Source organism: Staurois parvus, unplaced genomic scaffold (assembly GCF_062004578.1).
Source record: "Staurois parvus isolate SC_StPar_1 unplaced genomic scaffold, SC_StPar_1.0 ptg000187l, whole genome shotgun sequence".
Lineage (NCBI taxonomy): Eukaryota > Metazoa > Chordata > Amphibia > Anura > Ranidae > Staurois > Staurois parvus.
This window is the reverse complement of record NW_028317983.1, coordinates 7,093,560-7,237,738: the sequence shown is the minus strand read 5'-3', so window position 1 is coordinate 7,237,738 and position 144,179 is coordinate 7,093,560. Positions and strand designations below refer to the sequence as shown.

The window sequence follows — 144,179 nt, the reverse complement described above, 5'->3', positions numbered from 1 at the left end:
CGTTGCGCAATCGGAAGCCAGTGGAGGGATTGGCAGAGGGGGGTGGCGGAAACGGAGCGGTTGGAAAGGTGAATGAGTCTGGCTGCCGTATTCAAGATCGACTGAAGCGGGGATAGCCTGTGGTGAGGTAGGCCAGTGAGGAGGGAGTTGCAGTAATCGAGTCGTGATATGATGAGGGAGTGGATGAGCTGTTTAGTGGTTTCCGGGGTTAGGAACGTGCGGATTTTGGCGATGTTGCGGAGGTGAAGTCTGCATGAGTTACTTAAAGTTCTGTGTATTTTGCATAGGGTTAGCAGGCTGCCCAGAGGTCAGTAAGGGGTTAAGGTACTTCTGGGTATTTATGATCTGACCCCTTGTGGTGGCTCATAAATACAAGGGGAGGTGATCTCTGAGGGTCCTTTGGAGCACATGGGAAATAGCAAGCAGGACTGCGGGTCACCTTCTCCCAAAAGAGCTCTCCCTTTTTGGCACCCAATCGGGGTCCCAGAGAAGACTAAACAGACTGTGTGAGCAAAAGGTCTTAACCACTTGGAGAGCTATGAGTTTGCAGCCTGGGGTAGGAAGGAAAGGGTTATGCTGCAACATATCTGTGAGAGACTGTTTTTTTATGTAATCTTTATTTCAAGATAAGAGTTTCATACAAAAAAATAAATGAACCATAACAATTGCAATGACAATAGAAAATACATCTGTGCAGTCTCTGGCGTCAGCAAAAGTGACACGCCACTCACCATGTGCAAGCTTAGTACAATACAGGTGTTGCAAAATCCATGAAATGTGACAGGGAGCTACAGCACCATAGGGTACAGAAAAATGTACGAAAGTAACAAGAAAAGGGCCCATCCGTTGGAGAACAATAATGACCTCCAGCAAGAGGGTTCCGTAACACTGGAGAGGCCTAAGGCATCAAGACTGCAAGCCTCAAGGTCAAATAAAGTGCTGAAAAAAGGGGAAGGGGAACAACAAATAAGGAGAGAAAGGACTGACATACCACCAGGACAGGCAGAAGCCAACATTGTAAAATACTTGAGCCGCAATCGCCCCCACCAGCTGACACAGCTGAAGAAAAAGGAGTAAGGAGGAGAGCCAACTCCAAGGCTGGGAGAAAAAGAAAGGAAAAAGAAAGGCACCTAAACCAGGCAATGGCTACACTGGCTACACTATTTAATGAGGTATTCTAAGCGAGGGTTCTGCTAACTCCAAAAAGGCAATATCCAAGCAGCTGGATGCAACCTGGTCTGGGTCAGAGACGTGGTCTTGCCAGGTTGTCCGAACGCCTGTGAAACGTTCTTGTGTGCCCCTGGAAGTTACCATCCAGTCCTCGGCCTCCATTATCTCGTTCACTTTTCTAATCCAGTCCTCCCTACTGGCAACATGAGCATGTTTCCAGTATATGGGTAGAAGTCTCTTAGCTGCATTTAAAAGGTGTGGTAAGGAGCATCACTTATAGTGGCTTAGTGGAAGAGTAGGGACATGGAGCAAGAGGTGGACCGGAAACAACTGACCATGTATATGCAGAACTTTATTTATCTGGGCTTTGATTGTTAGAGACTGTTTGAATTGACGGCATTTGCAAGAAGTGTTTCAGTAAAAGTTCTGTTAACTTTTTAGTCCCTGGTCTTAAGTTCTTCCCAAAAAGGGGTGCATGCATGGTGTAACTAGAACAGGGCTTGTACAAAAGGAGATGAAGAGGAGATGCTATAGGGCCAGCATGAAAGGATTAATTGTGCAGAGGAATTGGCGGGAGTTACAGCCACATTGCCATTGCTATGGGTAGCCAGAGAAGTCATGTGGAATGCTATAGCAGCCAACCAGGTTAGTACCTGGCATGGGAGACAGCTACCCTCTTAGTGAGGGCATTGGTGAGCTTGATCCCCCTCTCTAGTGTAGCTCTACCCTCGTGAGGGCCACTGTGTTTCCAGATCCCCCTTAACTCTGCACAGCCAGGAAACATGGATTTTCCACACTCGCATCCACAGTCAGTGAACAGTCCTTGAACTTGGTTTTTGTTATTTTATTAGGAGAAATAACTTTGATGGGATTAAATGGATTATGGGATGCCCACTTTTGCACAAGGACAGCTTCCTTCCCATTTACAGGAACAGATCCTGCACTGTTCTTTTTCTGGAAAGCTGTCAGTCTCTGTGGATCTGTAGCAACAGTCCCTTATAGGCTAGGGACTCGCAGCCCCCCCACCTTGAAAATAAGCTTACCTTGCTGAAAACTACATGCAGAGATGTCTACTCTCCTCTGTAGAACTGCTCCCAGTTCCATAGCCTGCAGATGCTACCGGCCCTCCTGGCTGCTCTGACGATCTCCAAGGGCAAAGATAAAAGATTAAGCACAGCGCTGTCATTTGAAAGCTTGCTACATGTGACAGTCTCTCCCCTTGTAAATGCCTGGGAGTGCTGATGTACTCACTCTGTCCTTGTTCCCATGGCTTGCAGACCTTGATCCTGTTCAAGCCATACTGCTGAATGGATCCTCCTGAGCCAGCCCGAGCCCAGCCTGGAGGACAGCCCCCCAACCCTAGGGGACCTCTCCCAAGCCACTGACAGTCTCCTCAGCACTCCATCTTCCACTCGACTCCCTTGCTAGCCTGACTCTCCCATATTTATGACCTGGTCCACCACTCTACCAGGGCCTCCAAACCTGGGATTGGTTAGACTCCCATAAACATGCAGGATTAGGTCTCCACCTCTTCCACCCACTGACTTCAGGAAGGTTCCAATGGTCCTCCAGAACCAAGTGAAGGTTTAAGCCTTCCAGTTTGACCTGCAGTAACATGACCTTAATCACAGACTCACACAATTACCATGAGTCATACACAATAAATTTGCCTACAATATTCTAGTAGCACACTAAAGGGTGCTACACTAGCAATCAGTACCCCATACAAAGGACCAATAATGCGGCACGGTGAACCTATGGACCTAGCCTGCAGATACAGGAAGAGAGAGGAAAGAAGTGGATTCAAATAAGTGTCAAAGCTTGGTAGCAAAAGAGGTCTGCACTGTGTGTATGGCAAGAAACTGGAAGCATTGTAACTGGGAGTTAGGTGACAATCATGGCTGTGCTGGTGAGCGGGACACAGGCTCCATGGTGTCCCCTCAGAGATGCTGCATTCATGAAGAAAAGGTGTACAGTGACATGAGGAAAGTGTTTAAGTCTACAAAGTGGAACCATGCAATATGAACAGCTTGCTTCTGAGATGGGTGCCACCTTAATGCTGACCGCCACATGACCACAGCCCCATCCTTGTGCCCCCGGACATGTTTGTCAGGGTCCCACCATTGGGCAAGAAACCCCTCCCACACGCATCTTCTAGCAAGTCGATGCTTTGGAAACCCCTCACTGGCTGAAAGTGTGATGAGTGTGTTCACCCTCTCGTAGCTTAATGTGGCAGGAGAAATTGGTTCAGCCAGATGACAACTTTCTTATTTAAATACCATATTATATGTTGCCTTGACACAAATTTGATTGTCTACATATCCACCATGTCCTGAAGGAGCAACAGACAGTGGCTAGCTGCCTGGTAATATTTCCTATGAAAGTATGCATACATTGAGAGAACAGGAACATTTGGGTCCAGCTTATCTGAGCACCAGTGCCCAGTCCAACTAACCAGCTAGATTGGGCAAATGTTCTCTTAAGAATGCCATAGATGCCAGAGGTTAGTCTTCTGATCTAACCATGTTCTGACTATGACCCAATGTCTATGAGCTCTCAGACACTGCCTTTCAGTACATTAGGTCTGGAAATCCAAAGCTCTATGCTGAAAACAACCATTTGAGCAACATAAACATAAGTGCAAACCTTGAAAGTACCTAAAGTGCTTCCTGAGCTGCCCTGCCACACATGTACATACTACCTCCTAGTTTACACCCTCCAACCTATGAGCCTTTTTAATACTTAAAAGATAAGTTCACCTTTTGGACCAAAATAATAAATGCACATTTTTTTGCAGGTAAAAAAACGTCTGGAAAGTCTGGAAAGTCTGGAAAGTAGATCGCTGATGCCATGCAGGTCTCCTGCAGACCTGTCAGAATATCTGCTTGCCGTACAGGATGTACAAGCAAGCAGATATTCTGACAGGAAGCTTCAATGAACTACCATGGCGCACCACAGCACTGTGGTAGTTCACTGAAACCTACAAGCCCAAAGCCGCTAAGGCTGCCATGACTTGCAGATAATTTATTCATGGAAGTCCGTGAATGAATGACGCGGCCATGTGGGCGGAGCCCCGCACGGTTGTGCTATTTTCAAATCTGACAGATAGTATGAGGAAGCTTCTCTCTGTATTATCTGTCAGAGAGAGGGGCGGCGGGCGCAGCTGTGGCTTTGGGAACATTTTACATGTTCCACCCTAAAAATGTAACATGTTCCAAAGGTGAACTTATCCTTTAACTGTACAATAATACATTTTATACTGCCCCTCTTATTACTTAGCCCCAAACCTATACATTAACACTTAACCATCTAAAACAGTGGTCCCCAGACTGCGGGACAGATGTTTATGGTGGTTAGATGGTTATCTGGTCCTTGGGGCACTACTCCTCCAACTGACAACAATGACAGAACACTATTCTTTCCACTGACACCAACGATGGATCACCTGAGGACAATTTCCTTTCTAGATAGTGATTCCTTAAAGGAACTTATAATTGATTTAAATATCTATAAGGACTTTGATACTCTAAGTGAGAATTGGACTTTCTATTGTTGTATGTTGTTTGGGTTAATTTTTGTTTTTACAGCGTTGCAATTATTAGTTATTTTGTGTTCTAATTTTGTATATTGACATACACTGCAAGCTGCTTATATAGAAGTGAAAAAAAAATGTTTTTTTGTTTGTTTTTGTTTTGTTGCAGAGCTGGCTTTTCAAAATCTTTTTCTTCCATTGACCCAATGACGGGGCTCTATTACTCCCTCTGACACCAACGATGAGGCACCATTCCTCCCACTGATATGAAGGATGGGACACTATTCTTCCTGTGGTCAGATGGAAGAGTGCTCCTTACATCAAAGATGAGAGGAAAGAATGTCCCTTACATTGATGGTCAAAGGAAATATGCCCCTTACATCGATGGTCAGAGGGAAGAATGCCCCTTACATTGCTGGTCAGTGGGAACAATGTCCCTTACATTGATGGTTAGTGGGAAGAATGCCCCTTACATTAATGGTCTGATGGAAGAATGTCCCTTTATATCAGTGGTAAGTGGGAAGAATATCCCTTATATTAGTGATCAGTGGGAAGAATGCCCCTTACATTAATGGAAAGTGGGAAGAATGCCTGTTACATTGGTGATCAGAGAACAATCTCCTGTACAGTGATGTTCAGTGGGAAGAATGCCCCATTGAAGGATGTTCCTTACATTAGTGATCAGTAGGATGAATGCCCCTTACATTGATGGTCAATGGGAAGAAAGCCCTTTACATTAGTGATCAGTGAAAAGGATGCCCCTTACATTGGTGGTTAGAGGGAAGAATGCCTTTACATTGGTGATCAGTGAGAAGAATGCCCCTTACATTGGTGATCAGTGAGACGAATGTCCCTTACATCAGTGGGAAGAATGCCCCTTACATTGATGGTCAGATGGAAGAATGTCATTATATCAGTGGTCAGAGGGAAGAATGGCCCTTATATCAGTGGTCAGAGGGAAGAATGGCCCCTACATTGATGGTCAGATGGAAGAATGTTCCTTATATCAGTGGTCAGAGGGAAGAATGGCCCTTACATTGGTGATCAGTAAGAAGAATGTACCCTACATTTGTGATCATTGAGAAGAATGTCCTTTGCATTGATGGTCAAAAAGAAGAATGCCCCTTACTATGGTGGTCAGTGAGAAGAATGTCCCTTACATTGGTAATCAGTGGCAAGAATGTCCCCTACATTTGTGATAAGTGGGAAGAATGTCCTTTGCATTGGTGGTCAGTGAGAAGAATGCCCCTTACATTGGTGGTTAGTGAGAAGAATGCCCCTTACATTGGTGGTCAATTAGAAGAATGCACCTTACATTGGTGGTCAGTGAGAAGAATGTCCCTTACATTGGTGATCAGTAAAAAGAATTCCCCTTACACTGGTGGTCAATTAGAAGAATGCCTCTTACATTGGTGGTCAGTGAGAAGAATGTCCCTTACATTGGTGATCAGTGAGAAGTATGTTCCTTACATTGGTAATCAGCCACACGTCTGTTGAGTGGTTCTACATATTAAAGCCAGAGGGTCAGAATAATTGCCATTCTTTTAGTGTTTTCAGAACATAGCCTCCAAGTGGGACTTGCTGACTCTTGCAGTCCCTCAGCAGCTGGAAGGCATTAGATAACATGATTCTGTCATCTCACTGAGTCACCTGTTTTTGGTGTCATGGCAAATAAGCCTGTTTTTGTTGCACAAACGAATCCCCCAGGGTAACCACATAACAGAGTCAATATGACAAAGGCAACCACAGCCCCCAATTAACCCCTTTGTGACTGGGGGTAGGAGACCCTTGTGACCAGACCCAATTTGTCATGTACACGGGACACTTCTGAACGATGGAAACCGACTCTGGCATAACATAGGTTAAAAAACGTCTGTTAAGCCTTGTTTGCATACCGCGTTTATGTGGGTTTATGCACGTTTATGAGAGTTTGCATTTAGAAGCGTTTTTTAAAGATAGACTCAGGAGACCTTCCAAAATGCACTGAAAAACAGTAAAAAAATAACTATTTCAGACATTTTGAGTGAAATAGAGAGAGCAGAAGCAGAGAAAGCAGTATTTGTTGAGATTAGCTGTCTTTTTTTTTTGTGGTGTTTGGATGTGTTCCAGCTCATTTCTGTGCAGAAATTATTTCAGCAGTGTCCAACATATTTTTTTCATGCGAAACCTCAAAGTATGGTGTACCAGGTCCATCTGAGTACCGGGAAAACTCTTTGCATGCATTTTTCATGATGAAAAAAGGCTGTGGACACTATCTGGAAATGGAAGAGTTAAAAAAAAATTGCAAACGCTTATAAACACGGTTAGCTGCGTTTACACACGTCTAAACGCTGATAAGATCTACTCCTGAACGCAAGTTTGGTGCGTTCAAAAAAACGACTGTAAACTCAACTGCCTGTAAACAACATAGTGTACATGGACACATAGGAAAACATTAGGGAGAGTTCAGGGGCTGCTGAAAAAAAAATGCAGAAAAGCTCCTAAACGTCAGTTTAGCAGCTGCAGTGTACATGGAGTCTAAATGACAAGCTTGATTTTAGTAAACTCGTCCTGAAAAGTGTGGTGTGCATTTGTATTCAGCCCCCTTTACTCTGATACCCCTAGCTAAAATCTAGTTGAACCAATTGACTTCATAAGTCACATACTAGTAAATAGAGCCCACCTGTGTGTAATTTAATCTCAGTATAAATACAGCTGTTCTGTGAAGCCCTCAGAAGTTTGTTAGAATACATTAGTGAACAAACAGCATCATGAAGGCCAAGGAACACACCAGACAGGTCAGGGATAAAGTTGTGGAGAAGTTTAAAGCAGGGTTAGGCTATAAAAAAAATATCCCAAGCTTTGAACATCTCACGGAGCACTGTTCAATCCATCATCCGAAAATGGAAAGAGTATGGCACAACTGCAAACCTACCAAGATATGGCATTAGTACAGCTTATCTTCTTCCAAATCTCCTTAAGGACCCCGCCAATAGATGATGCCATCTCATACCTGCAGCCAGTTCCATTCTTTATAGATTTATTTGGAGTTCATAATGGAACCATTTAGTAGCAGGTTGGGATCTTGTTTGGTCAGAGCTTTCAAAGTTAAACTGCAGAGCGGGTCTTCATTTCTGATTCACCTTCGTGTCTCTTTTTGACAACTGTGAGAGCCCCTCGCTTCTCACTTCAGGCAAGTTGCAGTAGCTTTTGAGCACTCCCGATGAGGTCACAATGGCCTTAGCTCCAACAGCTCCTTTGTGCCAATGATCAATGCCTTGGCACAAAGCCTGGACTCCCTTGGATGTCACGAGTCCAGCTTTCTGGAACTGTGTCCCGATTATGTGGTCTTCGGGATAAAGCGTGAGCATCTTGGTTCCCTACTTCCAGCTGATATTTCCAACTGAATTGAAATCCCGACAAAGTGGCTACCCAACAATGTCTAGTGGCATCTAGCTTTGTTTTTGTCAAAAGATAAGTTAGGGGATATTGTCTGTCTTGACTTCAAAGGAGGCCCCATACAGATAGTCCTTCAATTTGTTGACGACGGCCCACATCAGGGCCAAGAACTCCAACTTATGCACAGGGTTGTTTTTCTCAGATGGAATAAGACTTCTTCTTACATAATCTATGGGACATAACCTCCCATCTTCCTCTTGGTATAGGACCCTACCCAGCCCCTCTTGAGTGGCATCCACATGGAGCTTGTATAGTTTGGTAGGATCTGCGTAAACCAGCACTGGAGCGCACTACGAACTTCATTAGACTTTTGAATGTGGCAGGAACCCCTGATAGTCCTTGAGGCATCCGGCTGAACTCAAAGAACCTTAATGAGGAAACAAACACAGTCTTTTCTCCATCGTCCAGATGCATGGGGATCTGATAGTACCCACTTTTCAAATCTAGGACACTAAACCATTTCACCCCTGACAGACATTGAAGGGCATCTTCGATATGAGGAGTGGTGTACTGATCGAGAATGGTTCTTCTGTTCAGAGTTCTACAGTCACTATACAACTACAGGGTCCCATTTTTCTTCCTCACTACAAATATAGGAGAAGCATGAGGGCTCCAGGATTCTCAAATGACTCCCAATTTTTTCAGCTCAGCAAGTTGCTCTCTGAGGTCTTCTAGGTCACCCAAAAGGTATTTACCTTGCTCTCTCCCTAAACGGCCTGTCTTCCTGCAGCCAGATCTTAAGCTGAGCACTTTTAGCACATCTCACGTCAAAGTCAGCCAGTATTTTCCCATCTTAACAACTGATCCTTGACTCTTTTCTCCCACTTAGGAGATAGTGGTATGTGAGGAAGAAGACTCCCCTTCTGAGCTTCCTCTGGATTCTCCCTTCACCAAATCAGCAGGTGTTACCGGAGTAGCCAAACTCACTTGTCTAAGCAACATTCGGGACTTTAACCTGATAGGAAAGTCGGTACCATTTCAGAGAGTAAATGGCACCTTCCCTCCATTCCTGGACAAGGCTCTTCTGGGCACTATTTTAGAGACCAGCTCCACTCCCATATTTCCTTGTCGTGAATCAGTCTCTAAGACGACGAAGGGTCCTGTCTGATCCCAAGTCAACATGACTGTGGCCTTCATACAGACTATTTTACCAGGCTGAAGCACTCTTTCCCTGGCTCTTAGCCTCCACAATTTTCCCACTCCTTCTGTTAGAGCTCTTTGCTCCTGAACCACCTGTTGAAAGGCTTGATGCAATTGAGGGTGTATTTCATTGAGTGTGAGGATTTCATTCTCAGCTAAAGGAATAATCAACCTTCTCACTAGGTCAGTGTTGGTTCCAATAGGGAGTTTTGTACTGTCCCTGGAGGTCTGGAACACACAACTGCTAACATATCAAATGTCTCTGTTTTCCCTGGGGTCAAGGGACCAAAAGTTGTTTTAACTGGAATGTAGCCATCACAGGAAATCTTTTCAGAGCTAATACCCCAGATTTGCAATTCTTCCATCTAGCACAAAGGAATATGTGTCAGGTATTTGTCATAAAAGTCTCTGTATTGCAAGGTCATTTGGGCCCTGGTGTCTAACAGTGCCTTAGTGTATATTCCCTCCAGCTGAACTGATGCTACAGGAGAGAGACCTACCAGCTTCTCAAGTAACTTGACTGGCATGTCACCGTTGGCTTGACCCTTTGTTCTTCCTGCTAGTTGTTGGAATGATCTGACAGTGACTTTAGGTAGAGGTGGTTCATTGATTTTCTGCGCATTTCCCCCTGGCTTTGATGGCTTTCAGTTAGGCTTCTTTGAGGATTCTGATGAGAGTCTGGAATACTTCCGCTTACATTTTTGCTTGGCTTTCAGACTTTTCTGTCGTTTGGAGCCCTGGTTATTCTCAGGGCCCTCAGTTAGCTCCTTCATTGAGGCCTCCTGATGTTTTCCCTTTAGTTCGGTGAAGAGAAGCTTCTGTATTGCCTTTAGCACTTTTAGCACAACGGTTAGATCTGGCTCAGTCATTTTCCTGGGGCACTGAGCCCTAAAATGACCAGTTTCTCCACACATAAGCACCTATGCTCTTCATAAACTGAGGACTGGGCTCCACTCTGATCTGGTTTGGCTTCCTGCATTTTAGCTTGTGTCTCCGTCGCTCGCAGAAAGCTCTGCTGATTCTGAACTTGAACCAGCAGGTCGGCTGGGGCTTCCTCACTGACAGTTTTGGAGATTGAAGAGCTGGAGTTTTCGCTTGCTTTTGGCTCCCATTACTATCCTCATCAGTGAAGTACTTATCTACCTGTACCACCCAAGCTGACACTTTCTCCTGCTTGGGAGCAGATTTTCGTAGTTCTCTCAGGTCTTGATTCTTCTCTAATAAAGCTTCCTCCTCTCTCACCTCTCACACTAATTCAGGGAAAGTGGGAGCTGCTTGTGGTCCTTTGAGTAATAGTTCCAGCTCAATCCAATGGTTAGCTTGTGCACCTTGTAAGATCCGCTCCAAGCGGACTTTGTCAGCATTCCGTAGATCAATCCTTTTCGTTAGGATAATCTGATGTAGAATTTTATCTACTCGAGCAATGTATTTAGATATGCTGAAAAGCACACTCGAACTTATACAAAAGGTCTGGAAATTTCTCTGCTCAGTTGAAGACAGCATACAAAGCATCAATATGGGAGGAGCTCAGCTTTGGGGAAAGATTAGAGGAACTGAATGTATTCTCTCTTGAGAAGAGGAGATTAAGGGGGGATATGATCAACATGTATAATACATAAGGGGGGATATGATCAACATGTATAAATACATCAGTGGTTCATATAGTGAACTCGGTGAGCTATTCACCCTGGGGTCATCACAGAAGACAAGGGGGCACTCTTCATGGCTGGAGGGAAAGAAATTTAATCTCCAAACACAGAAAGGTTTCTTCACAGGGAGAGCTGTGAAAATGTGGAATATGCTCCCTCAAGAGTTGGTTCTGGCCAGCTCAGTGGATTGCTTTAAAAAGGTCTGGATTCTTTTTTGGATACACAGAATATAACTGGATGCTAACATTTATAGGTAAAGTTCATCCAGGGAATATCCGATTGCCTCTCGGGGGATCAGGAAGGAATTTTTTTCCCTACAGGAGCAAATTGGATCATGTTTTGCTGGGTTTTTTTTGCCTTCCTCTGAAACAACTGTGGATATACGATTATAGCTTTTTTTTTTAATGGTTGAACTGGATGGACTTTTGTCTTTTTTCAACCAGACAAACCATGTAACTAAGTAACTATAGTCCATTTCTATATATTCCTGCTTTCCCATCCTCATACTGCGAATCACTTCATTTGCAGGCCCTGTAAGACTTTCACTTGGTCGCTGTGTTTTGACTGCTTCTGGGACTTCCCTTTCTTCCACAATACGAGTTGCCTGATCCATTCAGGCTTCAAACTCTTCCTCTCCCAAGAAAAAGCAAAGATTCTGACTGAAAAAAGCAGAGATATACTTCACTAAGTTCTCAATTAGCTTGCTCATGTCCAGGGGCGGACTGACCATCTGGAAACTCGTGCACTGCCCGAGGGCCCGTGGTCAGTAGGGGGCCCCATGAGATGCCCCTGGTACCTTTTTCATAGGCTTTTTTGAGTTTGGGCAAAGACACAGGGGCCCCATGATCCCCTATTGCCCGGGGGCCCCATGAGTTGTCAGTCCGCCCCTGCTCATGTCCGTGTAGAATGAGGTAGGGGGAACCCAATTGGGGAGTGAGTCAGCATCCACCGACACCAGAGTTTTTGCTGTTGCTCATGGGTGATCCCCTACTGATTCCACAGTGAGAAACAATGGGATCACCCGGGCCTCAACCCCTTTTATCAAACTTATGCTGTCCTTCTGGAAACCAGCAGGTATAATTTCCTTCTGTTCTAGTAATACACAAGGCAGTCCATAGCACATTCCATCCTCATGTCAATGAGATGGTCTCCCTGGTCTAGCACCAGATTCTTCATCAGCTGACAGACTTCCCTCTCAGTCTGTTCAAGCTCTGGTATCTCAACCACCATTCGCTGCTTTGCTCTCGGCCTACTCAGCTGCGGAGTCCATAATTTCTTCACTTCTTGGCTTATGACTCCACTTGCTAGGGCTAACTGTGGGAGACATCCCAGATGAGCCCCCAAATGTAGCTCTACCCCTGCAGGGGCCACTTGATCATGCTTGTCCCCAGTAGCTCTCTTGACCTTGCAAGCCTCCTGACACCTCTGACACTCTGGGTTCAGACAAATTTCAACAGTATTAAACAATAATGCAAGAGACACCTCTACAGTATATTAGACTTGTTCAAAAGAGTAGACCACAGAATGAAGGTTTAGGAGGTACATCCCCAGTTAACACATAAAAGCAAAACACTGATGAAATGGAAATAACCAAATATCAATGATTAACAGATTATAATTTGTATAACAATGGCTTAGATGTGAAGAGGTCCCTTTAACTAGAAACAGCAACTTAAGTCCTGAGATGTTTAAAGTTCCTGATGTGATAGTAGCTGTTTTCTGCTAGCAATGATGGGGCCCATATACAGTAGTGAGTAATGGTAATTCAATGAAGATAACAGGTTGTGGTGAAGGATCTGAAGCAAAGATATCTTGGTACTGAGGTGTAAATGTGTCTGCATGCAGTGTCTCTAGAGTGTTGTCAGAAAGAGGCTGGGCATCCGCCCACCAATCCTGTGTGCCTAACAATGTGTAATATGTGCTACTTTCACTAAGAGATGTTGCTGTTTTTTTCTCTCTCTCAGCCTCATCGCTGCTCTGTGTACATAGCCCTGTGTTGTTAGCAAACACAGGGCTCTGTACTGCCATAAATCACTGGCTGGAACCTGATGACCGAATTGTGTTGTACCGAATCACAGCATAGATGGTGCGAGGGGGGGGGGCACACACGCCTTTTACCCAGAAATGCTAGATCACGTACATGTGTGTGATCCAGCGCAGTGGGGATACCTGCTCGCAGTATATATGCTGTGGGTGGTCCTTAAGTGATTAAGGGATAGTTGGAAGTTACAGTATGTGGTCACCTATACGCAACACTTAAGCCTTGTACACACGGCCAAAAATCATCCAAAATCAGGAAATGGCCAACTTTTGGCCCGTGTCTACAGTTGTCTGTTCCACAGAAGCTTTTCTCTATCGAATTGGACCTGCACCTGATCAGCGCTGGCAGCCAATGGCTAGAAGCATGATCAGTGTATTCTGGTGAAAGTGGGGGGGGACTCACAGGCGCAGTAGGGGAGATTGACACACTAGCATTGCTTGTGTTAGTATGGTGATCTCTCAGATTTTTTCTCATTCAGCCCATTGGGTTGAATGAAAAATAACTTCTAGTATGTACCAGGCGATGTATTTCCAGCCTATTGTGAGACTGTAGGTTTCCTTTAAGACACTTGGCTAAAAATAGCCCATTAAAGGGATCGGTCACTTGCATTGACATGTTGTAATCCATATATTTACACATACGTTCAGTCACATGCAGACTGCGCTGGTTAAACTGGCCAGCATTTTGGGAACTCGCTGTACATGCTTATCGTGTTTTGTAAGCTTCAGCTTCAATGTTCCCCTTCTTGTCACTCAGGCCGCCACAAAGCCCTAACAGCGAAGCCTTCGTTTCCTTAAAAGAGAACTCCAGAAAAAACGAAAATTGACAGCAAATATATCTTACATTTTGTTACGCATCATTTTAATTGCCATCTTGTTGTCCCACTCTCCCCCCTTGTTGGTTTTGCTAAAGGAGGCAGTGAGAACCAGTGTCATGTGACAAGAGACTGCAGTGCTAACCCAAAAGCTCTGCCTACTGCATTTAATGGCAGTGGATTGTAGAAAAGAAGTGTAATGAGTGGATGCAGTGTAGGTCATCTTGCCCAGATCTGGTTAGTAAAAGCAGACTAAACAATGACTGCAAATATGTAAGCACCCTCATTTCTAGACTTGCTCCACCTAGTCCTCAAGAGAAAAATCGATTGGCCATGTTGGGTTTTGTCTCCGTCAGTCACTATTGTTTTCCCTGAAATGCAATGTACATTAAAGCTGAACTCCACTTGCGTTAACCACTTGCCTACCGGGCACTTTTACCTCCTTCCTGCCCAGGCCAATTTTCAGCTTTCAGTGCTGTTGCACTTTGAATGACAATTGCGCGGTCATGCAACATTGTACCCAAATGAAATTCTTATCATTTTTTCCACACAAATAGTGCTTTGGTGGTATTTATTCGCCACTGGGGGGTTTATTTTTTGCACTATAAACAAAAAAATAGCAAAAAATTAAAAAAAAAAAAGTTTTTCTTAGATTCGGTTATAAAATTTTGCAAACAGGTAATTTTTCTCCCTCACTGATGTGCATTGATGAAGCTGCACTGATAGGGAGCACTGATAGGCATTGATGATGTGGCACAGATAGGCAGCTTTGATGGGCACTGATAGGCTGCCCTGATGAGGTGGCACTGGTAGGCATCGATGAGGAGGCACTGATGATGCTGCACTTATATGCAGCAATGATGGGCACTGATAGGTGGCACTTATGGGCACTGACTGGTGGCACTGATGGGCACAACTTCTGGGCAGCATTGATAGGCGGTACTGCCAAGTGGCACTGACAATCGGCACTGATCATCAGTGAAGATCTGCTCTGTGACATTTGCCAGTTATCGGCAGTACTTTCCTCGCACTGTGTTAGCGTGAAGATAACCGGCAAATATATTTACTTTGTGATGAGCTGTGTCATTAAACACAGCTGGTCACGTGGTAAAAGTCCGCTGTGATTGGCCTTTTACCTAGTCGTGTGATCAGCTTTGTCCATAGGACAGAGTGATCACTGACATCGTCGGGGGCGCGTTCTGAGAGGACGTCATGAGACGCCCTACTAGAACTGGACAACTGCTCTGTAGCCATCATTTGGCTATAGCACAGTTGTAAAGTGGTTAATTATAATTCTCAATATCCACAGAGGGTATCCACTTTATGTGCACCAAATCAGTGGGGCAAGATTAACTACAGAGACACCATGAGCAACATCGGGGACTATTCATTGCCTATCACACCCTCCCAGGAAGACGGTTCCTGGTCTCTGAGGCAAGGTCCTGTGCAATAAGCAGTCTCGTTGCTTCTCTCAGATCTCATCTGATTGCAGTCAGCTATGGCAGGGTTCCTTTCAGCCAGCAGCCATATCTCTTTTTCAGACCCCCTGCTAGCTTTAAAAGAGATATATAAATCCTGTATAATAATAATAATAATAAGAAATATTTTTTTTTGCGATATACTTTAAATCTTCTGCCTGGCAGTACTAGGGTTGTTGGTTCAAATCCCAACCCCGGCAACACCTGCCTGGAGTTTGCATGTTCTCCCTGTGCCTGCGTGGTTTTCCTCCGGGTACTTCGGTTTCCTCCCACACTCCAAAGACATGCTGGTAGGTTAATTGGATCCTCTCTAAATTGGGCCTAGTATATGAATTTATGAATGTGAGTTAGGGACCTTAGATTGTACACCCCTTGAGGGTTAGGGACTGATGTGAATGTACAATATATATGTAAAGTGCTGTGTAAATTGACAGCGCTATATAAGTACCTGAAATAAATAATGCTGAAAAACGTGGCAAAATGTGGTAAATTGCAGTAAATCAGCGTTTTTGGACTTGTTTTGACTAAAATAAATATTTTTTGGGTACAAAACGCAAAACGCGAAAAAATGCCACTAAACACTAATACAAAACCGCTAAAAACCACTGAAAAACTAAAGTTTTTAACGTGACTTTACACAGTTAACGTTACCAGCATTATTAAAACACCCCGTGTGCATGGAGCCAAAGGCCTCACAAAGCCTAGATCTGCCTCTGTAGGTGGATCCCAACTTTTTGAGTGAAGTCAGCTGACAGCGGACCTTTGCCCATTGTCGGCTAAAAATGGGTCACAGGAGTGCAGAAGTACAGCCCAATTAGCTTCAGCTTTGCTTCTCCTTTTAGGACTGTTCTTTCCTTTCCTCTCAGCCTGCAGACACACAACTCTCCTTGCTTTGTTGCATCAACCAATCCCTGTCCTCCAGAATCGATCCAGACACAGCCAAGATGACTGCCTCCGGCACTGGAAACACTGCATAGGTGAGCATTGCAAAGTGGGCTCCGTAGCCTCCCTAGCGGTCTGATTATGTCAGTATTTCTGTGCTCAAAGTGGTACATTTTGTTGCATGTATTTTTTTTATTGTAGGCCTGTAATTTTTAGGAATACCTTACTGAAATATGTCTGAAAAAGAGTCTAGTAAACATCCCGGGTATGTTAAAATTTGAAACACGAAATTATAAATTATAATTTAATAAATAATCATAAAAAATAATAATATAATAATAATAAATTTAATTCAATAATATAATCAAACCAAAAACACTGAAATTTGAAATATAGCGCCAAGTTCGCACATCACTGAGCAAAGTCGCAGAATCGTTTTCAGTGTCTGATGAGGAATTTCCCCCACGAATCATTATCACTTAATTCTGCAAGTGGTTCTGATTTACTATCGCTGTTCTCTAGCCGGTCTAAAACCGCTTTTGACCTAAAGGGACGCTTTTTGGACGCCATGGACGTTTCTCAGTTTCCAGGCAGAAAGAACAGTAAAAATGCAGGCAGGGAACAGGACAAAGCACTCGGGACAAAATGTATTTGAAATGGTTTGATATAGGAATGTTTTACTATGTGATTTTAGTGAATGTCACTTGTTCACATTTTTAAATTTCCCGCAGGTTACGTCCCCGTACGTCCCGACGTTCGCAGGGGACGGAACCCAGAAGATGGATGCCGGCATCGGCCGGAGGAGATTGCTGGGGACACTGCAGGGGGGACATCATGGGAGCAAAGGACAAGGTAAGTGAAGTGAAGAAGAGATCCCGGAGCAATATTGCAGGGTATTCCCGAGTGTTACCGCTTGTGGTGCTAAAACTTTACACCGAGCTACACTCGGGAATACCTCCAGAGAGGTTAAAGATTGCTGCTGCACTTCTGCATTCATGAATATTCAGTTTAACACTGTCCGCACTGCAAAAGGACAATACAGCAGCAACAAAGGATGAAGTTCCACAGCAGTTATTAGCTACAGTACAGGTTACATTAGTATCATACTCAGCCAGCAGGTGGAGCGTTCTGCTCCTTTTCAAAGGTTTTATAGTTTCCCCTTATCTCCTACTGCAAAAAGCCTGTTATTAAGAGAGCTCAATAGCTCAAACTAATAGGTACACACACAAGTAGTATAGAGTTTTGTCCTAGGTTGCAACCAGGCAGAGTATCTGAAAGGAGACAACTACTGTTGTGTTCTTCTTTTAGATATCCCATAGTTTTGTGTCAATGGTGTAACCTGCTTTGAATTTTTATTTGCAAAACAAAAATTGTATCTATATGTATTAAAAAGATATAAAATATCAGTTTAAAACACATACATATAAAGTGGAAGTAAACTTAAAAAATAAAGAACAAAATGTAGAATTTTTGGCAGAAGAATAATATAAAGTCTGTTCTTGCAAAAAAGTGCTGCTTCTCCCTTTTAGAGGGTTTTCATTTTCTGCACACACTGTACAGCACATGCCCCATGCAGTGTACACTAATCCTAGGTTCACACCTATGCAGGTTGCGTTTGATGTGTTTCTGCATTGCGTTTTTGACGCATTTTTGATGCGTTTTTGTGGGGGGGGTTCATTTTTTTGCACACACTGTATAGCACATGCCCCATGCAGTGTACACTAATCCTATATAAAAATAAATAACTGTGCTGCGCTCCCACATCGATACAAAAAAACAGTGTGTGTCCTCACATATACCGTCCAAACAACACACAAAAACGCCCAAATGATCCCTTTGGGATATAGAGAAATTTTAGTGTAGTAACATCATTATGTGTCCAATATCAATAATAAAGGAAAATCCTCCTTTTCTGAGAGATAGGTACAAATGGGTGAATTCACTCCAACATATAGATGATTGTGGTATATATGAAGCTCAATTATGCGCTCACCTCCATTTTTAGCCCAAAAATACAGGCTAAACAAGCTGTTTATCCTAAAAGAATAAAATGTGCACTGATGTGATGATGATCAATTGCCCCTGATGAAGTCACGTGACCGGTGGTGCAACGCGTAGGGGAGGGGCTCTGACATCACCACGCCAAGTCGGTGAATATTCTATTCTTTTATTTTCTATTCTTTTCTATTCTATTCTATTCTTGTTTTCAAATACAAACTGTTTTTTTAATTTGTTTTTAGAATGGGTTTTCCAATTCGAATTGATTCGAATTTCGACCAAGTTTCGTTTAATTATTTCAGATCCATTTAAAGTTGTTCCTGTTGTAATTCGGATACATTTGAATCTCTGAATAAAGGAAAATTCTGTTGAGTTTCAATTCGGAATGAAACGAACTGCACATGTCTTCTGTGTGCAGAATGACCTAATCAGAGGCTGCCCATTGGCCAAAGAAGACAACTGAAGATCCAGAAATAACAGCAAAGGAGATGGTGACAGCGGATGGAGCAGTGACTGACATCATCGATCGGTCAGTGTTAGAGGAAGGTATATTTATGATTAATGTATTTACAGCCTACAATAATCATTCAAGATTCAGTTGTGCTTTAAGCCAGCAACTAGGTTGCTCCAACCCAGGAATTTGAATCCTTTTCCTGTTCACTGCACAGGATCACTATTGTGTTGCTCACTGTTCTCTATGCTGGAGAGGAAGCTGTACCTGAAGATTTTCAGTGTAAGGATCTCCCTGCTGCTCCTTCCTTTGTTCTGTACTTCACCCCCCCCCCCCCCAGCTGTTACTTGAATATACCCCTGCCAGTAATCATATCATTCTTTGGATTCACTGTTGTCCTCTTTGGTCAACAGGCCGACTCTGATAATGTAACTCCTGCACACGTGCACAGAAGTTTCATTGACCCAAGGCACTTGGCTCCATTCCAAGGGTCTTACAGGAGCCACTAACTAAATTGTAAAATAAAAAACAGGCAATCAGGTGGGCTTTTTATTGCAGAAGAAACACCATACTTGTGTCTCTGTACTGTATAGAGGGAGACAGCTTGGTAGAGGCAGGACATTGCTTTCTCAGTCTCATGACATCATGGGTCCCTTTCTCCCATGATGTGGTGGGGAAGGAAAGTAAAGGGGGGGGGGGGGAGGGTTAAATATTGACTGTGCATGCTGTCCAGTGACCTTGAGCCCAGGCTGCAGGATGATATCCCCCTGGGGTGCAGGATGTGGGCTGAATGGTGTTGAATATTATTCCACCTAGAAGACTGAGGACATCTTGTGGTGGAAAGAAATGTCAAAACACCCAAACAGCAGCTGCATCTTATTGGATGCACCTGCCATTCAACAAAAAATGTTCCAGCAGACTCCTTTAACAAAAGTCAAAGCCCACCCACTGAGTGAATTTCATCCAGTTCCTTGTCTTTTAAAGGATTAGTACATTTCTGGGATGGCGTTCTGCTTTAAAGTACGGTAACTCTAAACAAGATCCTTATTTCCCGTAATATTCCATACACACCAATTACTTAAAGTGTCAGTAAACCTGAATCATTATAAACTGTCAATACATGCTTTATTACATTGTGTCCATGCTCACTCATCCGATACAGCAGGGGTCTCCAAATAAAGGGCCAGATTAATGTCCTTCAGACTTTAGAGGGGCCGGACTGTAGCCAGTAGGAGAAGCAAGTGTCCTGGTGTCAGTGGAGTAAACAACACCCCAATATTAGTATTAGGGGAGTAATAGTGCCCCATCATTGCTGTCAGTTGAAGCAATAGTGCCACATCATTGTTATCAGTAGGAGGAACAGTGTCCCATCATTGGTGTCAGTGGGAGGAATAGTGCCCCATCATTGGTGTCAGTGGGAGGAATAGTGCCCCATCATTGGTATCAGTGGGAGGAATAGTGCCCCATCATAGGTATCAGTGGGAGGAATAGTGCCCCATCATTGGTGTCAGTGGGAGGAATAGTGCCCCATCATTAGTATCAGTGGGAGGAATAGTGCCTTATCATTGGTGTCAGTGGGAGGAATAGTGTCCCATCATTGGTATCAGTGGGAGGAATAGTGTCCCATCATTGGTATCGGTGGAAGGAACAGTGTCCCATCATTGGTGTCAGTGGGAGGAATGGTGCTCCGTGATTAGCATGAGTGGGAGGAATAGTGCCCCTGACCACTGCACTAGAGCATTCGTTTTCTGTAGATTGCAAAAATCCTGGTTGATCCTGCTGTGCCCTGTCCCTCCCTCCTTGCGCATGTGTCTGCTGAAGCTTGGGATTGTGTAGACCAGCCATTGCCACATCTACTGAGCATGCTCCAGTTTCAGTTCCCTTCTAAGCTGTTCATTTATCCTTTTTCATATCTATGCAGCCCATGTGACTATTGAGTCACAAACGTGGGCCTATACACCATGGTAAATAGCACTCCCCTCCCTCCTCCATGTCCTCATATTGGTAAACACTATGGATGCAGGATATAGGATGGTGATTGATGGAGGCTTCACCCCCCCCCCCCCAGTTAGTTCCAGAACATACACACCATAGACATGGGCTTAAGGGGCGTGACACAGCCTGTGATTAACAGAACCTCCTCCGGATCTCTTTACAGTGTGAACAAAGTGAACGCTATTGTCAGCCAACTTAAACACCACCTACATGTTAAAATATCTCCCCTGCATTCACTATATCCGGTCTCCCCGGACCCTGCATTCACTATATCCGGTCTCCCCGGACCCTGCATTCACTATATCTGATCTCCCTGGACCCTGCATTCACTATATCTGATCTCCCCGGACCCTGCATTCACTATATCCGGTCTCCCCAGACCCCGCATTCACTATATCCGCTCTCCCCGGACCCTACATTCACTATATCCGCTCTCCCTGGACCCTACATTCACTATATCCGGTCTCCCCGGACCCTGCATTCACTATATCCGGTCTCCCCAGACCCTGCATTCACTATATCCGGTCTCCCCAGACCCTGCATTCACTATATCTGGTCTCCTCAGACCCTGCATTCACAATATCTGGTCTCCCTGGACCCTGCATTCACTATATCTGGTCTCCCCGGACCCTGCATTCACTATATCTGGTCTCCCCGGACCCTGCATTCACTATATCTGGTCTCCCCGGACCCTGCATTCACTATATCCGGTCTCCCCGGACCCTGCATTCACTATATCCGGTCTCCCCGGACCCTGCATTCACTATATCTGGTCTCCCCGGACCCTGCATTCACTATATCTGGTGTCCCCGGACCCTGCATGCACTATATCCGCTCTCCCCGGACCCTGCATTCACTATATCCGCTCTCCCCGGACCCTGCATTCACTATATCCGCTCTCCCCGGACCCTGCATTCAATATATCTGGTCTCCCACAGTACACGCAACATGAAAATGCAATGATTTTAGTAAATATAAGCTGCTAAATACGTTTTATCATCAGAAGCATATAGCAGTTGTGTAACTTCTATCAGTGTTCGGCTGAGCACTGGTTAAAGCTTGAAGGAGGAGTTTTTATTCCCCTCTTACTGCCTATTGAGATTGCATAACCTCTGACCCTCTGTTTGGACAGTGCCGATCACATACACCCTCCCAAATTAAAAAAAAAAAAAAAACTCTCTAGCAGTACACATCAAACTGAGCATGTGCAGAGTTTCCCCGAGGCTCTGGTCTATCAGGAGATGAAATGGGGAGTGTGTAAGAAGGGGAGGATCAGAGAAGACAGGATCAAACAGCCTTTTTTACGCAATGCAGAGGATTAACCCCTTAGGTCCCACAGTGAGTATAACAAGCATACTTTACTGCATCTACAGACTGATTTTACTGTTGTGAGTTTAGTAACACTTTAACCGCTTCCCATCCGGCCGCTGTATATAAACGGTCGGACGGTGGCAGTGCAGGGGCGGGTTGTTGTTCATAAACCGCGCCCGCCATTTTGGATTGTGCAAGCTCCCTGTGAGCAGCTTTTTATGGGTGTAAAGGCAATCAGTGTAAAAAAAAAAAAAAATCATCACCCCCCAGAAGTAGTACAGTGTCACCATGGTGACACTGCACTGCTAAGGTGACAGTATGTAAAAAAAAAACCACATTAGTTATATATAAAAATAAAAATAAAACTTTTTTTTGAAAAATTATAATTTTTGGTTAAAACTAATTTGGGTTATTTTTTTTTACTAAAAACTAAAAAGATAGCTGAATAAATTTTGGCCAAGATTTATGAAGAAATATTATTTATTTGCAAAATTTTATAAGAAAAACTATTTTTTCAAAATTTTTGGACTTTTTCATTTATATACCAAAAAAATAAAAATCCCGGTGGTGAATAAATACCACAAAAATAAAGCTTTATCTGTCTCAAAAAAATCCATATGGGTACAGTGTTGCATGACCGCGCAATTGTCATTCAAAGTGTGATAGTGCTGAAAGCTGGAAATTGGCCTGGGCAGGAAGGGGGTAAAAAACTTGAAGTGGTTAAAGCTGGTAAACATGGACTCAAAATTCGTCGGTTTATCAGGCAACAGCAGGGGCAGACTGACAACTCATGGGGCCCCTGGGCAATAGGGGATCATGGGGCCCCTGTGTCCTTGCCCAAACTCAAAAAAGCCTATGAAAACGGTACCAGGGGCATCTAATAGGGACCCCTACTGACCCCCGGCCCTCGGGCAGTGCCTGAGTTTCCAAATGGTCAGTCCACCCCTGGGCACCAGGCTACTTTTAGTACATATACCTCTGGTCTAAGGGCCAGTTTCAGTTGAACGGACATGCTGGAAAACCAGCATTCGATCACTTACATTCGATCATCGAATACAATAGAACAGTGGGAAAGATCCCTGCATCCGGTCTAACAACGGGCATGCTGGAAAACCAGCATTCGATCATTGCTTATGTTCGACCATCAAATACAATAGACCAGTGGGAGAGATCTCTGCATTCACATCACTTGTGTTGATGCAGGGATCTGTTTTGTTTTTTTGTTTTGCTGGTTGAACCAAGCTCAGCAAGTGGATCTGCTAAATGGGTCCGCTCCGTGTGAAAGGGACCTAAGGCTTGGTTCACACCTCTGCAGTTTGCGTTTGATCCGTTTTTTGTGGTGCGTTTTGCACATGCGTTTTTGACGAGTTTTGCGTTTTTTCCCCAACTTGTTGCTGGGCAGATTAAAATGCAAAAGGCATCAAAAACGCACTACATGCTTTTCTGCAGTGTCTTCATTGAAGTCTATATGACCAAAAACGCAACATTTTGTGTTTACAAAAATCCCCGAGCCCGGGTTCACACTGATGCAGTGCCGCACAACGCATGTGATTCACACAGGAACCGCACCACATTCCTGTGCAGACCACATGCAATTTGAGCTACACATTTTGTATGGCTGAAATCGCACCGTATCCACAACAAAAATGTGCAGGACCCTTTTTTAGTCTGCACCAGAATCAGATTGTAAGGGGATTCACACCCATGTGAAACGATTCTGCACGTCGGACTGCGTTTTGCGAACAGATTTCAGGGTGTCGATAGCTTAACATACACATCGGGAGTGGTTCCTATGAACGGGGTGTGATTGTGATGCGGTGCAGAAATCGCACAGAAACCGGTGCGAATTCCACACCACATCGGTGTGAACCCAGGTTGACCCTTTCCAAAAAACGCACCGGGTGAAAATGCGAACATGTGAACCTGTCCCATAGGAAATTATGTTAAATGGACTGCAGTGAGTTTCTGCAAACCAGAAAACGCATAGGTGTGAACCTAGACTACGGGCCGGTTCACACTATAGAAACGCAGTCAAGATGTGTTCCGGATGTGTTTCTGCATGTGCGTTTTTGGTGCATTATGGTGTGTTTTTGATGCGTTGCAATTCATTTTTTCCTCTCTCTTTCTTCAATTTAAACAGGGACATGTGTGTTCCAGTGTATTTTTGGTGCGTTCCAGTGCATTTTTGATGCATTTTACCGCGTTCCAGTATAATTCTGTGCAGGAAAAATGCAGCATGGTCTACTTATTTTTTTTTCTGCAACCAGAACACACTGGAACGGCAAGCGCTGATGTGAACTATGACATTGTCAACCATATAACCTACTTTCTGTGTGTTTTTGGATGCAGAAAAAAAGCAACTGAAACGCATGTAGTGTGAACTGTCCCTCAAGCTGAAGATCAGCCTTACATCAGCTGCTGAAAGTGCTGATTTATTGAAACGACAAAATGGTACACCGACGCCACCTGCAGACCATCATGTAAAATTGCAGTCAACAGTATCTCTTGCACAACTTATTAAAGGATACGTTCACATGTTACATGTTACCAGTGGCATTCCGAGGCAGGTGCGGAGAGTGCGGCCCGCAGCGGGTGACACTGACTGCACTGGGTGACACTGGACTCGCTCCACGAAAAGGTAAGTTGTAAATCAAGCCGACGATCCCCGCAGGATGGATCGAATCTGCGGATTGGCGAGCATAATGGATCGGACTCCAATCCATTATGCTCAATCCGCAGATCCGAGCCATCCTGCGGGGATCAGCGGCATGCAACCTATACCCAGTGACACCGGACCCACTCCAAGAAAAGGTAAGTTGTAAACAAAGCCGACGATCCCCGCAGGATGGATAGGATCTGCGGACTGGGGAGCATAGTGGATTGGAGTCTGGGTAATCCGGTTTCCTCCCACACTCCAAAAGACATGCTGGTAGGTTAATTGGCTCCTGTCTAAATTGTCCCTAGTATGTGTATGTATGAATGTGAGTTAGGGACCTTAGACTGTACACCCCTTGAGGGTTAGGGACTGATGTAAATGTACGATATATATACGTAAAGCGCTGCGTAAATTGACAGCCTGAAATAATAAAATGTACACACATGACACTAGAGGCATTTTTTTCTGACACGTTCTGGCAGAAACAAATCCAACATATTTTGAGAATAAAATCCTATGCCCTCGTGCATGAGGTCTACAGCAGTATCAGGCTGATCTGTAGAGCAGATAAAAAAGGAACTTCACTATGTTGCCATAATATTTACTGGGCGGCTGTGGGGGTTTGCTGACCTCTGTGTACATTGCTACTTCCCGTTTTTTCCTCGAATGCTGTAGCCGATGACCTAGCCGTGGTTGCCCTGTGTCTTAATTACAGTAAGGTTTTCAATTGCTGATCCTGGATGTTATTGTTGGTTTGTATCACTAGCCTCAGGTTGGTTTGATTTGTTCTGTATCTGCCACCCCTCTCTGCCAATCCCTCCACTGGCTTCCTATTGCCCAACGGATAAAATTCAAAACACTAACACTGATGTATAAAGCCATTCATAACTCTGCCCCAAATTACATCACCGATCTTGCCTCTACATATCACCCAAACCGTACTCTCCGCTCCTCGCAAGACGTCCTACTCTCTAGCTCCCTTGTCTCCTCCTCCCATGCTCCTCTCCAGGACTTCTCCAGGGCTTCCCCCATCCTCTGGAACTCTCTACCCCAATCTATCAGACTATTGCCTACTCTGCTCACTTTTTGGCGATCTCTGAAAACCTATCTCTTCAGGGAAGCCTATCCTGCCCTCAGCCAATACTGGAATCTTCTACTCTTACAACCAGTCCATCCCCCACAGTTATTACCTTTTGTACCACTCACCCCGCCCTCCTAGATTGTAAGCTCCTAGGATCAGAGCCGTCCTATCCCTCTTGTATTGAACTGTATTGTTACTGTATTGTCTCCTGTTATATTGTAAAGCGCTGAGCAAACTGTTGGCGCTATATAAATCCTGTATAATAATAATAATAATTTGTCGTTAATCTTCAATTTGTAATTGAGACGTATGTATTTTTTATGTTGATGTGTTAGCGACATTGGAATACTTCAGTTTGCCCTGTGATCCTGTCAATTTCTATTTCTCTTTATTGAGACTTACCTGTTTCTTTTTTTTTTTTTGTATTGACTTGTCTTTTGCTAAAATTTATTCAGCAAAAGACAGATCCCATTAAAAAAAAAAAAAAAAAAAAAAAAAAAAAAAAGGAACTTCACCTTATTCACTGGGTTATCCTCAAAATATATACTCCGGTCCAGCAAGTCCGGTGTTGTCCAGCTGCAATTCATTACCACATGCTGGGTCCCATGTCGCCATCTTCTTTACTTACATCATCAGGGGGCTGGCGGTTGCTTCTGGGTTCTTGCAGCTGGCCCCTGATGACAGGCATGTGCCACGTCATTGGAGGAATGGGAACCAGGAAGAGACAGCCGGCCTACCAATGGGATGTGTGACATCAGTATCCCAGGAAGCTGTAAACGACTAGGATGTCATTCTGTTCCAAAAGTACTGGGGGAGGGGGTCCCGAGAAACAGTATCTTGAAAAACCAAAATTGTGATATTGAGAGAAAAGGGAGGGTAAGATGAGAGAAAAATGGGTGAAGGTTCCCTATTAAGAGGCTTAATAGTTGATCCAGGGAATATCCGATTGTCACTCGGGGGATCAGGAGGGATTTTTTTTTTCCCTGCAGGAACAAATTGGATCATGCTTTGCTGGTTTCTTTGGCCTTCCTCCTATACTGTGAGTATAGGATTATAACTTTTTTTTTTTTTTTTTTTAACGGTTGAACTGGATGGACTTTTGTCTTTTTTCAGCCAGACTAAATATGTAACAATGGGGCAGCACTTCTTCCATTGAAACCAATTATGGTGTGCTATTCTTCCCACTAGAACCAATGATGGTGTACTATTCACCTCACTAATACCAATGGTGGGGCACTACTCCTCCTAATGACCATCAACCCTGAGGCCATGTTTATTTTCACTGACACTGGGGCCAGTACATTTTCTATCCTCACTGGCCCTAATCCGGCCCTCCTAAAGTCTGAAGGACTGTATACAGTTTGAAAAGTTTGGTGCCCCCTGGTCTACATGATAGCCGGGCTACCAATATTTTCAGAAAAGGAGAAATGGAAATAAAGCGGAACTAAACCTTCCAATACTCACCTCTCCTCCAGCGAAGCCACGTCCTCAAGCTCCTTCATCGGTGCCTTTAGCTTCTTCTGAGTTCAGATACAGTTGTTTTCAAAATAATAGCAGTCAGACATCACTAACCGGATCAGTCACTGTTTTTGGTAGAAATGATATTTCTACATGGCAAATAATTTCCTAGCAGGTGTAGTAGAGTAATAGAAATCCAACAGACCCAACAGTCATGACATGCATGCTGCTGATTCTGTGTAATTGAATCACTAATTGAAAGGGGCATGTTCAAAATAATAGCAGTGTGGGGTTCTATTAGTGAGGTCATTCATCTTTTGAAAAACAGGTGCCAATTATTGCCCTTATTTAAGGAAGGAAGGCAGCAAATGTTGTACATGCCGGTTACAGTGCATTTCTCTCTTAAATTCTGAGGAAAATGGGTCGTTCCAGACATTGTTCAGAACAGCGTACCTTGATTAAAAAGTTGATTAGAGAGGGGAAAACATAGAAAGAAGTGCAGAAAATGATCGGCTGCTCAGCTAAAATGATCGCAAATGCTTTAAAATGGCAACCAAAAACCTGAAAGACGTGGAAGAAAGCGAAAAACTACCACTGGAATGGATAGAAGAATAGCCAAAATGGCGGGGACTCAGCCAACAATCAGCTCCAGGAAGATGAAAGAAGGTGTGACGTTCCCTGTGAGGACTGTTACAATTAGAAGACACCTATGTGAAGCCAAGCTATCTGCAAGAAGCCCCCGCAAAGTCCCACTGTTGGAAAAAAGACATGTGCTGAAGAGGTTACAATCTGCCAAAGAGCACATTGACTGGCCTAAAGAGAAATGGCGCAACATTTTGTGGACTGATGAAAGTAAGATTGTTCTTTTTGGGTCTAGTGGCTGGAGACAGTTTGTCAGACGACCCCCAAACACTGAATTCAAGCCACAGTACACTGTGAAGACAGTGAAGCATGGTGGTGCAAGCATCATGATATGGGGATGTTTCTCATACCACGGTGTTGGGCCTATTTATCGCATACCAGGGATCATGGATCAGTTTGAATACATCAGAATACTTGAAGAGGTCATGCTGCCTTATGCTGAAGAGGAAATGCCCTTGAAATGGGTGTTCCAACAAGACAACGACCCCAAACACACCAGTAAACGTGCAACATCTTGGTTCCAGACCAACAAGATTAACGTTGTGGAGTGGCCAGCCCAATCCCCGGATCTTAATCCAATAGAAAACTTGTGGGGTGACATCAAAAATGCAGTTTCTGAGGCAAAACCAAGAAAAAGAGAAGAACTGTGGAATGTAGTCCAATCATCCTGGGCTGGAATACCTGATCACAGGGGCCAGAAGTTGGGTGACTCCGTACAACACAGATGTACAGCAGTTCTCAGAAACAGTGCGACTACAACCAAATATTCATTAAGTCATTCAAAGGGAAGCAAAATCTTCAAACATTTCTCAGTTTATATAGTGAATGTTTGAGTTTGTAAAGAAGAATACAAACACTGCTATTTTTTTGAACCGTCTAATATTCACTTTTCTTCAATTTATTTAGAGGAACAACACAAATTTGATCTATTTTTCTTCATGTTTTGATTTGGAATAGAATGTGTCGTGTTCCCAATGCATTTGTGTGGATGGAAATAAAAGCTATTAGAAGGATTTTCAGCTTTATTCACTTTTTTCAACACACTGCTATTATTTTGAAAACAACTGTATATCTGGCTAGCAGGTAGGTAATAAGACTTTATTGCAGAAGAGTCAGAGTAGGTCTCTTTTTCATTAATAATCTGTCCTGTTTGCTCAATTTTGAATTCAATTTTTAAATAAATTTTTAAACTTTTAAAAAAAAAAATGTTGTGCTCCACGGCAGCACTTCCTTCTTTCTTCCCTAGGAAAAAAATGATGTTGTACATATGGGAGCAGATGCGCTGAAGGGCTGTGCCTATCCTCAAGACCTGGCTGAGACCTTTGGCACATCTACGCACGGATGGTGCGGTCATGAAGGTCTGTGATGTCTGTTTTTCTGCGCATGCACCCAAAACTCGGCACATGCACAGATGCACCGCAGGGCTTGGCCAGGCCTCTAAGGCTACCTTCACATTGAGTTTTTGAAGTGCTTTTGCGCTAAAAAAGTGCATGAAATGATCAAGAAAAATGCTTTCCTATGTATGTCTATGTATGTTTTTACACTGGGGCATTGCAGTGTAAAAAAACTTGCTTGTATCCTAAATCTTTGGAGCATAATTGTTCAGTTCAAAAAATGCCCCAAAAACACCTTTTCCCTGTGAAATCAATGGAAAACTCCTGAAAATCGCCTCTCAGAAGTGTTTTTGGTGCAGTTTTTAAGTCATGTGTCCTTTAAAAAAACGCTCAGAAAATGCAGCAAAAAGTGCAATAAAAACACGGCAAAAACGCATATGCGTTTTTGTTGTGTTTGTGTTGTGGATCAGTGTGAAAGTAGCCTTAAGGCTGGGCAGGGCCCTTCGGTGCATCTGCACATACACTGGACACATGCACTGGACACATGCACTGGTGGAGGGATGCACTGGACACATACACTGGACACATGCACTGGTGGAGGGATGCACTGGTGGAGGGATGGCGGAACCATGATTGAAGGGGACAGAAGTTCCTCTTTAGGGCCAGTTCACACTATATGCGATGACAGATGTTTTACCGCATGGTAAAAAGCCTGTCACTGCAGGGACACATAGGAAACAATTGTTTCCTATTTGTCCCACTCACAGTTGTAGACATTCTGCATTTAATCACAGTGCACCAGCCTGAATCGTACTGTAATCTCAGGTATCGTAGAGCATCACGCCGCCCGACATTGCAGTGAAAGACATGTACGTTTTATACACTTCAAATAAAGCTGGTACAAAACAAATTGTGCGCAGAATCGTGCACCACACTTCCCCCTAGCCAGCCAACAACTCAGAGCAGCTAGAGCACTGAATCACTCTGCGATCTACCTGACAAGCAGCATGAATTGGCCCTGGAGGCTAGGTTCACACCTATGCAGGTTGCCTTTGAGCCATTTCTGCATTGCGTTGCATTTTTTTTTCTTCATTTTAAAATTTTTTTCTTGTTGCTAGGCAGATTTAAAATGACCATCAAAAAAACCATCAAAAATGCTTTTTTTCCATTGAAGTCTATAGAACCAAAAACAACACCTTTTGCGTTCAAAAAAGTCCCTGACCCTTTCCAAAAAAAGCACCGAGTGCAAACGCACAGATGTGAACATGTCCCATAGGAAATCATGTTAAATGGACCGTACTGAGTTTCTGCAAAACACTGCAGAAAACGCCTGTGTGAACCTTGGGTCAGGCTGCTTTCACATTGTCTGTTTTTGTTCCACTTTTGCATTAAAAAAAAACTAAAGAAAAATATGTGACTATGTATTCCTTTGGAACTGTTCACACTGATGGGTTGCTTTTTTTAAAATCCTGCTTGCTGCATTTTTGGTGCAGTAAAAAAACTGTACTATAACCCCCAGTTCACATCTATTCGGGTGGTGCCACTGCGGATCTGCACAAAAATCCGTGCAGCCGCACCACTCGCACGGAGAAATGCAGACCAGCGGGCAGGTACCATTAGGGGATTCCATAGGGTAGAAGAAGAGAGCGCTGGCTGTCAGAGTATCAGGTTTATAAAACTGCTTTTTGGGGCCCATAGACCTAAAGAGAGCATTTAACCCTTACAGTGCAGGGGCAGCCCCACTGCAAGTGAAGATTTTTACTTTTACCAGGCCTTTAACCCCTTAAAAACAAATCCTATCCAGGTGCCCACACTGAAGATGCCGGTGCCAGGGTGAGAAGACGGCCGGTGAAACCAGCCATGTTGAGGACACTGCTGGATCGAGGGACAGGTAAGTGTCTGTATTTTAAAAGTCAGCAGCTACACTTTATGTACAGTTGTGGCCAAAATTATTCAACCCCCACTGAAATTGAGTGTTTTGGCCAGTTTGACATTGCTTTTGATCATTCAGTCATCTTGCTTACATTTACATTAAAGAGGCACTTGTAGGTCAGACAAATATAACATAACAGTTATAATGAAATAACCACAAATGTCTTTTCTGTGCTCACAGCATTATCAGTTTTATTCAACCCCCAAGTGACATTCAATCTTAGTACTTAGTACAGCATCCTTTTACAGTTATAACAGCTTTTAAACGTGAAGCATAGCTTGACACAAGTGTCTTGCAGCGATCTACGGGTATCTTCGCCCATTCTTCATGGGCAAAGGCCTCCAGTTCAGTCACATTCTTAGGCTTGCGCACTGCAACTGCTTTCTTTAAGTCCCACCAGAGGTTCTCAATCGGATTTAAGTCTGGTGACTGCGATGGCCACTCCAAAATGTTCCAGCCTTTCCTCTGCAACCATGCTCTAGTGGACTTGGAGGTATGCTTGGGATCATTGTCCTGTTGAAAGGTCCAACGTCTCCCAAGCCTCAGGTGTGTGACGGACTGCATCACGTTTCCATCCAATATCTCCTGGTACTGAAGAGAATTCATGGTACCTTGCACACGCTGAAGCTTCCCTGTACCTGCAGAAGCAAAACAGCCCCAAAGCATGATTGACCCTCCACCATGCTTCACAGTAGGCAAGGTGTTCTTTTCATCATAGGCCTTGTTCTTCCTCCTCCAAACATAGCGTTGATCCATGGGCCCAAACAGTTCTAATTTTGTTTCATCAGTCCACAGAACACTATCCCACAACTTTTGTGGTTTGTCCACATGGCTTTTGGCATACTGCAGTCGACTCTTCTTATTCTTTGGAGACAGCAAGGGGGTACGCCTGGGAGTTCTGGCACGGAGGCCTTCATTACGCAGTGTGCGTCTTATTGTCTGGGCTGAAACTTCTGTACCCACATCTGACAAATCTTTTCTCAGTTCCTCAGCAGTCACACGGGGACTTCTCTCCACTCTACGCTTCAGGTAGCGCACAGCAGTCGAAGTCAGCATCTTCTTTCTGCCACGACCAGGTAGCGTTTCAACAGTGCCCTTTGCCTTGAATTTGCGAATGATGCTTCCTAAGGTGTCTCTTGGTATGTTTAACATCTTTGCAATCTTCTTATAGCCATTGCCCTTCCTGTGAAGAGAAATCACCTCTTCTCTTGTCTTCCTGGACCATTCTCTTGCCTTCACCATGTTTGTAACCACACCAGTAAATGTCTAGAAGGAGCTGAGTATCACAGTCATTTTAAAGCTGCCTAATTGGTGCTTATTATGCTTGATTGCTGCTCGGTGACATCCACAGGTGTTTTCAATACCTGATGGAAAGCACCTGTATGAACCTCTGTTCTTCAGAGTGGTAGTCTTTAAGGGGTTGAATAATTGTGGCAATGAAGAAACCACATAAGAACCATTTACTACTGTATTACATAAACAATTGATGTCATTTTAGTTGCATTTGGGTAGTTACAACGTCCTTGTAGGATTTGATTCTGAATACAATTCCAAATGTACACTATAGTCCCTAAACCCCTTTACAGCATTGGGGGTTGAATAATTTTGGCCACAACTGTAGCTGATGACTTTTTTTTTTTTTTTTTTTTTAATTCGACTGGAACACCGCTTAAATACCTATTCCAGTACTGGCAAGATGCCATCATTAAATATGGCTGACACAGACACTTTCATAAAGCTCCATGGTGGTAACTAAAGTTTGCCCTCAATCAAAATAACTATTCCTATACTGGCGAGCTGCCATTAGTAAAGATGCCCAACACAGACCCTTTGATAAACGTCAATGGCGGTAATGAAGTCTAAATGAATAACTATTACTGTACTGGCAAGCTGCCATTAGTAAAGATGCCCGACACAAACCCTTTGATAAACTTCAATGGTGGTTACAAAGTTGAAACAAATTATTACAGCACTGGCAAGCTGCCATTAGTAAAAATACCTGACACAGACCCTTTGATAAACTTCAATGGTGGTAACGAAGTCTAAACAAATAACTATTACAGTACTGGCAAGCTGCCATTAGTAAAAATACCTGACACAGACCCTTTGATAAACTTCAATGGTGGTAACTGATATAGTAACGAAGTTTAAACAAATAACTATTACAGTACTGGCAAGCTGCCATTAGTAAAGATGCCTGTCACAGACCCTTTGATAAACATCAATGGAGGTAACGAAGTCTAAAGGAATAACTATTACAGTACTGGCAAGCTGCCATTAGTAAAGATGCCCAACACAGACCCTTTCATAAATGTCAATGGAGGTAACGAAATGTGGATGAATAACTATTACAGCACTGGCAAGCTGCCATTAGTAAAGATGCCCGACACAAACCCTTTGATAAACATCAATGGAGGTAACGAAGTCTAAACGAATAACTATTACAGTACCGGCAAGCAGTCATTAGTAAAGATGCTCAACACAGACCCTTTCATAAACTTCAATGCTGGTTACATAGTCTAAACGAATTATTACAGTACTGGCAAGCTGCCAGTAGTAAAAATGCTCGATACAGACCCTTTGACAAATTTCAATGGCAGTAACGAATTCTAAACAAATAACTATTACAGTACTGGAAAGCTGCCATTAGTAAAGATGCTCAACACAGACCCTTTCATAAACGTCAATGGCGGTAACGAAGTGTAAATGAATAACTATTACAGCACTGGCAAGCTGCCATTAGTAAAGATGCCCGACACAGACCCTTTGATAAACTTCAATGGCAGTAAAGAAGTCTAAATGAACAGGTGTTACAGCACTAGTAAGCTGCCATTAGTAAAGATGGCTGAAGCAGGCATGTTTTCTCCGCCTTTCGCTAATCTTTGACGGTGATAACGATAAAATGACATAATCTATCTCTTCGCGAGAATAAATGTGCCCGTGCGTTTCTTTTCTGCCCGGAGTAATATGCGTATGAATAGTCGTTGCTACACCGTTCTTGTGAACGTTACCTGCGGAGGCGGAGACTTCCGCCCACACGTGACCAGTCCTTCCGAAGGTCACATGTGTGGGCGGGGCGGAGGGATACGGGGAAGTTTGAAGTTCCCGCTGTAGAGCGCGGCAGCTCAGGTGTTAGTGCGGTGGGCGGGGCTAGTGTAACTCCCAGCAACACACATACACACGCGTACAGCCAGGACAGCAGGCATTGCACGCAGACGCAGCAGGGAGGACACAACCATTGCAGATACACAGGACATACACGACTGCGGCTTTACCTACACTATTCCTTCTCTATAGCACCTGTACGTGTTACCTACCCACACTGCTCCCTGTACACACAGCCACGACTTCCCTACAGCTACACACACTGGGCCACAACCTGCGCGCACACGTGTATAGACACACACGGCCCACGTATACAGATGTCTGGGGATATTTACCTCCTACACACCGCTAGAAACTTCTTTACAGCTGCTGAAAACGTTTGACAGGTGCAGTACGTACCCCCAGGCCAGCATACAACCAGAATACAGGCTCGCCGCGCTCCATATAGCTTCCACACTTGCATTTGCTGCACGTATTTGCACTTTAGCGTGACCGGTGTGTACAGATTCCGGTGTCCATGCTGCGATCTGACACGTCCAGCACACAGAAAGTGACTTTCTTGATCTAGACAGGTGTGCAACTGCTGCACACACAAAGCTGTGGTGCAAGAAGCGGACGCACAGTGATTGAACGGTTACATGGACGCGCGGCTGTATGTATACCAGCTCTTGGCATCGTTCTAAGTCTGTACAGCTGCACCCCAGGTCACGGTATAGTCCTGTCCCGGTGATGTAGATCTGGTTGCACTGTCACCCAGTATACACCACAGGATGGCACAATAACGCAGGGCACAGTCGGGTTCCAACTACACACACTTGGTCATTGATGCCCAGATCTTTATATTTCATTGTTTACTTTCAATCACTTTTGCATAGTGGGAGTAGCGGAGTTTGTATACTGGCCGTATATACTGGTACAGTGCAGATTGGCCAGCGGTCATTTCCACTTCACATCTTCTTGGGGAGATCGTATCTGCCGGACATCCCCGGGTACAGTGTGGCATCATGCAGACGACAGATCTGGGCAGCAGAGAGACCGGCAAGATCTGGCACAGGAAGCCCACGCCAACCTCCAATGATGGGTAAGGAGAAATACTTATCAAATTGTTTTTTTTTTTTTATCTTTAACTGGAAAGCAAATTAAAGTGGAGTTCTAGCTGAAAGAGAAAACAAAAAGTCAGCAGCTACAAAAACTAGCCGCTGACTTTTAAAATACAGACACTTACCTGTCCCTCGGTCCAGCAATGTCCTCACCACGGCTGCTTTCACCGGCCGTCTTTTCTCCCTGGCGTGGACATCTTCAGTGTGGGCACCTGGCTGTGACAGCTTGCGGCTTCACAGCCGGGTGCCCACTGCACATGCGCAAGTAGCAGTGCGCTTCCTGAATGGCCCCGTAGTCTTCTGGGATCTGTCACATGTCCCAGAAGAGTACGGGGAGGGAGTGGGGAGGAAAACGTCTGCTTCCGATCGCCTAGGCGATTGCAGCGGAAGTGGGACCGGGTACCTGTCAAATTCGGGTACTCGCTCCCAAAAGGTGCCAATCCTTACTGGGGAGCGGGGGACAAAGGCTTCTCCTTTTGGGTGGAACTCCGCTTTAACTTAAAGTGGAACTTTAGTCAGAAAGTTAAAGAGGGGTTCCAGTCTCATTAAAAATCAGAAGCTGCAAATACTGTAGCTACTGACTTTTATTATAAGGACACTTATCTGTCCAGCGATACAGCAATGTTCTCACCTACATCGATTCTGATGGGGAAATCAAGCAATTTTCTTTCCTTTCACACTGTGCCTACATCGGGCAAGCTACACTATAGTGTTCAGAGGGCAGCCAATCCACATTACACATTGCATGCATTGGGCAATCTACACCACTGGGCATGTCCTGGGCAATCTACACCACACTGCACAGGCACCACGCATCATTAGGGGGCCAGGTATAGACAGCCGGCCCCTTATAACCTAATGGTTTGGGACCCAGCGAGCAGTGATGGATAACACCAGACAACGCTGGAATCGCTGGGCGTGTGAATATGTTTTAATGACTACCCAGCGGACAAGGGAAGAGGGGAAAGAGAAAAAATGTTGCAGGAATAAGTGAAATTCCTCTTCCAGGAAAGCTAGATCCCCGCAGTGCCTTTTACCTCTCTGCCCCCCTTCCAAAATTTTAGAATGTGGGTGCAATTACATTCTACAGTCACAAGCCACTTTATTAGGTCCACCTTACTAGTACCTGGATGGACTCCCTTTTACCTTCAAAACTGCCTTCATTGCATAGATTCAACAAGGTTTTGGAAACATTCCTCAGAGATTTTGATCCATAGTGACATGAGTTACTGTTGCCTTTCTATCATCCCGAACCAGTCTGCCCATTCTCCTCTGATCTCTGACACCAACAAGGCATTTTCATCCACACAACTGCCGCTCACTGGAAATTTTCTTTATTTTTTGGACCATTCTCTGCAAATCCTAGAAATGGTTGTGTATGAAAATCCCAGTAGATCAGCAGTTCTTGAAATACTCAGACCATCCCATCTGGCAGCAACGACCATGCTACCAAGTTACTTAAATCCCCTTTCTTTCCCATTCTGATGCTCGGTTTGAACTTCAGCAAGTTGTCTTCACCACGTTTAGATGCCTAAATGCATTGAGTTGCTGCCATGTGATTGGCTGATTAGCAATTTGTGTTACCAAGCAACTTAACAGGTGTACTTAATAAAGTTGCCGGTGAGTGTATATTCTCTGCTTTGTAGCCAACTGATTGTTGGGGAAATTCTCCACAGAGCTCCATGGGATTGATCACTAATTCTAGCTGGATGTAGAGCGGAGTGTACGGGAGGTGTTGGTACCACCATTTCAGAACAAAGTTTGGGGGTGGGAGGAGACAAGCATACGGCACATCCTAATTGCATGCTATATATTTCCATGCTGTATTATTTATATTTGTGTGTGCATACATTGACCTCTGGAAGGTTTTCCCACCTTCATGACTGGGGCATTTTTTGCTATTCAGCATTTTGCTACTCTGACAATTTAAACTATGGTGTATATACTGGAATTTACACAGCTATGACACTACACTGGTAGTGGAGGTTATCAGCGGCTGATAGTGTGGCAGGCAATCTGTCACTTACAGACACTGGCTGGTGTAGCAAGTGTACACATTTAGATGGACGCGATTCAACCATTTTGCTCCAACTCTCCATTTTGTTAAGAATTCTTCTCCCCCTCCCTCTCTGAGAGTCACAGCCACATTTGGCCAGTGCGTGTGTGTTAAAAGTGTCACAGACCAAAGCCCAGCAGGGAGCCACAAAGTGACTCATTGTCCAAAGAACCTGTGCAATATAACACCTCGTAAAAAGATAACTCAGTCTTCCCAGGAGTTCAAAAGACATACCAAGGAAGCACGACCAGGTAACCTTTTTCAAAATACATTTAGGCCTCATATCTTGGAAAATGAGAGACTTACATAAAAACCAGGCATATCCTCGGATTGGCCAAGAGGAGACGAACAGTTTGGTAGGTCACACTCCCTGACTGGAATGCATAGGAAAGCAGAAAAGTAGATCTAATCAATCCTCAGACGTGTCTGCATAATAATCTACCCGCAGGTGGAGTGTCACTTGTGCATATGAAGAGTTATGAGCCAAAATATGAACTACACAAGATTTTGGCTCTAGTTTAGGTCTACGCCCAGACCTTCCCTTGAAGTCCTTGACTTCAGAGACACCCCCTGCTGGGGAACTACAAATTGGGTTGTCAGGCGTAAGAAGAGTTAAGTTGAAGAAGTCTCCCATTTTAACATCAGAACCACCTGGGGAGACCCGTACCCTTTTGCTCTGAAACTTGATCTTCAAACCCACGGCTGATTGGCAAGTACTTTAACCTCCTTCTGTTACCTCTTTGCTGTGCTGTTGTTCTCTGTGTGTATATATGTATGTATATGTGTGTATGTATATATATATATATATATATATGTATGTTACATCTTTTTTCTGTAAATATTTTTATTGCACCCTTTTTGACCTTTTTAGTAATAAATCTTTCCTTCTGAAAGTGTTGAACTGTTTCTATAGCTCTTAATTGCAATTTATGAATTCCTGCCTCTAAAAGGAGCACCACTGTGTTTGTTTAACCCTCTGTATAACCGGCCTGCGGTGACCGTGTTATACAGACGATTATCTTAACCATTATAGTGTTATAGCTGATATTGCCGAGTTTCCTCTTTCTCTGTACAAAAAGGAGGTGGTGGCAGTGTGAAGGTAGATTGTGGTCCAATTAGCTGGAAAATCGTTGTGCAGGGTGCAGCTGGGTGTGGCATTGTTACGCACGTGACATCGCGGTTTTAGATTGGCTAGTCCTTCGGTCACGAGTTTGGTGAGAAGGGCTGGGGTCTGACGTCACGTTCGTCACATATTGGGGACAGCGATCGTGGGATCTTTACATATTGGTGGCAGCGATCTTGCGTCCGTCACAGCTGGGAGGTACACTAAATGGTACTGCTACTACTAGCGACACGAATACAGTGATTAGATATAATACAGGGATATTGGATTCGTATTGCCCGACGCCCGGGACATGTAGTTTCTACCTTCAGCTCTGCTGCGGGCAAGCAGCAGGGCTCACGTGCCAGGTGAAGCAATCGGCGGCAGCGCTGCCACCAATTGCTTCCAGACAGTGCCAGCCTCTCCGCGCCCCTGGCGTGAGGTCTCCTGGGCTCTGTTTGCCCATCTGCGGGCCCAGCTCGCCGTCGGCTAGAGGGGAGGGAGAAGAGCGGACAAGTCCGCTCCCCTCTCCTTGTGCTGATCTGGAAGTGACATTATGATGTCACTTCCTGGTCCCCCCTGAGAGATTGTAATGCAATCCCCGGGAAAGAATGTAATGCAGCACAATGTGCACCCCATTACATTCAGTGGAGCAGAGGGGAGACATCCAGGGTCTTTTAGACCTTGGATGTCTCAAAGAGAAATTGTCACCAAAAATCATCACATAGGGGACTTTGTCCCCTATGTGATGTAAAAAAAAATGTATTTTTTTTAATTGTAAAAAATGAAAGTTGCACCCAAGCACATACCATCCCCCCCCCCAAAAAAAATTAAGGGCCCCACATATACGCATGTACAAACATGAAAGCACACGCTAGGGCGCCTACGCATGAAACCGTCAATTGCAATACACATGTCACATATCACCGTGCACGCCAGAATGAGAGCAATAATTCTAGCAGCAGACCTCCCCCATAATGCTCCATAATAGGGTACTGAAGTGCATCACCATTTTACGAGTGCGCACAAATTTAAGGTTTGACATGTTGGATATCTATTTACTCAGTGCAACCTTGTCTTTTATATTTTCCAAAAAAATTGGGTACATTTTTTTTTTTGCCCTAAAATTAACTTGTATTTTTTACAAAAATTTTGCAGTAATATCATGTGACATAAAAAATTGGAATTACGACTATTTTATTCTCTAGGGTCTCTGCTTTCAGAAAATATATAATGTTTGGGGATTTTATGTAATCTTCAGGCCTAAAATTTTTAAAATGTGTGCAAAAAATGCAAAAACGTCTCAGGCAGCGAAAGGAATAAAGTATAAGCCCTGACCCAGCTTTTCCTGACGAGCAGCCAATCGGTGCTGATTACACTGCAAGGTGTCTCTCCTCCCTGCTAGCCCCCGAGAGCGGTGCTGGAGACAGGCAGGGAGGGGAGGAGGAGATAAACAGCGCAATGTTAAAAAATATTACACGTTTAAGTCGCCATAAAGCGGGGTGGATTTGATTTACATCAAACTGATTTAAATCACGATTTATATCACTAGTCAGTAAGGCTTGATTTAAATCCTAGTTTTCTACATAAAGACTCATTCTTGCTGGTATAACTTTAATATACAAGTAGATGAAGATTTTTAGAATAACAACTTTTCATATTAGTTTTTTTATCCCCAGTTTAATAGGTTAATCATTCATATTTGGACAACTTTTCTGTTGTACTTAGGAAGGAGAAAAATAATCATTACCTTAATAATAACAATTTAAATAGATTTATTCAACTGAAACAATAACATTCCAGTATATGTGATTTGCTTCAACATCCATGTTTGGTAACTAATTTGGCTAAACAAAATATATATATTTTAAGAAACTTAGACTGTCAGCCCCTTCCTCCTCACACTTAGTTTCACTTTCTTCTTGTGCAGATCTATTCCACTCCAAACAATCAGAAAAATATTGTTTCTATTCTATTCACTGAACTTCTTGAAACTTAGCAGTGAAGGGGTTGATTCTGTATTCATAGGTTTGTAGAAGTTAGGATGAAGGTCTTTTTCTTAACTCTGTTCATGTTATAACATTTTTGCTGTGAAGAAGAGGCATGTGATCTCCGCTGAGTCAAATTCAGTTTTGAGAACTGCAAAAGTAAACTGAACATCTGTGATAATATCTTGTAGGCAGAGAAACTGCCCAATAATCTTACAGAAACCTCTGGAAGAGCATGACATTGTGAATGGATTCATGGCTTTATAAATACTGTATAATAATAATAATAATAATAATAATGGAATTTATGTACCAAACAAATTAAACATATACAGCCTTATTCTACATGATTAAAAAACTAATCTTTATTTCATGATGAAATAACCTTTGGATGGTAATATATTTTCCTCAAAAAGCTTTTTTATTTAAAAAAAATCCGATTTAAATAAAAAAAATCCGATTTTTTTTTTTTTTTATTTTTTTTATTTTTTTTTATTTTTTAAAAAAATCATTGATTTTTATCCACCCTGCCATAAAGCCTCTTTTTTGTTTTTAAAAGCTCCAGACATTCCTAAAATCACCTCCAATTTAAATACGGTTTTGGTTAAATTTTTTATTTTTTTTTTTAATATGGACAAGTAGATTGTCATGAGGGAGATTGTGGCCTCAATTTAGTCCCTGGACAAGTAGTTCCACATCCCTGTAATACTGTACACTCACTGTACTAATGACACTGGCTGGGAAGGGGTTGACATCAAGGGGCAGACAAGGTTAACTGTGTTCCTAACGTGTAATGTGTGTATTAATGTGCTGCTTTTACTTACAGATCTTACTGTTTTTTCTTCCTGCTTTTCGGGGAGAAGAAACGGCCAGATCGGTGCTTTGTGTACAGAGCCTCAGCCATAAATCATGGGCTAAAACCTGCTGACAAAATCGAGCTGTGTCCAATCACCGAGTAGGTCAGCAGGAACCCGGAAGCAAGGCGGCAGTGTTTTACGTTGCTGGGCCTACAGCTGCTGCCCGGTCACAGTAAATGCTGTGCTTGGGCAGCAAGTGGTTAAATATACAGTTTTTTTCTGAATTCATTTTACAGCATAAATAGCATTGTTGGTCCCTGTATTGCAGTGTGTATTCATTTGAAATCTGCTTTACTATGAATTTACCTGTGTATCTGGGTTTTTCTTTCCTGTCCAGAATTATAGTGAATTTAATGCATGGAGCTGCAGCTTCTCATGCCCAGACAAAGCTGTTCCTGCAAGTAGCATTTGATGAGGCTGGCGATTGTTTTCTTGCCGGGGATCACTTAGGAAACATCTATCTGTTCAACCTAAACAGAAACAGGTGAGAGGCTCGCAGACCTTCCCGCTCATGTGTAAATTATTAAATAGCCTGCCTAGGCAACAAGTGAAGGCAATGATTGAGCGGTCGGTGCCCTCTGTCTAGGCAACAAGTGAAGGCAATGATTGAGTGGTCGGTGCCCTCTGTCTAGGCAACAAGTGAAGGCAATGATTGAGCGGTCGGTTCCCTCTGTCTAGGCAACAAGTGAAGGCAATGATTGAGCGGTCGGTGTCCTCTGTCTAGGCAACAAGTGAAGGCAATGATTGAGCGGTCGGTGTCCTCTGTCTAGGCAACAAGTGAAGGCAATGATTGAGCGGTCGGTGCCCTCTGTCTAGGCAACAAGTGAAGGCAATGATTGAGCGGTCGGTGCCCTCTGTCTAGGCAACAAGTGAAGGCAATGATTGAGCGGTCGGTTCCCTCTGTCTAGGCAACAAGTGAAGGCAATGATTGAGCGGTCGGTGCCCTCTGTCTAGGCAACAAGTGAAGGCAATGATTGAGCGGTCGGTGCCCTCTGTCTAGGCAACAAGTGAAGGCAATGATTGAGCGGTCGGTTCCCTCTGTCTAGGCAACAAGTGAAGGCAATGATTGAGCGGTCGGTGCCCTCTGCCTAGGCAACAAGTGAAGGCAATGATTGAGCGGTCAGTGCCCTCTGTCTAGGCAACAAGTGAAGGCGATGATTGAGCGGTCGGTTCCATCTGTCTAGGCAACAAGTGAAGGCAATGATTGAGCGGTCAGTTCCCTCTGTCTAGGCAACAAGTGAAGGCAATGATTGAGCGGTCGGTTCCATCTGTCTAGGCAACAAGTGAAGGCAATGATTGAGCGGTCGGTGCCCTCTGTCTAGGCAACAAGTGAAGGCAATGATTGAGTGGTCGGTGCCCTCTGTCTAGGCAACAAGTGAAGGCAATGATTGAGCGGTCGGTTCCATCTGTCTAGGCAACAAGTGAAGGCAATGATTGAGTGGTCGATGCCCTCTCTCTAGGCAACAAGTGAAGGCAATGATTGAGCGGTCGGTGCCCTCTGTCTAGGCAACAAGTTCTCCAATGTGCCTATAGCTACAGAAGTGAATGAGAGTTTTTTTTAAAGTGTTTTTTTCTGCTTGTTCAGAAAGCGTGCACAATCTGGGCACAGGTTCATTTTAACGTCCCTAAGGGAGCAAGGTGGCCAGGGTAGTGCGGAGTTTCAACAGTAAATGACCTGGTTTAGATACCTTAGCATTGCAATGTAAATCATAATGCTTGTCCCGCTGCTTTTCTTATAACAAATCTTTGCTGGTTTAGGCTCCGTTCACACCGCTTGGTGCTTTTTGCAGAAAATCTCTACAGTCCATTTAACATGTTTTCCTGTTGAACATGTTCATATTTGCGCTTTTTTTGAGCTGCTGCAATTGCGTTACTTTGACAATTGCGTGGTCATGCATAGCTGCACCCAAGTGACATTTATGTCCTTTTTTTTTTTTTTCTCCCCACGAATTGAGCTTTCTTTCAGTGGTATTTGATCGCCTGTGTGTTTTTTTCTTTTTTGCGCTTTAAAAAAAAAAAAATCTGACAATTTTGAGAAAAAAAACTAATTTTTAACTTTTTGCTATTAAACATGTCCAGTAAAAAAATTTTAAAAATCAAATTTCGTCATAAATTTAGGCCAAAATGTATTCTGCTCCAGGTTTTTCTAAAGAAAAAAAAAAAATCCCAATACGTGTAAAGTACCGTATTTGCCGGCGTATAAGACGACTTTTTACCCCTTGAAAATCTTCTCAAAAGTCGGGGGTCATCTTATACGCCGGTATATGGCATACTGACACTTTTTAGGGGGGTGGCACGGTGCCGCCGCCGCCCCCCCCCCCCTTTCCAACGGAAGGGACACTAAGTACAGGGGTGGGCAGGGGCTGATTCTTACCTGGCTCCGGTCCCACGACGATCCGGTCCAGGAAGCGCAGCTGCTCCTTCAGTTCGGCCACTGGATGTTCGTGCGGCTGCTCGGCTCTGCCTCCTCACCGGTGATTGGCCGCCAGAACTGTAGCTCAGGAAAGGCACACAGACGGGCCAATCACCGGCGAGGGGGCGGAGCCGAGCGGCCCCGCGAAAATCGAGTGCAGGACCAGCAGGTAAGTGTTCAGTGTAGAGGTGCTGCTGCAACCACATATGTTGGCTGCAGCAGCACCATACGAGAACAGGGTCAGCAAGTGTCAGTGGGAGGAATAGTGCCCCATCATTGGTGTCACTGATACCAATGATGGAGCACTATTCCTCCCACTGACACCAATGATGGGGCACTATTCTTCCCACTGATACCAATGATGGGGCACTATTCTTCCCCCTCACTGACACCAATGATGGGGCACTATTCCACCCCCCACTGACACCAATGATGGGGCACTATTCCACCCCCCACTGACACCAATGATGGGACACCATTCCTCCCACTGACACCAATGTTGGGACACTATTCCTCCCACTGACACCAATGATGGGACACTATTCCCCCCACTGATACCAATGATGGGGCACTATTCCTCCCACTGATACCAATGATGGGGCACTATTCCTCCCACTGATACCAATGATGGGGCACTATTCCCGCCACTGATACCAATGATGGGGCACTATTCCCCCCACTGATACCAATGATGGGGCACTATTCCCCCCACTGATACCAATGATGGGGCACTATTCCCCCCACTGATACCAATGATGGGGCACTATTCCCCCCACTGATACCAATGATGGGGCACTATTCCCCCCACTGATACCAATGATGGGGCACTATTCCCCCCACTGATACTAATGATGGGGCACTATTCCGGCCACTAATGCCAATGATGGGGCACTATTCCTGCCACTGATACCAATGATGGGGCACTATTCCTGCCACTGATACCAATGATGGGGCACTATTCCTGCCACTGATACCAATGATGGGGCACTATTCCTCCCACTGATACCAATGATGGGGCACTATGCCTCCCACTGATACCAATGATGGGGCACTATTCCTCCCACTGGTGTGCATTGGAAGAGGGGTAGTCTTATACGGCGAGTATAGCCCAAACACTACATTTTAGCAGGAAAAGTAGGGGGTCGTCTTATACGCCGGCAAATACGGTAATTGATTTATTGAAAGTTATAGCATCTACAAATGGCGGTATATATACTGGGATTTATTTGTTTTTTTTACTAGTAATGTCGGCGATCAGCGAATTATGGCGGGACTGCGGCGGACATTCTGACACTGGGGGGAACTGACTTGGTGTCAATGACATCCCCAGTGACACCAATACAGTGATCAGTGCTAGTAAAAATCTGTACTAATGGCACTGGGCAGGAAGGGGTTAACTTCTGGGGCAATCAAAGGGTTAGCTGTGTGTGCTTCGCTGTAAGCACACTACTTCGAATGGCTGTGCACAGCCATTCAAAGCAGTGTGCATGAGCTGACAGGGAGGAGAACTGTTTACTTTCACTTTTAAATAAAATTGAACAAAATGCGTCAAACGCATGTAGAACAACGCGAAAAGCACTGCAAAACTGACAAAAAGCAAACTGCAAAGGTGTGAATGGAGCCTTGGTAAAGATTTCATGGAATCACTTTGTATCTTTCTGGTCATGCTGCATATTGTTTTCTGTAAGGATGAGACTGAACTTTCTACTATTTCTCCCTTCTAGGTTTGATGTGGTCCAGAAAACGATGCAGGCCTGCACTGCAATGGCATTTACCTTGCACAGGAAATCCGAGTTTCTTGTGGCTCTTGCAGATTATTCTGTGAAGTGTTTCGATAAAGGTAATCATGGTGGCTTTGCTGACTCCGGATAGGTGTCAGGTGAAGCAAATTGGGATTGATTTACCAAAACTGGAGAGTGCAAAATCTGGTGCAGCTGTGCATGGTAGGCAAACAGCTTCTAATGCAGGCCATAGACTGGTCGAAAACCGGGCGTTTTTAAAAAGAAAAAAAAAAAATTGGTCATTCAATAGGCAGACGTTACCACCAACAGTAAAAAGAATTGTCCGATTTTTGTCCCGTCTACGGCCGGCATTTAATTACTTCTGTCCCTGCAGAGAGCTCCGCTATTATATTTGACATTAACAAGTATAGCGGTTGCAACATTGTATCTATTTGTATCCAGTTCGGATACAGATGGTTTTATTCGGATACAAATAGATACATTGTTGCAACCGCTTCTTCCTCCTTCTTCCTTCCTCTTCCTTCCTCCTCCTTCTTCCTTCCTCCTCCTTCTTCTTCCTTCCTCCTCCTTCTTCTTCCTTCCTCCTCCTCCTTCTTCTTCCTTCCTCCTCCTCCTCCTTCTTCCTTCCTCCTCCTCCTCCTTCTTCTTCCTTCCTCCTCCTCCTTCTTCTTCCTTCCTCCTCCTCCTCTTTCTTCTTCCTTCCTCCTCCTCCTCCTTCTTCTTCCTTCCTCCTCCTCCTCCTTCTTCCTTCCTCCTCCTCCTTCTTCTTCCTCCTCCTCCTTCTTCTTCCTCCTCCTCCTTCTTCTTCCTTCCTTCCTCCTCCTCCTTCCTCCTCCTCCTTCTTCCTCCTCCTTCTTCCTTCCTCCTCCTTCTTTCCTCCTCCTTCTTCCTTCCTTCCTTCCTTCCTTCCTCCTCCTTCTTCCTTCCTTCTTTCTTCCTTCCTTCTTCCTTCCTTCCTTCCTTCTTCCTTCCTTCATCCTTCCTTCCTTCTTCCTTCCTTTCTTCCCTTCCTTTCTTCCCTTCCTTCCTTTCCCTTCCTTCCTTCCGTCCTTCCTCCCTTCTTCTTCCTTCCTCCTCCTTCTTCTCCTTCCTCCTTCTTCTTCAAAAATTGTCCGATTTTCGACCCATCTATGGCCTGCATAACACCCTGGTAACAGGTGCAACTTGGCATGCGATTTGCATGTCCTGCAACTTGCAAATCGCATGCAAAGTCTCACCCTATTGTCCGCAATTACAGCGGTCATATTGGTACAGTTCCGACTTGGTCAGAGCCGCACCGATTTCTATAGTAGTACATGCACTACTTTTGGAGCGATTCACATAGACATCTGTGTCAGATGTCTTGCAAATCGCACCTGAAATCGGCATGTCCATTGACCTTCAAATTGTGCGGCTTCAATGTAAGTCACACGATTTCAAAGTCTGGCTTGATGTGACCGGGGAGTCACTTCAGCTTGTTGAAAGAAGCTTTGATAAACCTGGAAGCTGATTGGTTTCTCTGCAGAGCTGCACCAGATTTTGCACTCTCCAGATTCAGTAAATCAACCCCATTGTTTTGCTTGCAGACCTTCGCTACACTGAGATTTCACCTTCAGAGCTACAGCCCAATTCTTAGTTGCTCTTAGTTGATATATTTTCGGTGTAGTTAGATTGTGAGCTTTCATGTTTAATGCCTTCTGACAGTTATTTCTGTTTATTATACCGCATTATGTTTTGAATGATGTTGTGGTTTATTGGCTTGAAAATCACTAAGGGGTCGTTCACACGAGCTTTGCTCTCTAAAGAGATGTCTGCGTTCTAACTGCTTCTCAGGGAGAGCTTTTACCAGGTGGTGAGGAGACAATGTATCGCCTCCTCACTGCCTGCTTTAACCACTTGAACCATGTACTGCAACTGTGTGCAATGCAGAGCATACACATTTACTTAAATGGTCGCAAATGGCAGGTGCTCTGCCCACTGAAAGAAGCATGGGGTATAATTCCTGCATTCGTACACCCCTGTCTAATGCTAGGGGGTAGCGGTTGGGGGCAGTAAAACCGCAGCTGGGTTTTATCATTCCTCAACCGCTAATGTGAATGAGCCCCAACAAATATGCTGCCACTATATAAATAATCCACCTGATGTTTCAATAGATAGCAAAGAACTGGTGAGCTGGATGCGTGGACACGAGTCCACAGTCACGTCGATCTCCGTACATGGGTCTGGCCGTTATGCTGTCACCACATCCAATGACACCGCTCAGCTCTGGGACCTGGACACCTTCCAGAGGAAGAGAAAGCTGAATGTTCGCCAGTCTGTGGGAATACAGAAGGTCAGGATTATGTTTATGAAAAACTGATGTCGACTGAAACATAAATTGTTTGTGATATGAATGTTAACTCCCTTCCTGTCCACCCCAATTTGCTTTTTTTAAATGTTTTGGAGACGGGAAGTATCCAGTGACCACTGTGATTGGCTGTCAGTGGTCACATGATCAGGAGCATGTGCGGTCTTTGACACCTTTGTCTCTGTGCCTGCAGTGAGCATGATCTCAGCATAGAAACATTAGCTGCCCAGTGATGATATGTGCTGTGTGTAGGTGTTAAAACCCACCCTTTTGCAGCAGCATGTACAGTATGTTTCCCTATATCTTTTAGGATTTCACTGGTGAGATACTCAATTGTATTTAACTGCTGTGGCCACTTCTTCAATGATCTTTCCGTATATAAACAATATATTAACTATCAGCGAATCCAGCTACACAGAGAATTGACATCTTTATTGTCTTGTGGGAAGGGTAGAAATAAACGTGTCCAATCCCAACAGCAGCATCAATGGGATATGCTATAAGGAAATCAATAGATGATTGGCCCCACTGGCTCCCACCCCTAAATACAACATCAGCCTTAACCAGTTCCCAACCGTGCTATAGCTGAAGGATGGCTACCGCGCGGTTGTGTAGTTCTGCAACGACGTCCATGGATGTCATTCCAGAACACGCCCCCAGCGGTGTGCACCCGGCGCTGCTGGTGATCGCTGTGTCCTACGGATACAGCTGATCGCGTGAAACAGTAAACGGCCAATCATGGTGGACTTTTACCACGTGATCAGCTGTGTCCAATGACACAGCAGATAAGTGGGAAAATACAGTTGTCAATTATCGGCTGCACTTTCCTCACTCTGTCACAGTGTGAGAAAAGTATTGCCGAGAACCGGCAATTGTCAGCGAAGGGATCGCTGATGATCAGTGCCACCCACCTGTGCCCTACAGTGCCAGCTCATTAATGCCACCCATCAGTGCCGCCTATCAGTGCCCATCAATGCTGCCTATCCGTGCAGCCTCAACGCGCATCAGTGATGGAGAAAAATTAGTTGTTTGCTAAATTTTATAATAGAAAAAAAGAAACTTTTTTCCTTTCAAAGTTTTTGCTATTTTTTTGTTTATAGCGCAAATAATAAAACACCCAGTAGCAATTATATACCACCAAAAGAAAGTTCTATTTGTGTGAAAAAAAAATGATAAAAATTTCATATGGGTACAGTGTTGCTTGACCGCACAATTGTCATTCAAAGTGTGACAGTGCTGAAAGCTGGAAATTGACCTGTGCAGGAAGGGGGTATAAGTGCCCAGTAGGCAAGTGGTTAAAGTGGTTGTAAACCCTCACATATACAAAGTGAAGTGACTATCCTCGAGTGATACACGGAGATGAAACAAATCCTCCTACATAAGTTGTACCTGTTTATCTGTCTCCTACATCCATTTTAAGTGCGGAATTTATACAGCTTGTCTGAGATTTCAATTACACTCTGCAGATCTCAGTGAGGAGGTCTGATTGGAGGGAAGGGACACACCTTTCTTCACAAAGTCAATCACAAGATGTCTGCTGGAGGTCCCTCCCCTGTCACCTTTGTATCTCTTGGTGTCAGGAAAACTTGTCAGAAGTGATTCATGCTGATAGCAGAGGATGAACCAGTAGACAGAAATGACACCAATCCAGTGCTCTGGATTGAGATAAGTACAAATTATAGAGGGTTATGCTTTGCTCATATTTCTTCTCTGAGGTTTACAAGCACTTTAAGCCATGGCCATGTAAAAACAGTTGTTTGTTTTTTGCTTTCATTTTTTTTTTTTTTTTTTTTACAATTCTGTCATTTTTATTGGCATAGGTATTTTTTCTTCCGCTAAGTAATACAATCCTGAGCTGTTTTAAGGACAATTCCATCTTTGCTTGGGAAAGCGATACTCTTACCTGCAAATATCAGCTTCCATCTCCCGAAGATGGGTCCATGGTGCGATACAAAGCCTTCGCTGTTACAAGGTATAATGGGACCTATGGCCGGATATTTTGTTGTTATTCAACTGGTAGAAAAAAAAGCAACCTTTTGCTATTCCTTTCACACACTTTCTGAAGCTGCATTGGGTTGTGCTGGTCATGATTGTCAGATTGGTGTGATTCTAGCAGGCATGTTTACTGGACACAAAATTTTACAAATGAGTGATAAGACAAATTAGCAAAGCAGAGTGGGGTGGCTGTATCAAATAAATGAGAAAATATAGAATACAAAGTACATATGTAACTGTCAGAAAATGGAGAAAATTAGGCTTGGCTTTAAAAAGTGAACTGCAGCCTACCATTCAGGTTTGCACAGTTGTACAGGCTCCTCTCCTGTAATGAAAATGCTTATTCTGATTTCACTGCACACTTTGAGATTCTCAGAGAGTGTATTAGAAGCTGCAGCAAGTCAGAGTCCACTTCATTTCCTGACTGGAGGATGTCCAGCATCATTTAGCTTTTTTCCCTGTCCTGTCCTTTTTCATTCATTGGACTTCAGTTCTTTCAATTGTGGAGGCTCAGGATTGCATTTAGGCATTACCTAGGATGGGAAGAGGAAAAAGAGGTGCCAGACCGCCAATAGTGTAGCAGGATTTATTAGTTAAAAACAGTAGCTATGCACTCATAAGCATCATGTACGGAATCAAATCTATAGTGTAGTGTGACTTCTGTGCTACCCAATTTAAACTAAACACAAGAGTGCAGTGAAAAGTATATTGTGATAGAAAACTGGCTAGGAATTCGTGATCTAGTGCAGCTCACATCAATGTGTATTATTATTTATTTCAAATACTTACATAGCGCCATCAATTACGCAGCGCTTTACATATATATTGTACATTCACATCAGTCCCTAACCCTCTAGGGGCGTACAATCTAAGGTCCCTAACTCACATTCATATACAAGGGTCAATTTAGACAGGATCCAATTAACCTACCAGCATGTCTTTGGAGTGTGGGAGGAAACCGGAGTACCCGGAGGAAACCCACGCAGGCACAGGGAGAACATGTAAACTCCAGGCAGGTGGTGCCGGGGCTGGGATTCGAACCAACGACCCTAGTACTGCCAGGCAGAAGTGCTAACCATTTAGCCATTCTCACACTTGCTACATAAAAATATAGAAAGATATATGCGGCGCTCCCTTACCGAACAAACTAAATCAAAAAGATAAAAAAATGCAGGTAACATAAACACACAGAATTAAATGCATAAAACATTTGTTAAACTAATATACAAAAATACACCTCTGTGTAATAGAGTGCTCAATAAAATGGAATGAAAGATTAAACATAATCAGTGTGTGAAAGTCCCAAATTCAGACTAATCTTCCTTAGTACAACTCATACATCTTCTTCCAATCTGTGATTAAATCAATAATCACCACCTTCATGCAACTGTGACTCCCGTCACCTTAATGATGATGTGCTCACCTCCAAAATTAGACCTAAGTGCATCCTTTATTAGGTCTAGATGCGCTTTTCCCCTGTGGGGTTAACCCCTAGATGCTGAGCGCACGCAAATATGCAGCCTCTCAGCATCTAGGCCTTGACATTGAGCAGCCGCATATTTGCGTAAAATTTGAAAATACATATGTGCTGAGAGCGCCCTCCCTGCACACTCCCAGCACATATGTCCGTGACTCACGGAAAGGTGATCGATCCATCAGTGGTTCATATAGTGAACTCGGTGTAGAGCTATTCACCCTGAGGTCATCACAGAGCACAAGGGGGCACTCTACGTCTGGAGGAAAAGAAATTTAATCTGCAAACACAGAAAGGTTTCTTCACAGTGAGAGCTGTGAAAATGTGGAATAGACTCCCTCAAGAGTTGGTTCTGGCCAGCTCAGTGGATTGCTTTAAAAAAGTCCTGGATTCTTTCTTAGATACACAGAATATAACTGGATATAACATTTATAGGTAACGTTGATCCAGGGAATATCCGATTGCCTCTCGGAGTATCAGGAAGGAATTTTTTTTTCCCAGCAGGAGCAAATTAGATCATGCTTTGCTGGGTTTTTTGCCTTCCTCTGGATCAACTGTGGGTGTAGGATTATAACTTTTTTTTTTTTTTTAATGGTTGAACTGGATGGACTTTTGTCAGCCAGACTAACTATGAAACTATGTCCCGATCTCCCCTTGCGATCAGGACCTTTTCCGAATCACGGCAGTCACATGACCCTAAAACCCCATCTCCCCCCCCCCCCGGCTTCTGAAACTCTTAAAGGGCCGGGAGGCGCTGGCGCAAAGGGGTTAATAATCTCTCCTCAGAAAAAAAAGGCCAATCTTCTCTTCCTCGATCTTACGGGCAGTCACTCCTTCTTACTCCTCCATCATGCTCAAGTAAACACAGTACAGCCTTACATACTGTAGTAGTTAAAACCAAGCTGTTTATTAAAAATATGGCTCTTACATTTAATTTGAGATCAGCGCTCCTTTAAGACCAGTATTGTCTGCGATGTCCGGCAACCTGGCTTCTCCCACGCATTACATCAAGCCCCTCGTCACTTCATCAGGGACTATGTACATCCCCTCCCACCAGCCATAATCTGCCTGAATTTCATAGGTCAGACCTAGTCTAATATAACTAAAGTATATAATAAATGGAAAGAATGTGTTTTTTAAATATCATGCTGATGAAGGGGGTTGGGATGAACCAGGGAAGGCAAAAATATAAAGCAGGTTAAACTTCAGCTTTAAACATGTTTGTTATGTTGTTGCAAGCTTATAAACAGGGATGGCACCAACAATTTATGCAGATTTGACCTAATTTGCTTCTGTTAAGTTCCCAGTGTGATAACTGTGTAAGCCGACTGGTAATGTTATTTTGCTGTTTGCAGGGATGGAAGAATGCTGGCAGCTGGAGGAAAATCCAACAACGTACATCTGTGGTGTCTGACCTCCAAGCAGCTATTCAGAGTCCTCCAGATGCCCAGCACGGTGCGGAGTGTTCGCCAGCTTGAGTTCCTTCCTGACAGCTTTGATGGCGGATCCAGTCAAGTATGTGTCTGGCTGCCTTAGATTGTTTGCATTGTCTATTACTTAAGCTGGCCATACACTGTATGATTTTTGGCTGGTTTTTAAGGGACGTGTCAGCTGCCTCCCACCTGACATCGCTTGATTGATAAATCGAAGGAGTCGGAAAATTGTTGGTCAAAAAGCAACTGCATCCAATCATATGCAGCTGAGGCTCCGATACATTGAGTTCCAGTAAGGCTAGCTGTCAAAATAGGCACAGAGGGCGATTGATCCATCTGCGCTGTGTAGTTTGAATGGAAGAATTTGGCCGTGGAAACTTAAGGGGGTGGGATTGTACTCCTCATTCTCAGTTTTAAGCTGGTCACAGTCAGTTTTTTTTTTTTTTTTTTGTTCAGCCAGGGGGGATATAGGCAATAGGGCAGTGATGGCGAACCCGTGGCACGCGTGCCACAGCCGGCACGCCGAGCCTTATCTGTGGGCACGCCAGGAGAATACCGTATTTTTCGCTCCATAAGACGCACTTTTTTTCCCCCAAATGTCAGTGCGTCTTATGGAGCGAATATAGAGCGGCCGGTCCGGTATTTCCACCGCCGCCGTGTCAGAATACCGGGCCGGCCGCTCAGCTCTGCAGTGGGACCGTACCTGTCCCTCTATCCAGCGGCGCGCTGTCTTCCCGGCTTCTGTAGTGTGCGTGACAGCCGGGTCCCAAGTGCGCATGCGCAAGAAGCAGTGCTCTTTGTGAATGGTAAGGCGGTACCTGGGACACATGACAGATCCCAGAAGCCGCCGGACCAATCACAAAGCGCAGCGCTTCTCGCGCATGCGCACTGGGCATCCGGCTGTCCGACGAGCGCCCACACTACAGAAGCCGGGAAGACAGCGCGCGGCTGGATAAAGGAACAGGTAAGATAAAAAAAAAAACTCTGCGGAAGTAAGAGCGGGTACCTGTCAAATTCAGGTACCCGCTCCCCCTCCCTCCCCAAAGGTCAGCAGTCATCGGTACTGTCCGCAGTCTCTGGTCATCCCTGTGCTTTCCGCAGTCTCTGGTCATCTCCTGTACTGTCCGCAGTCTCTGGTCATCCCCTGTACTGTCCGCAGTCTCTGGTCATCCCTGTACTGTCTGCAGTCTCTGGTCATCCCTGTACTGTGTCTGCAGTCTCTGGTCATCCCTGTACTGTGTCTGCAGTCTCTGGTCATCCCTGTACTGTGTCTGCAGTCTCTGGTCATCCCTGTACTGTGTCTGCAGTCTCTGGTCATCCCTGTACTGTGTCCGCAGTCTCTGGTCATCCCTGTACTGTGTCCGCAGTCTCTGGTCATCCCCTGTACTGTGTCCGCAGTCTCTGGTCATCCCCTGTACTGTGTCCGCAGTCTCTGGTCATCTCCTGTACTGTGTCCGCAGTCTCTGGTCATCTCCTGTACTGTGTCCGCAGTCTCTGGTCATCTCCTGTACTGTGTCCGCAGTCTTTGGTCATCTCCTGTACTGTGTCCGCAGTCTTTGGTCATCTCCTGTACTGTGTCCGCAGTCTCTGGTCATCCCTGTACTGTGTCCGCAGTCTCTGGTCATCCCTGTACTGTGTCTGCAGTCTCTGGTCATCCCTGTACTGTGTCTGCAGTCTCTGGTCATCCCCTGTACCGTGTCTGCAGTCTCTGGTCATCCCTGTACCGTGTCTGCAGTCTCTGGTCATCCCTGTACCGTGTCTGCAGTCTCTGGTCATCCCTGTACCGTGTCTGCAGTCTCTGGTCATCCCTGTACCGTGTCTGCAGTCTCTGGTCATCCCTGTACCGTGTCTGCAGTCTCTGGTCATCCCTGTACCGTGTCTGCAGTCTCTGGTCGTCCCTGTACCGTGTCTGCAGTCTCTGGTCATCCCTGTACCGTGTCTGCAGTCTCTGGTCGTCCCTGTACCGTGTCTGCAGTCTCTGGTCCTCCCTGTACCGTGTCTGCAGTCTCTGGTCGTCCCTGTACCGTGTCTGCAGTCTCTGGTCATCCCTGTACCGTGTCTGCAGTCTCTGGTCATCCCTGTACCGTGTCTGCAGTCTCTGGTCATCCCTGTACCGTGTCTGCAGTCTCTGGTCATCCCTGTACCGTGTCTGCAGTCTCTGGTCATCCCTGTACCGTGTCTGCAGTCTCTGGTCATCCCTGTACCGTGTCTGCAGTCTCTGGTCATCCCTGTACCGTGTCTGCAGTCTCTGGTCATCCCTGTACCGTGTCTGCAGTCTCTGGTCATCCCTGTACCGTGTCTGCAGTCTCTGGTCATCCCTGTACCGTGTCTGCAGTCTCTGGTCATCCCTGTACCGTGTCTGCAGTCTCTGGTCATCCCTGTACCGTGTCTGCAGTCTCTGGTCATCCCTGTACCGTGTCTGCAGTCTCTGGTCATCCCTGTACCGTGTCTGCAGTCTCTGGTCATCCCTGTACCGTGTCTGCAGTCTCTGGTCATCCCTGTACCGTGTCTGCAGTCTCTGGTCATCCCTGTACCGTGTCTGCAGTCTCTGGTCATCCCTGTACCGTGTCTGCAGTCTCTGGTCATCCCTGTACCGTGTCTGCAGTCTCTGGTCATCCCTGTACCGTGTCTGCAGTCTCTGGTCATCCCTGTACCGTGTCTGCAGTCTCTGGTCATCCCTGTACCGTGTCTGCAGTCTCTGGTCATCCCTGTACCGTGTCTGCAGTCTCTGGTCATCCCTGTACCGTGTCTGCAGTCTCTGGTCATCCCTGTACCGTGTCTGCAGTCTCTGGTCATCCCTGTACCGTGTCTGCAGTCTCTGGTCATCCCTGTACCGTGTCTGCAGTCTCTGGTCATCCCTGTACTGTGTCCGTAGTCTCTGATCATCCCTGTACTGTTAATTAGTTTGCACTACTGTACGAGTTGTTTTTTCTAAACCAAAAGCTCGATATTCAGGTTTCATTGCAGTGTTGGCACTTTGAAAGAAATAAGTTGGTTTTGGGTTGCAGTTTGGGCACTCGGGCTCAAAAAGGTTCGCCATCACTGCAATAGGGGAACCCGCTGTAGTGTTCTAATGGTGGCGGGAGTTCCTCACCATCAGAATACAATGATCAGCGCTGCCTGTTTTAGTCAGCAACGATGATTGATCGGCATTTAATTGACAGAAGTCAATCGTCAGAATACACTGATCAGCACTATAGGCTATAGCTGGCGGAACTGATCGATTGGGAAAAACCAACAGGGTGGTTGTACAGAAGTTGATCTACCAGATGACTTCTGCACAACCACCCTGCCCATACTTGGATTAAAATTTGGCCGGTCCTTGATGAATGGCCGGCTTTAGGTAATTATAGATTTCCTCATTGGGTAACACAGGATGACAAAACTTTCTGAACAGACTTACACATGTCTTATGGCTATTAAAATAGTTAACTTACAGCTGGAGCACAGCTTTTAATTTTTCCACAATGATCGATTTGTAATTTAGTGTCCCTTTCAATAAATCCATACTTATTCCAGTTAAAGCAGTGCACACCTGCGAACATCTGCCAGCATACAGAAAATCTGAAACTGTCCTTACCCATATTTATTCCAGTGATGTTAGTTTATATCTGTTTGAACATTTTCCAGTAAACAGAAAAGTTGTAACTTTCTTTTCCTGCAGGTTTTAGGTGTGCTCAGTCAAGATGGGATAATGAGATTCATCAATATCCAAACATGTAAACTTGCGTTTGACATTGGAAGCCATGATGGCGGCATAGTGACTTCTTCCGTAAGCCCCAATGGACGTTATATTGCCAGTGTCATGGATAATGGAAGTGTGAACTTGTACAGTGTTCAGGCTTTGACCAAGGAAATCAATAAGGTGATTAACCACTTCAGCTCTCACACCTGTATACCCCTTTTGGAACAGAGCAATGTTCACATTTCAGATATGGGTCTGTTGATTTGGCGATAATCCTGTCAAAACAAATGGATAACAAAGTAATACATATGTTCCTTAATTCAAACTGAATGGAAACTAAAAGAAAAAGTTGAAACCTAAAGTATATGTAAACCCTGACCTTGTTAAACAACCCATTTAGTATGACATATAAAAAAAAGAGGGAAAAACAGCAGGACACTGATCTTCCCAGTGAGTGTGTGTGTGAGAGAGAGAAGTGGGGGGGGGGGGGGTTATTGGAGAATAGCAGGCAGAATAGCAGGCAGAGTTTCCAGCACAGCTAGGGAACTGAGCTGACCACTACCACTGTGTGTTCTTACATGGTATAGCAGGCACGTAGCAGGAGTATGAAATGGGCCTCGAGAAATGAGAGAGGCCGCATCAGTACATCAGGATTGATCAATTATCAGATATATACCATAGTTTATGGACTCTATAACTTTCCTACAGACTAAATAATACTAATTTGGGTTATTTTCACCAAAGAAATGTAGCGGAATACATCTTGGCCTAAATTCATGAAGGACAATTATTTATTTGCAAAATTTTATAACAAACTAAAAAAATCGTTTTTTTGTTCGTTTTTTTTTTTTTTACGTTTCAGTCTTTTTTCGTTAATTTGGCAAAACATAAAACACCCAGTTGTGATTAAATACCACCAAAAGAAAGCTATAGTTGTGTGAACAAAATGATAAAAATTTAGTTTTGGGTACAGCATTGCATGATTGCGCAATTGTCATTCAAAATTCGAGAGCGCTAAAAGCTGAAAATTGGCCTGGGCAGGAAGGGGGTAAAGTGCCCGGTATTGAAGTGGTTAACCTCCCTGGCGGTATTCCCGAGTGTAGCTCGGGGTAGAGTTTTAGTACCAAAAGCGGTAACCCCGAGCTACACTCGGGCTTACCATGCGGCGCTGCATAGGGAGTCCCTGCAGCACTTACCTTGTCCTTCGCTCCCACGATGTGTCCCCTGAAGCGTGCCCGGCCATCTCCTCCGGCTGATGCCGGCATCCGGCTTCTGTGTTCCGGTCCCCGTGACGTCGGGACGTACGGGCGGCGGGAAATTTGAAAATTTTAAAAAATGTCATTTTTTTCAAAACGCATTTTTCACAGTAAAACATTGCTGTTTCAACCCATTTCACATACATATTGTCCCTAGTGCTTTGTCCTGTGCCCTGCCTACATTTTGTCTGTCTTTCTGCCTGGAAACTTAGAAAAATCCATGGCGTCCAAAAAATGTCCCTTTAGGTCAAAAGCGGTTTTAGACCAGCTAGAGAACAGCGATAGTAAATCAGAAACACTTGCAGAATTGAGTGATAATGATTCGTGGGGGAAATTCGTCACTGAAAACGATTTTGCGACTTTGCTCAGCAATGTATGAACTTGGCGCTCTATTTCAAATTTCAGTGTTTTCGGTTTGATTATATTATTGAATTAAATGTATTATTATTATATTATTATTTTTTATGATTATTTATTAAATTATAATTTATGATTTCGTGTTTCAAATCTTATCATACCCGGGATGTTTAATAGACTCTTGTTCAGACAGATTTCAGTGAGTTATTCCTAAAAATTACAGCCTACAATAAAAAAACTACATATTTCCATGCAAAATAATGGTACCGCTTTCAGCACCAAAAATCTGAAATAATCATACCGCCAGGGAGGTTAAAGCAGGGTAGGCAACCTTAAAGAGGTGGAGATCTACCTGAACAACATGGGAGAAGTCAAAGATCACCGGGCACAGTGCCCCCTCCTCACACCTGATTTAAGCATCTAGTTGCTGAACTACCGTGTCACAATCGCATACATTGTGCGGCAATCATGGGTTTAAATCGGGTGATGAGGAGGCAAAATATCGCCTCCTCACCACCTGCCAAACACACTCAGATCACTTTTCAGGGGAACAGCAGTGCCTGCTGCACTTGTGAATGAGCTCTTAGTATTCGACAGCAGCACCCTTAGGGCTGGTTCACACGTAAAGTTGGGGCATGATAAATCCCTGCGGTTGAGTCACAGTTTTACCACCCCCAGTCCCTACCCCCTCTAGCTGCTGAGACAGTAGCCAAAGGTGTACACATGCTGCAGCAGGAATTAAACCCCGTGTTGCTTTTGGTGGGTGCTACCGCCTGCCAGTCGCGACCCATTCAAGAAAATGTGGCCACTCTGTAAGCGCCCCACAACTGCATGCTTCTGCAGGGTCCAAGGGGTTAAAGCAGCTGATGAGAAAAAAACACACAATGCTGCCTTTAACCCCTTGTTTGCTGTACTGCACAGGGTTGCAAGGCACTTGAAAAGCGGTCTCATTCATTTGAATGGGTCATGCTTGGCAGGTGCTACACCCACCAACCATTACAGAAAGTAAAAATCCTGCTGCTGCTGCAGCCCTGGCCACTCCTGCGGTTGGGGCAGGGGTGGTAAAAACATGTTTTAACTATGGGGTTTCACCAATCTCCAAACTGTAAATGAACCCTAATAATATAATATAACCTTTTTGTGATATATTAAAATAAAATTAAACCATAAAGTGTCCAATAAAGATCTCAAAAATCCCAAAGGTGTCCAAAAAGTCCCAAATTTCCAAACTTTTTCATCCAATAAGAAGGATTGACTCCTATTTCATCCAGTAAGAACCTCAAAATAAAGAAATAAATACTCTAGTGCACTACCTTTATACAAAGGAATAATCACTCAGTGCAAATCTCAAACCACTTCAAAAATGTGCCAAAAAAAAAAAAAAAACATTTTTATAATAAAAATAATTATTATTATTAAATTTTTCCCTATGCTTTGAATATCAGTCTTGAGACCCTTCTTGTCTTTCTGAGGACCTTGGAAAAATATCTTTGAAGAGAGAATGGAAGATTTCTGACCCATAATATTGATAAGCTGATTAATACACACAGAGGGTAATAGTATTTAGTACTACTGGGTGCGGGTTTATGGTGTATGCACAGTGTTGCAGTGATCACAGAGTGTTCACAGTTTAATTTTTGTTACATATGTGCACTATAAGAAATTATTATTATTATTTTTATTATAAAATATTTTTTTTTTTTTTGGCACATTTTTGAAGTGGTTTGAGATTTGCACTGAGTGATTATTCCTTTGTATAAAGGTAATGCACTAGAGTCTTTATTTTTTTATTTTGAGGTTCTTACTGGATGAAATAGGAGTCAATCCTTCTTATTGGATGAAAAAGTTTGGAAATTTGGTACTTTTTGGACACTGTTTGGACTTTTTGGACACCTTTGGGATTTTTGAGATCTTTATTGGACACTTTATGGTTTAATTTTATTTTAATATATCACAAAAAGGTTATGTTATATTATTGCACTTTCTAGGGAGAAAGTATGACTTTTTGAGGGGTTTGTAGTGGAGGAGTTTATATATTTATTTGTAAATGAACCCTTACTGTTGTGCTGCGGTTTACCTGCAGCTTTCAGAATACTTTATTAATCCCAAAAGGAAATTATTAACATACAGCCACATTCAATGAAGATAACACAAGAACACAACAAGGAACAGAACAAGAACGACACAATAAAATTACCAAAAACTGCAATAAAACTACTCAATAAATCATCCATACTGTTAAAATGCAACATAAATAAATAACACAGATTAAAAAATAACTGCATTCAGAAGTTTTGATGCACTTTCAGAAAATGCAGCAAACTCGCAGGGTATAACAGAAGTCTATGGCTAAAAGCTTCAGATACAGTGCACTGCAGCTGCGGTGTGGGTAAACCGCAGCAGATCAGTGTGAAAGCAGCCTTTATACTATTATGCCCAATGTATTTCTTCACACTGACCTGAAGATCTCTTCTTTCCTGCTGCTGGCACCACTCTGGAGACCTCTAGCCAGGATAAGAGGTGGAGTGCAGTTGTGTCCCTCTGCATGGGACAGGAGCCGGAACTACAGAGGAGGCATCTGCTTATGTGCATCTTGCTGCCTACTACAGCTCCAGTTTTACAAGTAGTCCCTCTGCATTGTACTCTGTTTGAAGCTCTAGAATGGTGGGTCAGCAAGCACAGACTGCAGTCTACCAGTCACCTGGCTTTGACTTACTGGTAGATTGCTACCTACTGGTTGCTAACCCGGTTTAAGGTGATACAAATTTTTTTTCTTAGGCTGCACTGATGAGGTGGCACTGGTGGGCATTGATGAGGAAGCACTGATGATGCTGCGCTGATATGCAGCACTGATGGGCACTGGCTGGCACTGATAGGTGGCATTGGTGGGCACTGATGATCAGGGCACCGGTAATCAGTAACCTGATTATCAGTGCGGGTGTCCTCTGTGACATTTGAAGTTTATCAATAACCGGCAACTGTACTTACTTTGTGATCTGTGTCATTGGACACAGCTGATCACGTGGTAAAAGGCTGTTGTGATTGGCCTTTTACCATGTCACGTGAAGCTGGGTGCACGCCGCGGGGGGGGGGGGGGGCGTGTTCTGGGAGGATGTCATATGATGCCCTCCCAGAATTGAGCAACCACGCTGTGGGTGTGAGGGGGGAGCTACACTCGGGAGGTTTTTTTTTAACCTTTATTATTATTATTATGCAGGATTTATATAGCTCCAACAGTTTGCGCAGTGCTTTACAATATAAGGGAGACAGTACAATTACAATACATTTCAGTACAGAAGGAATAGGAGGGCCCGGCTCGTGGAGCTTACAATCTAAAGGAAGGGGGAGGTGATACAAAAGGTGATAGCTGCGGGGGGTGATCTGGTGGAGGTGGCTCAAGTACAGTTCTTAGGTGGAGGTGGGGTAGGCTTCCCTGAAGAAGTGAGTTTTCAAAGATCACCTAAAGGCAGACAGGGTGGGGGCTGACCGGACATGCTGTAGTAGGGAGTTCCAGAGGATGGGAGAGGATCTGGAGAAGTCCTGGAGGCGAGCGTGGGAGGAGGTGATGAGGGAGCTAGAGAGGAGGATATCATGGGAGGAGCGGAGTGGGCGATTTGGGCGGTATCTCTGGATGAGGATGGTGATGTAGCTAGGGGCAGTGTTGTGGATGGCCTTGTTCAGCCTTTTAGAACCACTTTATTTTTTTATTGCAAGTTTTCTTTAATTGGCTTCATTTGCAGTTCAAAGGATAACCCTTTGGTGTACTATGAATGAACCAGAGTAATTACAATATAGTAAAATAACATGCTAGATTTGCTGGTGAACGCAGCTAGGGATCTGCCGGGGAAGAGAAGAACACAGGGCATACCACGCATGACCATCGTATTTAGATAACTTAGAGTACATCTAAAGTCCACAACCAGAAGAATTTGTAAAAGGCACGATTAGTGCAGTGTGCGGCTAGTTCAGATTAATAAGCCTCTAGCTTGCCTATGATTCCTGATCTAAGGGTCATATTAGCATTACACAGAGATGCGTTATAGGTAGGAAATGGGGACAAATGCTGTTATTAGGAGAGGTTATTTCTGAATGTATCATTTCTATTTGTCCAGACTGTGAGAGACCTGGTAAGAATCATATAAGAAGCTGACATGTGCAGTGTCTGTACCTTGCAGTTAATGTCAGGCCAGTAGCACAGCACTAAACAAAGCCTGGGTTTTGTAATTTTTGCCTTATCAGTGTCATGATACACATGGGCATTTTTACTTATCTATAATTGTGTGTGATTTGTGTACATTACGTAATCTAAGAAGTGTGCATTACAACTAGCAAGTATAATGTATTATTGCAGCCTCCGCCACCACTTGTAAAAGCGGTTGATTTAAGTAAAGACAAGGACTCCACAGTGGAAAAGTCTAAAGCCAGCAGTGAGAGAGTCAAAGTTTCAGCCGGCCGCATATGTCGTCCGTGGAAGTCAAAGGAAGAAATAGTGAAAACCCGCATTCTGCGTCCAGACGGGGATGATAATGACAGTAATAAAGAGGTTTGTTCTACATTTATATTTGATAAACATGTCCTTGTACTGGGTTTTGTGTAGTGTAGAAGGTGTATCAGTGTTGGCACTGCTCCTTCCTATAGGTAAGCCCTGTGTTAGTAATACAAATATATAATTGATGCAACGCTAAAATGTGAAGCAACAGCAAGTGATATAAGGTGTAAACATCATATAACAATTGTCCTAAAAGTGGACTATAACTGGTGATACATACACAATGGTGACCCCAATCCACATGGGGATATTAAAATTGTGACCCCTGGTACCCGGATTGGGACACAGTCAATGACAGGCGAATCCCTATAGAGGGATCAAAGGTGTATACACCATGCAAAATAGTGAACATAAACAAATGGCCATTATAAATATCGGTGTCATAAGTCCATTATTCTGTGCTACAATCCTCCTGATCATGCAAGATGTGGGTAACAGCACACCATCAATGTGATCCCAAAATGGCTGCAATGGCCTCTCACCTCTACTTCGCAACCCTGCAGGGTCACAAAGCATATAAAGATCCCCTCTGAATCCCTCAGAGTAATGGCTCCTAAAAGCAGGTGGTGCAGGCAGTCATCATGGTATCAATGTTCCACTGGACCAGTCAACAGGTATATAGGTACTCTTCTATAGCACAAACGCTCATATGCCCATATAACGAGATGAGAACACAATCTCCATAGTGTAATACTGCTTTATTGGCATGTAAAGTAAGCCAAAATGCAAACTCGCATTACAGTAGCTTGTATCAAGGAAGTTCCAATGAGCTGGGTGTAGAACATGATCAAAAGGTGTTCCAAGATGGCGTCACGCCGGAAATACGTCACCACGCTAATGCCGTCGACGCGTTGCACCATTTAGGAGATATTCTAGTGAGCTGCAGCCGGTGACATCACTGGCACATGCGCTCTGAAGGAACGGCATACCCGTGCTTTTCTTTCAGAGCTCTGAGCCCCAGCCATGGCTGTCAATGGACAGCGTGCCGGGAGTGACTTTATCGCGGCTTGGCCATTCCAAAGTGCCACAGCCCGGGAACCCGGAAGGAAGACTGGGTGAAGATGGAAGCAGTGCAGCAGTGACTGTGCCACTGGAGGGCTTAGTTTCAAGGTAAGTCTTCCATAATGTGCTAGCAGGCGATGCACACTAGTACGTTATGCCTATACCTTGCCTTGCAGGTGAAATTGGTTTTTTTTTTCTTTACTACCATTTTATTTTTTAATAGAGGTATTTTATGATTGTTGAAGTATCATGGTAATGCAATTTTTATTTGATTTTAAACTTTTTTCTTTAAGTTTTGAATAGAGTGGAGAGGGATTAAAGCACCTGTTAGACTCCATTCACACTTATGTGACTCCAAAATTGCACGATTTCCAGTGCGACTTTGATGTGACTTTACATGCTGTGGATCAAAGTAGTGCAGGCGCCTTTTTAAAAGTCACTGCAACTTTAGGTCGCACTGATTTGATTTGAGCAGCTGCCATTGAAAAGAATGGGTTCTGACTTGTCATGCAACTTTGATGTCCAAGGTTGACTCAACGTAAGGTGAACTCATCCTTCGGTCAAGTCCAGAGGAACTCCAGTCCAAAAAAACCAAAACAAAAACCAAATACTGTAGCTACTGACTTTTAATAAAACAGACCCTCACCAGCCTAGGGATCCAGCTCCATGATCACACGGGCTGGTCTTCAGGTCCCCGGTACTGCCATCTTGACTGTGGGAAGTTGGTTGTGACTTCCTGCTGTCTCACAGCTCTCCACTGCGCATGCGCAAGATCATCTGTGCTTACAAGCTGGTCCTGCACCCTTCTGGGATCTGTGACAAACTTCCGCTATTCTCACACAGGTGGGAGTGAGTACCTGTCAAAAATAGATATAGTAATGGCATTGGGGTGAGGAGCAGGAGGAGAAGTGAAAGTTTTACTAGAGTTCCACTTTAGGAATGCTGATTTGGTTAGGTAGCCCAGACTCTGGTCATGTAGTGCAATGCTAGACATCTCCTGTCCAATCGTAGCTACACAGATTGGTGTTTGAAGTGACAGGAGTGTGGAAAAGATGAAATCCCTGGTTTTCTCTGGTCTGGGGATAATTGAACATGGCAATGTACACAGGAAACAGACAATTTCTGCACCAGATATTTCCACTAGAAGCTCTGTTATATGAAGTTGAAATGGATTAGTATTCACTGCATTTGAATTTGTCATCACAATACCTCTTTGTGGGAATAAACCCTCTTATTTACACCACACTGTTCACAGTGCCTTAGCGGGAACACTGGTTCCGGTCTAAATACAGCGATTCACACACAAAAAAGTGTGTCACGCCATAGGTCAGCCCATTTACTTGAATGGGTTGCCCTATGTGTGATTGCCACTCTAGAGAAGCTCAGGGACCAAATTGTGGCTCTGAGCAAGGAGTGATTTTTGCACTCACGCTTTGCTGCACAACAACTGAGGCAAAATCGCTCAGCATGTCACTCATTTTGCCATGATTTGGAATTGTGGGCAGAATTGCAGCGATTCTGCGCGTGATTCCAAATCGCCCATATGTGAACGGGACTGAAGGCAGTGGTAAATTGGTGGGGTTAGTTCCACTTTCAGCTTACCAGTGAACTGATTCTATGAAATATCAGGTATTTTAGCAGTTTGATATTTGTGCTTACTGCAGAATGTGTTGCCAACTGGACTGAACAAGCAGCGGCTTCTAGCGTTATTGAAGGGCTTTGGAGAGTATCCAACGAAATACAGGTAAAATGTAGCACATTCATTTGTTTTAGTTCACAAACAAGCAGGGTGGATTTGATTTAAATCAAACTGATTTAAATCACGATTTAAATCACTAGTCAGTAAGGCTTGATTTAAATCCTAGTTTTCTACATAAAGACTAATTCTTGCTGGTATAACTTTAATATACAAGTAGATGAAGATTTTTAGAATACCAACTTTTCATATTAGTTTTTTTTATCCCCAGTTTAATAGGTTAATCATTCATATTTGGACAACTTTTCTGTTGTACTTAGGAAGGAGAAAATAATCATTACCTTAATAATAACAATTTAAATAGATTTATTCATCTGAAACAATAACATTCCAGCATATGTGATTTGCTTAAACATCCATGTTTGGTAACTAATTTGGCTAAACAAAATATATATATTTTAAGAAACTTAGACTGTCAGCCCCTTCCTCCTCACACTTAGTTTCACTTTCTTCTTGTGCAGATCTATTCCACTCCAAACAATCAGAAAAATATTGTTTCTATTCTATTCACTAAACTTCTTGAAACTTGGCACTGAAGGTGTTGATTCTGTATTCGTAGGTTTGTAGAAGTTAGGATTCAGGTCTTTCTTAACTCTGTTCATGTTATAACATTTTTGCTGTGAAGAAGAGGCATGTGATCTCCGCTGAGTCAAATTCAGTTTTGAGAACTGCAAAAGTAAATCAAACATCTGTGATAACATCTTGTAGGCAGAGAAACTGCCCAATAATCTTACAAAAACCTCTGGAAGAGCATGACATTGTGAATGGATTCATGGAATTTATTTACCAAAACAATTAAACATATACAGCCTTATTCTACATAATTAAAAAAACTAATCTTTATTTCATGATGGAATAACCTTTGGATGGTAATATATTTTCCTCAAAAAGCATTTTATTTAAAAAAATTTGATTTAAATAAAAAAAATCCGATGTAAATAAAAAAAATCTGATTTTTTTTTTTTTTTTTTATCATTGATTTTTATCCACCCTGCAAACAAGTGAACCTGTCTTTCAACTATTTCAGATGTACTCCTCCTTTCCCTAAAGTGTGTAGTTTAAACTAACTGTTAATGGCAAGCCATAATTGGATTTTGTCAACAAAACAAGCCATCATCTCCATTGCTAAAACCCTCCCCTGGCTGTTAATCTATGCAGTAGGATGTAAGCAAAGGATGAGCAGATGTGGCTTGTGACTAACTGCCTGTCACTTCACCTTTTCTGTACTGTGCTATAAAGCTGGTCATAGATGTATAGAATTTCAAACGAAAATTCTAAGGAAAAGTCATATGAAAATTCTCAGGACATCCATGTGTTGCTTGAAAGACTGTTTGCTTTTAACATTTAATTTTGGAATGAATGGACTGTACTGAACAAAAACGGAACACTTTGTTAGAAATTTGTTCATTTGAGAAATATTGTCCGTCTTGTTCCTTTAAATTTTCTTGTCACTGTAGTCAAAAACTAATGTCAATTTGATCCAATAACGAATAGAAAAACAAGCAAACGTTCTTAGAGCTGCCTTTTCCCAATCATTTTCATTCTAGAATTTATCCATCTGTGCTACAGCTGTCCCCCACTGACTCAAACCACAGATTGCTTAGTTCTAGGGTGCACTCCAAGCACAGAGCAGTGACTGTCAGTCTCCTCTCTGTGCTCTACCCCTCCAGCACTTACTGGAGCGCTGGGCTGTGGAGGGGGCAGGAGCAGCTGGCTCAGGCTCTCAGCGCTGAGCCATTTTATATGTACTTTTTACTCGTTCAATAAAGTTTACTAGACAAGTGCCGGCTATACCCATGCTCATTATTCAGTTGCATCTGTGCTGGGAAGACACCCAAAACCAGAGCACCGACATTCCACCTCCGTGGGGATTATCTCTGGCCATAGCATTTACTTGTTCACAGCTACCGGTCAGGCATTTGGGGCAGATCCCGACATTGACGGGATCCCTGCAAAGCCTGGACTGACTCTGTAACGTCCTCCAACAGCAGTCTTTAGCTTGCTGTCAGCTGAATATGGGTTATGGGAGTGCAGAACTACGTGCACTCCTGTGACCCACAGGAGAAGTATGACCAAAATAGCTTTGGCCATACTTCTCCTTTTAAAATGGTTCTAAAGCCTAACAATTTTGTACCTTAATGCATTCCCTGCTTTAAAGTGGTTGTAAAGGCTCAGCCTACTCTGTGCAGCATCCCCCCCAGCTCGCCTCTAATACTCACCTAAGCCCTCTCTCAATCCAGCAATGTGCACTGTAGTCTCGGCTATCCCGGGACTCCCTCTTCTCATTGGCTGAGACACAAGTGGGAGCCATTGGCTCCCACTGCTGTCAGTCACAGCCAGTAAGCTAATAAGAAGAGAGAGGAGGTGGGGCAGAGCCAAGGCTCTGTGTGTGAATGGCCACACAGAGCAGCGGGTGCCCCTATAGCAAGCTGCTTGCTGTCAGGGCACCCAACAGGAAGGAGGGGACAGGATAGCCTGTGGGGGACCTGAGAAAAGGAGGATCGGGGCTGCTCTGTGCAAAACCACTGCACACAGCAGGTAAGTATAGACATGTTTGATATTTTTTGTTCAAAAAAAAAATTAATCCTTTAGAATCAGTTTGAGTTAACGGAAAATTAAAAAAATGTTTAGGTTGCAGTATCACCCCCCCAACCCTCCCCCCCCTTTCTTGAACCATCGCTGTGCCCATTTGCACTGGCTCTTTCTTCTCTCCCTACTCTTACTGGACAGACTTTGGCTCCCGCTGCTGTCAGTCAAATCCTGGGAGCAGGGGGAGGGGCCAAGCTGTGCTGTCAATGTCTATGGATGTGGGCAGCACATCTTGGGATTCAGCCTGCACGAGTGTCCCCATTGGAAATGGCTCCCTATGGGGGAACTCACTAAAGAGGAGGAGCCAGGAACACCAGCAGGGGACCCAAAAAGAGGAGGTTCAGGGCTGCTTTGTGCAATTCCATTGCTCAGAACATGTAAATATGTCATATGCCTGTCGCTGAGTTTCACTATGAATATAGTCACAGACCAGAAACAACCAATTACTGAAATAAAATTTCTGAAGCAGCATACTTTGGATTTTGATAACTCAACTCCTAGTGTTTTGGAGCACCTAATTTTTAGGGTGTTCTATGAAAAACAGAAAAACCATGGTAATACCCAGCAGTGCCTGCTCTATAGAGTAAGTGGCAGGTTTATTATTATACAGGATTTATATGGCACCAACAGTTTGCTCAGCGCTTTACAATATACCGGGAGACAATACAGCAACAATACAGTTCAATAGAAGAGGGATAGGAGGGTCCTGCTCCTTGGAGCTTACAATCTAGGAGGGAGGGGCTGGTGGTACAAAAGGTAGTAACTGTGGGGGATGGACTAATTGGAGGAGTAGAAGATTTCATTATTAGCTGAGGGCAGGACAGGCTTATAGGTTTGCTATAGTCACAGGTCCATTTAGCTGTGTGTGTAGTGTGAGTGTACGTCTTCTAAAGCTAAACTGTCACTTCTCCTTAGGATGTTTATCTGGCGCTCACTACTCCAGCTGCCAGAGAACCATGCAGCTTTCAGCAGCCTAACTGACAAGGGCACGCATCCCCAGTACCTCCAGCTTCACCAGGAATACCCCATTAAAAGCAGGAAGCTCCTGAGAGTGCTACAAAGGTAAGCAGGCTGTGCTTAACCCTACCACTGCCATGAGTATTGTCATTCAGCAAGTTAGAAGGCTGATTGAACCTGGAACATCTTAAATATGGCTGCTCAGAGACCCAAAGTGCTCATGGATTTATTACTGAAAAGTTTACTATAATTGTAGTGTCCTAGATGGTAGAGGAGACACATAGGGCCCATCTGGTCTGTTGCAAGCCAGGTCCCAAAAGTGTAGATTACAAATGCATCTGTGTTGTTTGTTCCCATGGTCTGTCAAATATACAATTGAAAGCATTTTATTAGATCTGTAAGTGTAAAAAGAAACTGATCTTGAAAAATTCATAGCTGTTCTGTGCTCTTGGTCTGTGTTATCACCAAGTGTCCATTCAGCCCTTCCCATTCTGACCTAAAAACTACATATTAGTGAGTACCTATGCTTTAAAGATGAAGACATGGAGAGTGGTTGAGTAGTATAGCATAGGAAACTGGGCAGGGTTACATAGTTAGTCTGGCTGAAAAAAGACAAAAGTCCATCCAGTTCAACCATAGGAAAAAAAAAAAAGTTATAATCCTATACCCACTGTTGATCCATAGGAAGGCAAAAAACCCAGCAAAGCATGATCCAATTTGCTCCTGCTGGGAAAAAAATTCCTTCCTGATCCCCCGAGAGGCAATCAGATATTCCCTGGATCAACTTTACCCATAAATGTTATATCCAGTTATATTCTGTGTATCTAAGAAAGAATCCAGGACTTTCCTACAGCAATCCACTGAGCTGGCCAGAACCAACTCTTGAGGGAGTCTATTCCACATTTTCACAGCTCTCACTGTGAAGAAACCTTTCCGTGTTTGGAGATTAAATTTCTTTTCCTCCAGATGTAAAAATTGAAGCCACTCAGTCCACAAAAAATGCTGTGTTGACAGCCCAGGAAATTGAGAGCCAAGTTTATTTCAGGTATTTTTCTGCATCCGTGGGGTCTTCCACCCTTTTGCTGCTGACGCCATAAGGAAATGCGGCAGAGTGGGCACTGACATGTAACTAGACCCCCAAGGGCAGTAGCAGCAAGAATTAACCCATAAGGGCTCAGCTGTGATTGACAATGGTGAACCCCATAAGTAATCTCCAGCCTCTCTGGCCATGGAAGCCCCCTTGTAATTGCAAAAAAAGTATAACTAAAGCAAAACGTTTTTCATTTGTTTTAGATAAAGTGGAGAGGGAATAGAACACTTGTCAGTTTTTATTGCTGTCCCCTGTTAAGGAGATGCACCCTCTCTATTTGCCCTGTTTGCCATTATTCTCAAAAGTGAAAGTCAAAGAAAACCCCAAATTATGGGTTGCACCCATAGAGGAAATATATTCCAATGGGGACACTAGTTCTGGTGACCTGGGGATCCCCAAGGAATTCCCTTAATTTCTGCAGGGACTTCCTCTCACTTCCTGTTGGGCAGTGGCACAGGAAGTGAAGGGAAATCTCTGCAATGGGATATAGATGGTGAGAAAAATCTGACAAGCCTGCCTTGCTCTATGCAAAATGAAAAAAAAACATTTTGCCTTTAGTTCTACTTTAAAAAAAATATATAAAGTTTAAGGGCCGGTTCACACTATAGAAACACAGTCCAGATGCTTTTCTGCATGGGTGTTTTTGGCGCATTCCGGTGTGTTGTTGATAATTTCCGGTTAATTTTTTCCCTCCTCTATTTTTCTTCAATTTAAATAGCGACATGTGCGTTCCAGTTAATTTTATGCATCGGGTGTACACACGTATGAAAATGACAACTGCTCCACACATAAAGTAGAACTAAAGGTAAAACATTTTCCAGATGCCAACATGGCAGCATGCATGTGATATAGCTCCGCCCCTATGTCCACACACAGGACCTATGTATTTCTATAAAAGTCTGAAAGCAACCTCCCCCATTCTCCTTTTTGTCCTCAAATCTACACCTTCAAGACCTTGATGTTGTGATAAGACCCTACCTGCCAACTGAGTCGGAGCCCATCTGGATTCAGCCTCTCCTAAGCGCAGTCCTGCATCTTAGGTTGCTAAATGCACCAACAAGGTGGGGAGCCCCTTCTGGTAGTCTTTTGAGGCTGAGGAGTTCTCTAACCAGAGATGTCAGAACCTTGTGTGCTGCACCTGAGCTGGTTATTTGTTTGCTGCAGTCCATGCTTCATGTTTCTCTGCACACCTGAGCAGAATCATGGTTCTGGAGTTAGTGCTGCCTTTTTTTTTTTTCCACCCACAGCTTAGTGCTATCCAGGAACGGACTGACCATTTGGAAACTCGGGTACTGCCCGGGGTCAGTAGGGGGCCCCATGAGATGCCCCTGGTACCTTTTTCATAGGCTTTTTGTGAGTTTGGGCAAGGACACAGGGGCCCAATGATCCCCTATTGCCCGGGGGCCCCATGAGTTGTCAGTCCGCCCCTGGTGCTATCCCTTTTTCTTTTCCTCCCTTGCCTCTACCTTCATTAGATTTTTGTCTTTTTTTCCTTTTGTGAGAGTGATTTTAGGGGTTTACTTTTGTCAGCAGTTTTTTCCTTTCACCTGTGGCCAGCGTGTGCACACAATCCGATTTGGGGTTTGTGGCTGTTTCCAGTCTCATGACTGGCTATGGCATCCACACATACACTGTGCAGAGGGCCTCTGGTGGCGACCATCTTTGTTAAGGCTAACGCATGTGCAAGTTGGGTTTGCACTGGAAACATCTTCTGTCTTTCCTTGCTTATGCTGCAGATGAATGGGGGTGGGGGGAGAGAGATGATTCAGGCACATGTCTATGATCTGTTTGCTTCTTTTTCTTAGTCTTTCATTTTACTTTCTGCGCAGTGCTGACATTCTTGCTCCAACATGAGCCTTCTGCCACATAACCAAGACCTCCATGTGCTCACGTAGAGACCATCAGTGTGGTAAGTAAGAAGAGGAAAAAGAGTGCCTTTCCAAGAGTGTGGCCTTCGTCTTTCTGGTACAACCTATTCCGCTCTTGCTTAAAGATCAACCTAAAAGAGCGTTGCCATGGCATGACGAGTCCAGTGGTTCTTCCAGCCCCGCAGGGCTCACCCAGGATGCACATAAAGTTCCCAGTGAGTGTTGGCATCTCTGCTTCCCTGAGCTCTAAGAGTGACAAAGGGTAAAAAGTGCTGAGCCTGCGGTGTGGACCTAATACCAGACTAACATGTCTGATGATATTGCCACTGAAACCTCTCCAAGGACAAAGAAGGCTGGGAGCCAGCAAGTCATGGTCCTTCATAGACAAATCGTTAATGATCCTCTGAGTTCTCCAACCACTTATGCCAGCAGACTCCGGGCACAACGTCAAGGACGCAGACCTGCACAGGAATACAAGGCACTATAGTTAGCCCTCCTTACCAAGGAGGCCCCAAGCCCATCATAGCCATCTTTATTCCTGGCATTGGAGGCACCTTTATCCAAGCCATTCACTTTTGCCTTGCACCTGGCTTCACCAGGGGTAGAAGGTCAATCATCCTTTTAAAAGGCTATGCAGTGTTCAAGAGTTTCTTGGGTCCAGTCATACTTTAGGGTAGCAGGCCCGAACCGGATGACCTAGATGACTGCCTTTCGAAGTCAGAACATCCCGTTTTCAAGGCACAGCCTTCTATTCTCTCTGATGAATGGAAAGATGAAGATTTTGTTTCAAGAGGAGTGGCAATAGTGGTATGAAATTTTTCAATTAGTAAGCAGCTGCAAAATGATACCCTATCCAGGAGGAAAATACCACTTTTCTGTTGAAGACAATGACACTGCCACATGCTAACGCGCTTTACATACAGTTGTGTTCATAATAATAGCAGTGTGTTGAAAAAAGTGAATAAAGCTCAAAATCCTTCTAATAGCTTTTATTTCCATACACACAAATGCATTGGGAACACGACACATTCTATTCCAAATCAAAACATGAAGAAAAGTATATCAAATTTGTGTTGTTCCTCTAAATAAATTGAAGGAAAGTGAATATTAGACGGTTCAAAAAAATAGCAGTGTTTGTATTCTTCTTTACAAACTCAAACATTCACTATATAAACTGAAAAATGTTTGAAGATTTTGCTTTCCTTTGAATCAATTAATATTTGGTTGTAGTCGCACTGTTTCTGAGAACTGCTGTACATCTGTGTTGTATGGAGTCACCCAACTTCTGCCACCTGTGAACAGGTATTCCAGCCCAGGATGATTGGACTACATTCCACAGTTCTTCTCTATTTCTTGGTTTTGCCTCAGAAACTGCATTTTTGATGTCGCCCCACAAGTTTTCTATTGGATTAAGATCCGGGGATTGGGCTGGCCACTCCATAACGTCAATCTTGTTGGTCTGGAACCAAGATGTTGCACGTTTACTGGTGTGTTTGGGGTCGTTGTCTTGTTGGAACACCCATTTCAAGGGCATTTCCTCTTCAGCATAAGGCAGCATGACCTCTTCAAGTATTCTGATGTATTCAAACTGATCCATGGTCTCTGGTATGCGATAAATAGGCCCAACACCGTAGTATGAGAAACATCTCGAACCCCTCGTGTATTGAATCGTATTGTTACTGTACTGTCTCCCATTATGATGTACAGCGCTGAGCAAACTGTTGGCGCTATATAAATCCTGTATAATAATAATAATCCCCATATCATGATGCTTGCGCAACCATGCTTCACTGTCTTCACAGTGTACTGTGGCTTGAATTCAGTGTTTGGGGGTCGTCTGACAAACTGTCTCCGGCCACTAGACCCAAAAAGAACAATCTTACTTTCATCAGTCCACAAAATATTGCGCCATTTCTCTTTAGGCCAGTCAATGTGCTCTTTGGCAAATTGTAACCTCTTCAGCACATGTCTTTTTTATAACAGTGAGACTTTGCGGGGGCTTCTTGCAGACAGCTTGGCTTCACATAGGCGTCTTCTAATTGTAACAGTCCTCACAGGGAACTTTACACCTTCTTTCATCTTCCTGGAGCTGATTGTTGGCTGAGTCCTTGCCATTTTGGCTATTCTTCTATCCATTCCAATGGTAGTTTTTCGCTTTCTTCCACGTCTTTCAGGTTTTGGTTGCCATTTTAAAGCATTTGCGATCATTTTAGCTGAGCAGCCTATCATTTTCTGCACTTCTTTATATGTTTTCCCCTCTCCTATCAACTTTTTAATCAAGGTACACTGTTCTTCTGAACAATGTCTGGAACGACCCATTTTCCTCAGAATTTCAGAGAGAAATGCACTGTAACCAGCATGTACAACATTTGCTGCCTTCCTTCCTTAAATAAGGGCAATAATTGCCACCTGTTTTTCAAAGAATGAATGACCTCACTAATAGAACTCCACACTGCTATTATTTTGAACATGCCCCTTTCAATTAGTGATTCAATTACACAGAATCAGCAGCATGCATGTCATGACTGTTGGGTTTGTTGGATTTATTACTCTACTACACCTGCTAGTAAATTATTTGCCATGTAGAAATATCATTTCTACCAAAAACAGTGATTGATCAGGTTAGTGATGTCTGACCTGCTATTATTTTGAACACAACTGTACATTGCAGTAACACACATTACAGCACTTCACTCCACTGCAAAGATATGGACAACACTAAACTAATTGTTAAATGGCCTATGAAGAGTGACTACGTGAGATCACTTTTCAGAGGAGCGGCTATGTTATCTGCACATGCAAACAAGCCCTAATGCTCGTGTTTGACAGGCAGCTCTGTATACCAGTCAGCATCCCTATGCTAAGCACTATTTCAAGAGCTGTCAATGGTTACTCTTCATAAGAGGTCAAGGCTCAGGTGAGTTCTCTCGGCTAGTTTGGCCAACTTTACATTTCAAGACTATTTCGCCACAATGAGAAACTTCAAGAGCTGGTCGAAGAAGGTTCAAAAGCACCTTTCTGAAAGAACAGCCATGGTCCATTTTGTTCCTTTCAACCCCTACAGGAATTTTGTTGAGAGGATCCCCTCAGGCTAGTGTGGCTGATTCGGCGCACAGATGGTAAAGCCCATTTTTGGGATCCATGGGTGCCTTCTATGGTAAAACTCTGTTACTTTTAGTGGTTCAAACATCGCCCTCTAGAATTATTCTTCATCCAGACCAGAGTAACATTTTCTGCTCAAGAGGTGGATGTCCCCTTTCAGTACTTCAATAATATGACTACAAAGGGCATTGATTCTAAGTCCTCCCTCACAGATTTTTTTATTCTTTTCGGTGTCTGTACGAAGAAGACTGAAGATTCAACTGGTGTTTAGTTTAAAGAAACTGAGTCTTAGTTGGGGACTGACACTTCCAGTTTTCATACCTTCCTTCATGGCTCTCCACCTCACAGATGACCTTTACGAAGGTCCTCTGTGTAGCCCCTCCGAGGAAATTGGGTGCTTTGCATCCATCATTACTTGGATGGTATTCTACTGTTGGCCCAGAGCCCAGATCACCTACTAGTTCAAAAGGGTATTCATCCGGCCAGCCTGAGAAGTTTTGGCTAGATTGGAGGTGTCAAAACAGTGGGAGCAGACCCATCTAGTCATCAATATGGAAGCCCAGTTCAGTGCTCGAGTGAGTACTTTTCTGCTCCTTTTCAGAATAGGCCAAGGAGCAGGGAGCATCTTTGAATGTGGTATCTGTCAGTTTTGTCAAGCTTCCCAATTCAGGGGTCTCCTGGAAACTATTATGTCTTGCATCCCTATTCTACCCTGGGCACACTGGATTCTCTGCATGTTCCTTTTTGCAACACAGAAGTTGGCATTTGAGCTGATTCAAAGTGCTTCTCCTCAGATGTACAGGAGTCTCTGGTTATGTGTGTGACAGGGGATCACTTGATCCCATATGGTAGGTTCATTATCTCGGACCATTGTCACCTTTGATGCCTGTGTTGCAGGGTGGATCGGCACCTGCAGTTACTATGTGCGCTGTCACCTCGCTTTCAGGCTTGACTGGTTATTCTGTATGATGATAACACAGCAGCAGTGTCATGTATTTAGAGATAAAGAAAACTCAATGGTAGGTTCTATTGGAAGTGGAACTATCATGTCTATGACCGAATGTAATCTTCAGAGGCTGTGGGTGCCCAGGATGCCAAAAGGGGTTGCAGTACCAGGTGTTTTTGGTTTCCAATGAATGAGTCTTTAATCAAAAAGATCTTGCCCATATCACTCAAGTATGGGGCCTCCCTCAATTGATCCTGTTTGCATCACCATCCTTTCACAAGGTGCCTCTCATGCTACCCTCACCTGTTGGTGGAAGAAGTGGATGTTCACTCAGCCAAGGAATAGTTGCTTAGCAAATTGCTTTCATCTACTGCCTTTGGTCATGAAGTTCCAGGGGGGACTGTTGTCCGAGAGTTTCGCTGTGATAACACGCATGCCCGATTAGCCTGCAGGTCTTGGTTTTATCCTAGCCATGGAACTGGAGTCTGGGACCAAGCACTTCACCTACCAGTGTTTGCACAATACCTGGCCCAGGATGGATTGGAAATTGAGAGGGAAGGATTGAAGGATTAGGGCCATCCACTTTCAGTGGTAAATCCTGCAGGGTTTCAAGAAGGATGCCAACAAATGCCATTTTCTCTGAAGTCTGGAACAGGTTTACAGTCTTTGCAGCTAAGCAGGATTTTGATCCTAGCAACCCGGTGGTCGCCCAGTTGCTATAACTTCCTCACACAGATCTGGATTTGGGGCTCAGCCAAGTTCTGGAAGGGCTCATATTTCAGCTTCATCAGGGAATATTAGAGTGTGAGCTGCCAGGGGAGCGTTTCAGGAGGTTGGTCCTGAGACTTTGCCTTGAGGAGGAAACACATTTCCCATGTGGGATTTTATTCTGGCACTGGATTTCCTTGCCAGGTCTCTGTTTGCACCAATAATGAGGAGACTTCAGTAGGACATCACTCGAGAAGCAGTGTCACTCGATAACTTCAGGGGGCAGAGTTTTTTTTACCTGCAAGCGCTTAAAGCTACAGAGTCCTACATCTTCTTTCTTCTGAACAAGTTGGGGCCTAGAGCACCTTTGTCCCTAGGTGGCTTTAGTTTTCATCTTACAGATGGTATCTAACCTACGCCAGCTGGATGTACCAAGTATCTAAGATGCCTACCTTCAAGCTGCTTCTTAGTTTAAACCCTCTGGGAGGCTGTACGTGTTTCCATCAGGCAAATTCAGAGGAGCAAGCTGGAGCAAACCTTGTCCTTTCTTGATGCCAATCCATGGCAGCATATGAACCCTCCCTTGTTTGATCTTGATTGTACAGAGAATGGGGGAGGTTGCTCTCAGGCAGACTTTTATAGATATACACAGGTCCTGTGGGTGTATATAGGGGTGGAGCTATATCACATGTATGCTGCCATAGATTGGCGTCAGGAAAGGAAAATTACGGTAAGAATGATAAAACTTTCCGTGTTTTTTCATTTTGGAAAAGGTTAGGGAGGGTTATAACTCCTGTCAATTATCTCTGTATCCTATTGTGGAGATTTCCCTTCACTCCCTGTCTTATAGCCAAAACAGGAAGTGAGACGAAATCCCTCCAACGTGAGGGTCACCAAGACCACTGGAGTTGCTGCACAAATTGGAAGATTTCCCCTCCTATTACTGTTCTGGGAACAACCCAAAATTGGGGATTTTCTTTTACTTTCACTTTCAGTGATAATGGTAAACATGAAAAAGAGAGTGGGTGAATCTCCCTAACGGGGACACAGATAGAAATAAAAACTGATGGAGTTGTAATCCCTCTCCAATCTATTAAAAAAAAAAAAAAAAGTTTTGCCTTTAGTTACACTTCAGTAGGTATTGTCATGCATACAGGAGATACAGCAAAAAGTTTGAGACCATCGTTTACTGTCAAAGTAGTAGTAAACCATCAGCTTTCACAACTTAACACCTTGAGCACAATAAAATAACCATTCCCCAGTAAACTATTTGTTGAAATTCTTATCCCAGAATTTGCAGTTTATAACTTTCAATGCTGCTGGCTCCTGCTGTCTCAGTGCTGCTTCCTTGAACTTCCAGTCGTCATTGGAAAGAGTGATGGGTGGACAGTGCATTCTCATGTCAACCTGTTAACTTCAGAAAGGAAGGGAGGAGAAGCAGGGGAGTGCTTTGTTATCCTTTGCTAGAGGTACAGTGGGGCAAAAAAGTATTTAGTCAGCCACCAATTGTGCAAGTTCTCCCACTTACAAAGATGAGAGAGGCCTGTAATTGGCATCATAGGTAGACCTCAACTATGACAGACAAAATGAGAAAACAAATCCAGACAATCACATTGGCTGATTTGGAAAGAATTTATTTGCAAATTATGGTGGAAAATAAGTATTTGGTGAATATGAAAAGTTCATCTCAATACTTTGTTATATATCCTTTGTTGGCAATGACAGAGGTCAAACTTTTCCTGTAAGTCTTCACAAGGTTGGCACACACTGTTGCTGGTATGTTGGCCCATTCCTCCATGCAGATCTCCTCTAGAGCAGTGATGTTTTGGGGCTGTCGCTGGGCAACACGGACTTTCAACTCCCTCCCAAAGGTTTTCTATGGGGTTGAGATCTGGAGACTGGCTAGGCCACTCCAGGACCTTGAAATGCTTCTTACGAAGCCACTCCTTCGTTGCCGGGGCGGTATGTTTGGGATCATTGTCATGTTGGAAGACCCAGCCACGTTTCCTCTTCAATGCCCTTGCTGATGGAAGGAGGTTTGCACTCAAAATCTCACAATACATGGCCCCATTCATTCTGTCCTGTACATGGATCAGTCGTCCTGGTCCCTTTGCGGAGAAACAGCCCCAAAGCATGATGTTGCCACCCCCATGCTTCACAGTAGGTATGGTGTTCTTTGGATGCAACTCAGCATTCTCTCTCCTCCAAACACGACGAGTTGTGTTTCTACCAAACAGTTCTATTTTGGTTTCATCTGACCATATGACATTCTCCCAATCCTCTTCTGGATCATCCAAATGCTCTCTAGCAAACTTCAGACGGGCCCGGACATGTACTGGCTTAAGCAGGGGAACACGTCTGGCACTGCAGGATCTGAGTCCCTGGCGGTGTAGTGTGTTACTGATGGTAGCCTTTGTTACGTTGGTCCCAGCTCTCTGCAGGTTATTCACTAGGTCCCTCCGTGTGGTCCTGGGATTTTTGCTCACCATTCTTGTGATCATTTTGACCCCATGGGGTGAGATCTTGCGTGGAGCCCCAGATCGAGGGAGATTATCAGTGGTCTTGTATGTCTTCCATTTTCTAATTATTGCTCCCACAGTTGATTTGTTCACACCAAGCTGCTTGCCTATTGCAGATTCAGTCTTCATAGCCTGGTGCAGGTCTACAATTTTGTTTCTGGTGTCCTTCGACAGCTCTTTGGTCTTCACCATAGTGGAGTTTGGAGTGTGACTGTTTGAGGTTGTGGACAGGTGTCTTTTATACTGATAACAAGTTCAAACAGGTGCCATTAATACAGGTAATGAGTGCAGGACAGAGGAGCCTCTTAAAGAAGAAGGTACAGGTCTGTGAGAGACAGAAATCTTGCTTGTTTGTAGGTGACCAAATACTTATTTTCCACCATAATTTGCAAATAACTTCTTTCCAGATCAGCCAATGTGATTGTCTGGATTTTTTTTCTCATTTTGTCTCTCATAGTTGAGGTCTACCTATGATGCCAATTACAGGCCTCTCTCATCTTTTTAAGTGGGAGAACTTGCACAATTGGTGGCTGACTAAATACTTTTTTGCCCCACTGTACGTGTGTTTCTATTGATGCACCAAATGTAGAGAGAGACAACCCTAGCCCCTGTATTGAAGGGTGACTCCATAGGATGCTGCAAGGAGCCACCCTGAAACAAAAACCTGGGGCACCAGCTTAAACTGCAGTGTAGGCAAGGAGAGACCCCCGGTTCACATCTATGCGGCTGTGCATGCTGCGTTTTGCACGGGCACGAGAGCCCATTCTTTTGAATGCACTCCCGTGCCCGTGACACGCAGGGAAGAAGTCCCTGCACTACTTCTGAAAACACAGCCCGCACGGGAACCTCGGTTCCCAGTACGGTTGCATTTTCCAGTTCAGACAGCCTGCCATTAGAACTAATGGCACCCGCCCGTGGGTACGCATTTCTCCTTGCGGGTTGAGCGTCTGCACGGATTTTCGTGCGGATCCGGAGCGGCACCACCCGCACAGATGTGAACCTAGGGTGAAGGATAAAGAAGCTGCATGCTTAGTAAGTGATTAAATCAGCTGCAGAAATGCTTACAAATCACTTAATATAACTCTTAATTGATGAGTTATACAGGCTTTTAAACCGACAATTTTGGGTACTGTCATTTCTCACTGTTTCATGGGCACATGCAATTGTAAGGCTTGACATATTTTGGTATATATTTACTGGATGTAACCTAATCTTTTATATTTCACAAAAAAAATGGGTATTGTGTTTGTGTGCAGTTTGTTTTTAACTGAAATTATTGGTTTGCCAAAGAGTTTTGCTAATATCGTGTGGCATAAAAAATTGCAACTGACACCATTTTATTCTCCAAGGTTCAGAAAATACCGTATATAGTTTTTGGGGGTTTGTACTTATATCCTGGCCTAAAATGTGCATTTTACCGTGTACAAACAATTTTTTTTCATACAAATAAATTTTTATATATTTTTAATATCATTTCTTGTTGTGCCTTAAAAGTCTCAGCATGTCAGTTTTTTTTTATAAATTGTTTGAGTGTAATAGGGATGTGGCACATTTTACATATTCATGTGCACAAAATAAAAAATCGAAAAATAGCTCTGCCGGTGAAGGGGTTAATGAAATAAATCCTGGATCTGTATGAAAAGATGCTAGCCCATAGAGCGGATACCTTTTTTTTTTTTTTTTTTTTTTTTTTTTCTCCAGCTGGAATATATGGTTGAAGTATCCTAAAGCGTTGAGACCAGGGGCGGACTGACAACTCATGGGGCCCCCGGGCAATAGGGGATCATGGGGCCCCTGTGTCCTTGCCCAAACTTAAAAAAGCCTATGAAAAAGGTACCAGGGGCATCTCATGGGGCCCCCTACTGACCCCTGGCCCTCGGGCAGTGCCTGAGTTTCCAAATGGTCAGTCCACCCTGGTTGAGACCCGTATGGTAGTATTCTTCTATGATCTTTGCTGTTTGCACTGTAACCCTTTGATAGCCTTGAAGTAGGTATACAGGAGGAGTGCTTCACTTGAAGTCTAACCCTGATAGGACGTGTGACACTTGGTTCATACTATCCCGTACGCTGTGAGCTGGTTTTGGGAATCAATGCGATACCCGCAACCACCCACCGCTGCATTGTGTTTCTCTTGCGAGATGTGCAGGGTGCCATTCATTCTGCAAGACACCCCAACGCATCTCATCCCGTGGCGCAATCTGCACAGCAACCGCATGGTCAAAAAGACCATGCGACTTCCATGCTAATGCATTTTGGAAAAGGTGCATGCACCTTTTCCTTGCATGAAACTCGGGCATAGCAACCCATTCAAATGAATGTGCTGCCGTGCCCACGCAAACGAGGGCCACATGGCCTGCACTAGTGTGAACCAGTCCTAACTCCCATTTCATTCTTGTTAATTTTTCTTTTTTGGTACATAATTTTTGATTAGACCTGTCCACAGCTTGCTACCATTGGCAGGTAGTTTTACGTCGACTACGTAATTGTCCTTTTTATCGTTATGTTTTTATTAGAGATGCACTGATGTACCGGCGGCCGAAATGTATTAGCCGAAAATAGTGTTATTGGCATTTTGCCAATCGGAAAAAAGGGGCTGAGCATTTGCAGTGCGCTCTGCGTTTTTGCACACACGATTTTGCCACATTTTTTGTTTTTTGAATGTTTTGTTTTTTGTTTTTTTGGGGACAACTTGTTGCTGGATAGATTAAAAATGCAAAACACAGCAAGACATGCTGGTAGGTGAATTAGTTTGTGTCTAAATTGTCCCTAGTATGTGTATGTATGAATGTGAGTTAGGGACCTTAGATTGTACACCCCTTGAGGGTTAGGGACTGATGTGAATGTACAATATATATGTAAAGCTCTGCGTGAATTGACGGCGCTATATAAGTACCTGTAATTAAATAAAACAACACATGCCTTTTTAATGCATTTTCAATGGATTTCATGTCTGTTTCACACCAATGCAGTTTGCATTTTGTCCATTTTGTGCACCTGCATTTTTGACTAATTTTTTTTTATGCATTTTGTGTTTTTTGAATGGGTTTTTTTTTTTGCCGGGCAGATTAAAGTAGCGAAACGTGTGAAAACTACACGCACTTTATGCGTTTTCTTCAGCGTCTCCATTGAAGTCTGAACTGCTAATGTTTTGCCTTTAAAAAAGTCCCTGACCCTTTCCAAAAACGCAGCAGCTCAAAACAGCATTGATGTGAATGTGTCGCATAGGAAATCATCTTAAATGGACTGTAGTGTGTTTCTACAAAAAGCTTTAAACAATGCAGTAGTGTGAACCAGGCCTTGATGGGGAGGTGTGTTTTTTGTTGTTTTTTTTTTAAACTTGCCACATATGCTCTAAAAATGCGGCAAGCAGGATTTTTAACCCCGAGAAGCACAATGGACCAGTGTAAGGACATACATTGAATTTAAAGGGATGTATTTTCTTGTACCTTTTTTTTAAACACAAAAGTGCTGCAAAAACTGCTCAGTGTGAAAGCAGCCTATCGACCTAAAAGGTGCTGAAAATAAATTGATATTCGTGATATTAATTAAAAAGTCTAATAACGTACAATTTATAAATAAAAAAAAAAAAAAAAACCTGTCCTTTTTGGTTTTCAGCCAAATGCATCATGAATTTTTGGTTTCGGTCCAAGAATTTTCATTTCGGTGTACCACCAGTTTTTATGATGTGTTCTGAGATAATGACAATTTTTTTTTTGTTTTTTGGATATTATGTAAGAGGCTGGTAACTATTTGATATTGTCATTTACTATGTAAACAGAAATGCTGTCCCACTTGTTTCTTGTTAACCTTTAATAAAAATATAGGTATTAAAATCAAGTAATAAACCATGGAGAAATATGTATGTATGGCAGTCATGTTTTTGGTTTGTTTGTTTTTTCCCTTGACATACACTGTAGAATTTTATTGTGTTTTAGGGCCAGTTCATACCGCATTCAGTCCAGTACAGGTTTTTTTTTTTGTTTTTTTCTGCATCGACACATTGATATTAGGTTACTTGGTTTCCAATGACTTAGTTCACACCAGTGCGGTCAGTTCCAGTGTGTTACTCTTCCAGAAAAACAAAAGTAGAATATGCTGCATTTTTTTCTGCACTGAACTATACTGGAATGCAAGAGGCAGCACAGTGGCTAAATGGTTAGCACTTCTACCTGGCAGTACTCGGGTTGTTGGTTCGAATCCCAGCCACGGCACCACCTGCCTGGAGTTTGCATGTTCTCCCTGTGCCTGCGTGGGTTTTCTTCGGGTACTCCGGTTTCCTCCCACACTCCAAAGACATGCTGGTAGGTGAATTGGATCCTGTCTAAATTGTCCCTAGTATGTGTATGTATGAATGTAAGTTAGGGACCTTAGATTGTACACCCCTTGAGGGTTAGGGATTGATGTGAATGTACAATATATATGTAAAGCGCTACGTAAATTGACAGCACTATATAAGTACCTGAAATAAATAAGAAAAACACATAAAAAATGCACTAGAACGTACATAAATTCACTGGGACGCACATGTCATTAAGTTGAAGAAAAAGAAAGGAGAAAAAAAATGAACCAGAACACATGAAAAATGCACTGGAATGCGCATACAAAAACACATCCGAAACACATCTGGTGTGAACTGGCCATTAATCTCCTGGGAATAGCATGAACAGAAATTCCCAAATAAAACCATTTTTTTTTCTGTTTTCATTTGCTCACCAGGACACTTTCAGCCTTGGCTCATTGGTCTGCGATATTTGGAGAGACTAAATACTTACCTCTGCTGGCCTTTCCATTTGTCAAGCTTTTTCAGAACAATCAGCTCATCTGCTTTGAAGTTGTTGCTACTGTTACAAGTAAGTTGTTTTTGTGTTTGTTTTGTTTAGAAAGAATGTCCTAGTGTGAACATTTATAGCATTCAAACCTGTTGTTCTGATCATATTAGCCAGTAGTGTCCTTCCTCAGGTGTGAAACGTGCAAGTAGGAGTGTGCGTGGGGATTGTCCTCCCAAAACCCGGAGGGCCATGTATTGGCCTAGCCTGTGATAACCTATTATGTGCCTCTGCAGCTAACTGGTGTCAGCATTGGTTCGAGTACTTCCCTAATCCACCGATCAACATCCTTGGCATGGTTGAGAATGTTTTGGCACATCACGACAAGGAAGTTCTTCAGCATTTCTTGAATTTTGGAGTTACGTCTCAGGTAACCGATACGCCTTTTGTATAGTAAGCTCTCAAATCAAAGCATTATATTTGTAGATTCAGTAAATTGATATTCAACACTCAGTTTTTTTAAGCTGCTGATGTAATCACTTACTGAATATGCAGCTTTATCTTTTAATCCCTGCTTGTGTTCCAGTTTTAAGCTGGTTTCATGACTGCTGCAAAGCGAAACAAAACAAAAAGGGCACCAACCTCGCGCATTACCTCAATAACCAAATTTTATTCAATACAGAATGATACTCACAAACAGCGAAGTAATTCAAGCATTTAAGTCCTCACAGGGACTTGAACATTAGGCAGCCTGCGCGAGTCCCCTCATAGGGGTAGAAGTAGAATTGTTAAAATGTTTTGTTTTTAGAAAATCCATTTTAAAAAATTTTTAAAAAGGAAAGGGACACTGCATATGAAGTGATATACCAAGCATTAATAATATATGTAAAATAAATGAATGTAAAATAATTATATGTATATATAAAATCGATTTTCTAAAAACTAAAAATTTTAACATTTTAACAATTCTACTTCAATATAAGTTCCATTTGAAAAATATATATAATTAATGTATTGTTTATACTTATACACATACCTACTTCAATCAGTCACTATCCTCATCAGGACATGATTGCAAATTGAAATTGAAATTTTTCAATTGTTTTATTTCCAATGCACTTTAAAGGCGTGTGTGCGTGTGTGCGTGTGTGTGTGTGTGTGTGTGTGTGTGTGTGTGTGTGTGTGTATATATGTATGTATGTATATATATATATATAGATAGATAGATATATATATATATCGATAGATAGATTTTTTTAATGTATTTTTAATTAAGTTTTATAATGTATTTCTATGATTGTATCACACATATATATTGTTATTTATTCGGATGACACCTTGGCCCCTCCTCCCAGCCTGAGACTGCCCAACCCAGAAGGGAGGGTCTAGCTTCAGTCCTTGGGTATATATGGGAGAGAGCACTCATAGTTCAGACAGCTCTGAGGAAGAAGGGATGCCCTTCGAAACGCGTCAGCTGCTCTGAGTGTCTATCTCTATGATGGGACTCGCGCAGGCTGCCTAATGTTCAAGTCCCTGTGAGGACTTAAATGCTTGAATTACTTCGCTGTTTGTGAGTATCATTCTGTATTGAATAAAATTTGGTTACTGAGGTAATGCGCAAGGTTGGTGCGCTTTTTGTTTTGTTTCGCTTTGCAGTATTGGTCGGGCTTCCCCAGCCTTGTTTGGAGCTGCACAACCCTATATGCACTGGTGGTCAAATTTTTCCAGTTCTGGTTCCATCTATCTGGGTCTCGGAGCGCAGGAGAGTTCGTTTCTGGTCACAATTCATGACTGCTGCCCCAGGTTTCCTGGTTCAAGGTGGATTCTTTCTCCTGCAGTGTCCCATGGAGCCACCCTTGCGTGCAGGGACTAGATTCGTGTCTCTCCTCAATAGAAACACCCATCCCATACATAGCCTATAATGACAAGGCACTTTCACACTCCTCTCTCCACCCCCCTCCCTTTTCCAAGTCAACAGACTGACTGGAGATTGCACCATCCACTGTTAACTCTTTCCTGTGAAGGCCAGATGTTCAGGAAAGCAGCTCTGAGAGAGCAGGAGCTAGCAGCATTGAGAGTTGTAAACTGCAAGTGCCGGTGTAAGAATAGTTTTTCAGGTACTTATATAGTGCTGTCAATTTACACAGTGCTTTACATAGATATATATTTTACATTCACATCAGTCCCTAACCCTCAAGGGGTGTACAATCTAAGGTTCCTAACTCACATTCATACATACACATACTAGGGACAATTTAGACAGGATCCAATTAACCTACCAGCATGTCTTTGGAGTTCCTGGAGGAAACCCACGCAGGCACAGGGAGAACATGCAAACTCCAAGCAAGTGGTGCCGTGGCTGGGATTCGAACCAACGACCCTAGTTTTGCCAGGCGGAAGTGCTAACAATTTAGCCACTGTGCTGCCCGGGGCCCCTTCAGGAGGCGTTTGGGCGGCACCCTTCATCTTGGTCTTCGTTTTTTCTATATTCAGTTTTGTTTCATCATTTTTGCCTGAGATATACGAGAAATCCGTGCCTGTGTTCACATAGTAATTTGTTCTTAATATTCCCTGGCGGTTTTTACTACACATAGAATCATACGTCATGCCTTCTTGAGCACTTCTGAGGAAGAGATTTTTGTTGATCTCGAAACGCGTCAAGTGCGAACCATGCATGATCCATGATTAGATTTGCAATATCATCTATGATGACACCGCCGCAATATGTATTGTAGCTTTATATTTATTTTTGAAGATTGTAAAAATAGGGGTTAGGGACTGATGTGAATGTACAATATATATGTAAAGTGCTGTGTAAATTGATGGCGATATATAAGTACCTGAAATAAATAAATGCACTGTCAACAAGATTACCTGCTGGTGGGTACTGATAGGGCTTTGCTACTATGAGTGCGAAGTGATGACCATAAGGAATTTGCGTGAGAAAGTGTTGATGGCCAGGTCTATCCAAAGAAGCATTTTATAAAAAATCTCTTTTGAATTTTTGAAATTTATCATTCAAGTAAATTTGCGCCGTTAAAGTCCCACCAAAAAAAGAGGACTTTTCCCCCCCTTGTATTCGTTAGGGATGTTGGCACTTTGTGTATTATATCCCTTCCTGTCTCCAAGGAGAAATCCCTGAGCTTTGTCTGCATTGCCACACATTACTTACAAAAAAAAAAAAAGTTTAAATTGCTTTTTGGTGAAGTTTGATTTGCTGTTGAATGAAAGTCCCTGTATTCTAGGTTTATGCCTGGCCACTCCTGGAAACTCTGTTCTCTGAGGTTTTAACCAGAGAAGAATGGCTGAAGCTGTTTGATAATGTGTTTTCCAACCATCCCTCTTTCCTGTTGATGGCGGTAGTGGCCTATGTCCTGTGCTCGCGCTCCCCTTTACTGCACTGCAACCAGAAGGAAGACATTGAGGTACCCTCTCTGCTTTGTATACAAGTTACTCTAATGTAAGGAAGTGAGAGGCTGTAATGCATTTATCTCTTTGTACAAAAGCATGAAGCATGTTTTTGTTGTAAAAAAGTGATGTAGAAAGTATGGGAGGGCATAAGGAAAATGCTACAGTTTCAGCTTAACCACTTGACCACCTGAGGATTTACCCCCCTTAATGACCAGGCCTCTTTTTGCTACTCGGCGCTGCACTAATTCAACTGATAATTGCGCGGTCATGCAATGCTGCACCCAAACGAAATTTACGTTCTTTTTTTCACACAAATAGAGCTTTCTTTCGGTGGTATTTGATCATCTGTGCGCTTTTTATTTTTCACGCTATAAACCTAAAAAGGCCAAAATTTTTGAAGAAAAACAATATTTTTTACTTTCAGCTATAAAAAATATATCGTAAACTCAAAGTTGGTTATAAATTTAGGCCAAAATGTATTCTGCTACATGTTGTTTTTGGTAAAAAAAATCCCAATGAGTGTATATTGATTGCTTTCTGTGAAAGTTATAGCGTTTACAAACTATGGTATAGATACTGCAATTTACGCCATTTTTCTGCTATACAGCACTGCGCTAGTTTAACGGACAATTGCGCGGTCATGCAATACGGTACTTAAATGAAATTTACATCCTTTTTTTCCCCACAAATTGAGCTTTCTTTTGGTGGTATTTGATCGCCTGTGCGGTTTTTATTTTTTGCACTATAAAAAAAAAGGCTGACAATTTTGAGGAAAAAAAACCACAATATTTTGGACTTTTTGCTAAAAAACATGTCCAGTAAAAAAAAAAATGCAAAAATCAAATTTAGTCATAAATTTCTGCCAAAATGTATTCTGCGACATGTCTTTGCTAAAAAAAAAAAAACCCAATACGTGTAAATTAATTGGTTTACGTGAAAGTTATAGCGTTTACAAATGGTGGGAAAGATACTGGGATTTTTAGGTTTTTTTTATACTAATAATGGCGGCGATCAGCGAATTATGGCGGCAATCAGGGACTTATGGCAGCGACCAGCGACTTATGGCGGGACTGCAGCGGACATTCTGACATTGGGGGGTACTGACTTGGGGTCACTGACATCCCCAAAAACACTAACACAGTGATCAGTGCAAAAAAAAAAAAACTGACACTGTACTAATGGCAATGGGGAGGAAGGGGTTAACTTTATTTTGCAGGGAAGGGTTATAGGAGTGAGGGGAGTGTTTTACTAGGGGGCGGGGGTGTGTGCTGGGCGGGACAAGGCTGATCGAGAAAGAGAAACTCTTCTTTCTCGATCAGCTCATCCTCGAGCTGACAGAGAAGTGACAGACAGCACAGCTACTGCAGCTGTGCTCTCTGTCACTGTTTGCCGCCGATCGCCGGGACATAGCCGCTAACGAGCGGCTGTGACCCGGCGACTGACATCTGCGGCGGTGATCCGCAGGACAGATAGGGCGGCGGCGCGCCTCGCGCGCGCCCCCTATTTGTTTACAAAACACACGTCTTAAAAAGTGGTTTTGCCTGTGAGTGCCGCCCTGCCGCCGTATATGTACAGTGGCTGGGCGGCATGCGGTAAAGTGGTAGTAAACTCTTACATATACCCAGTAAAGTGACTGGCCTCAGGTGATACACAGAATTGAAATAAATCCTCCTACATAAGTTGTACCTGTTTATCTGCTCTTCTCCACATCTGTTCAGAGTCCAGCTTTTTTAAAGGGGGCAGAGAGCTGAAATTACACTCTGCAGAGCTCAGTGAGAAGAGTTCTGAGAGCTAATTGGAGGGAAAGAACCCCCCCCCCTTCCACACAGCTCATAGTAACAGAGCTGAGGCTGTCAATCTGCTGGAGCTCCCTCACCAATTTTCTCTTGGTGTCAGGAAAACCTGTCAGAAGTGATTCATGCTGATAGCAGAGGAACAAAGCAGCAGATAGAAATGACACGTAGTGTTCCTTGGGCATTTCATACGCCCCTTACTCCATCCAAGTTCAATACCCTTAATAGAAGAAAAAAAAAACAAAAAAAAAACAAGCTCAGTGACTGTTTACTGTCTCTAGAATGCAAGTTTTAAGTGCAAAACAGACAAACGTTAAAAATTATGATAAAAATAGCCAGTATATATATATATTCTCTTTCATTGTCTTGTGGGCAGGTAGATGACACAGAAAGAGGCAGTATATATCGCATCAACCATCCTGGCTATGCACTGTGGCAGTGTGTGAATTGCTAACAATATGAAGAAATCCAGCCTGTTTATCTCTTCTGCTCTTTCTCACTCTCTTCTTTTTTTGTTTGTGTTTTCTCTTTCTAGTTTTTTTTTTTTTTCTCTTTTTCTGTCTGTCTTCTCCTTCTTTGTCTCTTCCCTTTTCGCTCTTTCTCTTCCTCATTTTCTCTTGCTCTCTCCTCTCCACCCCACCATGCTTTTGCCTGTTTACGTAGGATTTCTGTTTGTCTGGCATTCCATGTACAGCTTATTCACATGTATATGTTGCCTTTTGTGTTTCTGCAGTATTTTTTCCATCACCGGAATAACTTGGATATCAACTTGATGATTAAAGAATCGTACCATCTCATGGATGCCACCCCAGCCGAGATCCACCCTCAGCGCCTTCTCAGTGAATTTGTGCCCCTCACTAAGGGACAGTATCCCATATTCAATAAATACCCCAAATTTATTGTGGATTATCAGAGTCAAGAGAGGGAGAGGCTTCACCAGGAAGAACTGGAATACTTACGAGAGAAGTATGGGAGACTTTCACTGTTTAATGCTACAAATATTACCAGAAATCTGCAGACACAGCCCTAAATTCATTATTTATTATGGCATTTAAATAGCTTTTTCACATGTCTGAATTCTTTTTTTTTTTTTTTTGTAGTGCACAAAATGGCGAAAAATGTCGTCAAAACCCAATGCTGGCCTTTTTTTTTTTTTTTTTGTCAGGGGGTATATTTGTGGATTTTAAGTCGGCTGCAAGCTAATCTTTGTAATATATTTGCAGGCAAATAACCCATGAAGTTGAAGCAGAAGCAATAAAACGCAGAGCTGAAGATGAAGCCTGGTATCAACAGCAAGAGCTCCTCCGAGGAGCAGAGCAACAGAGACGCCAACTACTAATGGATGAGGAGCAAAGACTTCTGTACCAGAGGCAGAGGTAATGCCCTTTACCATTTCTATGCTAAATAATACTATAGGGTCTGTCCAGACAAAACAAAGATTTAAGTTTTTGCTAGATTCTGGGAAGTTTACCTATCCATAATGTTCTATCTCAGTGATGAGACCTCTATAGATTGATTTATACTCGCCTAAATCGGCTTGTGCACTCTTTCTTCAAGACTTGAATGCTTCAAAGCCTAAATGCCCAGACCTAATCTAGCTTTGTTGGTAAGTATACATGTAAGGCCATTTCTATATTTGATGTTATGTAGTCAGGCTGCTACTTTAGGCTTTGTTAGCTGGTAAAGTGGTTGTAAAGGTTTAAGGGTTAGAGATACAACACCTCCTGCGCTCGGGGACCCAGATCAGTAGAGTGCCGATAAACCAATATAAAGTATGATATATAGAAGTTCCTCCAGGACCGGTCAAAGGTTGTGCGACTCTGACACGAAGCTGGGGAAGCTCGATACAAATTGTAGTAAAGCACAAAAAAAAAACAGCGCACCAACCTTGCTCATTACCTCAGTAAGCGATGAGTAGATTTATTGATATAGGAAATATACTCACAAGAGTAGCAGTATAAAATCCCAAAAACGAGCTCTGACGAAGAAGGGACCCCCCCCCATTCGAAATGCGTTGGCTTCATCCGGAGAGTCTCCCCTCTGGATGGGATTTGCACGTGTCTCCCAAACCGGGGACTCGGTTTTGGGATTTTATATCGTTTATACTGCTACTTTTGTGAGTAAATTTCCCATAGCAATAAATCCACTAATTGCTTACTGAGGTAATGCGAAAGGTTGGTGCGCTCTGTTTTTTTTGTTCTTTACTGAAGATAAAAAACCTTCTGTGTGCAGCAGCCCCACCTAATACTTGAGCCCCATCGCGATCCAGCTGTGCGCAAGAGCCTCGGACTTTCAATCACAGCCAGTGAGTCAATGAGGAGAGGGGGTGGTGGTGCTGAGCCACGCTCTGTGTATGAATAGACACACAGCAGCGGCTTGGGAGCGAGCCTGCTTAGGTGCCCCCATAGCATGCTGCTTGCTCTGGGAGCAATCAGCAGGAGGAAGGGACCAGGAGTGCTGATGGGGGACCCATGAAGGAGGATCAGGCCTGCTCTGTGCAAAACCACTGCACACAGCAGGCAAGTATAACATGTTTGTTATTAAAAAAAAAAAAAAAATTCCTTTAATATTTGAAGTGCTACTGCAAGGGGTAAAATACCCTGTTCTGGCAAGACATTGGAGAATTGGACTGCTGCTGTCTTGTAAACTAACCAGCCTGGGCAATCCGACATCCCAACCTGCTCCAATCAACAGCACTTTTGCTCCCTAAGCAGCACTGTTGATTGGAGCTCTGCTTGAAAAAAGCAGTCTGGCTCTCAACGTGCGCTCCTTATTCTACAGTACAAAATAGATTAGCATTGCTTTAGCAAGGGGCTGCATGCTTGAAATCGTTCATCTACAGATTGCGGTTAAGATTGGGTTGTAGATGAAGTACAGTCATTCATGAAAATGTACTTTTTAAGTGATTGTAAACCTTGAATTGTTTCTTAATAAAATAATAAAACTTGTCATACTAGTCTGCTTTGTGCAATGGTTTTGCACAGAGCAACCCTAATCCCTCCTATTCTGGGGTCTGCTACAAGTGCTCTAGCTCTTCCTCCCTCGCTGTGTGCCCCCATAGGAAGCTGCTTCCTATGGGGGCACTCATGCGTGCTCAATCCTGAGCTGGGCTTTTTGCGTCTATTCAGATGACACAGAGCCCGGCTCCACTCTGCAACCCCCCCCCATCTGTCTGCTCACTGGTTTTGACTGACAGCAGCAGCCAATGGTTCTCTTCGCTTTCAGCTAAGCCTGCGAGAGCTGGGAGAGGAGCTTCTGCAGACATGCACAGTACTGGATCGAAATTAGGCTCAACTGAGTATTTAGGGGGGCAGGGGGGAGCTACTCTTTAAAAGGTTTTTTACTTTAGTGCAGAGAATGCATTAAGGTAAAACAAAATGTTATCTTTGCAACCAATTTACATTTATTTTGCGTATCTCTCATTCATTTTGTATAGATAGTTACATTTCTTTAGATGTCGACATCTTCATTTTCTGACTGTAACCCTGGCATATTACCAAGTCCCATTTTTCCTAGGTTGGCAGCTATCAAAAGAGAGCTCAAATTAAAAGAGCTTCAGCTTCTGGATGGTGCACGCAGGCGCTTCTTGAGGCACCAGCAGGATCAGCGCAAGATGGAGCTCAAACGCCTGGATGATGACATTGAACGCAAGATGTGCATGCGAGAGAGAGAAACTGCAGCTGTCATGCAAGACGTGGAGATCAAACAGATGGAACTGGAGGCCCAGAGACGCTTTTATGAGCAAGTATGTTCTGATCCCAGGTCTCATCTGGATGTTCTGTTACTGAACTACACAGGTGTATGACCTTTAGTGTAATAAAAATGCTAAACGTAAAAGTAATATAGAGTACTGCCCTCCCCTCTTTATGCCTGCTCCATTTTTCTGGCAGTCCTAAATTTAAGCTGCAGATGAAACCTGGAATTGCTGCACAGGTACAGATACCTCTGACATCTTTTGTCATTTTATAAATCAGTGTATGTTAAGCTAAGAGTAAGGCAAGTGTTGGCTCCCTTGTCAGGGTTTTAATGCTGTCTGTGTTTTCACTGCGGAGATTTACCTCTTTTGCTATAATTACTGGCAGCCATTGTCTCTAGTTCAGAAGGTAAGAGGAAATCCATGATTTTGTGTTGTCACAGGAACATGTGGTGAGGGGATATCTTCCAGTGGGGAAAACATGTTCTGATGACAATTGTCCCCTTGCTCAGGGAGATCTGTTACGACATGCTTTGGGGTAAGAAAATCTCCCCGAGAGGACATAGACATGGAAACAAAAAACTTGAGAGAGGTCACAACTATGCTCTACTCTATCCAATACAAAAAATGTGTTGGCTTTACATATGTTTTAAAGACTGCTTTGCAGAAAACTTTATAGCTCTTTCTACCAGAAAGAAAAGCTAACATACAACAAGGATCTCATCCCAATTACATACGTTACTGGAATGGCTTAAGGATAGCGGGTGCTGCAGTAACAGCCAAACTGGAAACCTCACGGAACAATGTACATACAGTGACGTGAAAAAGTGTTCATACCCCCTGAAACTGCTACAACTCACCCCTCGGTGTGATCCCACACAAGCATCGATAGCCATAATCCATTTTTGTTGGTGCTGGAAAGCTACTTGTATATTAAGATAACCCCAGTGACACTTCCAACCTTATAACCTAGTCAAAAGCTTAAGGCGGTGGGTTGGTTTGGTAGACTTATGCCCCGTACACACTATAAGAATATTGTACAAAAATTTTCGTACGAGGGCAGATCGTCCAATAATCAGACCGTTAGTACACAGCTTTCGAGAGCCAATCATGACAATTTGTGCGACAATATCTGAAGGGACAAGTACAAACCTTTTTCTCGTACGATACCAGATTGTACGATTTTCTTTTAATCAGTACAGTAGTCGTCCAAAAATATAATACAATACTATACATGACATCACTTTCGAAATTCTTTTCTTTAATAGGAGAATTTTCGTATCTTTAATAACCTTTTTGCTTTCTTTGTGAGAGTAGCAGGCAGAAAAAAACAAAAACAAAACAGGCGTCTGATATTCTCATCGTGTGTACGCGGCTTTAGAGAAGCCACAGGCATATTTTCCTTTGAAATTTTTTGTATGTGACTGGACAATGAATATATACACACTTCATATTCCATTTGACAGCAACTTGCTAAAGAGCAGGAAAAAGAGAGACAGGAAGTTAAAGGAGAACTTGATGCTAACCGACGGAAGGCTGACCTGGAAGAACAGATGTTCTGGAGACTAATGGAAACTGAGGCTGATTTAAAGGACCAGAAGGTTAGTTTCAGCGCTGCCACATGCTAATGCTCCTTTTTTCTTCCAATCATCCCACGATGCTATTTTGACTGTTATGTCATCGGTGACCAGTTATTTCTTCTGTGTTTTTTTTTTTTTATTTTGCTGCCAGCCCACCAGTGATGTCTGTGTCAGATCATGTACATGCGCTGCTAGAAATCTGGTGTTTTGTTTCTATATTGCTGTAGCTATGGAAGCATAAGCGGTGTTGTAGACATGTCGCAGAAGCTATTGCAGCACATAAACGTGAGAAAAAAACATTTTCCCATGAAATCTGGTGAAATCCTGCAGTTTCTTGACTGATCTTCCTGTAAGGCACTTCCTACTGAAGCTCTGGCTACGTTGGCACGTTGGCAATGCCCCAAATTTACTGGGAAGTGGGAGTAAAGTAAAAGTAACAGAATAATTTTTTGCTTAAAAAATATGTTTTGATTTTGAATAGACTTTTTGATTTTGAATAGACTTAAATATGTTTTGATATTAGCAGTGCAAAGCTGCATGCATGAGACATTTTTAGTGTTGGGAGGGGGGTGAGAGCACTCACTTAAATGAGCTTTGACCATACTTCTTCTGTGGGTCACAGTAATGCACTTAGTTCTGCACTCCTGTGACCCAAAATCAGCCAAAAGCCCACTGTCATCCTACTTCAGAGTCAGTCCAGGCTCTGCAGTGATCCTGACGATAATGTTGGGATCCGCCCAGATGCCAGACTGGCAGCTGGCTCAACCTCTCAGCTTGCTGCTGAGAACCTGAGCCAGCTGCTTCTGCCCCCTCCACAGCCCTGCACTGCAGTGAGTACTGAATGGCCAGAGCACTGAGTGTTGACTGACAGTCTCTGTTCTATGCTCAGAGCGGGCCCAAGAACTGAGCAATCACAGGTCTTTTATTGCTCAGTTCTTGATGTAGAGCCAGTATGGGACATCGATCCGATGCTGCAGCCATGTAGGTGAGCATAAATGTTTGGGGTTTTTTTTTGTATTTTTGTTTTTGTTGTTTTTTTTTTTAAACCCACTCTTTTTTAAAGCACGATTGAAGTTAGACCTAGATAATCAGTCGTACTACAAACCCGATTTATATAGTTTTATCCACACTTTCCTGTTAAACCATTGTATAGTCTGTCTAAATATGACTGCAGTCTAGTTATTACTAAAGTCTGACCGCACTGCCCAGTGCACTTTGTAAATTCACAGACCAGATCAGAAACACCCCTTCCTCTTCTTTCGCCTTACAAGTCTTTGTGAGGACAAATTATGATAAAGTGTGTGGCCAATATTCAGCCAGGCCAGCATATAGCATTGGAGGAGGGTGTCAGAAACTGCATTTCAGCTAAGAGAAAAAGGTAATTGAAAGCCTTTTCATGTGGAACTGCGCTAAAAAAAATCATAACATAATGGTACAAGACTATTAAAAGACAGATTTGCAAGGTACCAACAGAATAGAATCAGTGTTGGCATGAAATTAAACATGGCATGGGTTTACCTTGTTTATGCATTGCAGGTTTTCATGTTGGACTAAAATGTAATGTTGATGTATGTTTTTAGTGTCAAGTTAGTATTGTCAGCATCTTTTTTTTAGTGTCAATATATTTTTTATTAAACAAATTGTATAAAATACAATTGTATTGCATAATTTCAGTTTTTCAAGGGTTTGCTTGCTTTAACAATATATTACAGCTGTACAGGTTTTAAGCCGACCATAGATGGATCAGATCTCAGCTGGTTCAGCAGGGACCGGCTGAGGTTCGATGAATGTATGGGCAGGTTAGTTGTACTGAAGTCGTTCAATTGATTGATGTGGGTAAAACTTGCCTGTGACGATCGTGGCGTCAGACCCAAGCCCTTCTCACCAAACTCGTGACCGAAGGTCTAGCCAATCTAAAACCGTGCTGTCACGTGCGTAACAATGCCATGCCCAGCTGCACCCTGCACAAAGATTCTCCAGCTAATGGACCACAATCTGCGTACTTGCAGCCTGGGAGCGATTGTTACTGGGTCAGGTTAATTACGCAATTAACCCTTTACACTGCCACCACCTCCTTTTTGTACAGGGAAAGAGGAAACTCGGCAATATCAGCAATAACACCATGATGTTTGCATAAGCTTTGGTATACCACTGTTATCACAGGCAGAGATATACCAAAGTTTAAAACACACACACAGTAGCGCTCTTCAGAGGCAGGGGTTCTTAGTTTGCATTAAAGAGCTTTAGAAACAGTTCAACACTTTCAGAAAGTAAGATTTATTACTAAAAGGTCAAAAGGGTGCAATAAAAATATTTACAGAAAAAGATGTAGTGTGTGTATATATATATATATATACACATATATATATATATACACATATCATATACACAAAGAGCAATAGCACAGCAAAGAGATAACAGAAAGGAATTTAGATACAGTACTTGCCAAAAGTCTTGGGTTAAGCAGCTTTCAAGTTTCAGAGCAAAAGGGCCGTCTCCCAGAGTTTGTTCCGATGTTACAAGGGAGAATCTTCAACATAGCTCGACTCAGCTTAGCTTTCTGCTCCAAGCATAACAGCTTTTCTAGCAACTCAGCAGGGTGTCTCCTTGAAGCAGAGAACCAATCGCCTCATTTGGGGAGGGAGTTGTGGGCGGAGGCCCCAGCTAGGACCAAAATCCCTCCCAAGTTGATATCAGGGCAATAACTTTCCCTGGATACATATAACATTCTATCCACGAGTAGATTAATATGCAGAATCATCTGCTGAACGTCTAGATATGAAATATGACATACCTGCTGGGATGGTTGAGGAGATATTATTTTCTGCTCTCCTGTATGTGTCAGCTAGGGGATGTAACCTATCAGGCGACTTGTATTAAAGTGAGCTGTCTGAATATATGCCTGGTTTTTATGTAAGTCTTTCATATTTCAAGATATGTAATCATAGGGGAAAGTGGATCTTGAATGTGATGTCTGGTTTATGGCTTATCTGGAATGTCTTTGAACTCAGTGAAGGACTTGGTTTATGGCTTTACGAATCTTCTCCAGCAAGAGTCTTGCAGACATATGGGTGCCAGGCTAATTGGGGTTTATAGCCATGAGCTCTCCCGCTGGACCTTGATGCCTTTTTGAACTCTGCATCAAACAGACCACATGTCACTCAACAAAGAGGGAGCGGGGATGAGGAAAGAGGGAGAGAGATACAAGATGGAGGGTTTGGAGCAAATTGGATGACCGCGTCCATCTCTGTGTGCACGATTGCTACACTGCCTGTCAGATTTTTTTTACATGTGATTACTACTGACATCTGTAGCTGCTAGCAGTAATCATTGTGTTTTGCTGACGGGGAAGGCTCCTCACCAGCAGAACACAATAGCTCCCACAGAGCTGTTGTGGTTGCAGGAAAGAAAATCAAATCATCTATGGCTTGCCTTTAATAAGAAGGATCACACAGGTCGATTGACTGCATGTCATACTATTCAAGTATACATGGAAAAATACTTGCCCACTAGGTGTGGTAATGGGATATTGAGTGTACCCAAAGGGTATTCATAAACCTTCAGGACGATAACTCTGTGTGCGTTAAACTGGTACAAAAATGCTTTGTTAAAGTGGAGTTCCACTCACCCTGTCAAAAAATAAAAGTCAGCTGCTACAAAAACTGTAGCTTCTGACTTTTAAAAAACCAGCCACTTACCTGTCCCACGATCCCACGGTGTGTCCCCCGCAGCCCGTTTCACCGGCCGTCCTGTATTCCAGGAGGCCGGCATCTTCAGTGTGGGCACCCAGCTGTGACAGGTTGTGGCTTCACAGCTGGGTACCCACTGCGCATGCGCGAGTAGCGCTGCGCTTCATGAATGGTTCTGTAGTCTTCTGGGACCTGTCACATGTCCCAAAAGACTACAGGGAGGGAGGGCACCTTCCACATCTGGTCGCCTAGGCGATCAGACCGGAAGTGGGAGCGGGTACCTGTCAAATTCCCACTCAAAGACATCAATCCATGGCTTCGTGGTACAGGCTTTATGTACAGGGGCAAAGTCATGCTGGGACAGGAAAGATTCTCCCCTAAACTATTACCACAAGGTTGGAAATGTCTTAAATGCCTTTGCATACCATAGCATTAACTACTCTTCACTGGAAACACCTAAACTCAGTAATTTGAAGAGGTGATCATATAATTTTGTCCATATAGTATGTATAAGTATGTTGTTAGCACATTGCCCATCTTAGACATGTGTGTCTTGTATTATCCCATCAGTTGCTGGAAGAGAGTTTGGCAAAAGCCGACCATCTGAGCTCAGAGACTGAGTGGAAAATTCAGGCACTTCACAAACAGCAGCAGGACGACCTCAAGCGAAGCAAACATTACGAAGAAATGTTGTCACTGACCGAGGGTATTAAGGAGCAGGAGAAGCAGCTGCACAATGTCGTCAAAGAGCTGGAAACTCGAAAGGCAAGTGGCAGCCATCTTATCTTTTTATAAAGTCTTCTATATGAACTTGACTTCAATTGAACAATTCAATAATTCACACAGGAACACACTTAAAGGATACGTTAACTTTAAAAAATGTGCATTTACTATAAATATATATAATATATACACACGCTATATTGCCAAAAGTATTGGGACACCCCTCCAAATCACCTCCATGGCCACGGGTGTATAAAATCAATCACCTAGGCATGCAGACTGCTTCTACAAACATTTGTGAAAAAATGGGTCGCTCTCAGGAGCTCAGTGACTTCAAGCGTGGTCCCGTGATAGGTTGTCACCTGTGCAATAAGTCATCCATGACATTTCCTTGTTACTAAATATTCCACGGTCAACTGTTTTTTATATTATAACAAAGTGGAACAGCAGCAACTCAGCCATGAAATGGTAGGCCACGTAACATGACAGAGCGGGGTCGGCGCATGCTGAAGTGCGCAGAAGTCGCCAACTGTCTGCAGAGTCAATAGCTAAAGACCTCCAAACTAGGTGTGGCCTTCAGATTAGCACAACAACAGTGCGTAGAGAGCTTCATGGAATGGGTTTCCATGGCCGAGCAGCTGCATCCAAGCCTTACATCACCAAGTGCAATGCAAAGTGTTGGATGCAGTGGTGTAAAGCACGCCGACACTGTACTCTAGAGCTGTGGAGATGTGTTCTCTGGAGTGAAGAATCATTCATCCCTGTCTGGCAAAACGATAGATGTGTCTGGGTTTGGCAGTTGCCAGGAGAATGGTACTTGCCTGACTGCATTGTGCCAAGTGTAAAATTCGGTGGAGGGGGGATTATGGTGTGGGGTTGTTTTTCAGGGGTTGGGCTTGGCCCCCTAGCTCCAGTGAATGGAACTCTTAAGGCATCAACATACCAAAACATTTTGGACAATTTCATGCTCCAAACTTTGTGGGAACAGTTTGGGGATGGCCCCTTCCTGTTCCAACATGACTGCACACCAGTGCACAAAGCAAGGTCCATAAAGACATGGATGAGCGAGTTTGGGGTGGAGGAACTTGACTGGCCTGCACAGAGTCCTGACCTCAACCCGATAGAACACCTTTGGGATGAATTAAAGTGGAGACTGTGAGCCAGGCCTTCTCGTTTGTCATCAGTGCCTGATCTCACAAATGTGCTTCTGGAAGAATAGTCAAACCTTCCCATAGACACTCCTAAACCTTGTGGACGGCCTTCCCAGAAGAGTTGAAGCTGTTATAGCTGCAAAGGGCGGGGCCAACTCAATATTGAACCCTACAGACTAAGATTGGGATTCCATTAAAGTTCATGTGCATGTAAGAAAACCTTTCCTTTTCCTTTCAGAATCAACATTTTCTATGGGACAATAGACTACAAAATCCTCCCACATATGCGAGCCATTGATTGCAAACAAGATTTGCTAATTTGCACACACAAAGTATTTTTCTTAACAAATTCATTCAAGACCATGTTGCAAAAATGAATACACCCCAATGAAAATCTTAGAAGCAAAGCTAAATTTTATAATAATAAAATCCTAATTAGCATGAATTCAACTACAGTTGAGTCTAGTTGTTCATTAAACAGGTGTCCAGCAGACAGTTGATTTATAAACGGGTGTTGCTTAACAAAGAAAACCCCTTCCCATTTCATGCTCTCACCAATAGCACCACATGGAAGAGAAATGTCACATGGACGTCATTCCAGAACATGCCCCCTGCACGCCCCCAGCGGCTCCGGTGATCACGGTGTCCTACGGACACAGCTGATCACGGGATATGGTAAACGGCCAATCACTGCGGCCTTTTATCACGTGATCAGCTGTGTCCAATGAAACAGCAGATCACTGGGTAAATACAGTTGCCGGTTATCAGCTGCACTTTCCTCACACTGTCACAGCGTTGTCAGAGAAGTGATCGGCACTGATGATCAGTGCCCAGCAATGCCACCCACCTATGCAGCATCATCAGTGCCGCCTATCCGTGCAGCCTCATGAATGCACATCAGTGAAGGAGAAAAATTACCTGTTTGCAAAATTTTATAATAGGAACAAAAACTTTTTTTAATTTTTTTATTTTTTACTTTTTTTTTTTTATGTTTATAGCGCACAAAATAAAACACCCAGCATCGAATAAATACCACCAAAAGAAAGCTCTATTTGTGTGAAAAAAATGATAAAAATTTAATATGGGTACAGTGTTGCATGACCGCGCAATTGTCATTCAAAGTGTGACAGCGCTGAAAATTAGCCTGGGCAGGAAGGAGGTATAAGTGCCCAGTAGGCAAGTGGTTAATATTGTTATACTTGTTATGAAAGGTGAAATTATCCTTCAAATCAATGTTTCTTAACTTGTGTGGGTTACATGACGTGCTGCATTATTGAATTAATAAGTTGATGATGTGTCTGTTATAACTTTGCTTTCGCCTCTTAAATCTTTGTGTTTTTTATTTTTGCTCCTGTGTGAATAGTGGGCAGAGACTACTAACAGACTTGTGCAGCTAGAAACAGAACAGCTCGCAAAATCCACACAAGATGCTGAAAGGAGGAAGTTTTTGCACACAGGAAAAGTACAGGAGGTGTCGGCAGAGGACATCTTACTACAGACTGACAAGGAATATTATGGTCAGTGTAAAAGTTTGTGAACAGCATTGATGCTAAATGTACCCCTTTGTGACCTTTACAAGTACATTTCTGCGGATTTATAGCCACTCTAGAAGTGCACTTTTTAATTTAAAACACACACCCCAAAGTTAAGTTATCTATTTAATACAAATTAGTTGTAAACATCTGTGACGATCACGCGTCAGACCCCTGACCTTCCCACCAAACTCGTGACCGAAGGACTAGCCAATCTGAAACCGCGATGCCACGCGCGTAACAATGCCACGCCCAGCTGCACCCTGCACAACGATTTTCCAGCTAATGGACCACAAATCGATATACCGGCAGCCTGAATGCGATTGTTACTGGGTCAGGTTAATTACGCAATTAACCCTTCACACTGCCACCACCTCCTTTTTGTACAGAAAAAGGAAACTCGGCAATATCAGCAATAACACTGATGGTTGAGAGAATCGTCTGAATAGCACTCTCACTGCAGACAGGTTATACAGAGGGTTAAACACAGTAGTGCTCTTTTAGAGGCAGGAATTCGTAAGTTGCATTAATGCGCTATAGAAACAGTTCAACACTTTCAGAAGGAAAGATTTATTACTAAAAGGTCAAAAGGGTGCAATAAAAATATTTACAGAAAAAAGATGTAACCAATATATGTATAAATATACAGAGAACAACAGAACAGCAAAGAGGTAACAGGAGGTTAGAGGGTTAAAGTACTTGCCAATCAGCCTTGGGTTAAGCAGTTCAAGTTTCAGAGCAAAAGGGCACGTCTCCCAAGTTGGTTCTGATGTTAAACGGGAGAATTCTTCAACTCCTTCTCTTAGGCTTGACAGCCTATTTTGTAGTCCCCCAGCAGGGGGAGTCTCTGAAGCCAAGGACCAATGCCTCATTTGGGAAGGGATTGTCTGGGCGGAGACCCAAACTGGAACCAAAGTCTGTCATAGCTCATATTTTGGCTCATAACTTTTCCTAGGCACAAGTACCATTCCACCCGCGGGTAGATTAATATGCAGACGCATCTGAGGAACGGTTACATATGAAATATGAAATACATACTTGAAGGGTTCAAGAGATGTAATTTTCTGCTTTCCTAGGTATTCCCATCAGGGAGTGGGCAATCGAAGATAGGCCTGGTTTTTATGTAAGTCTCTCATATTCCAAGATATGAGACATAGGGGAAAAATGGATTTTAAAAGTGTTATCTAGTTCCTTACTCCTCTGGCATGTCTTGGAACTCGGGAAGGCGTGGGTTATCTTTTTACGAAGTGCCAGATTGCTCAGCTTACCAGCCTGCCTGACACCCAGCTCAGAGATGGTTTATAGCTTGGAGCTCCCTGCTGTGCCCTGGCCGGCCTGTGACACTTCCAACACACACACACCGACCAAATGTCACTGTGACTCTCAGAGAGGGAGGGGGGGAAAGAGGGGAGATATGTTTGTACAAGATGGATGATCCTTTGCCAAGATGGAGGTTGGAGCCAAAATGGTTGAACCACGTCCATCTCTGTGGCATGATTGCTACAACATCCACATTACGATTCCTGCCTTCTCCATTGATCGATCCTGGAGTGGCAACGTCATCTTGCTCTCTGCATTATTGATGAACATGCTTTGCTTTCCTAAAGGGTTTCTATAGTGCTGCAATGAGACAGTATAACTATACAGGTTATGGTGACAAGGGACTAAAGCAATCAAATTACACTTTTATATAAATTCTATCTAAAATATTAATTTCAGGACACTGGGTGGAGCAGCGCAAATCATTGCTTTAGGTCCCCGTCAGCAAGAGATGCACATTCAGAACTGCTGGTGTATAGTGCAAATATAGTTTACTATTATTGAGCCATTTATTGCAAATAAAATGTATGCAGTTTAGCGTATATGACTATATCATTAGGCTTTGTTTGTGCCATACACCAGCGGCTCCTGCGATGAAATACCCACTCGCCTTAAAAATAGCAGTGACAGTACTCTTAGCATTAGTGCAATTTACTGGAGAGGCATCGGTGGATGATATGGACAGAATTAAATTGAAAAATAATGTTAAATAATATTTAAAAATGTATTCATATAAAAATTGGAAATAGAGAATTTTGTCATTGGTGGAACATTGAAAATACATATGTTTACCTTTTAACCACTTCAAGTCCGGACACTTTCACCCCCTTCCAGTCAAGGCCAATTTTCAGCTTTCAGTGCTATCACACTCTGAATGACAATTGCGTGGTCATGCAACACTGTACCCATAGGAATTTTTTAGCATTTTTTTGAGACCGATAAAACTTTATTTTGGTGGTATTTATTCACCACTGGGATTTTTTTTTTTTTTTTTTTTTGGTCCAAAAATTTTGAAAAAAAGTGTTTTTCTTATAAAATGTTTCAAATAAATAATCTTTCTTCATAAATCTTTGCCAAAATGTATTCAGTATATCTTTTTAGTACAAAAAAAATAACCCAAATTAGTTTATAACCAAAAATTATAATTTTTCAAAAATTGTTTACGTTTATTTTATTTTTTTATATTAATTTTTATTTTTAACATACTGTCACCCTAGCAGTACAGTGTCACCATGGTGATGAAGATTTTTTTTTTTTTCTTCTTTTCACTATAATTCCTTTTACACCCATAAAGGCTGTGAAAGCAATAATTTCTTTCTCTCTGGCTGCATTCATGCAGCCATTGAGAAATACTGTGAGAGCTGTGATTGGTCACAGCTTGTCACATGGTACAAGGCTGTTGTGAATAGCCTTGAACCATGTGACCTCTGTGATCATGCACAGAATTCACACATAGTACGCAATGATGTCAGAAGTGACATCTTGCTTACTACTATTCGTGTGATCACTAATTGGCCAATCAGTGATCACATGATCGAGACCTCACACATAGGTCCTGTAGAGCGATCGGTGTTCCGCGCGCTCCCAGCGAGCGCATACAGGCTAAAATGGCAGGCGCCGTTTGTGAATGGCAACCTGCTCCTGCACTGCTCCCGTCCGGCCGTTTATATACATGAGCCGGACGGGAAGTGGTTAAAGAGTAAAGCATTGCCAGAGTTTGAGCAGCTTTTGCATTTGCATATTGTTAACTGACCAAACTACACATCAGGTACATGCGCAGATGAACTGAAATCCTGCCGACACTGACTGATTCACAGGGAGCAAGTCTTAATAACCAGTGTGACTTTTCAATGCTTCTCAGACAGATTACTCTTGCAGTACAGTGGTGAAGGTTGCTCTGTTGTCTGGAATGGCCAGTATTCTTGTAGAGACAATACATTCACCCATTTACTGCCCTAATGTGTTTTCCAGGTTAACCTCCAAAGTATCGTCTGCTAGACCAATATTTTCCTCCAGGAACCTTATCCTTACTTTTTTTCCCATTTTCTACAGACAAAGTCCTGAATCAAGGTATGCCAATGAGAAATTCTTTACGGGAAGAGGCGGATGGTCAGAAGAAGACGGAAAATATTTGCTTAAATGATGTGTCTTCCTCTGACTCCTCCACCCACTGTAAGTGGTTTGCACTATAAAGGGTGTATAAGGTAGTTTAAAGGACTTACCAAAAGTAACTAGTTTGACAGAACCTCTAATCATTTTATAGGACTATTCTCCTCTGAACTGAGCTGGGGATGCTGCACGTATTTATTTAGCTCTACATCTAAATACAGTTATCTTTCTTTTCCTTCCTTCCTAATGATGTAATTGAATTTGCAACTTTCAAATGTTTGCAGTTCTCGTATAGATATGTGATTTAATTATGTCAAGCACTGCAGCAGATCTGGCCTAGGTAGTGCAACAGGTTCCCTTTATTGCCCACCCCTTTCACCTACAGAACATACAGTCAGTTCCATATATATTTGGACACAGGCACAATTTTAATTTTTTTTTCAGGTATTTACCAAAACATATTCAAGCTATAGTTGTATAATGGATATGGACTGCAAGTGCACACTCCTGGATTCAATTAGAGGGTATGTACATGTAAATTGGAGGAAGGGTTTAAGAATTACAGCTCTTACGAGTAGCCATCCCCCGTTTTTCAAGGGGCCAAAAGTAATTGGACAATTAAATCAAAAGCTGTTTCATGGCCAGGTGTGGGCTATTCCTTTGTTATTTCTTTATCCATTAAGCAGGTCTGGAGTTGATTTTGGTGACAGGTCTGGAGTTGATTCTAAGTGTGGTATTTGCATTTGTAATCTATTGCTGTGAACCTACATCATGCGTTCAAAGGAGCTGTCCATTCAAGTTTAACTGGCCATTGTAAGGCTTCAAAAATTTAACAAATCCATCAGAGAGATAGCAGCAACATTAGGAGTGGCCAAATAAACAGTTTGGTACGTTCTGAGGACAGAAGAACACACTGGTGAGCTCAGCAACATGAAATGGCATGGATGTGTCCATGGAAGACAACAGTGGTGGATGATCGCAGTATCCTCCCTCTAGTAAAGAAAAACCCATTCACAACATCCAGACAAGTGAAGCACACTCTCCAGGAGGTGGGCGTATCATTGTCAAAGTCTACAATCAAGAGAAGACTTCACAAGAGCAAATACAGAGGGTTCACCACAAGGTGCAAACCATTCATAATCCTGAAGAATAGAAAAGCCAGATTAAACTTTGACAAAAAAAACCTAAAAAGCCAGACTAGTTCTGGAAAAGCATTCTTTGGACAAATGAAACTAAGATGAATCTGTACCAGAATGACGGGAAGAAAAAAGTGTGGATAAGGCTTGGAACAGCTCATGACCCAAAGCACACAACGTCATCTGTAAAACATGGTGGAGGCAGTGTGATGGCATGGGCATGCATGGCTTCCAGTGGCACTGGGTCATTGGTGTTTATTGATGATGTGACAGAAGCAGCCAGATGAATTCTGCAGTGTTTAGAGATTTACTGTCAGCCCAGATTCAGCCAAATGCAGCAAAGGTGATTGGACAGCGCTTCACAGTACAGATGGACAATGATCCAAAACACACTGCAAAAGCAACCCAGGAGCTTTTGAAGGAAAATAAGTGGAATATTCTGAAATGGATGAGTCAATCACCTGATCTCAACCCAATTGAGCATGCATTTCACTTGCTGCAGGCAAAACTAAAGGCAGAAATACCCACAAACAAAGAACAACTGAAGACAGCTGCAGTTAGAGCCTGGGAAAGCATCAGAAAGGAGGAAACCCCATCTTTGGTAATGTCCATGGGTTCCAGACTTCAGGCAGTCATTGCCAGTAAAGGATTCTCAACAAAATATTAAAAATGAACATTTTATTTATGATTATATTCATTTGTCCAATTACTTTTGGTCCCTTGAAAAAGGGGGGATGGTTACTCTTAAGAGCTGTAATTCCTAAACCCTTCCTCCAATTTGGATGTACATACCCTCAAATTAAACCTGAGAGTGTGCACTTGCAGCCCATATCCATTATATAACTATAGATGGAATATGTTTTGGTTAAAAACCTGAAAAAAAAAATTGTGCCTCTGTCCAAATATATATGGACCTAATTGTATGTTCTGTAGGTGAAAGGGGTGGGGAATAAAGGGAAACTGTTGCATTACCTAGGCCAGATTATGGTCTGCATACTTATTCCTGCTCAGTGTCTGATTATTTCTTGCTGCTGTGCATTATACACTTGACACTTAAATCCTTATTCTTTTGCTGCTCCATTACATACACCTGCAGATAACACTGGGCCACCAGTTACTGTTTATAGAAGTGACAAGGATTTTCTTTGATAGCATGTGTAATTTTGTGCTTTTGCAGTTTCTTTGGATCGAGGGAGGGGAGACTTGGAGAATAAAGAGCGCGCTCTCCTGTCAGAAGTACGAGAGCTCAGACAGAAGTTGGCATCCCAGGCTCACAAACAGTACCCAACCTCGCTTTACCAAGACACACTATGGACTTGATACAGGTCTTGTTACAAAGTTCTTTCAATGTGATTGTATTTATTTTATTTTTTCACAGATTGGTTGTGTTTTGTACAGTTTGTTTTATGATAGCCAGAGTTATTAAAAGTAGTATTTGAATAAGAAAACCGTGTGATGGTGATGGTGATTGCTTCAAAGAACAACTCTTGGCAAAAAAAAATTTTCCCCATGCAGTGCGCTGTGCACGCACTGCATGGGTTAACTGCTCATTTTGTCCACAGGCACAAGGAAAAACTATACTTACCCAATCCTTCAATCTTATGGAAAACAGTGCTCCCCCACATCCAGTGGTGGACTGTTCCTGCCATCCTCGCTTCAAGAGCCAGTCTATGGCCAGTGATGAAGTCAGACCTCTAGGGGGCAGAAGCGGCAGAGACTGATCATTGATGGATTAGGTAAGTATATCTCCACTCTGCAATCCCCTAGACAAAAACAAGCAGTTAACTCATGCAGTGCGGGCACAGTCCCGCTTCATGAGAAACTAAAAATAATGCCTGGAGGTCTTCTGTAATTTCCCGTCTCTTGAGAGACACAGGGATTCACAAAAAGTACCCAACTTTGCTTCTCACAGACACATTGGGGTTGATTTACTAAAGGCAAATAGACTGTGTGCTTTGAAAATGCAATTGCTCCAGAGCTGAGTAAATTAGGTAAAACCTCACTTTACAAAGCATACCCAATCACATGCAAGAAAAAAAAAAAACAGCATTTTGCTTGCGCATGATTGGATGATGGGAATCGGCACTTTCCCCTCATTTACTAAGCTCTGGAGCTACTGCGCTTGCAAAGTGCACAGTATATTTGCTTTTAGTAAATCAACCTGGATGGACTTTTGTCTTTTTTCAGCCAGACTAACTATGTAATTAAGTGATCTGTGGATGTGTACATGCTGATATCAACTTAACCTATAATAATTTAAAGGATAGCAATAGTCTGAATAATGATGAGATTATCTGGCCCCTCCTCACCTTCCCCATCCTATTACAAACGTCTGGTCAGTGAGTGACTTAATCCACAGGCCTATATCAGCCTGGGTGGTTCTTCCATTCTTTCCACTGAGTTGGCAAGCTTTATGCACAGTTGTAACCTCACTACAGACTTGATACTGGTCTTATACTGTCTTTGTATACTGCCCTAAGCTAGTATAATTGGATTATACTGCTGCCTGCAGGAGTATTGGACACTGCCAAAAAATTGTAGGCAAGATTGGGATAGACTCCTCCTACCAGCATGTTTCAGTTTTTAGGTGACGTTCTAGTTGGATGGACTAACATTATTTTACTATCTTTTTCCCTCATTGCCAGGAGTCTTACCAGGTTAGCTCCCAGCACTGTCAAGGGTCAGGTTTTCTGCCTTTTCAATTCTGTTTCAAAGACTATTGGCCTCTTTCTCTTTGTATAAGGGTCTTAATCCCTTATACAGACAGACAATCTCCCATGTGGCTCCCTCCGTCTATTCCCGTCTATTCCCTAGTCATTCCGTGTGATTCAAATCTGGTTCATTCTGCATTTCAGAAACTGCCATCTGAACCCTTTAACCGCCTCCCGCCCACAATATAAGGCAATGACGGGCGCAGGCTGGTTCTCTCGTTCTGGGAGGATGTCATATGACGACCTGCCATTCTAACCGCTCATGTGCGGCTCCGGGAACACACGGCGATTGGCGGTGCGCTGTGTCCCTCGGACACAGCAGATCAACGGAAAGAGCCAAAGATTTCGGCTCGGTCATGTGATCAGTTGTGTCCAATCACAGCTGATCTCATGTAAATAGGGAAATGCCGGCATTTCTCTCCTCACGAGCTGTTACGCTGACAGCTCGTGAGGAAAGGAGAGGAGACCCGGTAATCGGCTTTACTCAGAGGGGACATATACACTGATCATCAGGGCACTGATGATCAGTGCAGCCCCAGCAGTGCTACCTGTCAGTGTCCATCAATGCCAGCTGTCAGTGCTCATCAGTGCCACCTGCCAGTGCCCATCAGTGCCACATATCAGTGCCTACCAGTGCACATCAATGCCTCATCTGAGCTGCCTTTCAGTGTCACCTATCAATGCCTGTCAGTGCCACCTATCAGTGCTGTCTATCAGTGCCATATGAGTTCTGCCTTTCAGTGCCCATCAGTGATGCCTATCAGTGCCACCTACCAGTGCCTCCTCATCAGTGCCACCTATCAGTGCCCATCACTGCAGCCTCAGCACATATCAGTGAAGGAAAAAAATCACTTATTTACAAAATTTTAAAACAAAAACTAAGAATCAAAATTTCCTCTTTTTGGTTTGTTTAGCAAAAAATAAAAATCCCAGAGGTGATTAAATACCACCAAAAGAAAGCTCTATCTGCCTCAAAAAAATGATAAAAATTTCATATGGGTACAGTGTTGCATGACCGTGCAATTATAATTCAACGTGCAACAGCGCTGAAAGCTGGAAATTGGCCTGGGCAGGAAGGGGGTATAAGTGCCCTGTAGGCAAGGGGTTAAAATTACACCCCACAAACAGAACAAGAGAAGTGTTACTGTGCAGAGTCCATATATATATACAGTCATGGCCGAAATTGTTGGCACCCTTGATATTTTTCCTGAAAATCAAGTATTTCACACAAAAAAGGTATTGCATTAACACATGTTTTGCTATACACATGTTTATTCCCTTTGTATGTATTGGAACAAATATAAAACAGAGGCAGAAAAGCAAATATGACATAATGTCACACAAAACCCCAAAAATGGGCTGGACAAAAGTATTGGCACCCTTAACTTAATATTTGGTTGCACACCCTTTGGAAAACATAACTGAAATCAGTCGCTTCCTATAACCATCAATAAGCTTCTGACACCTCTCACCCGGAATTTTGGACCACTCTTCCTTTGCAAACAGCTCCAGGTCTCTCTTATTGGAAGGACACCTTTTCCCAACAGCAATTTTAAGATCTCTCCACAGGTGTTCAATGGGATTTAGATCTGGGCTCATTGCTGGCCACTTCAGAACTCTCCAGCGCTTCTTTGCCATCCATTTCTGAGTGCTTTTTGACGTATGTTTGGGGTCATTGTCCTGCTGGAAGACCCAGGATCTTGGACGCAAACCCAGCTTTCTGACACTGGGCCCTACAGTGCGACCCAAAATCCTTTGGTAATCCTCAGATTTCATGATGCCTTGCACACAGTCAAGGCACCCAGTGCCAGAGGCAGCAAAACAACCCCAAAACATCATTGAACCTCCACCATATTTTACCGTAGGTACTGTGTTTTGTTCTTTGTAGGCCTCATTCCGTTTTCGGTAAACAGTAGAATGATGTGCTTTACCGAAAAGCTCTATCTTGGTCTCATCTGTCCACAAGACGTTTTCCCAGAAGGCTTTTGGCTTACTCAAGTACATTTTGGCAAACTGTAGTCTTGCTTTTTTATGTCTCTGTGTCAGCAGTGGGGTCCTCCTGGGTCTCCTGCCATAGCGTTTCATTTCATTTAAATGTCGACGGATAGTTCGCGCTGACACTGATGCTCCCTGAGCCTGCAGGACAGCTTGAATGTCTTTGGAACATGTTTGGGGCTGCTTATCCACCATCCGGACTATTCTGCGTTGCAATCTTTCATCAATTTTCCTCATCCGTCCACGACCAGGGAGATTAGCTACAGTGCCATGGGTTGCAAACTTCTTGATAATGTTGCGCACTGTGGACAAAGGCAAATCTAGTTCTCTGGAGATGGACTTGTAACCTTGAGATTGTTGATATTTTGCCACAATTTTGGTTCTCAGGTCCTCAGACAGTTCTCGTCTCCTCTTTCTGTTGTCCATGCTTAGTGTGGCACAGACAGACACACAATGCAAAGGTTAAGTGAACGTCTCTCCTTTTTATCTGCTTTCAGGTGTGATTTCTATATTGCCCACACCTGTTACTTGCCCCAGGTGAGTTTACAGGAGCATCACATGCTTGTAACATTCTTATTTATCCGCAGTTGTGAAAGGGTGCCAATACTTTTGTCCAGCCCATTTTTGGAGGTTTGTGTGACATTATGTCGAATTTGCTTTCTTTCCTCCCTTTTTTTGTTTTGTCCCAATACACACAAAGGGAATAAACATGTGTATAGCAAAACATGTGTTAATGCAATACGTTTCGTGAGAAATACATGATTTCCTGGAGAAATATCAAGGGTGCCAACAATTTCGGCCATGACTGTATATAGAATAGATAGAAAATGAATAGATACTGAGAATTACATCAAGATTACAGGATAATAGAAGTGTTCTTGTGCAGTGCCAATAAATACAGAATAATAGCAGAATTACACCCAGCATAGGGGACATGAGAAATGATACCATGCAGTGTTTCCTGTAACAGAATAAGAGCAGATACTGAGAATTACACCCAGTGTACAGAAAAATAAGACACTGAGAATTATACCTACCATGAAAGATAAGTATTACTGTGCAATGTCAATATATACTGAGAATTACACCAAACATATAGTACAAGAGGTTTATTGTTCAGTGTCCACATAAAAAAATTCTCAGAATTACAGTGTGTATTCAGAACTTGAGAAGTTTTACTGTGTCCAATGATATGGAAAAACAGATACTGAGAATTATATTACATACACTATATTGCCAAAAGTATTGGCCACATCATTGGATTCAGGTGTTCCAATCACCTCCATGGCCACAGGTGTATACAATCAATCACCTAGGCATGCAGACTGTTTCTACAAACATTTGTGAAAGAACGGTTCGCTCTCAGGAGCTCAGTGGCTCCAAGCGAGGTCCCGTGATAGGTTGTCACCTGTGCAAAAAGTCCATCCGTGACATTTCCTTGTTACTAAATATTCCACGGTCAGCTGTTAGTGGTAATATAACAAAATGGAAGCAACTTGGAATAGCAGCAACTCAGCCATCAAGTGGTAGGCCATGTAAAATGACAGAGCAGGGTAAACGCATGCTGGAGCGCACAGTGCACAGAAGTCGCCAACTGTCTGCAGTGTCAATAGCTAAAGACCTCCAAACTTCGTGTGGCCTTCAGATTAGCACAACAGTGTGTAGAGAGCTTCATGGAATGGGTTTCCATAGCCAAGCAGCTGCATCCAAGCCTTACATCGCCAAGTGCAAAGCAAAGTGTCAGATGTCGTGGTGTAAAGCACGCCGCCACTGAACTCTAGAGCAGTGGAGACGTGTTCTCTGGAGTGAAGAATAACGCTTCTCCGGCTATCCGATGGACATGTCTGGGTTTAGCGGTTGCCAGGATAACAGTACTTGCCTGACTGCATTGTGCCAAGTGTAAAGTTTGGTGGAGGGGGGATGATGGTGTGGGGTTGTTTTTCAGGGGTTGGGCTTGGCCCCTTAGTTCCAGTGAAGGGAACTCTTAAGGCATCAGCACACCAAGACATTTTGTACAATTTCATGCTCCCAACTTTGTAGGAAGAGTTTGGGGATGGCCCCTTCCTGTTCCAACATGACTGTGCACCAGTGCACAAAGCAAGGTCCAAAAAACATGGATGAGCGAGTTTGGGGTGGAGGAACTTGACTGGCCTGCACAGAGTCCTGACCTCAACCCGATAGAACACCTTTGGGATGAATTAGAGCCGAGACTGCGATCCAGGCCTTCTCATCCGACATCAGTGCCTGACTTCACAAATGTGCTTCTGGAAGAATGGTCAAACCTTCCCATAGACACCCTCCTAAACCTTGTGGACAGCCTTCCCAGAAGAGTTGAAGCTGTTATAGCTGCAAAGGGCGGGGCCAACTCAATATTGAGCCCTATGTACTAAGACTGGGATGCCATTAAAGCTCATGTGCGTGTAAAGGCAGGTCGACCAATACTTTAGGCAATATAACAATCCAATTTGGAGCATTCACCGATTAGCCATAAAATCCTGACCGCTGACAGGTAAAATCAATAACATTAATTTTCTTGTTACATTGATATCTGAAAGTGGGAGGGATATCTCAGGCAGCCAGTGAATATGTTGATATGTTAAAAGGAAAAAAAATTGGCAATCATAAGAATTTTATTGAATTTGACAAGGGCCGGATTGTAATTGCTTGAGGACTGAGTCAGAGCAACTCCAAAACTGCTGCTTTTATGGGATGTTCCCAGTCTGCACCGATCAGCACTGACCAAAAGTGGTCCAAGGATGGAAAACCGGTGACAGGGTAATGAGCAGCCAAGGCTCATTGATGCAGAAGACTGGCCTGTGTAGTCTGATCCAATAGAGGAGCTACTGTAGCTAAGTGGCTGAAAAATCGAATGCTGGTTCTAATAGAAAGCTGTCAGAACACACAGGGCATCGCAGTTTGTCGTGTATGGGGCTGCGTAGCTGCAGACCAGTTGGGTGCCCATGCTGAGCCGTGTCCACAGCCTAAAGTGCCTACAATGGGCATGTGAATATTAGAACTGGATCACAGAGCACTAGAAGAAGGGGCCTGGTCTGATGAATCAGGTTTTCTCTTACATCATGTGGATGCCTGGGTGCTTGTGTGTCACTTACCTGGGGAAGAGATGGCACCAGAATGTAGTATGTCGTGTGCAATCCATGAAGATGGCACCAGAATGCAGCATGTCGTGTGCAATCCATGAAGATGGCACCAGAATGTAGTATGTCGTGTGCAATCCATGAAGATGGCACCAGAATGCAGCAGGTCGTGTGCAATCCATGAAGATGGCACCAGAATGCAGCAGGTCGTGTGCAATCCATGAAGATGGCACCAGAATGCAGCACGTCGTGTGCAATCCATGAAGATGGCACCAGAATGCAGCACGTCGTGTGCAATCCATGAAGATGGCACCAGAATGCAGCACGTCGTGTCCAATCCATGAAGATGGCACCAGAATGCAGCACGTCGTGTCCAATCCATGAAGATGGCACCAGAATGCAGCACGTCGTGTCCAATCCATGAAGATGGCACCAGAATGCAGCACGTCGTGTCCAATCCATGAAGATGGCACCAGAATGCAGCACGTCGTGTCCAATCCATGTAGATGGCACCAGAATGCAGCACGTCGTGTCCAATCCATGAAGATGGCACCAGAATGCAGCACGTCGTGTCCAATCCATGAAGATGGCACCAGAATGCAGCACGTCGTGTCCAATCCATGAAGATGGCACCAGAATGCAGCACGTCGTGTCCAATCCATGAAGATGGCACCAGAATGCAGCACGTCGTGTCCAATCCATGAAGATGGCACCAGAATGCAGCACGTCGTGTGCAATCCATGAAGATGGCACCAGAATGCAGCACGTCGTGTGCAATCCATGAAGATGGCACCAGAATGCAGCACGTCGTGTGCAATCCATGAAGATGGCACCAGAATGCAGCACGTCGTGTGCAATCCATGAAGATGGCACCAGAATGCAGCACGTCGTGTGCAATCCATGAAGATGGCACCAGAATGCAGCACGTCGTGTGCAATCCATGAAGATGGCACCAGAATGCAGCACGTCGTGTGCAATCCATGAAGATGGCACCAGAATGCAGCACGTCGTGTGCAATCCATGAAGATGGCACCAGAATGCAGCACGTCGTGTCCAATCCATGAAGATGGCACCAGAATGCAGCACGTCGTGTGCAATCCATGAAGATGGCACCAGAATGCAGCACGTCGTGTGCAATCCATGAAGATGGCACCAGAATGCAGCACGTCGTGTGCAATCCATGAAGATGGCACCAGAATGCAGCACGTCGTGTGCAATCCATGAAGATGGCACCAGAATGCAGCACGTCGTGTGCAATCCATGAAGATGGCACCAGAATGCAGCACGTCGTGTCCAATCCATGAAGATGGCACCAGAATGCAGCACGTCGTGTGCAATCCATGAAGATGGCACCAGAATGCAGCACGTCGTGTCCAATCCATGAAGATGGCACCAGAATGCAGCACGTCGTGTGCAATCCATGAAGATGGCACCAGAATGCAGCACGTCGTGTCCAATCCATGAAATGGCACCAGAATGCATCACGTCGTGTCCAATCCATGAGATGGCACCAGAATGCAGCACGTCGTGTCCAATCCATGAAGATGGCACCAGAATGCAGCACGTCGTGTGCAATCCATGAAGATGGTACCAGAATGCAGCACGTCGTGTCCAATCCATGAAGATGGCACCAGAATGCAGCACGTCGTGTCCAATCCATGAAGATGGCACCAGAATGCAGCACGTCGTGTCCAATCCATGAAGATGGCACCAGAATGCAGCACGTCGTGTCCAATCCATGAAGATGGCACCAGAATGCAGCACGTCGTGTCCAATCCATGAAGATGGCACCAGAATGCAGCACGTCGTGTCCAATCCATGAAGATGGCACCAGAATGCAGCACGTCATGTCCAATCCATGAAGATGGCACCAGAATGCAGCACGTCGTGTGCAATCCATGAAGATGGCACCAGAATGCAGCACGTCGTGTCCAATCCATGAAGATGGCACCAGAATGCAGAATTCCTGACCTGTCTGGACAATGCTGATTTGCCCTGTGCTGATCACATGCACTCTCCCAAGAAAAAAAAAAACTTCTATAGCAATACACACGAAACTGAGTGTGTGCAGAGTGACTCCACACATATCTTATCAGGAGATAAGAGGGGGACACTGGAAGAAGGGGAGGATCAGAGAAGTCAGGATCAAACTGCCTTTTTACACAGTGCAGAGCATTAACCCCTTAGGTTCCACAGTGAGTATAACCAGCATGCTTTACTGCATATACAGACTGATTTTACTGTTGTGGGTTTAGTAACGCTTTAAGGCAGGTCTGAAGACAAAAGGGGGTCCAACCCGGTACAAGCTAGGTGGAATCAATAAAGTGGCTGGTGAGTGTCCTGAGAATTAAAGCCCGCATACGGAAGTAGTACTGTGCAGAGCCCATATATTCCAGATGATAACATACAGTGCATCCAGAAAGTATTCACAGCGCTTAACTTTTGCCACATTTTCTTATGTTACAGCCTTATTCCAAAATAATTAAATTAATTTTTTTTCTCAACATTCTACAAACAATACTCCATAATGACAAAGTGAAAGAAGTTAATTTTTAAAATCTTTGCAATTTATTAAAAATAAAAAAAAAAAACCCATGTACATAAGTATTCCCAGCCTTTGCTCAATGCTTTGTTGAAGCCCCTTTAGCACCATTACAGCCTCAAGTCGTTTTGAGTATGATGCTACAAGCTTGGCACACCTATTTTTGGGCAATTTCTCCCCTTCTTTGCAGTACCTCTCAAGCTCCATCAGGCTGGATGGGGAGTGTCGGTGCACAGCCATTTTCAGTATCTCTCCAGAGACGTTCAATCGGGTTCAAGTCTGGTCTCTGGCTGGGCTACTCCAGGACATTCGCAGAGTTGGCCCGTAGCCACTCCTTTGTTATGTGGGCTGTGTGCTTAGGGTTGTTGTCCTGCTGAAAGATGAACTGTCACCCCAGTCTAAGGTCCAGAGTGCTCTGGAATAGGTTTTCATCCAGGATGTCTCTGTACATTGCTGCATTCATCTTTCCTTCGATCCTGACTAGTCTCCCAGTTCCTGTCGCTGAAAAACATCCCCACAGCATGTGCCACCACCATACTTCACTGTAGGCATGGTATTGGCCAGGTGGTGAGTGGTGCCTGGTTTCCTCCAGACATGGCGCTTGGCATTCAGGCCAAAGAGTTCAATCTGTTTCATCAGACCAGAGACTTTTGTTTCTCATGGTCTGAGAGTCCCTCAGGTGCCTTTTGGCAAACTCCAGGCGGGCTGCCATTTGTCTTTTACTGAGGAGTGGCTTCCGTCTGGCCACTCTACCTTACAGGCCTGATTGGAGGAATGCTGCAGAGATGGTTGTTCTTCTGGTAGGTTTTCCTCTCTCTACAGAGAAATGCTGGAGCTCTTTCAGAGTGACCATCGGGTGCTTGGTTACCTCCCTGGCTAAGGCCCTTCTCCCTCAATCGCTCATTTTTGCTGGGTGGCTCGCTCTAGGAAGATTTCTGGTGGTTCCAAAGTTCTTCCATTTACAGATGATGGGAGGCTACTGTGCTCAATGGGACCTTCAATGCTACATATATTTTTCTGTACCCTTCCCCAGATCTGTGCCTTGATACAATCCTGTCTTGGAGATCTACAGACAATTCCTTGGACTTCATGGCTTGGTTTGTGCTTTGACATGCACTGGTAACTGTGGGACCTTCTATAGACAGGTTTTATGCCTTTACTAATTATGTCCAATCAACTGAATTTCCCACAGATGGACTCCAATCAAGTTGTGGAAACATCTGAAGGATGATCAGTGGAAATAGGATGCACCAGAGCTCAATTTTGAGTGTCATGGCAAAGGCTGTGAATACTTATGTACATGTAGCTTTTTGTTCGCTTTTTATTTCTAATAAATTGCAAAGATTTAAAATCGAACTTCTTTCATGTTGTCATTATGGAGTATTGTTTGTAGAATGTTGAGGAAAAAAATGAATTTAATCCATTTTGGAATAAGGCTTTAACATACCGTAACAAAATGTGGCAAAAGTTAAGCGCTGTGAATACTTTCTGGATGCACTGCATACTGAGAACTGCATACAGGGGAGGAGAAGTATTGCTGTGCACTATCCATATACAATATATAGAACATATGATTTTGGTTTCTTTCAAACATAGTTAAATACATAGTTAGTCTGGCTGAAAAAAAGGCAAAAGTCCATCTAGTTCAACCATACAAAAAAAAAGTTATCCTATACCCACATTTGATCCAGGGGAAGGCAAAAAAAGAAACCCAGCAAAGCATGATCCAATTTGCTGCTGTACGGGAAAACAGTTCTTCCTGATCCCCTCGGATATTCCCTGGATCAACTTTAAACATTTCTCAGATTCCTAATAATATAATTATCCACAAATATACCCATTCTGGAGCAGGCACACGTTTGCTAGCTTCCTTCAACCTTTAGTAGTAGTAAATGTATTCTATGTCCACTAGATGGCAGGGGCTTCACTATTGTAGAAGAAAGGTGCGGAAAATGTGCTGGGACTATAAACTGAGCGACCACAACTTTAAGGCCTCTGACAGGTAAGTGATTACCATTGATTATCTCATCACAGTGGCATTGGAAAGTCGGGGGGGATATATTGGGCAGCAAGTAAACAAGTTGTCCCTGAATTTGATATGCTCAAAGCAGAAACAATGGGCATTGCAGTTTGTGTATGGGGCTATACAGTCATAGACTGATCAGGTGCCCATGCTGACCCGTGTCCACAGCCAAAAGTGCCTACAATGGGCACGTGAGTATAAGAACTGGACATCAGAGCAATGGAAAAAGGTGGCCTGGTCTGATGAGTATCTATATTTTGAGATAGGGGGCCGCGCCCTATATAAGCGTATATACCTTTATAATATTAAGTTTAGGTGTTGTACCTTATACCTTTAAAACTTCATGAATACCAGGGAATTTTCATACATAATTCAGAGATATATCAGTTAAGCCTCATACAGATATTGTTATACCAAATGTGAATATAAGTGAAAAAATCATTACAATAAAAAAATCATAATAAATAAAATGTGTCCAAACAATATATAAATAATATTAAAGTCCAAATAAATCCTATAAAATGTCCAATGGATTTGTTCCTGTTGGTAGGAAAACTTTGTATGATACTCATAAAGTTAATGTCTTTAATATGCTCTGACCTTCCAAACAGCCTGTTGGTGGATTAATCTGGCTTTATAGGAGAGGAGCTATAATGTGATCCTCTAAGATGTGATGAGCTGATTGCTTTCCTCTGTGTGCTGCTGTTAGTGAGATGATGACATAGAGATATGAATCTCTCCCTCCTCAGAGTGCCCAATTCGTCTCCCTATTACTCCTCGTTTGAACCGGGGGGAAAAGAGAAATAGTGCCTTACCGTTGGTTTAAAAGTGAAATTTATTAGGTGCCCATAATGCATTCACAATTTAACAAACAATTAGCGCTTTGTAAAAAATCTGCATGCGGATGTGACCAGCCTTGTCGGTGTGTCTGCACACACTGTCAATACTCGCCATTCTGGAAGTCGGGTACGTGGTGACGTCAATGCCACTCCCCAACGTGTTGCGCCACAGGGTCACGTGACTTTGTCTGGGGGATGTGATTACAAAGCGCTAATTGTTTGTTAAAATGTGAGTGCATTATGGGCACCTAATAAATTTCACTTTGATGCATCACATATCCTTCACATCCTGTAGATGGCTGGGTGTGTGCGTGTCGCTTATCTGGGGAAGAGATGGCACCAGGATGCAGTATGGATAAGAAGACAAGCTGGTGGAGGCTGAAGCTTTGGGTAATGTTCTGCTGAGAGTCCTGCTATTCAGGTGAACTTGACACATACCACCTGCCTAATCATTGTTGTGACCTAGTTTACCCCTTTATAGAAATGGTATTTCCTGGTGGCAATGGCCTTCTACAGCAGGATGATGCGTCCTGCCACACTGTAAAAATGGTTTGAGGAACACAACGATGAGTTCCAGGTGTTGAATGGGCCAGATCTCCATCCAATCGATAATCTGTGGGATGTACAATAATAGATATTATTTCATGCTTCCTAATGGTGACTGGTGACTAGTATGACACAAAATTGGTGAATGAAAAAAATAAAAATTAAATAGAAAATAAATAAATTCTAGGTGATGAAGAGGGATTACTGCCAACACCTAATGCACAGGTGTCAAACTGGCAGCCCTCCAGCTGTTGCCAATCTACAAGTCCCATGAGGCATTGCAAGATTGACAGTTACAAGCATGACTCCCAAAGAGAGAGGCATGATGGGACTTGTAGTTTCGCAACAGCTGGAGGGCCGCCAGTTTGACACCCCTGACCTAATGTGTAACACACCGTAATACACAAAGAAGCTAGAAGCTGGTGAGAAGTACGTGTTTGGAGAATTCAGAAGAATCCTGCAGGACAGACCAACTGGCCGGAGTAACATCCCAACAACCAAAGGTGTCTGATTTTCATGCGCGTTTCATCTGCATGAGCGTATGGGTCTAGGCTAGAGGTAAGCGGCCATTTCTCTTTTCTGTTATTGCATCATATACATTGGCATTTTAGATTGTGCTGCACCAAAAACCGTTGTTACACACTGCCGGGTGTCGTCTGCCCTATAGCATAAGTACTACTACAGGGCGGCATGGACACACACACACATACATACACTCTCTCTCTCTCTCTCTCTCACTTTGAATTTGCAGGTAAGGGGCTTGCGTGCACCACCCTACCCGCACCACTATTGTTTGCTGGTAATATCAATCAACGGCTCCCATCCGCCACTTGGCAATTTTCGGCAAAGCTGACAGGGAAGAGACACAGGTCTCTCTGCACAGCACAGTCTCCAAGGTAAAGCACACAGTTAACCCTTTGATCTCCCCAAATGTTAACCCCTTCCTGCCCAGTGCCATTAGTACAGAGTCAGTGCTCTTTATTAGCACTGATCACTGTATTGCTGTCACTAGGGAGGTCAGTGGCACTTAATTCCCTCCCAGTGTCAGAATGTCTGCTGCAGTCCTGCTATAAGTCGCTGATTGCAGCCATTACTTGTATAATAAAAATTTAAATTCCAGTATATATACTGCCATTTCATGTAAACCAATTAATATACAATTATTGGGGGGGGTGTAGCAAAGACATACATTTATGAAGAAATTTGATTTTTTTTTTAATCTTTTTACATGTTTAATAAGTTAAAAAGTAAAAAATAGTTAGTTTTTTTTTCAAAATTGGCGGGTTTTTTTTTGTTTGTAGCGCAAAAAATTAAGAAACTTGCAGGCGATCAAATACCACCGAAAGAAAGCTCTATTTGTGGGGGAAAAAAAGAACATAAATTTCATTTGGGTACAGCGTTGCATGACCGCGCCATTGTAAGTTAAAATAACGCAGCACCGTATTGCAAAAAATGGCCTGGTCAGGAAGGGGGGTAAATCTTCTGGAGGGCAAGTATGGGTGCATAGTGGCTAAATGGTTAGCACTTCTGCCTGGCAATACTAGGGTCGCCGGTTAAAATCCCAGCCACGGCACCACCTGCCTGGAGTTTTCTTGTTCTCCCTGTGACTGCATGGGTTTCCTCCGGGTACTCCGGTTTCCTCCCACACTCCAAAGACATGCTGGTAGGTTAATTGGCTCCTGTCTAATTTGTCCCTAGTATGTGTATGTATGAATGTGAGTTAGGGACCTTAGATTGTACGCCCCTTGAGGGTTAGGGACTGATGTAAAAGTACAATATATATGTAAAGTGCCGCGTAAATTGATGGCGCTATATAAGTACCTGAAATAAATAAGTGGTCAAAATAGTGTATTTTTTCCAAAAACCGCTGTGCAAATACTGTATGACATAAAAAAATTGCAACACCCGCCAATTTATTCTCTAGGGCCTCTGCTTTAAACACAAAAAAAAAAAAAAAAAAAAAAATATATATATATATACACACACACACAGGTTAACAAATGTATCAGAGCGGCAAATAATTTTTTTCTAGCAAGGAAAGGGAGTGATTTTATTCTGATACACACAGGCTGCCAGCAAGCATGTAGGTGATAAAGACTGCAAACTCAGCACCATGCCTGCACCATGCAATACCTATTTCCTAAATAAATATTACTACCAGGGGCGGACTGACCATTTGGAAACTTGGGCGCTGCCCAAGGGCCTGGGGTCAGTAGGGGGTCCCATGAGATGCTCCTGGTACCTTTTTCATAGGCTTTTTTGAGTTTGGGCAAGGACACAGGGGCCCCATGAGTTGTCTGTCCGCCCCTGATTACTACCAATAATATTTAGGCTCCGTGCACACTGAAAAAATGCCAATGCTAATATTGAGCGGTTTTTGTACTAGCGATGTGGAGCATTTAGCTTTTTTTTCTGCCAGAAAAACACTTTCAAAGATGCAAAAAGAAGGGGTTTATTTTCTGCCTCTAATCGCTGAGCTCAAGGCTCCATGCACACGGGGCGTTTTAATAACACTGGTAACGTTAGCTGTGTAAAGTCACGTTAAAAATGTGAGTTTTTCAGTGTTTTTGCATTAGCATTTTTTTGTGTTTTTGTGCGTTTTTTCACGTTTTTACGCGGGTTTTTTTCCCTCAAAAAAAATTTTTTTTTGCTCAAGAAAAACATCCAAAAACTCTGGTTTGCCTCGTTTGTCAGCGTTAGAGTGTATTTCCAGCTAAAAACTCTAGAAGCCCACTAGTTCTGGGTTTTTTTCTAGCCAAAAAATGCCCCTGCCAAAAAATGCTGATTACAGTCTGTGTGTATGGACACATAGGATAACATGCTGGGGAGTTTATTGGCTGTTGAAAAAAATTGCCAAAAGCCAAAAACAGCCTCTGTAAAAACATCTAGTGTGCATGAGGACTTAAAACGCGTCTAGACTACCTAATGTGCACAGACACATAGGATAACATTCGTTGCTTCTACAGGCAAAACACTAAACTTTTCTGTGCATGGCGCCGTAATCTGTGTGATACTTCTACAAACAACATAGTTTCAGGACTTTTTTCAGCTCACGGCCAATGTATCACGTAGAGGTATTTGGAGCGGGTTTTAAAATGATATAGTTAGTAAAATTTTCTCATCGCTTTTTATTTGTCTCGGGTTCTTAGAAACCGATTAAAGCATAATATGTACTTGGCAGCTGCCCAGTCCTAAAAATGTTTCCAAAAAACTGTTTGATGTTTCACTATGTATCATGTCCTAATAACTTCATATAAGTTCTTTCCCAGCTTCTGTCGTTTATTTAACCCCTTCCTGTACATGGGTGGATTTATTTATTTATTTCAGGTACTTATATAGCGCCGTCAATTTACATGTATATATTGTACATTCACATCAGTCCCTAACCCTCAAGGGGTGTACAATTTAAGGTCCCTAACTCACATTCATACATACACATACAAGATATAATTTAGACAGGAGCCAATTCACCTACCAGCATGTCTTTGGAATGTAGGAGGAAACTAGAGTACCCGGAGGAAACCTGCACAGGGAGAACATGCAAACTCCAGGCAGGTGGTGCCGTGGTTGGGATTTGACCTAACGACCCGAGTACTGCCAGGCGGAAGTGCTAACCACTTAGCCACTGTGCTGCTTCGAGCCTCTCCTGCCTGCACTTGTTCATTGATTGCACGATATGTGTACATCTAATCTCAAATGGCCTTTGGCGCTCTCACGGTTTTATCTTTTTTTTTTTTTTTGTACACCTCTAGTTTGCATATGGCTGGTGACTGACATATAATCATGAACAAAATTCGAGGCTGTCAGTGACAGTTGTAGTCACTGGGCTGCAGTTGGGGGAATCAAGACTACTGGCTTCCAGTCTTTTATCACTGTCAGTCATCAATTAGTATTACACACAGCTTTGCCATGAAATGCTCCTTACTGCTCATATTGGCTTTAAATGATCAGGTTGATGGATCATGTTCATGTATTCCTAAATGGAATCTTTATGGTAGTTGCTGCAAGAGGGAAAAAAAAAAATATAGCAGATATATCTGATATATGAGTGCACATGGTGCGGTTCTATGCTGCCCTCCCATGCTGGAAGTTCGACCTTTTGAAGACTGACTTTGAACCCTCAGTGTAAATTTTTTTGCATAGTAAACGGAAGCCCAGGTTTATGTAATGTGATATTGTGGATTTAGGGGTAAGTATAATGCTTGGGGATAAAATGAAACACACCCATAATTCTAATCCTTGTCCTGAATCTGGGTATTACTGGCCAGAAATGTATAAATATTCTGTTATAGTATGCAGATTAATAAAGTGAAATTCCAGGCATAATTAAAGAGGTCACATTTTTTTTATTACACACACACGCTCACACTCTCTCTCTCTCTCAAAATAATAGCAGTCAGACATCACTAACCGGATCAATCACTGTTTTTGGTAGAAATGATATTCTACATGGCAAATAATTTACTAGCAGGTGTAGTAGAGTAATAGAAATCCAACAGACCTAACAGTCATGACATGCATGCTGCTGATTCTGTGTAATTTAATCACTAATTGAAAGGGGCATGTTCAAAATAATAGCAGTGTGGAGTTCTATTAGTGAGGTCATTCATTCTTTGAAAAACAGGTGGCAATTATTGCCCTTATTTAAGGAAGGAAGGCAGCAAATGTTGTACATGCTGGTTACAGTGCATTTCTCTGTGAAATGCTGAGGAAAATGGGTCGTCTCAGACATTGTTCAGAAGAACAGCGTACCTTGATTAAAAAGTTGATTGGAGAGGGGAAAACATATAAAGAAGTGCAGAAAATGATCGGCTGCTCAGCTAAAATGATCGCAAATGCCTTAAAATGGCAACCAAAACCTGAAAGACGTGGAAGAAAGCGAAAAACTACCATTCGAATGGATAGAAGAATAGCCAAAATGGCGCGGACTCAGCCAACAATCAGCTCCAGGAAGATGAAAGAAGGTGTGACGTTCCCTGTGAGTACTGTAACAATTAGAAGACGCCTATGTGAAGCCAAGCTATCTGCAAGAAGCCCCCGCAAAGTCCCACTGTTGAAAAAAAGACGTGCTGAAGAGGTTACAATTTACCAAAGAGCACATTGACTGGCCTAAAGAGAAATGACACAACATTTTGTGGACTGATGAAAGTAAGATTGTTTTTTGGGTCTAGTGGCCGGAGACAGTTTGTCAGACGACCCCCAAACACTGAATTCAAGCCACAGTACACTGTGAAGACAGTGAAGCATGGTGGTGCAAGCATCATGATATGGGGATGTTTCTCATACTACGGTGTTCGGCCTATTTATCGCATACCAGGGATCATGGATCAGTTTGAATACATCAGAATACTTGAAGAGGTCATGCTGCCTTATGCTGAAGAGGAAATGCCCTTGAAATGGGTGTTCCAACAAGACAACAACCCCAAACACACCAGTAAACGTACAACATCTTGGTTCCAGACCAACAAGATTGACGTTATGGAGTGGCCAGCCCAATCCCCGGATCTTAATCCAATAGAAAACTTGTGGGGTGACATCAAAAATGCAGTTTCTGAGGCAAAACCAAGAAATAGAGAAGAACTGTGGAATGGAGTTGTAAGCCGTGTACCGGGGTGGGCTCCCCAGGATACAGTGAAGTCACGAACGAGGAAAGCAACCCCAACACCAGCTTTTGCCACAACAGAATTTTACTTAAATGTGGCAAATAAACACAACCACAAATGCGGGGAACATACAATAAATTTACATACACCCAGCCCAAAGGCTGAGACCCTTGTGGTGCACAGCACGGCGCCTCCTGATGGATGAAGGTAGGTGTAGTAATTTACCTACTGGTGGGCACAACTAAGCTACCACACCTTACCCGTTATTACCCTAAAAGACAACAGATTACAATCTTACACAAATCTACAGTATTCCACCTCCCATAACTGGTCCTGTAGCACGTGCCTGAGTATTCCTTCTGAGCAAAACGCCAGTCTGGCTTGAGTTTGTAGGATTTTATCAGCTCTTTAATGTGAAATGTCACTTTAAGTTGTGGAGTCCTTCCAATGATCAGTAACAACACTTGTGGCCTGACACAAACAGAGACCCTAACTAACTAACTATAGGCCTGGACTCAGTCTCAAGGCGCCAACACTGAAATGAGATGCGTGCACGATCTTACCGACCTGGTCTGCTTTGCATCTGCTGGTGACTTTGAACAGAACAAATGTCTCTCCAACAAGCATGCGGTCTCGCTGTATATGTTGCTTAGTTCCTCTGCTCTCATCAGCATTCCTAGTAGCAATCTCATCAGCATTCCTGGCAGCAATCTCATAAGCTTCCTGGCAGCAATCTCATCAGCTTCACTTAGCTGCAGCTCTGGTTACAGAGGAATGTTCTCACACCTGGATGTCATCAGATTCTCAGCTCACACGGCCCCCCTCATTCACCATTCTCCAGAACATGGCTCCTCTCTCTTCTTCCTTTTTTCTCTCAACTCTGTGTGAAAACTCCACCTCTTCATGAATATAGAAATATCTATGCAGTCTGAGGCTGTGTTAGAAAAACAGTGACATCTTGTGGCTAAACTGCAGAATGTCAGTCAAAACATTTAATTTACTCTACACAAGCAGTATTCAAACAATGAGAGCTGTTTCCCCATCTCACATAGTCCAATCATCCTGGGCTGGAATACCTGTTCACAGGTGCCAGAAGTTAGTTGACTCCATGCAACACAGATGTACAGCAGTTCTCAGAAACAGTGCTTATACAACTATATATTCATTAAGTGATTCAAAGGAAAGCAAAATCTTCAAACATTTTTCAGTTTATATAGTGAATGTTTGAGTTTGTAGCCCCCCCCCCCAGAGTCAATACGTTGTGGAACCACCTTTCGCTGCAATTCCAGCTGCAAGTCTTTTTTGAGGATGTCTCTTCCAGCTTTGCACATCTAGAGTAAAATTTTTGCCCATTTTTCTTTTCAAAAAAGCTCAAGCTCTGTCAGATTGGATGGAGAGCGTCTGTGAACAGCAATTTTTAAGTCTTGCCACAGATTTTCAATTGGATTTAGGTCTGGACTTTGACTGGGCCATTCTAACACAGGAATATACTTTGATCTAAACCATTCCATTGTAGCTCTGGCTGGATGTTTCGGGTCTTTGTCCTGTTGGAAGGTGAACCTCCGCCCCAGTCTCAAGTCTTTTGCAGACTCTAACAGGTTTTCTTCTAAGATTGCCCTGTATTTAGCTCCATCCACCTTCTCATCATTTCTGACCAGCTTCCCTGTCCCTGCTGAAGAAAAGCATCTCCACAACATGATGCTGCCACCACAATGTTTCATGGTGAGGATGGTGTGTTCAGGGTGATGTGCTGTGTTAGTTTTCCGCCACACACAGTGTTTTGCTTTTAACCAAAAAAGTTCAATTTTGGTCTCATCTGACCAGATCACCTTCTTCCACATGTTTGCTGTGTCCCCCACATGGCTTCTCGCAAACTGCAAACCGGACTTCTTATGGCTTTCTTTCAGCAATGGCTTTCTTCCTGCCACTCTTCCATAAAAGCCAGATTTGTGGAGTGCATGATTAATAGTTGTCAACAGGCCAGGGTGGTTGAGTGCATTAGTTATTGTTTTCTTTGAAACAATTGTACCTGCTAATTCCAAGTCTTTCTGAAGCTCTCCACAAGTGGTCCTTTCCTTGGCTCTTGGACAACTCTTTTGATAACTTTTTTCACTTCTCTGTCGGAAAGCTTGCGAGGAGCACCTGATTGTGGCTGATTTTTGGTGAAATGATGTTCATTGTTGTAACATTCAGAAGTTTAGAAATCCTTCTGTAACCATTGGATTTAAGAAGGATTGCTTTTCTATTTGTCACTTTATGCACTTAGTGGAAGTCACCTATATTGAAATGTCTATATTTTATTTTGTGTATTTATTATGTATTGTTATGCACTTTTTGTCATTCATTTACCTGTATCGCAACACAAGTTGGTTTATTATTAATTGGTATATATAGTATATCCTATATATGGTGCGGGCCACTTTTCTAAATAGCATATTTCTAGTGCAGTCTTTCTTTATATATACATTGATGAAGGTTTATGTATACTTTAAGAATACATACTTCAAAACCACTTTTTGTTTTTAAACCTGAGTTTAGTGTCACTTTGATGACAAAAGTTACTGCCATGTGTTGACACTCCTTCACTGACAGCTTCTATCCCAAGTACTGTACTGGCTATGATAACAGCTTTCTTGCTACCTGCCCCCCATAACAACATACTTTATATCAAGATCAGTTAGGCTCCATGTACACGGGACACTTCTGAATGATGGAAATTGACTACTGGAAAACGTAGGTTAAAAACCGTCTGTTTAACCATGTTTGCATAACGCATTTATACATGTTTATGTGCGTTTGCATTTAGAAGCGTTTTTTAAAGATAAGCACAGGAGAACCTCCCAAATGCCCAGAATGTACTGAAAAGTGGTAACTTATTAACTATTTCAGACTGTTTCAGAGAAATACAGAGAGTAGAAGCAGGGACAGAAGTATGTGTTGAGATTAGCTAGGTGTGAGTTGCTCATTAACATTCCTCTTGCTTGCAATGGTGGGAAAGGTGTCTGATGGAGGGAGTCATTGAGGCCACCTGGCAGGGGGTCTTCATGAGGAATTTGAGGTGTGAATGGTCATTAACATATCTTTTGTTTCCAAGGGTGGGAGAAGTCTGAGGTGTGAATTGGTCATTCCAATGTGTGACAAGCTTGGTAGGCACATCCTGTGTTCAGTGTTTTGTCCATCTCAGTCCCTTGGAAACGCTTGCATGCATCTTTCATGATGAAAAAAGGCTCTGGACAGCGTTGGGAACTGGAAGAGTTAAAAAAACTTTTCAGACGCAAATGCTTATAAACGAGATTTGCCGCGTTTTGCGATGGAAACGCTGATAAAATCTGCTTTCAAAAAAACCACTGTAAACTCAACTGCCTGTAAATGACTGCAAACGAAGATGTGTACACGGACACATAGGAAAACATTAAGGTGAGTTCAGGGGCTGCTGAAAAAAATCTCTGAACAGCTCCTAAACGTGAGTTTATCAGCTGCAGTGTACATGAGCCCTAACAGTATGGAGGTTGCCAGTAAGCCTCATCAAAGTTTTGCTGTGGGGTATGATCTGTAGTTACACCCCTGATTACAAACAATAGAAAATAATTAATTCTAAAACGAGGAGACCTCGTAATTAACAAAGAACAACTTGTTCCTGTGATTCAGTTAGTATAATGCGGATTAATGGTTCTATTCCAGGAAAAAGATGAACATGTGTAATCTCTTGACATCTCCACGTCAGGCCCCTCTGTTCCTTTCCATGACAGGTCTATAGGCTCCAGGCAACACATTGAGCAAAATTCTAACAGCCTGAAGCATTAAAGAGAAAAGTTATATACTTCTAATTAGAAAAACGGGTTTATCAACTTCACACAGTTCACTGCTTAAAAATTTAAAACGATCAGGAGAAAACCATACACAATTCATCAGATGTAGAAACATTTACACAAGGCATTTAAACAGTATGACAGGGCAAAAAGTAACATATTCAGTCCAACTCTTCAACAAATGATCATTTTCCTATGTTTGTTTCTTTAAAAAAAAAGCTACAGGTCTAGAAGAATAGTTGCTGGTTTGCTTGAAGGTCAATGCAACGTCTTGTTTGCGTGCCCTTAGGAGTTGCTTAAGATTTGGGTCCTATAGTCCTGCACAGCCAGGCAACACATATTTTCCACAGGCTTGCATTCCAGAGACCATGAACATTCATCCGGATGGGTTTTTAGGTTTTATTAGGGGTATTGAAGTTGGATAAGTTTGAGGAGTGCATGGGATACCCTTGGAAAAGTAAACTGAGGACAACTTCCTGGCAACTATGTACAAGTCCAAGATAGGAGATTCTCTTCTAGGAGAGCTCTCCAGCCTCTCCTGGTGTACCAACCCAGACCCCAAATAAATCCTCTTCTTTACCCAGCTGTCTGGAAGAATCCCTGGGCAAGGGGATCCAGTGCCTGCCATTTTAAGTTGAACAGTCCCAGGTAATGAGTTAGTCAGGTTTCCCACCAGAATGTTCTTTTTCCCTTAGCTGGTGTAGGATCACTCACTCAGTCCTTGCCTTTGAGCTGCTTTAGGTAGGTGGTTGCCCTCAGGCCTTCTGCTGGGTGGGCTCTTTTCCTGGCTCCACAGGTAGTCCTCCCTCCTGGGACTGGTGATACTCCTGTTCAGGTCCCAGCCTATAGGTAGGCCCCTTCCCACTGGGCCCTCTCTCTTAGGCTCTTGCATCTGTTCCTCTCTCACATCTTCCAGCCGAACTCTCTTGCTGCTGAGCAGGCTCAGTCATACTTAAAGCGGAGCTTCACCCAAAAGGGGAAGTTCCACTTTAAGGACTGCTCCCCATTAAGGATTGGCACCTTTAAGGGGGGGGGCGGGTACCCAAATTTGACAGGTACCCTCACCCATCTCCGGTCCGACCGCCTAGATGATCGGAAACGGAAGGTGTCCTCCCTCCCTTCCTGTAGTCTTTTGGGACACGTGACAGGTCCCAGAAGACTACAGGAGCATTCATGAAGCGCAGAGCTACTCGCGCATGCGCAGTGGGTACCCAGCTGCAAAGCTGCAAGCTATCACAGCTGGGTGCCCACACTGAAGATGCCGGCCTCCTGGAATCCAGGAAGGCCGGTGAAACGGGATGCGGGGGACACACCACGGGACCGAGGGACAGGTAAGTGGCTGTTTTTCAAAAGTCAGCAGCTACAGTTTTATTTTTTGACAGGTGAGTGGAACTCCACTTTAAGGGCTGTCCTGACCCCATGCCAAGCCTCCTGCCTGGGGATTGGTCAGGATCCTTTAAGTATGTAGATCAGCCCCTCTTCATCCCCCGCCCACTGCCTCCTAGAAACTTCTCAAGTCTCTAGAGTAAGGGAAGGTATCAAGTTCAGCCCTGAACTAAATGTCACTCTCTGCTACACAACCTTTCTAATTAAAAAAAATTTAACTAGCTCCCCTTGGCTATCTAGAGGAGCGCTATACTGCTCTGAAATCCAAATCAGTGTTGTCAGTCCTGCCTGTAGGTAGGGGCTAATTGTTTACCCTTTTTAGGTAGAGTTTTTCCTCAAGTCCTCCAGGAAGTGAATTCACTTTTATTCTTGTCAAAACCTGGGTACTGAGTTTTGGCTGAAATACGCCTCTGATTATGGGGCAAGGACTTGTTATACTCCATTGAAGTGGATGTAGTTTGCTGAAAAAGTACCATGATCCCACCTGGAAGATATTTCAAGTGGTTTTCAATAAATAAATGTCTGACACCTGTATGAATGTGTCAATTGGGACAGCCACAGGCCCCAGCATAGGACAGGTACATTTCATGTACGTCACACAACGGAGTGTGCAGGTTCCCGAATGGGAGTGGACGGTGAACATCTAGTTGGGATGGGATTGGTGGCATTTAGGGGGAGCAGTTGTCCTCCTAGGGGTTAGGAGCCGACACTTCCATGGAGCTTGTGTCAGGTGACCTAGACCCCCATGTTACATGGGCCCCAGGTGTTCGGCTGGACTATCTTGTTCCCGAATATTTGTGGATCGTTGCTAATGATGACCAGGGGGGTGGTGTAATGTCAGATTTATAACCCACCATCCATGCACACGTGGCAGAAATGTGTAGGCTGTGGAATGTACATGGACAGAGAAGTTGGGCCCTGTTTCATAACAGGTCCCCTAGTGGAGGGCATGGTGATTCAGTAGCCGGGGAACCTGCCTACATTGTCGGACTACAACGGTTTAGCATTTTGGGTTAATCTAAAGCCAGAGTGATTACTGTTTAGTAGTTTTTCAGGAGACATAAACTAGTTTTTGGGGTGTGATAAATTAGTAAGGTGCCCTAAATACCTGCCCCAGTTTTATAATGCCAAAAACTATGTGATATATTGCATTATCCATTCCTATATTAAGGTCAAATGATGCCTATCTGTAAGTATCCACCCAATCTGATAATTGAAATCTGTTGAGACGAGAGTAGAGATGACTCTTCTGCCGTGTTGTTAAAGGCCTATGACATGTAGAGTTTACTCATACCTGTGCTTTGGTTTGGACAACATTGAAATACTTGAGCAGCGTGTGGTCTGTTGTGGCCCTGTTGGGTAAGGGAGAATCTCATTGCTGGAGGTCTTTAATAATATGTAAGTAAATGAAACCCTTTTTGCAGTCTGGCCAAATAAAAAAAAAATCTGTTAGAACACGACCACGTAACACATACAGTGGGGCAAAAAGGTATTTAGTCAGCCACCAATTGTGCAAGTTCTCCCACTTAAAAAGATGAGAGAGGCCTGTAATTGGCATCATAGGTAGACCTCAACTATGAGAGACAAAATGAGAAAAAAAATCCAGACAGACAATCACATTGGCTGATTTGGAAAGAATTTATTTGCAAATTATGGTGGAAAATAAGTATTTGGTCACCTACAGACAAGCAAGATTTCTGGCTCTCACAGACCTGTACCTTCTTCTTTAAGAGGCTCCTCTGTCCTGCACTCATTACCTGTATCAATGGCACCTGTTTGAACTTGTTATCAGTATAAAAGACACCTGTCCACAACCTCAAACACTCACACTCCAAACTCCACTATGGTGAAGACCAAAGAGCTGTCAAAGGACACCAGAAACAAAACTGTAGACCTGCACCAGGCTGGGAAGACTGAATCTGCAATAGGCAAGCAGCTTGGTGTGAACAAATCAACTGTGGGAGCAAACGTGTCATCAGCATGACCTGCTCCTCCAAAAGACACAGAAATATGAGTGTGTGTTGTCACCCTAGACAGAAAGTGTGTTAGGGCAGGATCTCTAGGTGAAAGCAAAGAGGAAAAAGCCTGGAAAAGAAAACAAATGCAACCACCACATCTAAGGACTAGCAAACTGCAATATATTACATTTTACACCCCGGTCACATCAAGCCCGACTTTACAGTGAAGTCGCACAATTTCAAAGTCAAGGTTTTTTTTTTTTTTTAATGGTTGAACTGGATGGACTTTTTTCTTTTTTCAGCCAGACTAACTATGCCGATTTCAGGTGCAATTTGCAAGATATCTGACACCACAGTCTATGCAAATCGCACCAAAAGTAGTGCATGTATTACTTTAGAAATCAGTGCGGCTCCGACCAAGTTGGAACTGCACCGATGTGACCGCTGTAATTGTAGACAATAGGGTGCGACTTGACATGCGATTAGCAAGTTGCAGAGCATGCAAATTGCATGCTAAGTCGCACGCAGTGCAACCGGGGTCATAAGAGGACTGTTTATTTTATGTAAGCTATCTGCAGGATCTCTGTATCCTCTGGAACTGCTTTGCCTTGTATGTGACCTCAGCTTGCACACCCGGCTCGGCAGAGAGAACACAGCGCACTGTATCATCTGACTTGTCAGCTTCCATCTGCTACTTCTGAGAACACTGCTGCATATAAATCTGCCATTTTAATGACCGATATAATTACCATCATGCTTACTACGTAAAAAAAACCTATAGGTTATGAAAGAGAAGAGTGAATGAGGAATTGTATGTTATGAATGTTGTCATTTATATGTACGGAGTCTAAGAAAACTGGTTTAGATAGAAAAAGAGGAGCTGATGTTATTCCTCAGATGACACTTGGCTGAGTGTCATGCTGATCCTTTGCTTTACACTTTTTTTTCCCAGTAAACTTTATGGTTATTACATAGGGGACCCATAGCCTCCTGTGTAATAGCACATTGTAATGACAGGTTCTCTTTAATGAGATATCAGGAGTCTATTAGACCCCTGATGTCTCCCCTGCCCTCCTCAATGGGGAAGCAGGCCGGGCCTGTGGAAACAAATAGGTGAAAAATAATTGATCTGTGCCAAAAATAGATAGTATAGTCCAAAGTAGTGCCAAACTCAATTCATCGGTAAATGTTTTTATTTATTTCAGGTACTTATATAGCGCCGTCAATTTGCACAGCACTTTACATATATATTATACATTCACATCAGTCCCTAACCCTCAAGGGGCGTACAATCTAAGGTCCCTAACTCACATTCATACATACACATACTAGGGACAATTTAGACAGGATCCAATTCACCTACCAGCATGTCTTTGGAGTGTGGAAGGAAACTGGAGTACCCGGAGGAAACCCACGCAGGCACAGGGAGAACATGCAAACTCCAGGCAGGTGGTGCCGTAGTTGGGATTCAAACCAGCAACCCTAATACTGCCAGGTGGGAGTGCTAACCATTTACATATATATTGTACATTCACATCAGTCTCTAACCCTCAAGGGGTGTACAATCTAAGGTCCCTAACTCACATTCATGCATACACATACTAGGGACAATTTAGACAGGAGCCAATTAATCTACCAGCATGTCTTTGGAGTGTGGGAGGAAACTGGAATACCCGGAGGAAACCCACGCAGGCACAGGGAGAACATGCAAACTCCAGGCAGGTGGTGCCGTGGTTGGGATTTGAGCTAACGACCCAAGTACTGCCAGGCGGAAGTGCTAACCACTTAGCCACTGTGCTGCTTCGAGCCTCTCCTGCCTGCACTTGTTCATTGATTGCAGGATATGTGTACACCTAATCTCAAATGGCCTTTGGTGCTCTCACGATTTTATCTTCTTTTTTTTTCTTTTGTACACCTCGAGTTTACATATGGCTGCTGACCGACATATACTCATGAACAAAATTCGAGGCTGTCAGTGACAGTTGTAGTGGTTGGGATTTGAGCTAACGACCTGAGTACTGCCAGGTGGGAGTGCTAAGCATTTAGCCACTGTGCTGCCCAATAATATAAATGCACACAATCCATATTGTCCATAAATACACTTCCCTATTCCAGTACCAGAGTGCGTCCTCCAATACACATACACAGATCCAATGCTGTTCAGGATTACGTCATGCCTTGAGTTCCACTTTCAGGACCAGTTCACACTACAGTTTCTTTTTTTCTGCATCCAAAATGCATAGAAAGTAGGTTATATGGTGGTCGATGTCATAGTTCACATCAGTGATTGCATTTCCAGTGCGTTCCAGTTGCAGACAAAAAGGTAGAACAGGCTGCATTTTTTCTGCACAGAACTGTACTGTAACACGCATAAAAAAATGCACTGGAATGCATCAAAACACACAAAAATGCACCGGAATGCACCAAAACGCACAAAAATGCACTGGAACGCACATGTCCCTATTTAAAGTGATGAAAAAGAGGGGAAAATGAACTGGAATGCATAAAACACACACTGGAACGCGCCAAAAACTGGAACGCAGCAAAAACACGCGCGAAAACGCATCTGGACTGCATTTCTATAGTGTGAACTGGTCCTTAAAGTGTATCTAAACCCAAAACCTAAAATGTCATATATTGCAGATTGCTAGTCCTTGGTGTGGTGGCTGCATTTGTTTTCTTTTTTTCAAGCATCTTTTGCTTCGTTCTCACCTGGGAATCCTGCAAATAACACACTTTCTGTCCCTAGAAGGCTAGGTGACTCCACTGTATCTATGGAGAGACCATGGTTGTCACCTAGTGTGCTGTCCTGATATGGACTACAAACGTGTTTGGGTCTCTTCATCTCCATTACATGGGGGACAGGGTCATTGGCTAGGGATGAGCTGAAATTCCAGCGGCCGAAACATATCGGCCTAAAAGAGCCCAAATGGGAAAAAGTGAGCCGATACAGGTGCCAATAATTGCAGCAAGAGACCCAGGCGCGGACTGACAACTCATGGGGCCCCCGGGCAATAGGGGATCATGGGGCCCCTGTGTCCTTGCCCAAACTCAAAAAATCCTTTGAAAAAGGTACCAGGGGCATCTCATGGGGCCCCCTACTGACTCCAGGCCCTCGGGCAGCGCCCGAGTTTCCAAATGGTCAGTCTGCCCCTGCCCAGGCCCCAATCAGGGGTGGACTGACTATTTGCCCAGGGGGGTTGGGGGCTGTGTGTACTGCAGATGGAGGGGGGGCACAGAAAAAGGCAAGAGAGGAGGTAGGCAGTGAGTATGCAAGGAGGGGGTAGGCAAGTAGCAGTGTTTACAGAGAGGCTCCCTCCCTTGCCGCCGCTAAATGTCATTGCTGGTTTTTAAATGCACCTGCTGACTTTTTTTTTTCTGAGAAGGAGCTGTCATTTGCCCCACCGCTAAAGTAAACAAAGGGGTGGGGTCACTGGGTGATGTCACTGGGTGATCCCACCCCTTTGTTTATTTTAGCAGCGGGGAAAATGGCAGCTCCTTCTCAGAGCTATAAAGCGAAGAAAAAAAAAAAGTCGGCAATTGCATTCAAATACCGGCAATGACATTTAGCGGCGGCAAGGGAGGGAGCCTGTGTGTATACACTGCATCCTCACTGTATACGCTGCTCCTCTCCTACCCCCTCCTTGCACACACTGCCCCCCTACTAAGTGGACCTGTCACTTATATACTATCACATAGGGGACTATTGGTTCCCTATGTGATAGCAATAAAATCATAAGTTAAAAAAAAATAAGTAAAAGTAAAAAAAAAAATAAAAAAACAATTTGAGCCTCCCCACCCCCACATGCGCAGACGTTTTGATTCTGGTTTTTGGCCACGTTTTGGCATCCTGTAATTTTCGGTATTGGTTTCGGCACGAGAATTTTCATTTCGGTTCACCACTACAATTGGTAGGTTACAGAAGATAACAAGGAAGGAAGATATTCTTCGGTGCAGAGGAAGTGACAAAGACACAGAATTTCTAGGAAGATCAACAACTTGTTCATTCCATTCCTGAGACTCAATTCATTGTAATCATGTTGTGCAATTTTCTGACATTTCCGAAGTTTGAGATGACCGGTTTTTCTGCTGACACTAAACAGCTGAATTCTGTGGCAGACTGAAAATCTCATCAGGTTATCTAGAACTAATGTTTATGACCTTTGTATGAAAATTGTCATATGAAAATAAGTACATTTTGCAACAGGGTGGATTTGATTTAAATCAAACTGATTTAAATCACTAGTCAGTAAGGCTTGATTTAAATCCTAGTTTTCTACATAAAGACTCATTCTTGCTGGTATAACTTTAATATACAAGTAGATGAAGATTTTTAGAATAACAACTTTTCATATTAGTTTTCTATCCCCAGTTTAATAGGTTAATCATTAATATTTGGACAACTTTTCTGTTGTACTTAGGAAGGAGAAAAATAATCATTACCTTAATAATAACAATTTAAATAGATTTATTCAACTGAAACAATAACATTCCAGCATATGTGATTTGCTTAAACATCCATGTTTGGTAACTAATTTGGCTAAACAAAATATATATATTTTAAGAAACTTAGACTGTCAGCCCCTTCCTCCTCACACTTAGTTTCACTTTCTTCTTGTGCAGATCTATTCCACTCCAAACAATCAGAAAAATATTGTTTCTATTCTATTCACTGAACTTCTTGAAACTTAGCAGTGAAGGGGTTGATTCTGTATTCATAGGTTTGTAGAAGTTAGGATGAAGGTCTTTTTCTTAACTCTGTTCATGTTATAACATTTTTGCTGTGAAGAAGAGGCATGTGATCTCCGCTGAGTCAAATTCAGTTTTGAGAACTGCAAAAGTAAACCAAGCATCTGTGATAATATCTTGTAGGCAGAGAAACTGCCCAATAATCTTACAAAAACCTCTGGAAGAGCATGACATTGTGAATGGATTCATGGCATTTATTTACCAAAAAAATTAAACATATACAGCCTTCTTCTACATAATTAAAAAACTAATCTTTATTTCATGATGGAATAACCTTTGGATGGTAATATATTTTCCTCAAAAAGCATTTTATTCAAAAAAATCCAATTTAAATTAAAAAAATCTGATTTAAATAAAAAAAAATCCGATTTAAATAAAAAAAAATCAGATTTTTTTTATTTTTATCCACCCTGTTTTGCAATGATAGTTTAATCCAGGAGTCTCCAAACTGCAGGCCAAGGGCTGGATGTGGCTCTTTGCTTGCTTTTATCTGTCCCTTGGGGCACCATTCTTCTCAATGATATGAGGCAATATTCCTCCCACCGACACCAACAATGGGGTACTTTTTGATACCAATGATGGTGTAATACTCCTCCTATTAATACAAATCATGGTGCACCTCCTACTGATGCTGGGCCCAAGACATTTTCTACCCCCACTGTCCACAATCAGGCCCCCCTAAAGTCTCAAGGACAGTTTACTGGCCCTTTGTTGGAAATGTGCAATGACCCCTGATTTAATCAATCACATTCTCAAAGAAAAAGATGTACTTACTGCATAATCAGGATCACACTTGAAAGTCAATATAAACACATCAAGAAGCTATTAGGTGAGCATCTTAGAGAACACAGTATACAGGGCTATGGGAAGTGACAGAGATATAAATGCACACTCACAGATGGTGCTGGCTAGACTAATGTCTTTATTTAACCTTACTAATTATTTAACTATGCCGCCTCGAACTACATAACTGACCTGATACCCAAGTACTACCCTACCCGTGCCCTCCGCTCCTCACAGGACCTCCTACTCTCTAGCTCCCTGGTCTCCTCCTCCCACGCCCGATTGCAGGACTTCTTTAGGACTTCCCCCATCCTCTGGAACTCCCTACCCCAATCCATCAGACTGACACCTACCCTCCTTACCTTCAGGCGCACCCTGAAAACCCTCCTCTTCAGGGAAGCCTACCCCAACCTCCCCTAACACCCGACCTCTAACCACTAACCTCCTCCACTCCTTCCACCACCCCATCCCCCACAGCCATCTCCTCCTGTATCACCTTCCCCTCCCTCCTAGATTGTAAGCTCGAAAGAGCAGGGCCCTCGAACCCCTCGTGTATTGTATAGTTACTGTCTTGTCTCATGTTCTGTCCCCCTTGCTACTGTACAGCGCTGAGCATACCCTTTGGCGCTATATAAATACTGTATAATAATAATAATAACTAGCCTATTCACCAACATTTTTAGATTGACACTTAACCACTTCCCGTCCAGCCCATGTACATAAACAGCCAGACAGGAGCACTGCCGGAGCGGGTGGATGTTTCTAAACGTCCCCCCGCATCCATTGCCTGTGCACACTCCCTGGGAGTGCATGGCGGGTGGATGTTTCTAAACGTCCCCCCGCATCCATTGCCTGTGCACACTCCCTGGGAGTGCATGGCTCCGCAATCGGTGCCTGTTGTGTCCTCCGGACACAGCAGAACACCGATTGCTGTACGGGACCTCTGTGTGAGGTCCCGATTCATGTGATCACTGATTGGCCAATCAATGATCACATGAATAGTAGTACGCAAGATGTCACTTCTGCTTACTACTTGTGAAATCTGTGAATGATCACAGAGATCACATGGTACAGGGCTAGTCACAACATCCTTGTACCATGTGACAAGCTGGGTCCAATCACAGCTCTCACAGTATTTTTCAATGGCTACAGAAATGCAGCCAGAGAGAAGGAGAAATGATTGCTTTTACAGCCTTTATGGGTGTAAAAGCAGTCAGTGTAAAAAAAGAAAAAAAAAATCATCATCACCCCCCACAAGTAGTACAGTGTCACTATGGTGCGGTTTTTATGCGTTTCAGTGCGTTTTTTATGCGTTCATTTACCCCCCTCTCATTTGTTTTCAATTTAAATAGGAACATGTGTGTTCCAGTGCATTTTTTATGTTTTTTTACCGCGTGACAGTGCAGTTCTGTGCAGGAAAATTGCAGCCTTTCTACTCTTTTTGTGAGCTGTGACATTGACAACCATATAACCTACTTTCTGTGCATTTCGAATACAGAAAAAAAGCAACTGAAACGCATTTTGTGTGAACTGGCTTCATTGAAACAGCGTATTTATTAATGTAATGCCATTACGTTAAATAAAAAAGTAATAAATATGCTGCTCTTTAAATTTTTTTATTAGCAGCTAAATACCCTGTGCTAGCAGCACTCAGTAGAGTCAGACTGCTGTGCTCACACCTTAAGGCTAGGTTCACACCTATGCAGGTTGCGATTGACCCGTTTCTGCATTGCGTTTTGCCTTATTGCACCTGCGTTTTGCAAATGTTTTGATACGTTCTGCGTTTGTATTGCATTTTTTTCTAATTTTTTTAATTTTTCTTGTTGCTAGGCAGATATAAAATGCAAAATGCAGCAAAAACATGGCAAAACACAGCAAAAACGCAATTCATGCTTTTCTGCAGTGTTTCCATTGAAGTTTATAGAACCAAAAATGCAACTTTTTGCATTAAAAAAAGTCCCTGACCCTTTCCAAAAAATGCACCGGGTGAAAACACTGAGATGTGAACCTGTCCCATAGGAAATCATGTTAAGTGGACTGTACTGCGATTCTGCAAAATGCTGCGGAAAACTCTTAGGTGTGAACCTGGGGTAAGCATATACAGAAATAAATATGCTGTTCCTTAGCTTTTTCCAGACCATCGAGGTGATGCAGTAGGGGTTAAAGTGTTACTAAACCCTGGATCCTGCATTCACTATATCTGGTCTCCCCGGACCCTGCATTCACTATATCCGGTCTCCCCGGACCCTGCATTCACTATATCTGGTCTCCCACAGTACACGCAACATGGAAGTGCAAATATTTTAGTAAATATAAACTGCTAAATACCTTTTCTCATCAGCAGTTAGAGCAGTCTTGTGACTTCTATCAATGTCCAGCAGAGCACTGGTCAAAGCTTGTAGGAGGAGTTTTCTTTCTGCTCTAGGAGGATGCAGAACCTCTGACCTCTGTCTCAACAGTGCTGATTGGCCCTGTGCTGATCACATGCGCTCACCCAAGAAAAAAGAAAAACTCTCTAGGGATATACACCAAACTGAGCATGTGCAGAATGGCTATAATTCAGTCTATCTTATCAGGAGATAAGATGTAGACATTTGAACAAGAGAAGAAGCAGAGAAGTCAGGATCAAACAGCCTTTTTACACAATGCAGAGGATTAACCTCTTAGGCTCCACAGTGAGTATAACAATCATGCTTTACTGCATATACAGACTGATTTTACTGATAAGGGTTTAGTAACACTTTAAAGTGTTACTAAACCCCGGACCCTGCATTCACTATATCTGGTCTCCCCGGACCCTGCATTCACTATATCCGCTCTCCCAGGACCCTGCATTCACTATATCTGCTCTCTCCGGACCCTGCAATCACTATATCTGGTCTCCCCGGACCCTGCATTCACTATATCTGGTCTCCCCGGACCCTGCATTTACTATATCTGGTCTCCCCGGACCCCGCATTTACTATATCCGGTCTCCCCGGACCTGCATTCACTATATCTGGTCTCCCCGGACCTGCATTCACTATGTCTACTCTCCCCGGACCCTGCATTCACTATATCTGGTCTCCCAGGACCCTGCATTCACTATATCTGGTCTCCCCGGACCCTGCATTCACTATATCTGGTCTCCCACAGTACACACAACATGGAAATGCAATTATTTTACTAAATAAAAACTGCTAAATACCTTTTCTCATCAGCAGTTAGGACAGTCTTGTGACTTCTATCAGTGTCTAGCTGAACACTGGTTAAAGCTTGTAGGAGGAGTTTTCATTCTGCTCTAGGAGGAGGCAGAACCCCTGTCCTCTGTCTGGACAGTGTTGATTGGCCCTGTGCTGATCACATGCATTCTCCCAAGGAAAAAAAAAAAAACTTAAGTCCAATTTTCTGATGAAAAATCAGTAAATTTTCGACCCATGTATGTCCGGCCTTTGTCTTGCAAGCCGCAGATGTCTTGCAAGTCGCACCTCAAGTCAGAATGACATCTGGGTTTTGAAATTGTGCGAGTTCTCTAGCAGTCGTATAATTTCAAAGTCAGATCGGTGTGACCAGGGACTTATGCAGGCCATACAAGGTTCAAATTCCGAATGATTTTTCGTCAGAAAATCCAAAACGTCATTCGCTCGGTAATCCGGTCGACCAAGTCAAAGTTCACCCCATATAACATGCAAAACTTCTGTTCCTTCCAGGTCACGGCTCATGCGCATATTCTTTTCGGAAAAACGATCGTACGATTTGACCATCATTGAGTCGAAAATCAGTCGTTTTTCACAAATTTTCCAACATGCCCGATCACCGAAAATGGGATGAACCACGAAAACCGGCTGGTGCCATTGACCCACTAACAGAGTAAAAATCGGCGGATTATTCTTAGGTCCGATTTTCGGATGAAAAATTGACTGATTTTCGACCCATGTATGGCCGGCCTTAGTGTCACTGTAACTTCTTGACTACCAGGACATTTGTGGACCTTGGTAGACAAAGGGTTAGGGTTGAGTGCAACAATAGTCTTTTTTTTTAACCTATGCAATAATAATAGCAACAAAAATGCTTAGAAACCCAATTTTCTCAATTCTTTTACAGCTCTGAGAACAATGAAAGAGCCTACTGCTTGGTGTATGTGGATCCCTGAACTCTGTACGTCACTCTGCCCTGTTAAGCCCACATACAATAATTGTTAGAAGCATCTTAATCGGTATAACGAAGAAAGCTGAAGCTATTTTTAAATAGTTTCTGCCATTATCCAGCTAGTTCGTCTACTCTTACCGGTACAATTATCTGCTGCTCTGACATGTCAGATTATTGTGTGAAGTGTGAGGGACATGACACTCAATGACAGGTCCATCGGGGAGTTTCTGAACCACAGGTATGGCTTACAGGTGAGGCGTGTCTCTTCTTAGATAAGCTCAGTTATACAGCTTTCACTTCCCCTCTGATTCCAGTCTTGCTGCATTTTCATGAAGCATTTTCACGCTGCTTTTCAGGTTAACTGAACAATCCAGTGGGCATGTAGCTGCAAAGCTCTACCCTTTTATCTGATATCGAGGAAGGACAACTGACTGCCTGACACAAAGGAGAAGAAAAAAACAAAAACATTCACAAGTTGATGACCACCAAACAGGTTCCTCATCCATCTAACTGTTTGAAAAGCCAAAAGGATCTTTGTATTTCAACATGAACAGGTCTAAAACGCTTGGGAAGATCAAGAAGAGGATTGAGGAGGCCAAAAATAGATGGGCCAGATTGGGCAAGGCAGACTATAGCTACAATGAGAGTGCACGCTTGGCCACGGACGCTCTCCTGGATGGAGGAAAGGATTCGTACCAAAAAGTTCTGACGGATGAAGGTGAGGTGGACTTTTTCTCTGAGACGGAGGTCCAATTCATCGTGGACAATGTTAAAGAACCTTACTATGCCAATGAAAATAACAACGAGAGTGAAAATGGGTCAGTGCAAAATGGGAAGCATGAGCACAAATCTGAAAGCTTTTACCCCATTAATTCAGACGCCAGTGATCCCACAACACCGCTGCACAATTGGAGTTCGGAGGATAAGCCGTATCTAAAGGACAAGTCTAGTGCCACTGTCTACTTCCAATCTGACAAGGCCAACATCAGGGAGACCATTCGGAGGAGCATACACCGAACAAGCCAGGTATTACCAAATATATATTAATGATAATTGAGGTAAAGGGATATTACGCAGTGTGCCATTTTCATAGAGGACATAGAAGTCCATTCATGCCATGATGGCCAGCAGTGTGTGCAGGGACTTGTAGTCCACCAACAGATGAAGAACCCAAAATTGTCCTTGATACATAGTGCTATTATGTTTTAGGTCTATAACTCTATGGCAATATATTTGCATTATTAATTCAAGTACAGGTAAACCCTAACTGAAGAACTGAAGGACATTCGGTTTGCTAAAGTACTGTGTATCATAAACAATTTACATTTTTTAAAATAAAATATTTTTAAATAAAATGACTAAAATTATTAAAATAAAATTAATAAAAAAATGTTTTTCATCTTTTGTTGCATCTCTGTGCTGCTGATATCTGTACCCTCCTTGCAGCCACTTCAGGTCTAAATGCTCTCCATTGATGCCTGTGCATAATTTCCCAGGACAGTTTTCCAACAACTGGGACAATTGTGGAAAGTGCCTATGTAATGTATATTTAAACAGCCACTTCCATCGCCGGCCAGTGTGACAAGATAACAACATAGGAGCACGATTACAGGACAGGGACAAAGTGTTGTCACCCTATAACAGGGAATACCTGAACAAGGACCTTCACGGCAGGATGACTAGGTTTTATATTAATACAAGTTTCAGATTTAATGAAAAGTTAAAAAAAATTGGCAATACCTTAAGAAATAATACTGATATGTTAAAGTGTACATGAGATGTCAGTAGCTGGGTTTACATATACTTTAAGCTGGATATACACCTGTAATATTTCATTAGAGATTTGTCATTTGTTCAGTTGTCTAAGAGTTAAAGGGGAGAATCTCACAATCTGTTTTGACCCGAGTGAACAAAAATATCAAAGGACAAGGATGGAAAATTTTGTCAAATCTAATTGGAACAAGCCAGTTTCTGATAATCGTAGAAACACTTAATATATAAGTTGAATTCGCTCCTAACCGAGAAAAATCGTAACTGGTCGAAGTTCATCTGGAAGTGAAATGTTACTGTAATTCTATGGAAATCAAGACATTTTCATGGTACTTGTATGAAAAGTCATTCAAAATGAGT

The 144,179-nt window shown here is 43.2% G+C and overlaps 2 protein-coding genes across 3 annotated transcripts in view; both read left to right on the top strand.

Annotated features, from left to right (window-relative positions):
* Nucleotides 1-34,048: 34,048 nt before the first annotated feature.
* TBC1D31 (TBC1 domain family member 31) lies at nucleotides 34,049-107,330 on the top strand. Of its 2 annotated transcripts, XM_089677536.1 has the most exons (21): nucleotides 34,060-35,189; nucleotides 41,549-41,695; nucleotides 45,349-45,464; nucleotides 47,499-47,677; nucleotides 49,513-49,664; nucleotides 52,517-52,676; nucleotides 56,259-56,459; nucleotides 62,244-62,435; nucleotides 65,108-65,187; nucleotides 68,704-68,850; nucleotides 83,695-83,828; nucleotides 84,041-84,174; nucleotides 86,990-87,169; nucleotides 89,682-89,914; nucleotides 90,172-90,324; nucleotides 92,465-92,693; nucleotides 94,109-94,243; nucleotides 98,482-98,676; nucleotides 101,149-101,302; nucleotides 104,690-104,809; nucleotides 107,060-107,330. In XM_089677536.1, exons 1-21 carry the CDS (start codon nucleotides 35,113-35,115, stop codon nucleotides 107,200-107,202), a joined length of 3,261 nt encoding a protein of 1,086 aa, XP_089533662.1. In that variant the 5' UTR covers nucleotides 34,060-35,112; the 3' UTR covers nucleotides 107,203-107,330. The 2 variants fall into 2 exon arrangements, with proteins under 2 accessions (XP_089533663.1, XP_089533662.1); XM_089677537.1 differs by lacking the exon at nucleotides 104,690-104,809 and having other exon boundaries at nucleotides 34,049-35,189.
* A 35,036-nt stretch (nucleotides 107,331-142,366) lies between these two features.
* Nucleotides 142,367-144,179, top strand: part of SACK1A (scaffolding CK1 anchoring protein A) — an 86,368-nt gene continuing 84,555 nt past the window's right edge. The window contains exon 1 of the mRNA XM_089677535.1: nucleotides 142,367-143,075. Coding sequence (XP_089533661.1) covers nucleotides 142,596-143,075 — 480 coding nt within the window. The 5' untranslated portion in view covers nucleotides 142,367-142,595. The remainder of the gene's footprint in view (nucleotides 143,076-144,179) is intronic.

What these genes read in the sequence shown, in the direction of transcription:
- TBC1D31 (XM_089677536.1), top strand. Translation starts at nt 35,113, where the DNA reads ATGCAGACGACAGATCTGGGCAGCAGAGAGACCGGCAAGATCTGGCAC. An exon ending in CTCCTGAGAGTGCTACAAAG is followed by an intron (nt 68,851 to 83,694) that starts GTAAGCAGGCTG and finishes TTTGCTCACCAG; the next exon opens with GACACTTTCAGCCTTGGCTC. An exon ending in ATTTTGGAGTTACGTCTCAG is followed by an intron (nt 84,175 to 86,989) that starts GTAACCGATACG and finishes CCTGTATTCTAG; the next exon opens with GTTTATGCCTGGCCACTCCT.